The following is a 144,179-nucleotide window of genomic DNA, read 5'->3' on the forward strand; positions in this document are numbered from 1 at the left end:
TCGTCTGGAAAGCCTAGCTGCAGTGACTTCCAAAGACCAAAGGCCTTCGGCGACTGTTGGACTTTCAACATATCGCCACATTAGCCCCCTACCTGTGACGTTAGAGACTTTAGGAATATATGGAAGCACAGCAGATCTTAATACGTCTTCCCCTTTGTCAGGCACAACAGTCCGTACAGATTTTGTTCATGAAAGTCGTAGAAGTCCTTCTGTAAATTTGACCATTTCTTCTACTGCTGCAGTTTCTAGGACAGCATCACCACCGAATTGGCATTCTTCATTTTTCTCCAGAGTGACAACTTCCAAAAGTGTTGATTTTATACCTTGTTGTGAGTAATGTTGTCCTCTTTTTTAATATTGTAATTTATATCTTATTCTAATCAGAAATCATTCTCAATAGTTTCTTCATAATTTTATATCTTTTTTCTCTATTTAATTTTTTTTAAGTTTTTTGTGTTCACATGTTTAAATTAGAGGTACATCATTTCTCACTCTTTCTGAAGTGTTTTGTCGTTATTTTTAGTACATCTCTCTAATTGAGATGAAGACATACTTTTAATTTTATTTTGCAACCAGTAATTTTTCTGAAGAATTAGTAATTTTCTGTAGATTTTTCATCCTAATCTTTTATTCTAATAGTGAAGTCAACCTCATCTTTGGATACTTACAGTCTGGTGACTCGGACTGTAAACAAGCAAGGTGGATCTTTCTATAAACCTAAAAAGTGTCTCAGGTTTGTAGAAAAATCTGAAATCTAAAAAAAAAAAGATTGGGGATTTTGGAAAAATCTGAAAATGATTAAAGGAGCATCTGTAGCTTTAAGCAACGGATTCCCTCAGTGGCTGTTGCTGAGCAACCACATATTCCAGGCTTCAGTTTCTGTCACTAAAAGGGGTGAGGGGGCAGGGCCCTTTCCACCTTTGATATTTTGACCTTTGAGGGAGGACTCACTGGGGCCTGGCCTGGCCAGGGTTTCCCTCTCCAGGTTGAGAAATTCCTGAGGATTTTGTGGTGAAGTCTGAGGAGAGCAGGGTTTGGGAAGGGGAGAGGCCTCAGCAGGGTCTAATGCCATAGAGTCCACCCTCCAAAGCAGCCATTTTCTCCAGGGGCACAGACCTCTGGAGTTCAGTTGTGATTCTGGGGAATCTCCAGGTACCACCGATAGTAGGGTTGCCAACCTCCAGGTACTAGCTGGTGATCTCCTGCTATTATAACTGATCTCCAGCTGATATCGATCAGTTCACCTGGAGAAAATGGCCACTTTGGCAATTGGACTCTATGGCATTGAAGTCCCTCCCCAAACCCTGCCCTCCTCAAGCTCCGCCTCAAAAACCTCCCACCAGTTGTAAAGAAGGACGTGGCAACCCTAACCTGAAGGCTGGCAGCCCTAGGCCTGGCAGCAACCTCTGAGTGACTTGATACCACCTGACTTGCATGACTCAACTAGGTCTGGCTGCTTGCTACTGTTCAATAGCAACCACTCTATGAAAGCCAGTGTGGTGTAGCAGTTAGAGCTTCAGAGTAGTCTCTGGGAGGCCTAGGTTCAAATCTCCATCTTGCTGTAAAAGCTCACAGGTTGATTTTGGACCAGTCACGTACTTTCAGCCTAACCTACCTCACAGGGTTGTTGTATTCATAAAAAGGAGAGTAATGTAAGCTGCTTTGGTCCCCACTGTGGAGAAAGACCATAGTTTTCCAAGATAGAGTCTGCTGGGGTTGGGGGTATGGAGCACTTAAGAAAGAGGAGCAGATTGATATAGATTGCCTGTTGGGTAGGAAGGAGATAGGGTTGCCAGCTCCAGGATGGGAAATTCCTGGAGATTTGAGGGGTGGAGCCTGGAGAGGGGAGTTGAAGAGGGCAAGAACCTCAGAAGGGCATAATGCTATAGACTCCACCCTCCAAAGAAGCCATTTCCTTCAAGGGAACTACCATTGCCAACTTCCAGGTGAGGGCTGGAGATCAGCCAGAATTATGACTGATCTCCAGTCTAGATGACAGAAATCAGTTCCCCTGGACAAAATGGCTGCTTTGGAGGGTATAGTCTGATCTTCCTTCTGACTCATTTATTTCATGCAAGATTTTTAAAGTATATTGCTACTCCTTTCTTCTTCATCTTAGCTGACAACATATACAGATGACCCAAATTCTTGTTTTCCAATATATGTTTATGGGCATTCTTTATATATCTCTTGGAGGCAATTTTTCAGTTTGTGAAATGTCTTGCTTCTTTTTGAGGGGGAATTTAAACCATTGATGTTTAAAGATATGATGTTTAATTTCTCCATCTTTTCTCTTATTACTTGTATTCTGCTGCTTCCCCAAGTTTGTCTTCCTCTTTTCTCCCCTGATTTTCTTCTTCTACTTGGTCAGGTCTTCTTCTTTTGATGGTTCTTCTGGTGGACCCTTCAGTTTGTCCTTGCCCTCTTTGCCTTTAAACTTGGGATCTTTCTCCTTGTTGCCTTTTCCTTTTCTTTCTGCCCTTCCTTGTGATGTCAGTTCTCACGCCAGAAGATCGGCTTGATCCGTATTCGCAACTGTTCTCTTGCCTGTAGGTAAAAACACTTCTAATGCAGTAGAGATCAGCCAATGATATTTTATTTCTCTCCTTATAAAATCTGCCTTAGGGAGTTGTATTCTTTCCTTTTCTTCACCACGCTTGCAGGTAAATCCTGAAATATTTGTATCTGTGTTCCTTTAAAAGTCACTGGGCTTTCTTTTTGATGTTGTAGAATTGCGTCTCTTGTCTTTTTTGAGAAAACTTCACCAGAATATCCCTAGGGAGATTGTTCCTTTTTGCAAAAAAATGAATTTATTCTGTAAATATTGTTTATTTCAGGGAAGTCTCCTTGGGTCAACATATAATCTTGGATTAATTCTCTGGAACCTCTCTCAAGGTCCTCTTTTCCTAACTACTCCAGCAGACTATGTATTCGTAGATTCGATTCTCTATCTTGTATCTCCATTATCTCCAGTCTTCTTTCTGCACTGTCTTTCCACATATCTTGCTTCTGAACCTGAGTCTCTACTGCTTGGTGTTGAGTTTTTAGTGAAAGTGAACATTTTCAAAGGTCCTTCCCATACTGTCATCATTTTCATTTCAAAAGAGCTGGAGACTTTTTAAAAAGTCATCTGGGAACTACTAGGTCCTGGCAATAGATCATCAGAGCATTATAGCACTGTGGTGATTTGTCAGTTACTGATTTAAAAAATACCCCCCCAAAAAGCCTTCTGGTGTGTATAGGGGAAATGGTGGTTGAAGGGACTGAGGTATGGAAAATCACACCAACATGGGTGGGTCCTACAAAAATGTGCACCTTCCCATTCACATGGTGTCCAAGGTGCTTTGACTGTGATCTTTCCAAAAAGATTGTATCAAACCAGGTTGGGAAAAGTCTGCAGTAATTTGGGGGGAAACACAGAAGGAGGACAAATAGATGATGCTTCATGTGGATGCCCTTGATAACAGTGTTGCTCTATGGAAGCCAGTTGGAGCCAAACATCTGTGTGGAAACAGCCCATGGTGTTCTAGGGAAAAGTGAATGTATGTGAAGAATTTTCAAAACTGTAGGAAAGTAATAATGCTGAAGATTACCCTTGATTCAGTAAGCATGTTTTTGAATTTAGAATGTTTTACTTTGTGAATAGTTATTTTCAAACTTGTGAAGATCAAGCAAAGGCATTATTTAGAGCACTTGTGTTATTTGTTTGTAGCTGTACCTGATTTCCACATTCAGCTTGAGAAGGTAACCAGCCAAGTCATAGAATTCAGTTGGAGTCTTCAGAATGGCAGAAAAGATGGCCCTTATATGGTGACTCTAATGGCAGATAACAGAATTATCAATGAAACCATCACAGACCACACAAGAATGGCATTTCGAAACCTTTCTCCGGGTTATCAGTACACAGTAACTGTGGAGGTGAAGAGTTGTGCCAAGATCAACACTTCAGTTACAGTTTGGACAGGTATCATCTTAATAATCTAGCTACGTATTCCTTTTTATATGAATGTATACCAAATCATATGTTGATAAATTTACTGCATACTAATCTGAATTTATGTTGGTGACAAAGATGCACAGCCAAAAATAAAATAAGCAACTGATCTTCAACTGTACATGAATTTTCCTTTTCTGGTACAACAGGGAATGGAAACAGATAGGGAGAACTAGTCCATGCTATTAAAGCAGAGCCAGCCTTGATCACTGGTCACTTCTTCCCTCATTAGAATAATTACAATTATATCATTAGAATCCCTGAATCAAGGGGAATAGTATGGTGTTCATCACTTTGATGGCTGAATCTGACAAATAGTTTATGGTCAGACTTGTCCATTTGTACAAAGATGACTCTAGCTCACTTATAGGGAGCTAGTTCAAAAGATCTGAATGGATATGTCCAACACATACTTTGTATAAGATTCTTCCTTACTATACTAGTACCAGTATTAGATGATCCCAGGAAAAGCTTATATCAAGAACTCACAACACAACACCGGTTTCATACAATTAATGATCAGAGTCTGAAATTAAGGGTAAACGAGGGTATGCCCAGTTGTATATTACCCCAATCCTAGGTTTTAATAAGGGATTTATCTACTATCCTACACTATTTCTTCATGTTTATCATTGTGTTTAAGAACCTCGGAGTCAACAATTAATTGAAGGGGGGGTTGGTCTTCGTAGGAAAACAATTGATTGTGTTACAAATAGCTACATGTGGTGTGCAGCTAAATTTTTCTTGGATTCCTTTTACAGATGCAATGGCATTCAGTGGAACAACCAGGATTACAAATGAAGAATACAAACCTCAGTATAAGAACAAATCAAGTCTCGAGTTTCAGGATTTTCAGAAGATGTTTGTCAAAGAGGTATCCTCTATAGCATTTAAAAATGAAATACAATTAGTTAAAAACATCAAGCTTTTTATTTCACTGGAAAAGGCTTATATTTGGGCTTAATTCTTTCTTTGAAACCAATAATTAAACTCAATGGGGTTTAAATGTTTAATTGTGGCTGGATTATGCCAACATTTTCTATACTGTGGTTACTTCCACATGGGTGTTTTACTGTATTTTGGCGTTACTTTTGTCTTTCCAGGGTTTAGTTTCAATTTGTTCATTTTTAGCCATTTAACCACAGTAGCAAGGCAGCTGTTTAGGACATCTACCGCAAATGGGCAGACCATTTTAACCAGACCCCTCTTCTGTGGGGTGTTGCAGCCATATTGACCTTGGTTTTGAGTAGACAGTGGTCAGACCATGGTTCGGGGCAAACCTCCAGCCCTGAAATCGAACTTTCCCTCAAAGATTCAGTACAAAAGATTAATCCAAAGTGTTGCCTCTATCATGTGTTGGACCAGTCACCGTTTGCAAGAGACCCAAGGATGAAAAAGAAGCTATAACATTTTGTGCCAGCCTGGGAGAGGTGTCCCTGGAATGAATAGAATCATAGAATCATAGAGTTGGAAGGGACCACCAGGGCCATCAAGTCCAACCCCTTGCACAATGCAGGAAATTCACAACTACCTCCCCCCTCCACACCCCTAGTGACCAGAAGATGGCCAAGATGCCCTCCCTCTCATCATCTGCCTAAGGTCACAGAATCAGCATTGCTGACAGATGGCCATCTAACCTCTTCTTAAAAACCTCCAGGGAAGGAGAGCTTACCACCTCCTGAGGAAGCCTGTTCCACTGAGGAACCGCTCTAACTGTTAGAAAATTCTTCCTAATGTCTAGACAGAAACTCTTTTGATTTAATTTCAACCCGTTGGTTCTGGTCCAACCTTCCAGGGCAACAGAAAACAACTCGGCACCATCCTCAATATGACAGCCCCTCAAGTACTTGAACATGGTTATCATATCCCCTCTCAGTCTTCTCCTCTTCAGGCTAAACATACCCAGCTCCTTCAACCTTTCCTCATAGGACTTGGTCTCCAGACCCCTCATTATCTTTGTTGCCTTCCTCTGGACACGTTCCAGCTTGTCTACATCTTTTTAAAATTGTGGTGCCCAAAACTGAACACAGTACTCTAGTTGAGGTCTAACCAGAGTTGAGTAAAGCGATACCATCACTTCGCGTGATCTGGACACTATACTTCTGTTGATGCAGCCCAAGACTGCATTTGCCTTTTTAGCTACTGCATCACACTGCTGACTCATGTTCAGTGTTTGGTCTACTAAGACCCCAAGATCCTTTTCACACACACTACTGCTCAGACAAGTCTCCCCCATCCTATAATTATGCATTTGATTTTTCCTACCAGAATGCAGAACTTTACATTTGTCTTTGTTGAAGTGCATTTTATTAGTTCTAGCCCATTTCTCCAGCCTGTCAAGATCATCCTGCATCTTGGCTCTGTCTTCTACCATATTTGCTACCCCTCCCAATTTAGTATCATCTGCAAATTTAATAAGCATCCCCTCTATTCCTTCATCCAAATCATTTATAAAGATGTTGAACAACACAGGGCCCAGCACAGATCCCTGAGGAACTCCACTAGTCACTTCTCTCCAAGTGGATGAGGAACCATTAACTAGCACTCTTCGGGTACGATCTGTCAACTAGATCCACCTAACAATACTAGGATCTAAACCACATTTTCCCAATTTGTCAGCTAGAATACTATGTGGAACCTTATCAAAAGCCTTACTGAAATCTAGATAAACTATGTCTACACCATTCCCCCAGAATGTTGAAGTCCCCCAGAACAATGAGTCTGGGTGTCTCCAACACCACATCCAAGACCAGTAAACCAGCAGAATGCCTAATCTATCCTTACAGCGCATCCCTGAGCTTGGGTGGCGAAAGTGCTTAGGAGGCCCACGGGGGCCTCGCGCCAGTGTAAAAGGCACTTACGCCGGCGCAAATGGCCAGGGCCCCGGCATAAGTCGAGTTACTCTGCCAGCTAGGAGGCCTCCTAAGGGCCTTTCAAACTGGGAATGCCCACTTTTGCTTCCTGGCCTGGAGCCCATCGACCGCCATGCAATTGCTCAGAACCCTCGTCTCTCCGCCGCACCCAAGCACTGCCTATCTCAGCCTGGCACCTCTGGAACCTGGCTAGGAGGCCGGCCAATGTGTTCAGGCCAGGAAGTGGCAGCACACCCCCCCCCCAATGAGGGGCCTCCCTCATAAGCGGCACTTCGAAGCCGGCGCTCACTTGACAGGTAAGCATCGACTGGATTGATAGAGAAAACATACTGCTGGAAGAACAAGCAGGCTTCAGAGCTGGACGATCCACTATAGACCAGTGCCTAGTACTCCATCACCTCGCAGAGAAATATAGCTCCAAACCAAATGGAATACTATATGCAGCCTTTGTAGATTTTAAAGCAGCATTTGACAGTATATCTAGGTCCAGGCTATGGTCAAAATTTGAGAACTTCTCAATAGACCCAAGACTATACTTGCTCATCCACATGCTGCATGAAAGGAATTATCTAAAAGTAAGATATACTTCAAGGCCATCTTACATGCAGGATCCAACCTGGCAAAGGTTTTATATTAACTTCTATATTAACACTGGTGCAACAATTAAGGAACCCAAGTTACCATCCACCAAAGCTGGCTAATAGAATGATCCCTGCCCTGTTATACACAGATGATACAGTCATCTTGTCCTATTCACAAGTGGGCCTCAGAAGAGCCCTCCATGCCTTCACCTTATACCATCAAGAAGAAAAACTCTCAATAAATTACCCAAAAACAAAAGTCCTTGTTGGTTCTTGTAGGTTATCCGGGCTGTGTAACTGTGGTCTTGGTATTTTCTTTCCTGATGTTTTGCCAGCAGCTGTGGCAGGCATCTTCAGAGGAGTAACACTGAAGGACAGTGTCTCTCAGTGTCAAGTGTGTAGGAAGAGTAATATAGTCAGAAAGGGGTTGGGTTGAGCTGAATCATTGTCCTGCAAAAAAGTATCAAAGGTAATGTGCTAATCATTGTCCTGTAAGTATCAAGATAATGTGCTAATGAGGGTGTGGTATGTTAATATGGAACCATTGTATCCTGAAGTGATCTGTTAATGTGTGAAATCCAAAGCTAATCTGCATGGCTATTGTTGACTGTAGTTTTTGTTAGTCTGGAGGTTTTCAGGACAGGAAGCCAAGCCTTATTCATTCTTAAACTCTCTTCTTTTCTGTTAAAGTTGTGCTGATGTTTATGAATTTCAATGGCTTCTCTGTGCAATCTGACAAAGTAGTTGGTAGAATTGTCCAGTCTTTCAGTGTCTTGGAATAAGACCCTGTGTCCTGTTTGTGTCAGTCCATGTTCAACATCAGCACACTTAATAGGAAATCTGTTTTGTATATATTTATACTTACAAAAAATTAAGAAGAGGTGATCCAACTTTTAATAAAAAGATAAATCATTTCATAAAGGTACTTTATGGAGAATAAAAGGGGAAAGAAAATAACCACCATCTTGCTATTTTACAGATAAGAAACCACTTGCCATCTAAATTAAGAGATTTGGCATATTCTGGAAAACTCTATATGACAATCACTGACCTAAGAGAAGGTAGTGTGATTGTGGACTTTACCATCAAGATGGATACAGATCAAAATACAACATACACTGAGGTTGAAGATGCAGTTACTGATGCATTAAGGAAAAGCACAGCTCTGAAAGTAGATCCCAATAGCACTTCTGTGCAAGGTATGGTTTTTCTATGTCACAGTCAGCTTGTGTGTAGCACAATCAGTTTAGGTATATCAGGGCTTCCTCATAGCTGACCTGTGAAAATGCAAAGCTTTATAATACTTCATAGCAGAATGCCTGTATTATTTTTCATATCGTATGAAAGCAAAGGTATCAACAAAGGTATTTGCTATTTTCTTGGTTTCTGGAATTTTCCCAGCCCTTTATTATTACTGATTTAATTTAAGCAGCTTGATTTATTTGTATTGCTTTGTTCAAGTCCAGTTCCTTACTTCCAACAGTTCCTTGCATTGTCATTTCTTATTCGAATCACTATTTGATCTTTAATGAAGGAAACTGTTATAGTCTCAAAATAGCAAGTATGACTCAGATCCTTTAATACTGTCAAGTATGTTGCAAAGGTTTCACCTTTGGGCATCTTGTATGAAATTTGTTTCAGAGCGTAGCCATGTTGGGCTGCAGAACAGATAGATTGGAGTCCAGTAGCACCTTAGAGACCAAAAAGATTTTCAGGGTAAGAGCTTTCGAGAGTCAAAACTCCCGTTGTCAGATACAAGTTGTATTTGAGGAATGGAGTTTTGATTCTTGAAAGCTCATACTCCAAAAATCTTGTTAGTCTCTAAGGCGCTACTGGACTTGAATCTAGCTCTTGTATAAAATTTATGTCTCTATTTTTCTCTAGTAAACAATGATCACAACAACTTTTTAATGATCACATTATAATTGTTCTGTTCAGAGTCTAACAGATTTAAACTATTAAATAATGAGACAGCATGATTACCAGCAATATTTAAAAATATTGCCATCTTTGAGGAACCTTCTTTGGAATTTAATCCACTTGTCCTCATAAACAAGTCAAATTCCTGTATGAGGTATTTTTAAGTCATTTGCAGCATTCAAAGCCAAGTTTAAATGTTTATGTGTTCTGAATTGATCAATCTTTCAAATATTTTTACTTCTACACCTCACCAGTCTTCATGGTTGTTGTTCACTCCTGGTGCCATGATGTGATATCTTTCATATTGCAGGAAGACAGGTCCTTCATCAGCAAAGGCTTTATTCATATAGAAAACATTACAATATTTACATGCATACTAGATGCTCTTTCTGTATCTCCCAGGCAGTTCTAACTGCAGTGGCTCAACTGACAACTGACTAGCTATTCTTATTTGGAACCTTCAGTGGTGCTTCCATATTAAAGGTCTACTGTCACCACACCATCCACTTCTGGTTGGAGGATGAGAAGGTGGAACCAGTGCAGTGTAGGGCTGCCAATTTCCAGGTACTAGCTGGAGATCTCCTGCTGTTACAACTGATCTCCAGACACTAGAGATCAGTTCACCTGGAGAAAACGGCCGCTTTGGCAATTGGACTCTATGACATGGAAGTCCCTCCCCTCCCCAAACCCCATCCCCCTCAGGCTCCGCCCCAAAAACCTCCCGCAGGTGGTGAGGAGGGACCTGGCAACCCTAGCCAGTGTATGTTTAAGAAGCATTTATTTTCACACTTATATTTTTATTTTCTAAATTATTGTTATGCTGGTCAATTACTGTATTTATTAAATCTATCTTTTATTTTCTAAACAAAGGCACTTACATGTAGTTAATAACAATAAAAATACACAAATGGAATTAGTAATAAAAACATCCCACTGTGCTTCCCAATAAAAAAATCTTCACTGGCAGTCATATGACCAAAAGAAGTCCTTTGAAGGAAAAAAGTAAAGTAAAGGTCCCCTGTGCAAGCACCGGGTCATTTCTGACCCATGGGGTGACATCACATCCGGACGTTTCCAAGGCAGACTTTGTTTGCGGGGTGGTTTGCCAGTGCCTTCCCCAGTCACCTTCCCTTTACCCCCAGCAAGCTGGGTATTCATTTTACCGACCTCAGAAGGATGGAAGGCTGAGTCCACCTTGAGCCGGCTACCTGAAACCAACTTCTGTCGGGATCGAACTCAGGTCGTGAGCAGAGCTTTTGACTGCAGTACTGCAGCTTAACACTCTGCGCCACGGGCCCCATTTCCTTTGAAGGAAGCAGTGACTAAAAAGGCAGAACCTAGACCTACATGGCCAGTCGTCCTTAGCCGGATAACCTGCTGTTGGGCCCACTAGAACAGAATTCTTCTTTCAACCTCATCACCCCAGCAGGCTCCAGAGCAAATTGCAAGAGATTGGGAGTAGCAGAGAATAGAAGGTCTGAAATGCCCACAGTTCTGTTTTCTACTACAAGTGACCTACTTTGATTCACCTACTTTGATTCTTAAGGCATTCTTTATTTTGGAATGTCCTAATGATATGCAGCCAAAGTTCTGGCTGGTTATTTCAAATAAGCTGTGGAATCCAGCCTCTTAATTCTTTTCTGTCATGTGTGCCATTAAGTCGAGAATGTCTGGATCCTCCTGCTCCTAGATTCCATGAAAGGCTTTCCCTTAGTTCTTTGTCCAGTTATTTTCTCAGAACTATTCCTCTACTACTCCTTTTCCTTTCATGTTTTTTTCCTTTACCCAAAAATTTGTCAGACCACTGCATGTTCCTTCCCAGTTATTTCAGAGATTCTCTCTCTTACTTATCTCCCTCTGCAGCTTCCCAGCTCTCAGCCTCCCTCTCTGCTTAGCACTGCTACCTCTTTTCTCATTTCCTACAAATAACACGCAATTGTGGTTAACGTTAGGGACCTCACAGTACTCCCTTTCTCATTCCTCCATTCCTCTGCTCTCCTTAATTTGTAGTTCTCTTGACCATTCATTTTTCAAATCTGAGTCTATCCATCTATCCTTCTGTCAACACCTGTTTCTCAGCCTACCACTGGCTCTGACCCTTTCCATCAGCCATTCTACTTCTTGACATCGTGCCCCCATTACGCTCCCTCATACCTCAGTTTCCCTGATGATACACACAAACTATCCTGTCCCTAGGCTTCCCGGCTGCCCAGGCCCAGAGAATTCCCCAGCCCCAATCTCCTGCCCTTGAGAAATTGAAGAGTGGGGAGGAAAAACAGTTTCCATAGGGCGAAAACGCACGGTCGCTTGAGCCTCCTTTCTTCCCTGTTCCAGCCAGGATTCAGCCAGGATCGAACGCAGAGACGTGCGTTCGATCCTGGCTGAATCCTGGCTGGAACAGGGAAGAAAGGAGGCTCAAGCGACCGTGCGTTTTCGCCCATAGTGATGCTTTAGGAATCTCCCCTAGTCTCTACCATAGCGATTACAGGAAATTCTAATCTCTATGGTAGAGAAATACAGGAAATTCTCCAAACTCTAGTCTCTCCAGCTCCTGAAATTTCCCAGCATTTGCCTAGACAATGTTGGGAAGCTTACCTGTCCCCAGGTCTTATGTGTGTTTTTCTCTAGGTAAAATGGTTTCCTCTTCCTTCACAGAAACTGCACTGTTTGTCAAGATTCTATCAGTGGCACACTTCCTATGAACAACTGAATGTATCTGGACATGCCATGATGCTACTGCAGCTTAGCCATTGATAGGAGAGGGGAGGAAGCTTGCAAGTGACTGACATCAGGCACACAACAGTGTTTTTTTGTCCTATAATATATGTTATAGTGACTATGGTCTATCCGGTCGCTTTAGCCTCCTTTATTCCCTGTTTGAGCCAGGATTCAACCAGGATTGAACGCACGTTCGGCAAAACGAATGCGTTCGATCCTGGCTGAAACAGGGAATAAAGGAGGCTAAAGTGACCATGTGTTTTCTCCCTATGTTTATGAAGGCACTTTGTTTCTGAAAATGAAAGAAATTGTTTAATATAATCATGTCTTATTATTTCTGTGTTCATCTTTGTGCACTAATTTTGCTATTCCTTCATTTAACTATTATAGCAATCCCTCTTTGTGAGTTGGGAAATAATTATTGTTCTAAGTATGCCAGCTGTCTATCAAATGGAGAAACATCTTTATGTCAATGTAGGCCAGGATTTAAAGATCCAAATCCTATGGTGCCAGGCAAAACATGCAAAGGTAAGAATGCATTTAAAATAAACATTAAAACAAATAAAATGTAGACAATGAAGTGTGAGGAAATTAGTGACTACCACTGGCCTTCTTTTTTTACAATGATAAAGTGATGTGGGAATTATCATGTTAGCCATTGTGCTGAAAATGCCATTTTATCCAGCATCCAGGTTTATTGTAGCCTTGAAGCCTCAATGCTGTACTTGGGGCTACGCTATTGCTTATAACAGTATGTATGTACTGATTTCATCAGGAATTCCCTGTGAATACCAATGGGCAACATACCTTCCACATTGTGAATATATGTGTGAAAGTTATAATTCCCAAATCCACTTCTGAAAGCATTTTTTAATGCTTCATTAAAGCTGTTTCCCAAACAAATGCTGTGAGGATCATATATGTAGTATATAGTATATTATCTAGGATATTTCTATGCCTCTTCTTCAGAGTCCTGCTTGAGGCAGCTTTCAATTAAAATCAACACAATCTAAAAAACAGCCATTAAAAACAAGTCATTTATACCGGTAACTATCATGAATCACTAAAATGACTTTTTCTCATCTTTTAGACATAGATGAATGTTCTAATAAAACGGATGACTGTTCCTATTTGGCTTCATGTATCAACACCATAGGCAGTTATGAATGTCAATGTTATCCAGGCATGAAAGATATGAATCTAACAAATCCTGGAAGAATGTGTCAAGGTAAATAAATATCATGTCCATAGTGATAATGGGAACTGAATTTTTACAGCTGTATTGTGAATGAAATAACTGAGCATTTGTCTAACCAGATTTTATTTCAGCCTGATGTTTGGCTTAGATAGTACTTGACTCACAGGTTGCACATATGCATGTATCACCAATATCACCAGTGGGACCATTAGGGTCACACTTTGGGAACGAAGTCCAACTCAGCTAGGGCTCTCCAAAAGGAAGTATGGATTACCATCTAATGGGGGAGGGATACAAATCGATTAAGTCTAGAGTCTAAAAATTCATAACTACCCCACTACATCTCACTAATACAAGATGTCCTTCTAGAAGCCATTTATTGTGGTTTCAAACCAGTCAGACCTCAGCTGAGCTCCTTTAGCTGTGGTAGTTCATCCAAAGTGCATAGCACTTGCATGAACAGAGCTAAAGTGCATTGGAGTATAGTGGGATTATTCTTTCACTTTCCTCACTTTTATTTTCTTTACGGAAAGCTCATTTTTAATAACTAGAAGCTCTTGGGCTGACTGCCTAAGTACAAGATGAATGGAACACGGACATGCTAATTTGATCCTGCAACTAGCACTATTTCTTAGTGACAGTCATTCTAGCACAAGCTTTAAGTACTTGTATCATTATTTATTTATTTATTTAATTAATTGAAGAGATTTTTATACCACCTCATCAGAGTCCTATGTGAGGTGACTCACAATTAAAATAATAATTTACCAATGTAAAAACAAGCCGTAAAATAATTTACCATTAAAACAAGCCATGGGACATAAACACCATGAGGCTATCCATAAAAAAGACTTCAGACCACAAACCTGCTATTGAAAAGCTGGAAAGATAAAACTTGTAATTAAAAGCCTGAGTAAAAAGGTATGTTTTGGCTTGGCATCTAAAAGACAGTAAAGAACTCACTAGGTGCACCTTAAGGAGGAGGATCTTCCAAAGGCAAGGTGCCATCACAGAAAATGCCCTGTCTGTAATTGCTGCCCACCTCACTTGTGAAGGGGGGACGCAGAGAGCAAGACTTAAGAGGCAGATCTTAAAGGCCAGGCTGGAGGAGGCACCCTGGCCCCAAACCGTTCAAGTCCTTACAGTTAAGAACCAACACTTCGAATTGTGCCTGAAACCAGATTAGTAGCCAGTGCAGTTCTTTCAGCACAGAAGGTGATGCAAGCTAAAGGAGCTATTCTCTTATTTCAATAACAGTTGTGAAAAAGGAGAAGGATTAACACAGAGTAGAGTATAAAAACACAGGGAAAACCCCTGCTGAACAAAGATGGCTAGAACACAATAAAGCTCCCTAATGTGTCCGTGTGAGTGGCTTTCTTACTCTTTTTCGCTACCTGATTGCCTTGGCCACCTTGGATGAGGAATCATCTCCCGCTGAAAGCAGCCTACCTGGGGCGAAAATGCACGGTCGCTTTAGCCTCCTTTCTTCCCTGTTCCAGCCAGGATTCAGCCAGGATCGAACGCACATTCGTGCGTTCGATCCTGGCTGAATCCTGGCTGGAACAGGGAAGAAAGGAGGCTAAAGCGACCGTGCATTTTCGCCCCTGGTCTCTGGCTCCTGGGAGTGTGCAATGTCCTGTGAGGGAGAGGGTGGGAGGCTTTATCTTAACTTTTTCCCAAGGCCCTCCCTCCCTCTGCAAAGATTGGCTTACCTTTCCCCTCCAGTTCCACCAGGGCCAGTCCTAGACTTGGACGATGTCTGAGCAGCGTACGCCCAGAGGAAAAACCCCAGACCTTGGAGTGTGAAAGAGGCTGTTCCAAGACCTGCAGGGCATTTCATTCACCAACCCCCGGGCCTAGGAAAGGGAAAGCAGTATAAAAGTGGTGGCCTATCTTAGCATTTACTTACTTACACTGTTTTCATAAATATAACAAGTACAGTATTCTGTAGGTGGTTGTACATAAAAATCTTCATACTACAGATTGAGTAAAATTGTGTTTTAAAAAGAACTCCATTCCAAAAAAAGAAAATATTCCATAGGAGCTTTTTAATGTTCTCCCAAAATTTCCAATTTTTCCATTGGAAAAAGGGGAGGGGGGGTTCCTGGGAGAATAACATGGTTTTACCTCCCCATAGGCAACATACATAGTCTTGGACTTGGTATAATCTCTTAAAATATAGGATTGTGATGATGGGCTAATAGCATATTTTTATAAGTGGTATGGCTTTCAGCATGACTGGATTTGGATCATAATGGACTTATAATTGCATTACCATGGACCAAATAATTGTGTAAATCAGTACTAAAGTACCATCTCATAGAATGTGCATGTATGGCATTAGAATTGTGGTTATTACCAGTCTTTTCTATTGGATACAGAACACAAACCTCCATCTGGCTATGAGGCATGTTATATTTCAAAATAAATGTAAAGTTCAATTTAAAGAGCACAAAACTGTCTATATTTTACAGGTCTTCAGATGAATTTAGTTTTCTTTTTGTTTTTACAGATCCCACCATGTGTTTCAACAGGACTGATTTTTGCTCACTACCTACAAATGAGTGCCTTGACACACAATATTACATCTGTTCAAGTATGTTTTGAATATTTATTATTAATTTCTTGGCCACTGCAAGGCCATACAGGAAAAGCCAAATGGAATGTCTGGTTTTCCCCTCAAAAAATGGACAGATATGGCTATCGTTATTGTTGTTTTTTAATATTTCACAACCTTGATTCATAATAAAATTAGGGGAATGTGAAAATTTGGCCCCTGCAAGGGCACCACATGGAGAGAATAATTAGTAGTTTTACAGATACTTGCTAAATTTCTGTATTGGGTCACATGGTACTCTGTACTAAAAGGGGGGGGGGAGAAAACCTCCTACCACTTTTTAATCCACAAATCAAATACCGCACCACAAAAACTCAATCAGATCTCAAAATAAATTATGTGAGCCTATGCCTGCACGTTTGTACCTATTTTGCACTCTCAGGTGCATACCGTCTGGCCCAGGGGATTTCTACTCATCCAGTGCAGCCAGGTGCTTCTCAACTACCTCCGTGTTCATGTCAATCAGCAGCCCAGATGCTGTGGCTTTCCAACTATCATCTCTAGATGAGCCTTTCTCTTTTTCAGGGAGAAAACTGAGGCAAAATAGGCACTGAGTCTTTCTGCTTTCTTCTGTCTTCTGTCAGAGTTTCTCCATTTTCACCCAACAGTGGGCCTATGGCTTCTTTTCCCTTGCGGTTGCTCCTCACATATCTGAAGAAACTTTTCTTGTTGTAATAAGCCTCCCTGGCCAGCATCAGCTCATTGTGAGCTTTGGCCTCTCTGATGGCTGACCTACATTCCTAGCAACCTGCAGATACTCTTCTTTAGAGGTATGTCCTTGCCTCCATTTCTTGAACATTTCCTTTTATCCCCTTAGCTCATCATGGAGTTCTTTGTTCATCCACATTGGCTTCTTGGATCCTCTACCATGTGTAGTTCTTGTAGGAATAGTAAGGGCTTGAGCTTGCAAGAGCTTTTGTTTTAAGAGAGCCCACCCTTCACTTGCTGCTTTCCCTTCCAGCAGTCTTGCCCATGGAATGATTCTCATCATGCCTCTGAGTTTGCCAAAAACTGCCCTACCAAAATCTAACAGACATGTGTGGCTACGAACTTCCTTAGTCCCCCACAGCAAAAGGAATTCTAGGAGGACATGGTCACTTCCCACTAAGGTCCTCACCACCTTCACCTCATCTACCATCTCTTGCCTGTTGGTCAATATTAAGTGGAGTATGGCCAAGCCCCTTGTAGCTACCTCCAACATTTGATGAAGGAAGTTTTTGACCTGGCAGGTGAGGAACTTGTGTGACTGGGGTTGCTTTGCAGAGTTTCTCTCCCAGCACACATCAGGGAAGTTGAAATCACCTATAATCTTGGCCCACATCAGGAAAATCCAGTTGCAAATAACTGCTGTAGTGCAACAGTAGCACAATATCCAGCAATGTACTGATAGAGCCACTTGGGCATCTAGGCCAAGATTCCTCTTTGTTCTCCCACCTCACATTACCAAGATCCAACCCAAACCAGCAAATGAAAACAAAACATTTGACTTGCTTGGCACTATGGGGCCCCAGGGTGACCAGTACCTCTAGAATCCTCCCGCCAGCCGCAGAGCTGAGCTTATGAACTTTTAAATGTTGGTAATTAATAGTGAAATGACAAACTAGCAGTGAAATAAGACTGATCATAATAATGGTTGTATTTCTTTTCAGGCAAACAAGCGTTTGCTTGCCGTATTTTATTCAAAAACTGGAACTTCATATTTCCTGATCTTTATAACTCTGAAAGTGAGACCTATAGGAATCTGTCTGGTAGGATGAGAAAAACGGTAAGTTGTGATATAAAGTAACTTTGCAAAAAAAAAAAATCTGAATCACTTTCTATTGTTATTATCATTATTACTATTGTTATTAAAATGTATTAATCATCTTACTAAGCTACATATTCAGTTCAATGTGTTGTATCCTAGGTTCTGCTTACAAAAGAGGGATGACAGGTGATCCCACCTGATTCCTCTCAACTTGCATTGCCCCTTTGCCCCGAGAATGCCCCCTTTTGCAGGCTCAGTTACGCCTGCAAAAAGGCAGGTGTAGCCCTGTGAAACTCTGTGGAGAGTTTCACGGGGCTTTTGTCGAAATAGCCTTTTCGGCTGAGGCGGCAGTGTGGTGGCGCTGGCTCCAGGCTCTTCTTAACCAACCACCCCCACCCCTGGTTAGGATTGCATTGTAAAGCAATGATGACTAAAGGAAACCTACTTACGCAGAGGCAGAAACCTCTGAATATCAATGCTAGGGGCAAAGTGAAGGGGAGGCCTTGGCCTCTATGCCCTGTTTATTGGCCCTCAAGGGGAACGGATTGGCTGCTGTGTGAAACAGATTGTTGGACTTGGAGCACTGGTCAGTTCCAGCCGGGCACTTCTTATGTTCTTCTTATGTTCTATGGAAGGAACACCCTACGAAGTTGTAATTTGAAATAACACAGAACTTTAAGCCAAATGTCGATATAAAGTCAGATTAAAGCAGGAAGGTACTGATTTGGTTGAGTGTGGAAAAGACCTACTACAGAATAGGTTTATTTATTATAGGATACTTATGTGCTTCCTCTCTTTACAATGACTGATGACTTGAGGCAGATCAGAACATGAATTTAAACAATCCAATAAAATAGAAACTCCATACTATAAGAGAAGATTGAATCCACAATTAGTAATGTAAATTGCTATATATAAAACTAGTGCCATACTTTCGACTATGCATTGTCATTATGTAGAAAGTAGACTAATTAGGGATGTGTGCTCACATATATCCGATCCAAATATATACCCCCCAAAAAACTATGGTGGTATTTTTCGGGTATATGCGGATCTGAATACACATCGGAGAATCGCAGGCAAAGCTGGTCAATCCTGAATATATCTGATATAGTCAGCTATATTTGGATCCAGCAATCTAAAGTTTAAAGCTCTCCAAGGCAGCTTGTTATTTCCTTTTGCATGTTTCCCAGGCAACAGGAGGGAGGGGGTGGAAGGAGGCAGATGTCACAGGCAAGTGGGATTGCATGCTAAGGAGAACCAATGTTAGTGTGTGTGTTTGTATGTGTCAGTGTCAGTGTTTAAAAAGTCTGCCCGGTTGTCTCTGGTTCCTCTGGGCCTCCATAGATTGCCATTGGTTCTGTTGGGCTTGCTCTGCAACATTGGCCCTGGGTTCTACTGGGCTGGGCTTCTGTGGATTGCCGTTGGTTCTGTTGGCCATGCAAAAGTGCTCCTCCCTTAAGTTTGTTCTGCTGGGATTCTCTGGCCTGACATTGGTTCTGTTGGGCTTGCACTGCAACATTGGCCCTGGGTTCTGCTGGGGTTTTATGGATTGACAATGGTTATGTTGGGATTGCAAAAGTGCCCCCCTTTGTTTAAGTTCTGCTGGGACACTGTGGTTTAACATTGCTTCTGTTGGGCTTGCCACATTGGCTTGTGGTTCTGCTGGGATTCCCTGGTTCTGCATTGGTTCTGCTAGGCTTGATGATTCTGCTTGTATGTGAGGCATTTGGCCAGTGGTTGTTGCAGAATGCTGTCAAGAGAGCTGTCATTCCCAGTCCCAGAAAAGTCATGCTACTCCCAGAAACTGCCATTCCACTTGAGGCAGAGGGGGGCATTGTTCCAGTCTCAGAACAGTTTATCTGGTTCCAGAGACCATCATTTCCACTCTGGGGCTTTCATTCTGGGTCCAGAACATTTCTACTACTCCCAGGGGTTGACATTCCACTCTGGGGGCTGTCATTCCAGCTCCAGAGCAGTCTATCTGGGCCCAGAGACCCTAATTGTAAATCCATTTTGCATTTTCATTGCAAATTTTGTTTGCTGTAATGTATTTCAGTGGAGCATGTGCAAGTCAGTTGGCATCCCTGGCTCCCGTTAGATCCAATGGGCATTCTAGCATCTCCCACTGGTTCTCAGTGGTCAATCCTGTCATTCGTTTCATTATATCCCTACTTGTTACATCAGTTTGGCTTGGATTGTGTTAGGCTTACCATATTGGCCTGTGGTTCTGCAGGTTCTGCATTGGTTCTCTGAGCTTGTTGGTTCTGTCTTCTTTTAGAGGCTTTTGGCCAGGGGTTGCTTTTTTTGTTCTAATGTCTGGTTATTCCTTGCACTAGAGAAAGTATGAAATCCCCCCATGGCAAGCAATGGAGGTGGCTGAGCGGCACCCTCCCTCTGGGGACCCCATGGAAATTTGGGGATTAGGACAGACACCAGCAGCTTTGCTGCAATTTGGTAAAAAAAAAAAACACAAAACAGCCCCTCCATACCACTGGAGAGATTCCCCAAAAGGAAAAATTGAGCTAAGTAATATCAGAATCCCCCCCCACACACACACACCAAAACCTGGAACCTGAAAAACCAGGAATACCAATATTTTTGGGCTCCCTGATATCCAGATCCCCCCAAAAAGATTTTTCTAGCTGCACATTTCTAAAACTAATCTCAAATTGACTAATAGAATATTTGTCAAATAAACTAATCTTGGTTCAGGTACTTTACACTTTTTTTTCTGAACAGAGTTCTTTAAGAAAGTATTAGTCTTAAGTCTGCGGCTTGGGTCCTAATTCTGCTAATGAGGCTGTCTTCCTCTGACACAAGGAGCCCTTGCTCCTGAAGAACAGGCTCCTGTGGAAGACCGTCCTTGAGTTAATAGAAGGCTCTCCACTGTTAGTGGAATGGAATCTGAAGATTCAACCCATGTTTATACATGTGATTACTTTCCCCTGGCTAATCCATTTACTTACAGTTTGGAACAAATTTAAATACTTTCAGGTTGTTAAAGGAATGGCAAGTAAGCTTGGAGTTGGCAACTTTAATATCATAATGGTTGGATATCAAAATGGAAGTTTGATTGCATATTTTGTACTTCTGATACACGGACCACACTTCATTGAAACAAGAAGGCTTGCAGCAGATTTAACAGAGGTGATACAAACAATGCTTGATAACCAGACTGAAGTAACCGTCCAAGGTGAGTGTCAATGGATGTCTTTTTGTTTATGACACATAACAATAGAAGTGTCTAACTGGATGACCCATCAAGAAATTGTGTAGACTAGTGCCGCCAAAGGCGGTGCCTCATAACAGATAAAAGGTATATATCCGAAGAGGTAATAAACACAGAAGAAAGGTTAGGTTGTGTCCGCCATCATCAGACTTGTTCCAGATAACCAGGTGGCCTGTAAACCCAGTATAGAGTTAGCTGTCTAATGTCATCTTAGGACTCATCTGCACATTCAGCAGAATATGGCAGTAACAAGGTGGCAGAGGGCTGGGGTGGCAGAATGGACTTAGCCACTTCACATTGAAGACAAGGGATTACATTTTTCAAAGTTTGGTTGCATTAAGAATTCCCAGGAAGTGGAAAACTAGCACAGTATGTAGAGGGCTAGGCTAGAACTTTTCTCTTTGATGTGCAATATTTAATTTGAAGGCATTTTTTACAGAGGGGAACCTTACATATATGTTTCTCCCTACCTGCAGTTTGAAATGGTATAACCCATTTTGCAATCTCAGAATTCTAGCACCTCATTCTACCTGGCCTGGCCTTCGTGATTTTAAGGGCATCAGCTCCTTCTTCTAGCTGGCTAGCTTTCCCATGGACTTCAAGTGAACACATTATGAGAACAGTCTCACTCAGAGCCATAGGTTTTCAGAGAACAGTGTGTGTGTAAAGTGACATCAAGTTGCAGCTGACTTATGGTGTACCCAGCAATAGGGTGAGAAGCAGAGATGGTTTGCCATTGCCTTCCTCTGCAGAGTCTTCCATGGAGGTCTCCTTTCCAAGAACCTACCCTCCTTAGCTTCTGAGATTTGACGAGATCGGGCTATACCATGCCACCTTCCCTCTCTTAGAGCACTGTACAGAGCCACAAAGTCAAATTCTGTATCTGAAATAAAAAGCTAGTTACTAAGTAAAACACCTGGAGCAAAATCCAGTTGGTCACAACATGTAACAAAGTCCCATTGGAAAAATAAGGTAATTGTGACTAAGTAATATTCCAGTGCTTTCACAATGGTATATAATATCTTTGGTTGTTTATGCATGGAGGTTTTACCTGAGGTTCGTTGCTCGCCGGACCCACATTTTCCTGTTGGGAATCTATTCACCAGTAATCTCCAAGCTCAAATCAAGTCCCTGCCCCTTGAAATGCTGCTTTGTAATTGGCTTACTTTGTAGTGCTTACTGTGAGAGAAAAGCCCCCCCCCCGAAACCCAATTGCCACATTAAAAAGTATTTTAAGAACAAAAACAAAAAAATGGAGCTACCTGAAAGGGGGGAGGGAGAAATCCAAGCCTGTTTTTTTAAAAACCTTTCTTCTGCTCAGAAAGAACTCCCAGGAAGCATTTGAATCCCTGCCTCTTTACAGGCTGCTTTGTAATTGGCTGTAGTTCTTTCTGTGAGAGAAACCAAGCTCGAGTGTCCCTTTCTTTGCCTTATGCATGGGGATTTCACCCGGGCTGAGCTCAGGGGAGATGGAAGATTCAGATTAATAGAGGAACTGGAAGTCCCGGGATTTGTGAGGGCTGGCAGAGAGGTCATCTCTAATGGACAGAAAACTCATGCATAACTTCAAGGAACAACCGAGACAGCCTGGGGCCAACGTGCATAAATGACCATAAACCATTTGTTCCCTTTTGGGGCCCATAGTATTCCAAAGCACATTAGAAAGAAGTAGAAACAACAGGTAATTAGCTATAAATAATTAATGGAGAAGGGAGCTAGTCCCACCTTTGCCATCAAAAGAACAGATGTGGAATTGTGCTCAGTGGACCATACCCATCCAGGTAAATTTGGGATCCTTTCAGAGGTGAGGAAGCATTCCCCCTCCCTACTGGAAATACCCTTGGGGATAGGATTGGGCACATGCCCACAAAGCGTGCATACTCAAGGGCCAATTCCCCCTCCTTTTAGTAGCAGTCTCACCACCAAATGGATCCAAAGCTGGGGGTTAATTTGAAGCACGTGTATGGCAGTACACATCTCTTTGGAGGAAAAGTCTTATTTCCCCCTCAGAACTTTTCAGTGGTAAAGGAAGAGTCCCCTTCAGTCCAGAAAGCATCCACAGAGGTGAGGAACTGGACTTGGAGATGCACAGCCTGGTGTATTTTAGTTTATTTCCCCCACATTCTTTCAGCAGTTAATGTGGAGGCCCCCTTGATCTGAAAGAATCATTGGGGAGGAGAAGTGGAGGACCAACTCTGTGACTCATATCTTCCAAGACTAATTCTTCATAATTTCAGTGGTGAAGAGGCAATCTTTCACCACTGACAGGATCTTTTGTGGTGGGCATGTGGACTTGGACTTGGGTGAGGCACCCCTGAGAATACAGTTCTATTTTTGGCTGCAAGCCTAAGGAAAGCAAAGAACAGCCTGCTTGATTTTCTTCACTCTCTCCAACACCAGTCTCCAAGGGCTTGTGAATGCAAATATTCCACGGGGGGGAAAAAGGCAGTATGCATTCTCAGTTCTATTCTTCACCCATTATTGCTGTTTTGGGGGAGGCTGGGGTTATTTTACTCCCAGTGTGTTTGTGTGCAGCACACCCACTCTGTAAACAGAGGAAGTGATCATACTACTGGATAGTTAGACAGTTTGAGGTTTATGATAACTTTGATAACTTAACAGGGCACAATAACTTTCAGTGGCAATGGATTTTAGTCAATCAGACTCATACATAGTTGCATCAGAGTATTCCCTTTCTTGTCAGAAGCAACTGCAGCAATGGGAAGGATGTCCTTTGTTCTAAAAGCTGAGGCAAGCAATAAAACCCAGTTCTTTGTTCTGCTTTAAATACCTGGCCATTTTCTTTCTTCATTATTCTAAATCCCAAAGTATGAAGTAGGCATTTACTGCTTCAGATCGTGTGTCCTTGGGAAGCCAAAGTACAGGTCCACATCTTCACAAAGCTCACGTGCATTGATACCTAAGACAGACCCAGACCTCTGCAAGTGTTTTTGTAGTCAACAGGTTGATAAGGATTAGAGTTTTTCATTAGTGTTTCATTAAAAAAAAGTTTAGGCTGTTGGCAAATTTACTGCAAATACAGTTGTGGCACACCCATTTTCTTTAAAACCAGCCATAGCTTTTCGTGATCCACACAGTCAAAAGCTTTGCTGTAATCTATGAAACACAAGCTGATTTTCTTCTGAAATTCTCTACTATGCTCCAGCAACCAAAATAGATTTGCAATATGATCTCTAGTGCCTCTTCCTTTTCTGAATCCAGCTTGAACATCAGGCATTTCTCATTCTATATATGGTAATAGGCTTTGCTGTAAGATTTTGAGCATCACTTTACTTGCGTGAGAAATTAATGTGATGGTCCGATAGTTGCTGCAATCTTTGACGTCTCCTTTCTTGGGAATTGGAATGTAAATGGATCGTTTCCAGTCTACGGGCCATTGTTTTGTTTTCCATATCTGTTGGCATATTCTTGTTAAGATTTTGATGGACTCCATTTCTGTGGCTTTACTCCTGCATATATATGGGTGCATTTATCTGTGTTGTGTTGGGCTTCAAAATTCTAAATCCCATGCCCACAGTTCGCCATTTGCCTGCTTCAGTGTTCTCTTAGAACATGGGTTCTCAACAAGGGGGGAATTCCCCCCCCCAGGGAAGAATTTTAGGGTTCCAGGGACCTCTATTCAGCAAAGTGTGATGTCCTGTAAATTATGTACAATCTGTAAAATTACAGTTTGTTTTTAATTTAATCTGCTGCATTCAATGAAGTTTATGACTATGTTGGGAAGGGGGGAATTATATTCTGAACAATGGTGAAAGGGAGGAATGGAGCAAAAAAGGTTGAGAACCATTGTCTTAGAATCTTTTCTAGGATGCTGGAAAGAACTCAACATTTTTTTAAAAGTATGCTAGTTTGTTTAATGTTCACTGCTTCCTATTTGTTGATATTTAAGATTGGGCTAACATTTCCACAATGTACTTTCAATTTCAGCCATATCAGTTTCAGAAGTATACACCCAGAAACCTTTAAAAGAAGATTTAACCTGGAAAACAGCCGTAATTGTCCTTGGAGTGCTCTTTGGCATCATGTTAATATTGATCTTGGTAATAATTTCTGTATGTCATTATATGAAAAGTAGATCTGGCAGATATAATATTGAGCCGAAAGGGCTGACGGGAAACTTTGCATACCGATACCTGTAAGTGTTCATCTTGCTTTCTAACTGAGCACTTAACACCCTACTGCTACATTTTAAAACAGCCAAGCCTAACCAGGAACAAAAGATGGACGGTAGATGATCCATACATGTTTGAAATGGAAAAGTGATGTGACTCAGTAGAATTCCACAGAATGCGAAAGAGAACCATGTAAAACCTCAAGTGATGGAGCCTAGTTTGCAATTTAACAAGATAACATGTTGACAATTCAACAGACTTTGCTTACTTCTGCATACAGTTCAATATTTGAATAATAGTCCTGGCCCCACACAACCCACAACATTTTTAAGTCCTAGCATATAGAGTGTATGTAGTATGTATTCTTTCCAAACTTCTTTCTGCTTCTGTAAAACAGCTGTAATGTGCATATTCATGAAAACCTTGTGCGTTCTAACTGGCCTTTAAGAATCAGAAACATTTCCAGGGCAGTGAGAAGGAAAAAGTTATTTAAGATGCATATTCTTTTACAAGGCTGTTCTATGCTCTAAATCAAAGCTTCTTAAACTGTGGGTCGCAACCCCATATGGGGTCGCATAACAATGTGGGGGTCGCAAAAAAAATTTAATTTTAAAATTAATTTCTTTATGATTTATTATCAGTAAATGTTTGAAATATTGTCGAAGGCTTTCACGGTCAGAGTTCATTGGTTCTTGTAGGTTATCCGGGCTGTGTGACCGTGGTCTTGGTATTTTCTTTCCTGATGTTTCGCCAGCAGCTGTGGCAGGCATCTTCAGAGGAGTAACACTGAAGGACAGAGTTACTTCAGAGGAGTAACACTGAGTAACACTGTCCTTCAGTGTTGCTCCTCTGAAGATGCCTGCCACAGCTGCTGGCGAAACGTCAGGAAAGAAAATACCAAGACCACGGTCACACAGCCCGGATAACCTACAAGAACCAGTAAATGTTTGATTTGTATACCTATTTTATAAACCTATATACCCGGGGTCATGTAAAAATTTCTTGGGTGAAAAGGGGTCGCTAGCAGAAAAAGTTTAAGAAGTCTTGCTCTAAATCACCCCTATTGAAAGTCTTAGAAATTCATGTCTCTTGTGTAGATTTCAGCAATAGGCTGTGTGCTTGTTTTTGCATGTGAGAATTTACCCCCTCTTTGGGTGGTAAATAGCATGGATCACTTCTTGAAAGGAAAAGAAAAGAAGCAAGGTGGCAGCTGTTCAATCCTCCACCCTCTGTCAGTGAAGAAATGTCCAACAATTGTTCATACTCAGATCCAGCTCAGCAAAGAGGAATCATGAAATGGAGCCTTTGGGTGTTGGTTATGGGCTGTGTGCCATGGAAAGGCTTCCGCACTCAGAGGGTCCAACCTTGCTTTTTTATGTCACTTGAAACCACATACTTCAGCTGTAACTTAAATACCTGTGATGTATCTGAACTGAATGTGTATGATTATATTTATTTTAAACCCTCTATAAGCACAATTCTTGACGTATTTTCCAAACTTGCAAAAATAATTTATTTTTTACTATGTTGTATGTGTCAAAGTTTTTTTTTATCTTGTGAATTTATAATTTCACTACTGCTGTTATTTTTATTTTAAAACAGGAGTGGCAGAATCAGGATTGCCTGATTCAGGTTCAGAGGATCCAAAATTAGGGTACTCACAGATCAAATATTCCTTGCTTGGTTTGCACAGTTTGTTTATTTGAAACATTTATATAGGCACAAGTCAGTTTACAAACATTTGATTAGAAGAGTAATAAACCTAAATAAAAACTACCCCCAACAACAAATACAAACTAGTGACTGCAAAAATCTTTACACCTCCACTAAAATCCCTGCAAATAATACTCTCCTACAAGTTGGTATAAAAACCTGGTGTTCTCCTCACTTCTGGAAATGTATTCCATGGGTTAAGAGCCACCATTGGCTTAGGGTGCCTCACATTATCCTTTCTTCCCTATTTTACCCTCACTACAACCCTGTGAGAGGTAGGTTTGGCCAAGAGAAAGTGACTTGTCCATGGTCACCCAGCAAGCTTCACAGCAGAGTAGATATTTGAACCTGGGGCTCTCAGGCCCTAGTCCAGCCTCTACGTTAATTTCCCAAATAAATTTCAGGAACTGACTGTGCAATCTGAGTCTATGCATGGGATTTCACATGTGTAAGCCCTATACATCCTATTGGAATTTTCACCCTCTTACAATGATATTTTTTTTATTCTGGCTCCAGCTTGGGGTTCCTATGGCAGATGCAGGGATAGAAAGCAGCCACTCCTAGGTCATTTATGCATGGGAGTTTTACCTGAGGCTCGTTGCTGGCTGGACTCACACTTCTCTGCTGGGAATCTATGCACTGGCTGTCTCCCAAGCTCAAATCAAGTCCCACCTTCTCTGTTTCCAATCTTCTCTGTTCCCCTGCTTGCCATCTGCATGGAAATTTGAGCCGGGCTGAACTCGGGGAGAGGGAAAAGTTGGATTAACAGAGGAATGGGAGAACCCAGGTTGGTTTTGCGTTGGAACAGCGTCCAAGGAATGGGATATCGTGCATACTAAAAAGTTAGATCCTGGCTGAAACAGGGAATAAAGGAGGTTACAGCGACCATGCATAAATGACCCTAGTGTTGTTAAGCTATTGTAGCTAGTTTTTTCCCAAGTTCAAAATACAGGAAATAAAGAACTGTGATGATGGCTGTGCTATTTGGAGAGGCTAGAACATGCAGGTTTAAGAAGGCTGAACTTCTTGACTTCTCATGGATAAGCACTATGAGTACTTCCGCATGAGATCTTTAGTCTGCACTTGCCATTATTTGTTCACCCTGTTTTAATTCAGGGGCAGTCTTAATGATTCTGTAGCCCTGGGCAAAGTTCAGGATCGGCCTCCAGACTCACAGCCAGGGCCCCCTGTCACCACCTCTCTGTGGGGGCCAACCCCTTGCTGGGCCCAGCCCAACCCCAAACAAGAGGCAGACTCCACAGCTGCCATGAGCCGGATGGAAGCGAGCAGCCATCACTGCAGCAAGCGGATGCCCTAAGCCCTGGGCGCAGTGTGCGGGAGCTGCTCCTGTTTCTGCAAACACACCAGCCCACCCAGTGGGTGGAGCAGCAGCCATCACCACGAATACACTGGCCCAGTGGACAAAGGAGCCACCCTAGTGAATGTATGGATGGGTGAGAAGAAGCCACCCTGATAGATGTGTGGGAGGGAGGAGCAGCCGGCTCCTCTCCCTCGAGCTAGTGGCCTCAGCTCCTCAGAAACCTGTGGTGGACTCTGATCTGGAGAACCGGGTTTGATTCCCCACTCCGCCACATGAGCGGCGGACGCTAATCTGGTGAACTGGGTTGGTTTCCCCACTCCTACACACGAAGCCAGCTGGGTGACCTTGGGCTAGTCACAGCTCTCTCAGCCCCACCTACCTCAGGGTGTCTATTGTGGGGAGGGGAACGGAAGGAGATTGTAAGCTGGTTTCATTCTCACTTAAGTGGTAGAGAAGGTCAGCATATAAAAAACAACTCTTCTTCTTCTTGTCTTCCTATCTCCCCCTTTGCAGGGAGGACACAGCTGTGGGTGGGCCGGGGCATAGGTCCTTTCTAGGGCCATTTCTGTCCTGGTCATTGAGGAGTCTACCCAAGCAGGCTGTAGGGTACATGAAGCTGCCACGGCCCACAGCATCTGCAGAGAGGCCAGCAACAGTGGGGTTGCAGCAGCTAGGTGTTCAGGGATGGTAGGGGGTTCGTCAGTGCCGGGCCCAGCCTTGGCAGCTGCCCCAGTTGCCCACTAGCTAAGACCGCCTCTTAGGGTTGCCAGCTCCGTATTGGAAAATTCCTGGAGATTTGGGGGTGGATCCTGATGGGGAGGGTTTGGGGAGGGGCTTCAATGGGGTATAATGCCATAGGGGCTTCAATGGGTTATAATGGCATAGAGTCCACCTTCCAAGGCAGCCATTTTCTCCAGGTGAAGTGATCCATGTCACCTGGAGAGCAGGAGTTATAATAGCAGGAGATCTCCAGCTACCACCTGGAAGTTGGCAACCCTACCGCCCTGGTTTTACTACTCCATTCAGAGAAAAATGATTGGTTGCATTACAGTGTTCCTGAGTGGTTCTCCAGTCTTTTTTTCAGTAGTGAAAAGCAGTATTTAACCATTAAAGTTACCACCAGCCACCGCCCCAAGAGAACAAAAACTGAAATTAACATTGGCTTGGATCCCACCTAGATTTCTATGGGTGTAAGAAGGGGAGGCAATTTTCACAGATCCTCCCTCCCATGAGAGAACAAATTCCTGCCTGAACCTATTCCTGGGACCAGCATTTGGAGGGATATTTTAGACTACTGTAAGGGAGCAATCAGGAAAAATGTCCCCGTGCCCATGGAAATCTAAGCAGGATCCATCACACTGATTTACGTGTCCCCCCCCCCAAAAAAAAAGAACAGGAAGAGGAAGAATAAGAAGAAGAGAGCTGGTTTTTATATACGGACTTTCTCTACCACTTAAGAAAGACTCAAACCAGCTTACAATCACCTTCCCTTCCCCACAACAGACACCCTGTGAGGTAGGTAGGGCTGAGAGAGTGTGACTAGTTCAAGGTCAACCAGCTGGCTTCATGTGGAGGAGTGGGGAAACAAATCCAGTTCACCAGATTAGCCTCCACCGCTCACATGGAGGAGTAGGGATTCAAACTCGGTTCTCCAGATTAGAGTCCACTGCTCCAAAACACTGCTCTTAACCACTACACCACACTGGCTGGAAGCAATTAATTAGGCTGAAGACAAAGGAAGAAACAGAAAATTACAGGAAGAAGTGGAACCTTTGCTAAATACAACTTACTTCTGAGTAGACATATGATTGAATTTTACCCATAGAGACAGGCCTTTTATGCATGGCTGTTGGCAGAAAACGCGGCCAAAATGTGCGCAAACGCACAGGGAGAGCGAGGTGGCCTTTGAGGGTCAGAAAAAGCATGCATAAGCAAAGCAAAGCCCCAAAGCAGTCAGGGGGGTGACCACGAGGAAACAGCCATGTATGAAAGGCCACAGATTCTTTTCTGTATTAGGAGCCGTGTACAACCATCCTTTCAGTTCCACTTTCAGCCGAATATCCTTCAATGGTACAAAAAGGCTTTAGTGTGGAATCACTTGATTTCTATTTAACCAGTGATAAAAGTGTCACTTATAGGACTAAGATATTTGGACTATGATTCATAGCCAAGTGCTGCTTCCCAAAGTGTGGATATTCTCCGCTCTACAGAAATCAGCCACTGAAAATACTATTTTGTCCTCTGTATTTGTGTGGCCACTTTCTTTGCAGCACCTAATACTGTCTGTTGTGGCACACCGGATCAGAGATGTTATGAAGCTCACAGACCATGGCTTTCTGGCTTGTGAGATGTTTACAGCTGAAACCAAGACTAGATTTTGGTGATTGTTCTTCTCCGGAAAGACTGCTCTTACAAAAATGGTTTGGAAAGCAGTACTGTGAAGCAAGAGCCACGAGATGGCACTATCTGCAACCATTTTAAACAGAACAACACAAGCAGTCTCAGGTGAGCTGGCACATAGGCTTTGTCTGCCAAAACATATGAACAAATGGTAGCAGAGTTTCTCTGCTTTCTGGCCAATGCAAAGCTTATCTCATATTTAAACCTGGATTGTCATTTGCAAAAGAGATGAATTTAGCCCCATGTAAATAAGGGTTTTTAACAACCTAATAATTCAATTTTCCATTTAATACTCACAAAAGCCTGAGAAATAAACTATTATTGTAAGGATAAATTGGGGAAGGAAGAACCATGTATGCTAGTCTGAGTTCCATGGAGGAAGGGTGGATTAAAACGTGATACGGTAGATTGGCATTTTTATTAAACCATTAGATTGTGCTGTATAACATTTAATTTCCTTTTAAAGTTATGTTTTAAACAAATAAAGTAGCAAGAACAACATTTTTGTTTATTTATTTAAAAATAAACAGCCACAACTCTGGTGGTGGTCCACGCTGGCTCTACGCTTGGCCAGCGCTTGGTTTCATACCTGCCCCCTCAGTTAGGACCTTATCAGTGCCAAAGAGCTCCAACCAGACTCCACCAGCTGGAGCTGCTTTGGTTTAGTCAAACGTTTTCCAAAAGGGACAAAACATTAAACTCCAGGCTTTCACCCCAAGTTTAATGGATAGCTGCCACCAACTCTGGGGTCCAAAGGGTGAACCTCCAGGCAAGGAGTCCAGGGTACCTCCAGCCAAGCTCCAAATTCAGTGTAACACTTTTCCTGCCAGGCGGAGACCTAGCCAGGACTGTGGACACTTCCCAAAACTGTCTCAGGTTTTTGGTAGGTGGTTTTTACACTCACACAAGGCACTTAGAATTTAGGCTTCGAATCCCAAAATCAAAAGACACAATCCATTTAAAGGCTAACAATTTATTTATAAGGTTTATGCTGGTTTACAGGAAAGAAAAAAGGGTTTCATGAAGTGATCGGCAATAAAATAATAAACTATTTAGCATAGCTAACTAATACATTCAAAAGCCTTCTTGATTCAAAAAGATTGGCAAAGGTTTCTTGCATCAGGTTTTATAGTTACCAACTTCCAAAGATGCTTCCAGCATTCAAGAGTTTCAAAAGATTGTCCAAAGGTTTCTCCAAGCAGGTCAGCTTGACCAGAGTTTCCCCCTCAAGGGCCAAAATCAAATGGGTTCTGATGCCGCCAGTACAGCTCTCCTGCTGTACCCCAAAGAGTGCATAGTTTGCTTAGGGCTGGTTTGTCCTTATATCCATTTTCTCAAAGGGATGAGCTCATAGAAGCCAATTGAGAAAACGAAAGGAATTAGTTGTTAATTAATCGCTTGGTCAGAAATGCTGACTCACTCAGAGATGTTCAGGTGATGAAGCCTGCAGAACCCCAGGCACCTGGACATCATCATGATGGCTGACCGATTAGTTACTATGGCAATGCACGGCCTTGCATTCCAGAAAGGGGAGAGAAGGCTTTAACAAGCACCAGCTGGGGCCCACCTCACTCCCTCCACAGAAGCAGTTTTCAAAAGGAAACTTATTTTGCTGGTCTAAAATCCCAACAACACAGAATTCATAGGCTTCTAGGCCTGAACCAAAAGAAATAATACAATCCAAGAAATTGAGAGACCTCAACTTCTTGACAATCAGTTTGTACTAATTAGGAAAATCAGTCTTAAAGCATAAGAAACTCTAGACGTGGTGGTTTCTACTGCTTTTTGCAAGTATACCTCCTAAGAGTGTTTTGAAACAAAGAAGGAAATAAGAGAAAAAATAAAAGATGTTTCTTATCTTCTTGCTGTATTGTTGGCATTTGTTGTAATGAAGTTTAGATATGTCCTGAATGTTCCTCAACAAACTAATTGCAGCATCTTAGGAAGGAAATCAAATTTTCCATATTACACAACTCCAGCAGCCATCTTCCAAAACCTCCACTGGTTCTTCCTTCCAGAGTCCACCCAGAGGCAGATGGCCCCACCTCCAAACACTACCCCTTTATTAACTACAATAATTCTTTTAGAATCATATAGTTGGAAGGGACCTCCAGGGTCATCTAGTCCAACCCCCTGCACAATGCAGGAAATTCACAACTACTCCCCCCACACCCCCAGTGACTCCTACTCCATGCCCAGAAGATGGCCAAAAAGAAAATCTGCCAGGATCACTGGCCAATCTGGCCTGGAGGTAAATTGCTTCCTGACTCCAAAGTGATGATTGGCATTTCCCCGAGAATTTAAGAAAGGGCCACGAGAGCCAAACATTGACACAACCCTTCCTGCCCTCCCTCTCATGAGCTGCCTAAGTTCACAGAATCGGCATTGCTGACAGATGGACATCTAGCTTCTGCTTAAAAACCTCCAAAGATGGAGATCCCACCACCTCCCAAGGAAGCCTGTTCTACTGAGGAACTGCTCTGTCAGAAACATTAGGAAAATCCTAATGTTTAGCCAGAAACTCTCTTGATTTAATTTCAATCCATTGGTTCTGGTCCGTCCTTCTGGGGCAACAGAAAACAGCTCCACACCATCCTCTATATGACAGCCCTTCAAGTACTTGAAGATGGTTATATCACCTCTCAGCCATCTCCTCTCCAGGCTAAACATACCCAGCTCCTTCAACCTTTCCTCATAGGACTTGGTCTCCAGACCCCTCACCATAGTAATTGCCCTCCGCTTGACATGTTCCAGCATGTCTATATCCTTAAATTGTGGTGCCCAAAACTAAACACAACACTCTAGGTGAGGTCTAACTAGAGCAGAGTAAAGTGATACCATCACTTAGCGTTATCTGGACACTATACTTCTGTTTATACAGCCCCAAATCACCTTTGCCTTTTTAGCTACCACATCACACTGATGACTCATGTTCAGTGTATGGTCTACTAAAACCCCTAGATTATTTTCATACATACTACTGTCAAGGCAAGTCTCCCCCATCCTATAATTATGCATTTGAATTTACCTACCTAAATGCAAAACTTTACATTTATCTCCATTGAAATTCATTTTATTAGTTTTAGACCAATTCTCCAGCCTGTCAAGAACATCCTGTATCCTGGCTCTGTCTTCTACTGCATTTGCTACCCCTCCCAATTTAGTAGGGTCTGCAAATTTAATAAGCATCCCCTCTATTCCTTCATCCAAATCATTTATAAAGATCGACACAGGGCCCAGGACAGATCCCTGAGGCACTCCACTAGTCACTCTTCTCCAAGAGGATGAGCACCATTAACAAGCACTCTTTGGGTGTGATCTGTCAACCAGTTATAGACCCGCCTAACAGTAATAGGATCTAAACTACATATTATGTGGAACCTTATCAAAAGCTTTACTGAAATCAAGATAAACTACCGTATGTCCATAGCATCCCCCTGATCCAGCAAAGTAGTAACTTTCTTAAAAAATGAGATGAGATTAGTCTGACACGACTTGTTCTTGAGAAATCCGTGCTAGCTCTTTGTAATCACAGCCATCCTTTCTAAATGTTCTAGGAGTGATTGTCTGATGATTTGTTCTAAAACTTTTCCAGGTATAGATATTAAGCTGATAGGTCGGTAGTTACCTGGATCCTTCTTTTCCCCCTTTTGTGAACTTTCTGTCTGACAGTTCCTTAAAACAATATTTGGCTGACTTGAAGTTAATGGGCTTTGAAGAGCATGACCACATAAGGATGATTGCTAAAACTATAATTTCTGTCACAGCAAGCCAGCAAGAACATGCCCAAAAGAATCTGGGAGAACATACCTGGGGATATTGTGCAAATCAGTGTCACAATGACATCACTTCCAATTCCATACCTGGGAGTAATATCAGAGTCTCTCTCTCTCTCCCCACCCCCATGCTCCTAACTTCCTGGCTTGGGAATGGCTTATGACGTGGGGCATGTGCAATGCAGCAGCCATGTTCCTCCAAAGCCCTTTCTTGAAGCAAAGTTGCTCATGAAGTTGCTATGAAAGAAAGATTATCAGTGCCATTCTCAGAAAGCATTCCAGGGAAGAAGAAGAAAAAGAGTTGGTTTTTATATGCCAACTTTCTCTACCACTTAAGGGAGACTCCAACCAGCTTACAATCACCTTCCCTTCCCCTCCCCACAACAGATACCCTGTGAGGTAGGTGGGGCTGAGAGAATGTGATTTGCTCAAGGTAACCCAGCTGGCTTCTTGTGTAGAAGAAGGGAAACAAATCCAGTTCACTGGATTAGCCTCTGCCGCTCATGTGGAGGAGTGGGGAATCAAACCTGGTTCTCCAGATCAGACTCCACCACTCCAAACTACTTCTCTTAACCACTACACCACACTGGCAGTACTGAATGATCCAAGTAGAATGCTTATGGAGTGATTTTAGATATAGTAGTGGCTACAACCAACAGAGTTGGAAGTGCTGCTTGCTGGGAGATGTAGTCTGGCAGGGAGAACAGAAGTCAAAGGGAGGTGTTCTGACCTGGTCCTAGTGTGTTCTCCAAGTGATGCAGCAGTTGTGTGTCTTTAAAATATACATTAAACCTAGCGTGGAACTTAGTTTGTATTCATTTGCTGGATTCAACAGATGGTTTAGTTTTGTATCCCACATTTCCACTATGTATGATTTTGTAGGAATCTTACCAAATCCATCAGAAATGCAAATAAATAAATAAAAAGGATTGCCAGTTCCCTGCTGGGGGCAGCATATTTCCTCACCACCATTTGGGTGTGATACTGTGACGTAACCATAGAATTGGCATCAGTCCTCTCTAGGAATTGCCAAAAACGCTATGGATTTACACAGTTTCCAGTGATTCCTAGAGAGGTGTGATGTGTGAGCTCTAGCCCTGTGACAGTTCCATAAACAGACTTCAGCAGACGGCAGTCCAACAAAAGCTGATTTATTAGAAAAATCTACAAGTATCAGAAGCCATAAGTCAAATGGACACTAGTAAAAGCTATGGGTACAGTATAGGGCTTATATAGAAGAGCAAAGGGCAAATCTGGGTAGATCTGGATACCATGGCAACCCCCCTCCCTGGAGCTGTCAGGGTGCTAGGAGAGTTCCCACAGCAAGGAGAGTTCCCACAGTCTAAACACACTGTGCACAGGGCACGAAGCTGGCCTTGGCCGGCACCTGGGGAAACCACAACATTCCTTTCTCAGGCCCATGCCTGACATGATGTTACTTCCATTTGCCACCCCCCCCCCATGTTTTGTTTTTTCAGTGATTACCAGGCCAGGCCTGGCATCCTTAAACAAATTCCCCTTTCATGCCCAAAAGTTGGTGGACAGATGTTGTTTCAGTAACCTTTCCCAAATCCTCCAGCTCTTCCTGATATTGCTGTTATGAGCAAATGAAAGCACTCTTCGTGAATAGTTCTACATTAGTTTTGCCAGCCTCCAGGTGGGGCCTGGAATTCTTCTGGATTTCTCCTGGAATTACAACTGATCTGTCAACTACAGAGTTCAGTTTCCTTTGAGAAAATGGCAGCTTCAGAGAGTGGATTCTATGGCATTACAATCCTCATTGAGCTCCCTCCTGGGGTCCAAGTAGGGTTCCCAGACCCCAACCAGGGGTTGGGGATCCCCTGCTCTGGGGCTCCTCCCCCTGGTGCCAATCAGCTGGCTGGAGGAGGGCTTATGGGCAGCAAACTGAGGACTAGGCTTCTGCTGCTGGCCATGCAGCGAGGTCACTTCTGGCATGCACCGGAAGTGATGTCATCAGGTTGCAGGTGACGTGGAGATGTTCTGGTATTTGGGTTTAAATTACGGGTGAAAAGGTACCGTCTGGATATTAGGTAAAAAAAAAATACAGTGAGAATAGTTCAACAGTGCAATTGGCTGCCTAGAGAGGTGGTGAGCCCCCCCTCACCGGCAGTCTTCAAGCAGTGGCTGGACAAACACTTGGCAGGGATGCTCTAGGCCAGAGCTTCCCAAACTTTTTGAGTCATGGAGCACTTTTCAGGAGAGAAATTCATCACGGAGCACTAATTTTCACCTAGCACCTATATACTAAACCGAATGACAGTAGTATTATTTCTTTCCAATTTCTTCATGTAACGCTAGGAGATGTTTCGTGGAGCACCAAGCGCTCCTTGGAGCACAGTGTGGGAACCTCTGCTCTAGGCTGATCCTGCATTGAGCAGGGGGTTGGACTAGATGGCTTGTATGGTCCCTTCCAACTCTAAGATTTTACGATTCTGTGATGATGGATTATATGTCTTCCTAGTATTCCATACTGCCTGTATTTTTAAGCCACTCAACATATAATAAATATTACTAAGATGATGTGTTGCCATGTCCAGAGCAGCCACATGCTTCTTGAAGTAGTCAAAAAGGGCAAGAGTCCAGTAGCACCTTAAAGACTAACAAAAATTTTCTTCTTCTGAGCGCGATGCTGCAACCCCGGCTGCCCCACCCGGGCGGGGTTGCAGCATCGCGCTCAGAAGAAGAAAATTTTTGTTAGTCTTTAAGGTGCTACTGGACTCTTGCCCTTTTTGACTACTGCAAACAGACTAACACAGCTACCCACTGTGATGTTTCTTGAACACTGGGATGTAACCCTTCTCCCAAATATTTGCATATGATATTGCAGGGGTCCCCAACCCATTTGAGCCTGCGGGAACATTTGGAATTCTGATACGGCAAAGTGGGCACAGCAAAAAAATGGCTGCCACAAAATGGCTGCTGCAGGAAGCACAGCCAGCCACAAAAGGATTGCCACAAGCTTAACTTCAGTAACACAGTGTAGACGCTTGTGCTGTGGTGGCAGCTGCTGCCAAAGCAATATTTTTCAAAAATCTGCACAGCCAATCAAATCTCCAATAGTCAACCTGGAAAAACACTTGTTAGGGATGCTCTAGGCAAAAACCCTACCTGTCCCCACCCACTTCCTGAAACACTTGGTGGGCTCCTGAAAAAGTGTTGGTGTTCACCATGGGGTCTATTGGCACCACACTGGGGACTCCTGTGATATTGTATATATTCCCTACAGCACCCTAGTTGGAGGGATAGTTTAATTTAATGGAAATGCTTCCTTCTGAGTTCTCTAACAAACAGCAGTTTATCTAAGAAATTGTAGGGTAAGAAGGAATAGGGTTCCTATAGAAATAATACTTACCATATATACTCGAGTATAAGCCGACCCGAGTATAAGCTGAGGGTCAATACTGCAGCACTCTAACATGGCGGCCGCCATTTTAAAATGGCGGCCGCCATTATTAGAGCGGGAGGATGATCTCGCCCCTGCCCCGAGAAATCAGCAGTGGCTGAACATGGACTGACCCAAACAGGACACAGGGTCTTATTCCAAGACACTGAAAGACGGAACAATTCTACCAACTATTTTGTCAGATTGCACAGAGAAGCCATTGAAATTCATAAACATCAGCACAACTTTAACAGAAAAGAGGAGAGTTTAAGAATGAATCAGGCTTGGCTTCCTGCCCTGAAAACCTCCAGACTAACAAAGACTACAGTCAACAATAGCCATGCAGATTAGCTTTGGATTTCACACATTAACAGATCACTTCAGGATACAATGGTTCCATATTAACATACCACACCCTCATTAGCACATTATCTTGATACTTACAGGACAATGATTAGCACATTACCTTGGATACTTTTTGCAGGACAATGATTCAGCTCAAACCCAACCCCTTTCTGACTATGTATTACTCTTCCTACACACTTGACACTGAGAGACACTGTCCTTCAGTGTTACTCCTCTGCAGATGCCTGCCACAGCTGCTGGCGAAACGTCAGGAAAGGAAATACCAAGACCTCAGTCACACAGCCCGGATAACCTACAAGAACCAATGAACTCTGACCGGGAAAGCCTTCGACAATATCTCAGGCTAGATTTGGCAACCCAGAGAGTTTTCAAGAGCACACTTCCCCTACACAGTGTTGTGGCCTTTTGTTCTTACGTTGACTTTTCAGAGAGAGGTATGCCGTCCACTGACTGAACCATCAGCCCACCATTTACCTGATATTGTTTCCAATCAAAAGCAGGCCATCTGGTTTGCCCTGTCGTCACGAACCTGTATTCATCTCTGTTCAGCGATCAGCAGATGAAAGCCTGACGTTATACAAAAAAGGTGTCAGTTATAGGTCATCAACATTATTGGCGGAGAGTGTTAAACGTCTCCTTATGCTCTTATACTATGCCTATAGTGTTATATTTTCGTATATGGGTTTGGAAGACTGCTTGCAAGGCCACAGAGGAGTTATTAGCGTCATTCGCATTTTAACTTGTATTAAACTTACATGTATGCAGAAAACTTTTTAACGGTGGAGCTTTTAATCCTATCGTTGGCCTCGTCAGCTGTTTTTCTGCTTGACCTTCTAGGTCAGGGGCGGGGAACCTCAGGCCCGGGGGCCACATAAGGCCCTCAAAAGCATTTGGTCTGGCCCTTCATGGGTCCTGGCAGATCTCTAGCTCAGAAGGATGCCGCCCTGCCTGACTATCTCGGGCCCAGCTGGGGACGGCGGCGCTCAAAAGCAAGCCGCTCTACGGGGCAGACACTCGGAGCCGTCTCCTGTCCGGCCTCTTGGGTAAATGTTTGACCAACTGTAGCAGGCTAATTTTTAAGTTGATACTTTTGTCTGGCCCGCGGATGATGTTCTAAATATCCAAATGGCCCTTGGCAGAAAAAAGGTTCCCCACCCCTGTTCTAGGTACTTAATTCCTTTTACAGGGTTTTGTCCTCACCCTTTTTGGGGGGGGGGGACACACTCTGTGACGCTGGGGCAGCCCGGGAACCGCGGCGCTCATGGAGAGGAGAGGGCGCGCGCCGGGGGTTCCCACGCTGCCCCAGCTCAGCCCCGCACCTGCCCCCCCCCCGAGGGCCGGAGGAAAACAAGAGCACGTTTACCTGGGAGGGGCAGGCCCCGCCCCTGCCGGTGTTGAGCCAATCGGAGGCGGGGGGGAGGCGCGGGAGAGCCAGTGGGACGGCGATGCGGCAGCCGGCGTCGCCCCGTCCGCTCGGGGGTCTGTTTCTGGGCAGCTGCTGCAGCAGGACGCCCGCCGCCCCCGCGCCCCTGCCGCCCCCCGAGAGCCGCCGGTGGGGCCCCCATGGCCTGCCTGATGGCCGCTTTCTCCGCGGGCGCCGCTTTGGTGAGTGGGGGCTCCTTTGCCGCCGGGCGGACGGGCAGCAGCCGGCAAAACGGCCCCGGGTCGCCTTTTTGGGTGGGGGGGCTCGGGAAGGGGGTGGGGGTGGGAGGCCATGATTTTTTTTTTAAAGGACGAAGGTGGGATTCGGGGGTGGGGGGAGAGGAGGGGGGCGCGCCTGTGGGAAATGACACCTCCCCCCCCCACCACCAGGGCTTCTCTGCGCCCTGGGCAAGGCTAACGACTTGCGCCCCCCCCCAGTTGCAAACCAATTTTCAAAAACAGAGGTCTTGCAGGAAAAAAAAAAAGAAACACAAAATTTGAAACGGCGATTTATAAAATAAATAAATAAATTATTTTTTAAAAAAAAATTGCCCCTGGGTCCAGTTCTGCGCCCCTCGGGGGTCTGCGCCCCGGGCGGCTGCCGAGTTCGCCCCCTGGCAGTCTCTCCTCCCCCATCATCCCCGAACCGGGCCTTTCACCTTTGGCGGGGCGGGGGGGCGACCCTGGGAGCTTCCCCGTCGGGGTCTTCGAAGCGGGCGGCGCCTCTGCCTGGCGTTGAGAGCCAAGCGGGGGCACAGAGCCCCCCCGCCCCGCCACCCAGATAATACCGCCGGGCGAAAGCGCACGGGCGCTGGAGCCGCCTTTCTTCCCTGTCCCGGCCGGGATCGAACGCGCGGACGTTCTTTCAGCCAGGATCGAACGCGCGGACGTTCTTCCCTGTCCCAGCCAGGATGCAGCCAGGATCGAACGCGCGGACGTTCGAAGAACGTTCAGCCCGGATCGAACGCGCGGACGTTCGAAGAACGTTCAGCCAGGATCGAACGCGCGGACGTTCTTCCCTGTCCCAGCCAGGATGCAGCCAGGATCGAACGCGCGGACGTTCGAAGAACGTTCAGCCCGGATCGAACGCGCGGACGTTCGAAGAACGTTCAGCCAGGATCGAACGCGCGGACGTTCTTCCCTGTCCCAGCCAGGATGCAGCCGGGATCGAACGCGCGGCCGCGCGTTCGATCCCGGCTGCATCCTGGCTGGGACAGGGAAGAACGTCCGCGCGTTCGATCCCGGCTGGGACAGGGAAGAAAGGCGGCTCCAGCGGCCCGGAGCCGCGCAGAGCAGAGGCGGCGGCTGGGACGGACCGGTCTCCTCCGTCGCGGTCGGTCGAGTTCCCTGCACGAGCAGGGGAAAGACCTCTCGGCTTTTGTTTTGCATCCATTGAGAAATCCGCGGCTCATCAGCACGGCAATTGCTTTGGTAAGAAAAAGGCTCTTGCCGTGTGTTCCCTGCCTTGCGTTGTGAACGGCTGGGGTTTTTTTTTTAACGATGCTTCACCTGTGTTTGAAGCCTAGTAATTTTTTCTATATGGCCATTTATTCATGGAAGGTTTTTGCATTGGATTTGTCACTCTATAGCTGCACATTTTCCCCATCTGAATTCTCAAAACTCTGCATGGCGGCTTCTTGTTGAGTTTTGAGAATAGGGATGGGGGGAAAGTGCATCTAAAGAGTGGCAAATCCAAGGCAAAACCTTCCATGAATAAATGGCCTCTATGTCTTTTTTTCTTTCTTCCCATAGTCCCATTAACAAATGTTCTCTTCTGGGTTTTGAACTGCTCCAAAGTTGCTGCTTACTGCGGCATGTATTGGTATTTTACCAGCATAGGATAGGCAGAACTGCAGGGTTTGCTTTGTTATTTTTTTTGGGATTTTTTTTTTTTTTTGTCATTTACATCATCCTGGATTTGAAGTCAGCTGCACATAGCAGGGTTTGACCGAAAGTTACCTCTGCCTTCAGCTCATGAGAAAGATGAGGGAGGGAGGGAATTAGATGGTTTTCTGAGCATGCTCAGTCTCTCACAACTGCATCCTATGGTTTGAAAGCAGATTTACTAAAGGCACAGATAACATTTCCAGTTCATTATATAATGGATTTGGTACAAGCCTGGCTGAGGCATTGTTTGTTTGCTTGTTTGTTTTCTAAAGTACATTTCTGGGTTGAAGAGCAAAGGTATTTCCCAATAGATGTCACGCTGATCAGTTTTACTGTTTTGAAAGGCAATATGTTTATTGTTCAGCCTGCTGTTGTGTATCACAAAGCAATTAAAATCATGAAAAGTGGAACTGGAATGAAAACCCCGTTGGAAACTGGACACAGCAGTCCAGTGGAGGGGACTAGTTGTATGTACTGGAATTTAGAATGTGTCTACTGCAGCATCAGTTCAGATGTATCACATGGACACACAAAACTGTCTTCTACCGAATCAGTCCCTTGGTCCATCAAAGTCAGTCTTGTCTACTCAGACCAACAGTGGCTCTCCAGGGTCTCTGGTAGAGGTCTTTTACATCACCTACTTGCCTAGTCCCTTTAACTGGAGATGCAGGGGATTGAACCTGGGATCTTCTGCATGCCAAACAGAGGCTCTGCCCCTGAGCCACAGCCCCTTCCCTATCACTTTAAGAGGTATTGTAAATGTCCATTATTATAAAATATTAAGCGTGCTGATTCGTTCAGAGAGATCGGCACTGTTTAAGAAAGAATCATTTGATTTTTTTTTGTGCTCCTCCTGACATCCCAAACTAGTAACCCTCTTGACTTGACGACTTTTTGAATTATCTTGGGATAAGATCAACCATTCTTCTGAACAGCAAATATGATTTGGTAGCAATCCCACAGCTAAACAGAATCAAGGAGTCCTTATTTGCAGTGTGATGGTGGGGGAGAGGTCTTCCCCCAGGAAAAAGTCTGTAGACAAGTGGAATGCTTAAGTCATTACAGAATCCTCCTTTCATTACAGAATCCTCTGGCATAATGAAATTATTGTCCAGGTTTGTTTAGCATCTTGGCCAACTTGAATCTCTCCCCCCACCCCCAGCTATCCAGTGTATACTAAAATCTAACCAAGGGATCTGCACCTGAGTTAAGATCACATTGCATTTGTACAAGTAATCAAGAGTTACCCTGTACATTAAGAATTAATATGCTCAGTACTTTAAAAACAGATATTTTGATGGTACACAGCCTTATTCAAAAACCATGGCACCCAAACCTTTGAACAATCCCACAAAACAGCCCACTTTAAAAATAAATGGTGATTGTTGGTGGATTTCACATCTGGCTTGGAAAACTGGATGTTCAAGTCTTCTAGAATAACACTTGCAAGAAATAAGCAGTTCATTCATTTACAGGGTTCCCTTCTGTCTTTCTTGAATTAAGTCCACCTTACTGTGTTCAAATTACATTATTATTGTCAAAATGTTGAAGCAAATGATATGTCTTCTTGGATACCTGACCAGCCTGGACATGAACAAACAACCAGATTTGGCAACATGAGCTGATCTCCAGTTCTTAAGTTGTGAATAGTGAGATGGATCCAACCAGCTTTTCCACTGATGAAAAGGGGAGGAGTGGCTCTGCATCTGGCAACCCTACCCACCATCTCCCGCTGGTGGCCAGGGGGGACCTGGCAACCCTCCTGCTTTCTGATGACATGAAGCTGCCTTAGTATAGCTACTTAGACTAGTATACCTACTTGGGCAAGTTACACAACCCCTTGAAACAGAAAGCGTGGCTCTGGTCAGTTGGCCTAGGGTTTAGGTTGCTGGCTGCTTACTGATCATATGAAGCTGCCTCAGATCATTGGTCTATTAAGGTTAGTATTGTCCACTCTGACTGGCAGTGGCTGTCCAGGGTCTCGGATAGATGTCTTTCACATCACAAACTATCTGATTTTTTAAAAATTTGGATATGGCCTGGACCTCATGGGCTAGACTCTGGCCCAGAGTTAGTTTAGTATTACATTTATTACTTTAAAAGCTGTCACAGCATTCAGTCTTCTTTCTGGAGTCACCATAAGTGACATGCAACTAATTATAGAACTCACCAACCCAATTTGTTAGGACAGGACATGAAATTCATTTTGTAATCTCTTTCATTTCCAAGATGGAATGCTTTCTGTGGGTTAGACTAGTTATGATCATGGAACTGCCAAATTACATAAAAGGAGGGGTGTGACCACCACCACCGAGAGGTACATGGGTGAGAGCTACTAAGCTTTCCGCTGTCCCATAGCTTACCTCTCTTCAGCCTCTCTCCTGAAATGCGGTTTCTCAGTCAGGGTCACTTCTAGTATTGGAGCCCCAATGAAAAGTATTTGGTAGAGGGTCTATGGTGATAAGTCATGGGCCAGGTAAGAGTTCTGAATTCTTTTAAAGTCAGATTCCATCCCTCTTCTTCTATGTGATATTCATCTATGCCCATTGATTTCAGTGGGTGTAGACTTAAGTAACTCTGTACTGGATTGTGCTGTTTATGAATGAATGTCTCATTTGTCCCTAACCTTTTAAACTTTAGCAGTATGATGCTCTTAGCAGGGAATAAGTTCCCTAACAGGAAAGTGTTTCAATATTTACTGTATGCATTATGTGGCAAAAGTGCCCCAGACTATACTAGGAATCCCTAAAAAAACAGATATTATTTGTGGGCCCTATGTGTGGCACTGCAACATGACTTAACAATTTACAGTTTTAACAGTTTCAGTCACCTTTATTGGCATGATAATAGTAATAATAGTAACAGAAATACATAAAACTCCATACTCGCTCAAAAGAGTCTCACATAGAACAGTATCTTAACAATTTACATGCCAAAGGGATTGTATCAATAAGAAAAAACCTCAGATTTTTATTAGGGTTTTTTTTCTCTTTTTTTAGTAGTCTTGAGCAATTTCTGTCATTCTTGCACAATGGGATGCCAGGATAACTGCAACAGAACTTACCTGGCAGTGTTCCCTTAGAAACTGAGAATACTGGCTTATGTAATTGACAGGATTCAAAAAGATATTGGCCTTGATGGGTTCCAGGGCAGAGAAGTAAATAGCAATGGTTTTCTGAGAGGAAGATACCAAAGCTCAGTGGATCTGCTGGAAGCAATTATTGAAGAGAGATGTCCAGCACCGCACTAAATTAATAACAATTGGTCTGTGTCCAAAAATGGCCCAAGGAAATCCTGGATATCCAAGAGCTTAGATCCTCCATTTTAAGCCTAGAACAACCAAGCATGAGGGACTTTGGGGTCTGAACTTAAAGCTTCATAGTCTGGCACTGGGATCAGGTGTTGATAGCTCACTTAGTGAGCTACTGTGGCCTGTCTGTGTTCAAGCCTCAGATTTATCCTCAGAGGTAGAAAGAAAAAGAAGAAAATAATATCAGCCTTTATGATTGGCAGGCAGTATGAACTCTCTGGATTTGCCATGTCTACTTTAAATTGGGAGTGGGGAGCTAGCCTTCTGTTTTGTCAACTATGCTTCAAGTTCCAGTGCCAACCAGCTTCAGCCCCTCACCCTTGGGGAACACACACTCCAGGTCTACATACAATATGGCTACCTGAACTCTTGAGCTGGCCCTAACACTAGGCTTAGATGCCAAGCAGATTTTTAAAGAAACAAATTCTAGAATAAATGGATCTTCGTTGTGTTTTTTTGCCATCAAGTCACAGCTGACTTAAGGTGACCCCATGGGGTTTTCAAGGCAAAAGACATTTGGAAGTGGTTTGCCTTGCCTGGCTCCACATTACCCTGGTATTCCTTGGAGGTCTCCCATCCAAATACTAGCCACAATCAGGGCTGAGAGTGTGTGACTGGCCCAGGGTCACCCAGCAAGCTTCCATGGCACGAGTGGGGATTCAAACCTGGTTTTCACAGGTTAGTACGACACCTTAACCACTATACCATGCTGGCTCTCAAATTGATCTTATTCGCAAATTAATGTGCTTAGGAATGTGGTGCAAAAAGAAAAAAATCATAGACATATTTTCAAGATGGTTTCCTATGATTGGGAAATATTACACAATTCCATTCTGACTATTATGAAGGGAAGTGGTTTTTCTAAAACTATTCAATTGTATTGAAAATATTCCTGTTTTTGGTTTAAACAATGATTCAGATTTTAAAAAATCTTTGGGATCATATGAACAAGGACCAATTCTGTGCAGTTGACAAGGTTCATCTAGATATACCATCAGATATATTGCTGACCATCTCTACTGAAAGATTCTTTTGTCTCTTTCTCCAGTCCACTCAATGTGCTAAGAATTAGCCCTAACTCTCTCTATATTTCTCAATATAAGTAATTCTGAAATCTTTAAGCATATGCTTTCATGGTCATACATATAATGCAAACCACAGTTTTTCCAGTCATCATGATCATGGATAGTGCTGCTGTCCCATGCCTAGTTTACATGTTATATTTGTCCACAGAAGTGTAGAACAGGAACAGTCCGGAATGCTTGTGTTAAGGAAAAACATGTTGTATGAACTAGCCCATAGTGTGTACTTTTTCAAGGAAATATGTGACTAATGCAATAGTGCTGTAATTGCCATAGATGAATATTTGAGCTGGAGGAATCCTTTCTGGATGAACAGCCCTGTTCTCTTCTAAAGAACTTAAAAAGGTAAAGGTCCCCTGTGCAAGCACCGAGTCATTCCTGACCCATGGTGTGACGTCACATCCCCACGTTTACTAGGCAGACTTCGTTTGCGGGGTGCCTTCCCCAGTCATCTTCCCTTTACTCCCAGCAATCTGGGTACTCATTTCACCGACCTCGGAAGGATGGAAGACTGAGTCAACCTTGAGCTGGCTACCTGAAACCGACCTCTGTTGGGATCGAACTCAGGTCGTGAGCAGAGCTTGGACTGCAGTACTGCAGCTTACCACTCTGCGCCATGAGGCTTCTCCAAAGAACTTAGGAAGGTATTATAATAATAGAACTTGCAGTGGATATTTGTGCTCTCCCTCTTTCTTTCTCTTTTTCTCTTGCCATGAGAAGTAGTGCACTGGAGCAAATGCTTAATGAATGTGTTTTCCCAGAAAAAACTTGCAGATATATTTGTGCTTCCTCTTTTGTCTTCCAGAATGCCAGCAATTGTTCACCTGCTATGCCTGAGCCAAAGTCTGTATGTGTTTCGGTAGATGAGGTGGTCTCCAATGGCACCGATGCACAAGATGTTCATTTACTAAACTGCCATTTAAAAAAGCTGGACAATGCTTTGACAGAAGCCCACCGCTTCTCCTACCTGCCCAGGAGACCAGCTGTGAACATTGAGTTCAAAGAACTCTCATACTCTATCCAGGAAGGACCATGGTGGAGGAGGAAGGGTAAGAAAACAAAAACTTTACAGATGAATACTGAGGGAAGTGTTCCTTATATTCTGACTTAGTTCTGAAGTGAATCATACTACTTGGTCATGAAGGCAGAGAAAACTGGAACATGTGAAGTAAAACAGAACTGAGCTATTTCTGTTGTAAACTTTAAATTATTATTTGGCTACAACATGGTCGTAGTATCTGCTTAGGGATTCACACTTTGTTCTTTGATGCTACATATTTTATGAAGTAAAGAAATACTACATATATATGAGGATTTTAAAAAACAACAAGAGCTATGCCCCTCTGCTTTGCTGGGGCACTATCTGTGTGGCCTTGCTACAAATTAGTTACAATTCCTGGATTAATATTGGACAGCCAAAGAGTTAGGATATGGTCCAGCTCTGGATGGTTTGATACACTACTGTAGACTAAATGGAGATCTTATATTAGTTTACTTGAGTTCTTGAAAGTGCAATCCAAATGGAAGAAACAATTAAGATAAAGGAAATTACTCAACCTGTGATCTTAAAATAACTTGGAAATAATCCTCGGATACTTTATGAAATAAATTAAAGTAGACATTCCTTCTAAGTAAGAGCTTGCAGGAGGAAAAAGAATGATGTTTATTATTAAGCATCTCTGGAAAACTCCATAAGTAGAGCCTACCCATTTTGGTTTCCTTCGAAGCAAAGAGCACTGGAAAGGTTTCCAGGCCAAGCTTGGCAACCAGTGGGAGGGCTGGGAATGGAGAAAGTGGCGGGGTGTGTGTGTGAATGATGGTGAATGTGTCACAGTGTCACTTCTGAGAACAACCTGAAGGTGACATAGGGTAGCTCTAGGAATTGCTGGAAACTAGGGTTGCCAGGGCCCTCTTTGCCACCAGTGGGAGGTTTTTGGGGCAGAGCCTGAGGAGGGCGGGGTTTAGGGAGGAGGGACGTAAATGCCATAGAGTCCAATTGCTAAAGCGTCCATTTGCTCTAGGTGAACTGATCTCTATCGGCTGGAGATCTGTTGTAATAGCAGGAGATCTCCAGCTAGTACTTGGCGGTTGGCAACCCTACTGGTAACTAATGGTAGAGAAAGTTGGCGTATAAAAACCAACTCTTCTTCTTTCTGTGTCTCTCACTGACCCAGCCTAGTAACGGCAAACTCTTCTGCCTAAAACAGGAAAGTCATGTCTCATTTCTGCTAACTTCTTTATAGAACATATTTTTTTTTATTTGCTCTGTTCCTTATAAGAAAAAAATTGCAATAACAGTCAGCTGTGCCAAGTCAGTACACGAAGCAATCTTGACAACAGCATTTACAGAACATGCTTAACAAAGGCAAACTTGCACATATGCCTAGGAAGTGACACTTAACAAAAATGAGGCAAATGTTGCTGTGTGTTAGCACCTTTTACACAACACAGGACCATAGTAATATAAACTGTATGGATACAGTTTATAATGTAAGGGACACCATCCATATCTTATTGCAAAGTATTCCTATTTACTTTAATATTATTATTCCAGAGTAAGTAGTCACTTTTGCATGACTGTCTGCAGAGGCTATGCTACCAAACTTGGCCACAGTTTTAATGCCAGGTGCCATCTTATCATAATATGCACATATGCAATTGGTAAGCTGATCATCTTTATCATCTTCTTAACAGTGACAAGAATTCTGTCACTTTCTCTTTCTGGACTTGTGATCATGTGTGGAAATGTAATAAATTTCCCATATTTTTGATAGGACATTAGTTAGTTACAAAAGGCAAGTTGGATAAGTGGTTAGGTGCATACTATGGTAAACTGCTGCTTGGTAAATGAGCATCTGTATTCATGTTCAGTTTGGTCCACGTCTTTATAATGCCTCAAGAACCTACATATTGTTGACTTGAGATGGGGAATAAAAAAGCAGTGCTAAAATGGTCAAGATACCTAAGATACACTCAAATAGTGTAACATACCATTAATAAACTCACCATAAGCGAGTCTGTAAAGACTCAAGACCAGACTTTTCCTAGATGTTCCCTCATTTACAAAGGAAGGCCTGAAATTTAATATAATACATCAAAATTATTACTATGTGGATGCATCCATTGTAAAGGATGCATTGTGAAGTGGATGCATCAATTTTTCCAAGTAATTCAGTTTGCAAAAGAATGTTCAGCTTCTCAAGGTTTACAGTGAAATACGGAGATAGACTTTACTGCATAATGAATCGTGATCCAATCATGATAATTAGTCTGTGTATGACTGAAAATTAGTTTTGTAGACTGAATTGAGCCTCTTTGGGTATACCACAAAGCAAACATAGAGATAAGTGGAGATCTGCCTTACATATATCAATAGGGTTAACAAGCATACGTAGTTGTTGAAGACTGGTATAAAGTAGTACAGATGGAAGATGTGTGATGTGCTTTGTTCTAAGCAACACTCTGACTTATGTCCTTAGAACCAGATAGTGTAGATTAAGTGGGGGATGGCAGTGGAAATAGCATTGACTTTATATGTGGGAGAACTAGCTTGACTTGGAGCAACTCACCATGTCTCATGCTAACATTTGCGCAGCAATAGTAAGAAATTTTGTGTATGGAAAACAATCTTTCTCCAAGTAGGATGTGTTTTTAGTTGCCATTCTTCTCAAGAAATGGTCACTGTAAATAAAAATAAAATCCTTACCCAAATGCTTTTTTAAAAGCTATTTGGAACTAAAAGCTAATCAGCACATTATGTAGTATAATTATGTACATGATGTAGTATATGAAGGAGTCAACGGTTCTTGGAAAGATATGTATTAAACAGGTGCACACATTATGTAAGACACAGGTTTGGTTTGGGGTCCCCACCCAGTGTTCTACAAAACAGCCACGTGTGAGCTGTAGATGCTCTCCTCGGTTCCTCTGCAAGTAGGGGCCTGATCTGGACTGGGACTGTGACGCATGTGGAAAAGGGGCTTCCTGACGGGCAATGGCCCTGGGAATATATTATTTGGACCATTGGGGAAACACATGTGTACACTCATGGGTTTTCCCCAACAGACCAAACAGCGTCCCATTGTCTATTTCAGGTCTGAAAAACAGTGTGGTGGGGAAGGCTAAAGCCCCTGCTCTATGCATACCACAGTCATGATCCGAATCAGGTGCTGTGTGCAGGGGAATCAAGGAAAGCTTGTAACTCATGTGTGACTGATACACACAGGATGCAAGGTGAGGACCCCAGACCCAACCTGCATTCTCCATAACGTGTGTACCTGAAGGATACGTGTGTTTCCAAACATACTACATTTTTAGACATACATTTTTAAATATTAGGTATTCATGTAAAAAGAGTAATGTGTGAATCTGAGTTTAGCAAAACTGAATGCTCTGTAGAATGCTTTTGGCATAATCTATGAGGATATTGGCTGCGCAGGTTCCTCTGAAATGCGAATCTGTACTCTTGCCTAAATCCCATAGTCTTTGAAAAACATTCCTGGTGTGTGGCATTCAAGATCATTGCTCCCTCCTTATATGTCAACCTCTATGATGCTAGTTCATGCAATCAAAACATTCTTCTTGTAGTCTTTTTAGGATGTTGAAAAGGACAGCTATTTTACCCAAATTGGTTTTTTTTTTAAAGACCAGTTCAAATAAAACTTCTCTTCCATGTTGTTGGAACTCAAATTTTGGACAACTGGTAAATTATAACTCTTTCAAAAATCTTTCAAAAATCAGAGTTTGAGATTATGCCATCAGAAAAAATTAGACACCTGTTTAACCAAACGAATCCAAAACTGAAGGGTGCATTTAAAAACTGCGAGGAATGTAGCTTTCACAGAACACTGCTTTCATTGTTGTTGAATTACAATACCTGGTTTAAATGTACTAAGTTTCTCTTCTTTTTTGAGGTACTGTTACAAATCCATTCTGACACTTTCATTTAAACAAGAATGCTTTATATTGTGTGTGTGTTCTTGCATACTTCCATACCCTGCACCATTTAAAGATGCAAAGATTAAAAATAGGATTTGCTCTAAATTATTCGTTAATCCTAGTTAAAGGAGTCAGTAAAAGCCTGTCCTTATCATGGCAGGTGCACTGCAGTAGAGGTGCCGCATGAGCCAGCTCTCTCATGCACGCTCGGTTACTGTCGGTCAATGCACGATAGTAACCTCAGTCTGTGATGCTGAAGCAGGGAGGAAGCAGATGCTGATTGGCTGCACTGCGACTGTTGCTAAGATGAGAAAGGAAAAGAATGTAGAATAGTAAGGACCAAAATCATTGCTGGAAAAGGTATATATTCCTATTCTGCAAAGCATACCGGTTACATTGTTTACACTCATGCTGAAGCCTGCATTTTTAACTTAAATGGATTATCATTTTGGCTGCCTGAATCATTGCTCTCATGTCAGAAAACAAGATAATATCACAGCTATAAACCTACTTTGGAGGCATATCTTTAAAATGATCCTTTGTTAATTGTACCTGCTTAATTTTGGATTTTCGGTTATCTTTTTTTACCTAAACAACCTAGATCCAGCTAGCATAAAATAATTATTGCTAAAAAGGTGGTAGGCGGTGTTTTAGCATCTGACCTGTGCAAATAAGATTCTGTGAGCTGGTGGCTTAATTGGAATATAATATCAATCCAACCCCCTGCACAATGCAGGAAATTCACAACTACCTCCCCCCTCCACACCCCTAGTGACCAGAAGATGGCCAAGATGCCCTCCCTCTCATCATCTGCCTAAGGTCACAGAATCAGCATTGCTGACAGATGGTCAGCTAACCTCTTCTTAAAAACCTCCAGGGAAGGAGAGCTTACCACCTCCCGAGGAAGCCTGTTCCACTGAGGAACCGCTCTGTTAGAAAATTCTTCCTAATGTCTAGACAGAAACTCTTTTGATTTAATTTCAACCCATTGGTTCTGGTCCAACCTTCTTGAGCAACAGAAAACAACTCGGCACCCTCCTCTATATGACAGCCCTTCAAGTACTTGAACATGGTTATCATATCCCCTCTCAGTCTTCTCCTCTTCAGGCTAAACATACCCAGCTCCTTCAACCTTTCCTCATAGGACTTGGTCTCCAGACCCCTCACCATCTTTGTTGCCCTTCTCTGGACACGTTCCAGCTTGTCTACATCTTTCTTAAATTGTGGTGCCCAAAACTGAACACAGTACTCTAGTTGAGGTCTAACCAGAGCAGAGTAAAGCGATACCATCACTTCGCGTGTTCTGGACACTGTATTTCTGTTGATGCAGCCCAAGACTGCATTTGCCTTTTTAGTTACAGCATCACACTGCTGACTCATGTTCAGTGTTTGGTCTACTAAGACCCCAAGATCCTTTTCACACACACTACTGTTCAAACAAGTCTCCCCCATCCTATAATTATGCATTGGATTTTTCCTACCTAAATGCAGAACTTTACATTTGTCTTTGTTGAAGTGCATTTTATTAGTTCTAGCCCATTTCTCCAGCCTGTCAAGATCATCCTGCATCTTGGCTCTGTCTTCTACCGTATTTGCTACGGTAGAAGCAATTTAGTATCATCTGCAAATTTAATAAGCATCCCCTCTATTCCTTCATCCAAATCATTTATAAAGGTGTTGAACAACACAGGGCCCAGCACAGATCCCTGAGGAACTCCACTAGTCACTTCTCTCCAAGTGGATGAGGAACCATTAACTAGCACTCTTCAGGTACGATCTGTCAACCAGTTGCAGATCCATCTAACAATAATAGGATCTAACCCACATTTTCCCAATTTGTCAACTAGAATACTGTGTGGAACCTTATCAAAAGCCTTACTGAAATCTAGATAAACTATGTCTACAGCATTCCCCTGATCCAGCAAGGTAGTAACTTTCTCAAAAAAGGAGATAAGATTAGTCTGACCCATGCTAGCTCTTAGTGATCAGATCCATCCTTTCTAAATGCTCAAGGATGGACTGTTTGATGATTTGTTCGAACACTTCTTCATGGTATAGAAGTCAAGCTGATGGGTCAGTAGTTACCTGGATCCTCCTTTTTCCCCTTCTTGAAGATAGGGGCAACATTTGCCCCCCTCCAATCTTCTGGCACCTCACCTGTTTGCCAAGACTTTTCAAAAATAATGGACAGAGGTTCCGAAATCACATCTGCAAGTTCTTAGTACCCTTGGGTGCAATTCATCTGGCCCAGAGGATTTTGTTTCATTTAAAGATACCAGGTGTTTGTGCACTACCCCAATGCCAATTCTAGGCTGCAAATCCCTTCCCTCCTCACATGTTCTGTTTATGCCATGTTGAGCACCACTTCCCTCACGAGAAAAAACTGAGGAAAGGTAGGAATTGAGGAGTTCTGCCCTCTCTTCATCTCCTGTTACAATTTCACTTTCCGGTCCACACAATGGGCTTATCTTGTCCTTATTCTTACTCTTACTCGGTACATAGGAAAAGAACCCTTTTTTGTTGCGTTTAGCATCTCTCGCTATCCTAAGTTCATACTGAGCTTTAGCTTTCCTAACACCCTCCCTACAAGCACTAGTTATTTGCTTATATTCCTCTTTGGTTATAAGGCCCTCCTTCCACTTCATAAATGAGTCTTTTTTTATTTCTCAACTCTTTAAAAAGCTGTTTATGGAGCCACCCTGGCCTTTTTAGGCTCCTCCCATTTTTCCTTCTCATAGGAATGGTTTGGGATTGCGCCTTCAGTATTTTATTTTTAAGAAATGCCCACCCTTCTTGAACTCCCTTCTCCTTAAGTATTTCTGACCATGGGATTCTACCTAGCATAAGTTTAAGTTTGTTAAAATTTGCTATTTTGAAGTCCAACCTACATGTCTGACTACGTACAGGTTTTCCTCTCCCCAAGATTGTAAATTCCAAGAGTACGTGGTCACTACTACCCAGGGTGCCTATTACTTTAACCTCATCGACCAGTTCTTCCCTGTTGGTGAGAATCAAGTCTAAGATAGCAGACCCCTTGTTTCCCTGTCCACCTTCTGGAATAGGAAGTTGTCAGCAAGACAAGTCAGGAATTTATTGGATCTTGCATTTTTAGCAGCGTTGGACTTCCAACAGATACCCCGGTAATTAAAATCTCCCATGACCACCATGTCCCGTCTCTTTGAGAACTTTGTGATCTGGTCTAGGAGCATCCCATCCAAGTCCTCTGCCTGGTTTGGCAGTTGATAGCAGACCCCCACGAGAATATCACAATTATTTCTTATTCCTTTTATGTTTACCCATAGAGTCTCGACTGCAATACCATGCTCAGATTCATGTACTTCTTCACAAGTGTACACATCTTTGACATACAGTGCTACTCCTCCCCCCTTCCTTATCAATCTATCCCTTTTAAACAAGTTGTACCCCTCAATCAATGCCTATTAGGTCAAAATCCCCTTCCTGTATTAGGGCTTCGAGTTCTTCCTGCTTGTTTCCCATACTCTGCGCATTAGTGTACAGACATCGGAATCCATGGTTTATGTGCCCCGTGGTTTTCGTTTCTGTACTTTTAACCTGTGAGTTTATGTTTCCTTGCGTACATGCCACTCCCTGCAAATCTTTATTGTTCTCGTCTCCAGGTATTATCAGCATACAAGGCTTTAAATTGTTGTCTCGCTCCCCCATAGGATTTAGTTTAAAGCCCTCCTGATCAGGTTTGCAAGGCTCTCACCAAACACATTTTTTCCCACCCTCGTGAGGTGTAAACCATCCCCCGATAGAATTTTTCACAGAATTTTCCTTGGTGGATTCCCTTCTAAGTACCGACCCTGCTTGGCTTCTGAGATCTTATGAGATCAAAATACATCATGCTGTCTTCCCTCTGCTGTTTTTAATCTTTTAATTAGCTATGCTTTGTTTTGCTTTATGTTTGTCAACTTTATAATTGTTAGCTTTTGTTACAGTTTTACTGGTTTCATTCTATCTTGGATCACTTTTGTCAGCCCCCTCTTAAATAAATATCTGCCAATCCAGTTGCCTATCCCTGATGTGAATCTCAAAAACATAAATATAGAGAATAATAGATAGATAAAATAATAATAATAATAAAGTCAACTGGTGTTGTGCTGAATTCCTCAGAATACAAACCTGTGGGTCAGGGATGAGCTTCCAATGTTTTCCAGAGTTCCAGTTTGCAAGAAGATTGGGTCTCATCCTTATAGCTGTGCTCATCCTTATAGTTGTGACCTATCTCTGAAACACAGTTCAAGTTCAGAGATGAACACCTGCTTGTTATCTCACTTCTTGCTGGAGCAGACACTTGATAGCAGGCTATCTTTGTGTAGGTCTAGTCTCTTGGAATGGCTTACTAGAGTGGGTATGGAGGGTGCCTTGCCTTCACTTTCTGCATCAAGGAACACACAGAAAAGGATATTATTTCAGAAGGCATTCACTGGAGGCTAAACAGTTTTGGGAGATCTGATTTATGTGTTTGAAACTTGTTAGCTGCTTTGAGTCTAAAGAGATAAGGCAGGGAAGTACATATGTGGACACTTGTTAGTAAAAATGCTGCTGTTGATAGCTTGTACTATACTGGACTTTGAGAATCCAGACAGGAGTGAGGGTGGAGATCTTTTTACACACACACACACACACACACACACAGAGAGAGAGAGAGAGAGAGAGAGAGAGAGAGAGAGCGCTAAACAAGCGGCTTTTCAGCTCGTGTCTCATTATCACTTACAGCTTTTCTTGCTTTCAGCAAAATGACCTCATCAGAAGAAAAAATTGACACACCACCAGGCACTTTGGTTGGTATAAAAAATGATGATGAAGGAGTCAGGACCTTTTAAAAAAACCTGGTAGACAATGTAATGACTTAAATTAGTAAATCATTTATTCAAATCCAGGTGTAAATTATAGTCTTTGTCCCCCACCCCCACCCCAGTGGTGTTAATGGTGGAATTATGCTGTATCTTCCACTTGACAGATCTGGACATTTCTTCATTTTCTGTGTGCAGAGGATAGATAGTAGACCTGAACTACTTTAACCCCCTTACTTCATAGGGTTGCCAACTCTGGCTTAGGAAATTCCTGGAGATTTGGGAATGGTGACTAGGGATAACAGAATTTGGGGAGAGGAGGGACCTCAGCAGAGATGTGATGCCATAGAATTGATCTCTGTACTCTGGAGATCAGTAGTGTTTCTAGGAGAACTTCAGGCTTCATCTGAAGGTTGGTAACACAATTCCTTACAGTCTGACTATTTGTCTGTCTATTGTCTTGCTGCTCCTCCTGTAAGGAGCTCAGGGAACATGCATGATTCTCTCCCCTTCCATTTTATCCTCAAAATGAATCTGTGAGGTAGGGCTGGAAAAGAATAACTGGCTCAGCGTCACCTATAGAGTTGGGATTTCGACCTGAGTTTCCTCACTCATAGTCCAACATTCTAACAACTACACCGCACTAACTGTTTAGCAAAAAGATCTGGAGGAAGCCTGGGTCTAGGAATGCACCCAGGAGACAGTCACTGAAGTAACTACTCTCAAGAGTCTCCCTAAGAGAGTAGCAAGAGACAGGGATGTCCTTCCCACTGGCTCCTAATGAGCTAACTCCACCATTTCCCTTGGTCTCCAGTGAGGTAGCTGTAGAACAATCTGTAGCTCTGGAAAGTCTCTCACCACCACCATGCTGAGTCCTGAGACAGTGGTGGTGCATTCCAGCCCCAACAGAGAGCTTGGCTCCTCCATAGTGTGTGGCTCTTTAATTCCAAGTAGGCCGAGCAGGAAGCACACGGTTCTCTACAGAGCTACCTAAACTCCCATTTACTTAAAGACTAGTGCAGGAACAATAGTCTGAGCCCCCCTGCTAAATGACAGAGCTGGCATGCAGCCTTCACAACGAACTAACAATGGCTTTGGCTAGTGGTGATTCCTCTGCTCACTTTTGCCTTGTCTTGTCCATGTCCCACCTAGAACTCAGCTGATCTTGGCTGAAATGTTTACTTTACTAGAGCATTCAGAAGCTGATCTCTGTGCTTTTGATACTTGATGCAATTGTCCTGAACCCCACAGAATTTCATTAAAAAGAAAAGGTATTAGCATTTTTGTACTTTGTGCACAAATATAAAAACACCACATTGATATCTTTCAGTGCAGTTAATTACAGGGTCTATCAGGCAAAATAGGAATATGCTTCCTGTAGGTGTCAAATAATAAAATCTGTGCAAACAGTTAAGAGGCCAGGCTGATTTGGAGATAAGCCAGAAATGAGCCTTGTTTTAGCTTTAATCTAAGCTAACCTGACCTGGATTTTACTCCTACCCAGTAGAAGTGGACTTTAAGAGTATACCTGTGTCTTTGTGGAAATGGCATGATTAAATTTTGTTCTCAGGCACCCATGCACACCAGAAGCCTGGAAACCACATGTATCAGAAGCACGCACTATCCACAATACTCCTGATATGTATGGTCACCATGTTGTCTGATCAGTTCGCCCATACCAAAATAGGCATGTTGCCCTGTTCAGGCATGTTGCCCTGTTTAGGACAACCATGCATACTGGGAGCATTGCTGAATGTCTGGAAGAGGCTACTGTTGCTATAGAGATTTGTATTTTCTGATCCAATGTATTGTTGACAGTCTCATTTAGACAACAGCAACTGTGTCTGGTATGTTCCTTTGTACTGGGAGCCAAGAACATAATTTTCCTAGAAATTGCTCAGTTATTTTTTGACTATACTATTAGCACAGGTAATAACTGGAAATGAAAGCAAGGAAAGTGTGAATAGGAAACTGAGGATCCTTTCTAAAGAAAACAAGGATTTAAAACAATTTTTTTTAAAGTAATGGTCCTCCACTGCAGTTTATTGTGTTTCATGGTTTAGACCAGTTTCACTTTTTCGTTACAATTTCTTTTGAACAAAGTAGGAATCATGATCTACCTTGCAAGACCCTTCAGAAGTTATTTTGCAATAAATATAAACAAGCTGATGATGTTAGTGAAGAAGCAGGCAATTTGTGCTACTGAAGATTTTTGTGCCATGCTATGATTGGTTCCCAACTGGTGTAAATGAAAAAGTGTTTGACTGTTTTGCTCCTGACTATTAAAACAAAATGTGATATTTGTGGTTCCTAACAGAGAATTGCTGAAATGAATATTTTTCTGAAATCAGAAGGAAAATACATGGGGGTTATATTTGATCACAAACATTACATTATGGTATAATGTGTCAAGGAATCAAACTGATACAATGGAAAGAATTACAATATGTTGGAGATCTGGACTATAGTTCCGAAACTATTGTGGTATTTGCCTAGGGTAGCCAACCTCCAGGTGGTGGCTGGTGATCTCCCGCGATTACAACTGATCTCCAGGCAACAGAGATCAGTTCACCTGGAGAAAATAGCCTCTTTGGAAGGTGGACTCTATGGCATTATAACCCCCCTGGAGTCCCTCCCCTCATCAAACTCCGCCCTCCTCAGGCTCCACCTGGAAAATCTCCAGGTATTTCCCAACCCAGAGCCGGCAATCCTGTATTTACCTATCACTACATCACTTCCTACTGGAACTTGTTCTATCGGCCAACTTGTCAGGAAGCTTACATTGATAAGCAAGTAGAAGTTTCTTTTGGGGAAAATTTTTACTGCTTTCTTTAAAAAAAAACCTGTCAAAATGTTTGTATAAGGGCATGCATGACTTGCAAAGAAAATGTTCATGGATTCACAGAAAATATTAAAATCATGAATCATGCAAAAATTATCTCACCACATTTCCCCTTATTTGAGAGAGAACAAATGAGCAGCAGGCAATGTTTTTGAGCAAAACACATTATGACTATAGTTCCTCAGACCTGTAGGTGTGAGGCTAGCCCTATGGAATAAAGAACACACTGCGTCACTTGCACGGAGTCCGATGGGAGCAGGGTTATTATCGTTCATTGACCCATTTAAGAGGCTCTATCTGCACTTCGAGGCAGGCTACTTATATCCAAGCAGAATCTGGCTTTATGTTTTTCATGTAATCTTATTGTCTGCTCCCCAAAGTCAGACCCTAGCAAAGCCTTATGGAAAGGATGTAGGTAGACATTTCATTTTAACCCTTTAAGTTACAAGTTAATGAAGAACTACCGTATATCTGTGCTGGAGAATTCTTCTTTACAAGGAAATGGATTGCACAGAAGTTCAAGTGACTCGCTTTTTCAGTTCTCCACATCGAGTGTCACATGTGAACTCGTGTTCTAGCAGGTGCTGATGGATGAATGATCTCTGGAGCTTGTGCATTTTTATTATAACTGAGATGGATGTGTTTGGATTCAATAAACTGTGACTAGAACAAGCTTATGGAAAAGATTTATTCCCTTCCTGCACTATCCGGAAAGCTTCTTTGGATGGCTGAGGGACCTTTGGGAACAGAGAAAAATATGGTACAGGGGGAGCTATAGGAAGTAAGGGAATTGGCAGAAATTGCTTTTCCCTGATCTTGTATGCACACTTGCTTCATTGTGGAAGATCTTGCTCATGAGAGGAAGGAGTTGATCTCTGCAGATTTATCCTCAAGCTTCAGTTCCTTGCACTGTATCCCAGTCTACTGGGGGTGGGGAGAACTTCAGGAGGTGCAGGGGTCACAGAGGGAAAAGAGGAAGGGCAGAGTTATGTTCTGTGACATTCTGTTTGTCTTTAGGAAACTTATTTAAAATATTATCCAAAGTCATTAATAATCATAGCATATAAAATCAAATAAGCCATCATTTGTGATGTGTAGAAGAGTTGATGGAAGAATCCCATTAGCATCATTGTGACTGAGAATTGTTCCTCTGGAGGACTTTTTTTCTAGTTTGGCTTAATGAAATTTGACTTTCATTCTTAAGATGTTGGTCAGGTAAAAGATGGAATATGAATTTCCGTGTAATATCGGAATATTGGAGCCTTTATATAAATCTGGGTTGCTAATTTTTGCAGTGGTGTAGAAATAGGCAATGCACTTTAGTTTATATTAGCTTGTTGAAACAGAAATACATTAAATATCTTGGTGGCTATATTGGGAGTTAAAATAAAAATCTATGAATAAATAATTTTTTTAACTTCAAAGAAGAGAAAATGCAAGACTCATTTGAAAATGAACAAATAGAAGTTCTGAAGATGCTTCTGAAAATGAGAGCATAGAACATGAAAGTTGAAGTCATATTCAAATGGCAAAAAGGGAAAGTCCTGCTTCATATCGCTCATGTGTTGATTCTGAATAACTTCAGTGAGATCACCCATGCACTTTTGCTTTGCAATTTTTTTGGTCTAGAATAAGAATTTCCTGCATGTAAAGTGTATACAATATTTAAATATGCAAGCAAATAAGTTTGCAGCAAATGACACAAAATGGAGCAGGTCACACCATCTGTTCAACTTTGCAGCCACAAATACTATATCTGTTTGGGGTCCAGCAGCCGAGTGGACTGTCACATCTCATTAGTGCCTGTGAAGAAACACATTATTCAGTTATTAAATGTATACAGTGAACAGGCTGTTTTTCAGGAAGAAGGCAGTGGGTATCCACAGCTTCAGAAAGAGCCATATGCTTCATTTAGTTAAGGCTTTGTTCTGCTGAAGAATACAATGCAAACTGTCCAATCCAATAGTTGAAATTTTACATTTATTCCATAGCTCCTATTGCATTCTAGTCTGATGAACAATTATGAACTGCGTTTTTTACTTCCAGACATACTTTCTTTCCTACCTGATTCATATAGACAAAGGCATATATGGTGGGCAGTGTGCTGTTTTGCAAAATCTTAACTAAAGGATCAGTGCTGGTAATCTCACTCTGATTTCCCACCTCTTAAAGGTAAACAACCTACTTTGTGGAAAACACAGAAACATTTCTACACTAATGTGTAAGCTTAAAGATTTATCCCAAGGGTAATCTGATAGCTTTTAACACATGTAAGATTTAAGACTTATGGGGAAACTTTCCCACAAGGCACTTAGATACATACAGACCTCATGTCTGTATATACCTTTTAAAAAAGTTTGTCTAGATTTAAAAAATTTGTTTAACTTTGAAACTTTAATAGGAAAGGTGTACCAGTTAACATGACCGTTTTAACCATCTGAATAGTGAGGAGAAAAGAAAGGCACCACACGTTGTCTCCTCTGTCTCACAAATGGTGACTTCCTGCAAGCCTGCAAAGGCTTAACCATCCACTTAGCCACTCTTTATTAGTCCAAGATCTGCTAAAATTCTTATGTTCCAGCACAGGATTGTGACTGCCTACTTAATTCAAGTTCATACCTGCATAAAGGTGCAATTTATTTCTATCTGATCTTTGAGACCCCATCTGGCCCCTTCCCCACTGGAACCTGGAAGAGAGTCCTAATTTGGTGAGGGAGCAGGTGAATCTAGGAATGGACTCCTTTTCCAATGAAGACCAGGGGGTTGGGAGACCCAAAGCTCAGCCAAGTCTTCCTTACTACCTGAGTACCTAGATGCAGAGGCTTTGGCAGAGGAGCCTGTTACAGGAGTGGCACTGTCAGAACATTCAAATTCCCTTCCAGCAATGGTAGCCCCTATGTGCCGGCGGGGACAGCTTCCAAATCTCCGAGAGGCTTAATAAAATCTCTCTCAGAGAATATGGGAGTCCGAACCGCTCTTGAAGGCTGCAGGGGAATTTCCTGCTTCCCGATCCACTATTTAGGACCGAGTTGGGGTGCTTTTTGCACTCCAAATCTAAACGACTCTTGGTGTCTCCTGGGAGCCCCCAGGAAACAATGGCGCTCGGACCAAACGCTCTACAGGAAGTCATTTTTGTGTAGATTTTCCAGCTTCATCTGATAAGACAGATGAAGCATGAACAGAGGTTGCTATGTAGACCATTTTGATTACTATGATTAGAAATCATTATTCTAGAATTCCTACGATAACTAATTACTGTACATAAATCAGAATAAAGGCATAATGCCTGCAGCAATTTTCCAAGAAGAAGCAAGCTGTTAAGAAATACTGATGTTATTTGTCTAGTTCACCATCCTTCTGGTAAGAAGCTTCCTGGTGTGATGGTGATTATGGGGCATTTTTCACGGTAGATTTTGCTTCTGTTTTGCCACGGACTAAAAAAAAATCACAATTTAAATGTTTTTTTCATGGCCGCAATTTATTTCTGTCAATCTTGATGTAGTTTTGGTTTTTCATGGGAACAAAGCACGCTGAATTTGACAACGGTTTGGTCTGTCCCTTTTGCAGGAGGCCTCCCCTTCCAACAGGCTCATTGTTTATGCCTGCCCCCAACTCCGCCCCAACTCCGCCCAGCAGATTACCTCGTGCGGTTCACCAGCGCAAAAAACAAGCACCAGTCCCTCTGGTCTCCTCCATTTTTCTTCCACCCTCGCTCTGTTCTGCTTTGGGAACAGTCAGATTCCAAATTGGGGGGGGGGGCAAGGCAGTGCTTTCCTCAAAGCTTCCCTCTATTTTCTATAGGTGTGGAGCCCATTGCCCTTTAATGTCAGACAGGATTGGGGGAGGGGCAGGAATTGCATCCATGTGCCCAGAGAAGTGTTTAGCTGAAAGTGGGAATGGTGGGGGGGGGGAGAGGAAAGAAGGCCCCTGGCTTGCGCACCGGCCATGATCCGGCCACAGTGCATCGAGAGAGAGGAGGGAGACCCAGAGCAGGCTGGCCGCCCCTCTTCAGAAGAGTGATGGGAGGGAGTTTTTCCTTGGGTTTTCCCCTCTCAGGATGCACATTTTCCCCATCCGATTTCTCAAAAATCCCCCCTCCCCGCTGGGGTAGAGGGGCCAACAGCCCCTTCCCTTGAACATCCCCCCCACGGGTCCAGCTGCCCTAGACCGAGCTGCCACCACCCTCACCACGCGAGGAGCACATGGCGTGGCCCCGCCGGTCTCCCCCTGGAGCCGTCCGTCCGACGTCCCCCTGGGCTTGGAGGTGTGGGCCCAGCTCTAAGGCCCATCCCGGGCGAGGGGTGGGGAAGGCGTGCCGCCTTCCTGCCCGCCAGCCTCCGGGACGGAGGGAGAGAAGTGCCAGGACTCTAGGCAGGCAGGCAGGCAGGCAGCAAATGAGGCGGTATTCTTGTCCGAGCGCGAAACTCCCCCAGCCAATCACCATTCTTGGGGGAGGAGAAAGGAGATGTCACGGGGAGGGACAGCGGAACCGAAGCAAACATTTTTCATAGGCATCCGAGCAACAAAACGCGCTTCTACTGGAAAGTACGGCAGATTCACTCCCCCATGCCTTCATGGGGCTTCCATGAAGGCGCGGGGGGGGGGGGGGCTTTAAACAGGTCTGCGCCTCCATCTGTTCCAACCCCCCCCTTAAACAGATTGGAGGCGCAGATCTGTTTAAAGGGGCCCCTGCACAGAGAGCAGAGGGGTTTAAAGACCCCCCGCCCCCCCTCCCGGGACTCCCGGGAAGGCACGCGCGGGGGGGCCTTTAAACAGGTTTGTGCCTCCCGGCCGGGAGGCACAAATCTGTTCCACCCCCACCCCCCTTTAAACAGGTCTGCGCCTCCCAGCTGGAAGGCACAGACCTGTTTAAAGGGTCCCCGCTCGCCTTCAGGGAGCCCCCTGAAGGCACGCAGGGGGGGCCTTTAAACAAGTCTGTGCCTCCCAGCTGGGAGGCGCCAATCTGTTCCACACCCCCCCCGTTTAAACAGATCTGCGCCTCCCAGCTGGGAGCCGCAGATCTGTTTAAAGGGCCCCCAGGGTCTTTAAACCCCTCTGCCCTGCCTGCGCAGGCAGAGCAGAGGGGCTTGCCAACCCATCCCCCCTCTTCCCGGGAATACTTTCAGACAACACTGTGGAGATGCAATGGTTGTAGCCATGGAAGAGAAAAGGGTGTTTACTTACATCCCCACATCTATGTATCGAAAAGGAACATGTGACCCCCATCTGTGGTCATCTAAACCCATGGACTGGGGCCATACCGACAGTAAACAAATTTTCCTGCAAACTTGGGGGGACCCCCCAGGCTTGCAGAAAAATCTGAAATATTTTAAAAATACATTGTGGGTTTAGATTCCTCTCAAAATAAAAAAGCATTGTCTGCTCACTCAAAGAAAATGCACTTATCGTGATTCTGTGGCAGCCATTGAGAGCTGCTCTCGGCCCTGCCGCAGTGGTGGTGGAGGACACCGGGAGCCACTCCAGGCTCAGAACGGCTTCCAGACACTGCGGGCGCTGCAACTGGGCTCAGAGGTGGGCGGTGGGGCCAGGAGCCATACCAAACTTGGCAATGGGGGAGAAGATAGGATTCCACCCATGAGTCTTTCAGCCCCCCCCCCAACGTGTCATAGTCCTATTCATGTTTTATATTTCATTGGATTCAGCTTTACTTTTTCTCCTTGCTCCTTGGAAGACTTTCCAGTCACCAGGGATCCATCTAATAGGTGCATCATTCCTGTGGAGGGCTTTGGTTGCCACAATCTGTATTTGTATGATTAGTATGCTACCTAAAGTGTGTGTTACTTACACATTTGTATAGATTTTGAATAATGAGACTGAGTATACTAGTAAATTAACACAACAGCATCCATTACTACCTTAAGAAAAAAGCAAGCTTTTCAAATATATTCCAGTTTTCACAGGACATATACGATGCCTGTGTAGAATTTATGGCTCAACAGATTCTAAGGAAGATTAGCCTCCGTGTTCTGCAACAGAATGACTAGTTATTTACATCTCTGAATATTTTAAATCCTTTTCAAGGGATTCTATAGGGCATAATGCTGCTACTGCATGTTACTAAATTGCCTCTGTTTGGTTGACCTTCATAAGCAATAAGACCTTTCATCCATTCCCAGAGAGAATAATGCATATCATTGTGTCCTGGGGGTTCTCAGCAGCCTGAATGCTATTAACAAAATCCAGCTCTGAAAATTCATCTTGTACTATCCCCTGTTTTTGGTGGTGAAAGGAAACCGTGCTTTTATACACCATCCAGAGTGTGTGAGGGTGAGTTAGCTGAATTGTTATTAAAGTAGCAGTATGAAATGTGTTTAATGTGGCTTAGCCAGATTTGCAGTCCTGTCAAATAAAATAGCACCTGGGCTGAAATTTCTAAAAAAAAAAACCAAAAAATTAAAAAAAAAACCCCCACACACACACCCAACTTTGCAGTTCAAAAACAGCTACTGAACTAGTGAAATGTCCTGATTAGCCATTAAATCCATGGTGGACAGTTCTGATAGCTTTCATACCTTGTAAACCATGTTTCTACTAGGAGTTAAACTCTGCACACTCAGAAAATTTTATGATGAACTGACTGCTTATATGCGTAGGGTTCCAGGTCTCTCTTCACCACCAGTGGGAGGTTTTGGGGCAGAGCCTGAGGAGGGCAGGGTTTGGGGAGGAGAGGGACTTAAATGCCATAGAGTCCAATTTCCAAAGCGACCATTTTCTCCAGGTGAACTGATCTCTGTCAGCTGGAGATCAGTTGTAGTAGCAGGAGATCTCCAGCCACCACCTGGAGGTTACAACCAAACAACAACTCAGTTTACTCTGTTAAATAGTACTTGTCGAAGGCTTTCACGGTCAGATGTTTCGCCAGCAGCTGTGGCAGGCATCTTCAGAGGAGTAACACTGAAGGACTGTCCTTCAGTGTTACTCCTGTGAAGATGCCTGCCACAGCTGCTGGCGAAACATCAGGAAAGAAAATACCAAGACCACGGTTACACAGCCCGGATAACCTACAAGAACCAATGGACTCTGACCGTGAAAGCCTTCGACAATATATACAAAGCTGTTCACAATGTGAAAGCAATATTTAAATAAAGCACAATGGCTCTCTTCCAATGAAACAAGGTCCAAAATCAAGTTTCAAGAATCAACGTCTGCTGGAACACCTCTTGCTGCTCCAAAGAAGGTGACAGAGGTTTTCTTGTGTTAGCACTGTTGTTTGATGTTTTGCACTTTTCATGAATATATGTTTTTGATATAATTGCCTGCACTGTTTTCTTCTTGCCACCACCTGGAGGTTGAGGAATCAAAGTTATGCACTTGTTGAAAGCTCAATAAAGCACATAAGAGCAATATGCAAACAATTGTATTCAGAGAAAAAAGAACCTCACTGCAAAGGTATCCAAAGGATATAAATACTGAGCAAGGTAAGTTAATACACAATGAGAATACAAAAAATGTGTACAAGAATAAGTCAGGTATACAATAATAGACTATCCAGAATGGTAAAGTCCAAAAGAGCACGGAATAAATATCAGACGCAATGGGCTTCCGGTAAAATCCCCATTTCAGAGCTTTCCTCAAGCTTCAAGAAGTACCACGTGCCAATATCACCAAAATTGGAGAGAGACGTCTATTCTGCCATTCTGAGACGCTTACCAAGCCTCTTACATAGAATGGCAGAATAGACGTCTCTCTCCAATTTTGGTGATATTAGCACGTGGTACTTCTTGAAGCTTGAGGAAAGCTCTGAAATGGGGATTTTACCGGAAGCCCATTGCGTCTGATATTTATTCCGTGCTCTTTTGGACTTTACCATTCTGGATAGTCTATTATTGTATACCTGACTTATTCTTGTACACATTTTTTGTATTCTCATTGTGTATTAACTTACCTTGCTCAGTATTTATATCCTTTGGATACCTTTGCAATGGGGTTCTTTTTTCTCTGAATACAATTGTTTGCATATTGCTCTTATGTGCTTTATTGAGCTTTCAACAAGTGCATAACTTTGATTCCTCATTCTCCTATTTTGTACTTGGAGCCCGATTTTGAATACTAACCGGCTGGAGGTTGGCAACCCTATATATGTTTCAGCGATTATAATTGCAGCGACCTAAAGCTTGTGTGATCTTCTGGTCTTTATAAAATGGATCCAAAACATGGAGTTTGGTTCCAGATACGTAACAATGCATATAAAGTGAGGCTGAATGAAGTGGGCCCTGTAGACCATGAGCATGTTGGATGATGTTCATCATTTTCTCTTTCTCTCTCAAAAACAAAACAAAAATTTTCTCTCTGATTACTGTGCTTCACAAGAAATGTTTTTTTTTTTAATTTTCTCACATCCTTCTATTTCCCTCCCATGATAATTCCAGTTACCAGAAGTATGGCTATTTGTTACATTCACCACATGAAACGTAGTCAGGCTTTGATGTCATGATTCTGAAGGCATCAGCCAACTCTTGAGCAAAGTTGGGGAGTTTTTTGACATGATGTCATGCAGGGTGGGAAGAAACAACTAGCTGTTATCCTTGTTCAGATTTCCCCTAGCAGTTGAGAAGCAGGGAAATTAGGTGACTGAGAAGGAGAAAAGTCTTTTGGCCACTGTCAGTTATTCCTTTTTCCAGCCTGACATCAGTTATGCAAAGAGATTTGTGAAGGAGAAAAACTTAAGATGTGAACGTTAAAAGTCAGAGGACACTGTGAACCCACTACAAATGGCAAAATGTGGTAGATATAAAGATGGTGTGGATTTCTTACGGCAATAGTTTTATGTTCATGGATTAATAGGTGTCTCTCCCCCCCCCCCCCGTTTTCAGGTTTCAAGATGCTATTGAAAGGAATTTCAGGAAAGTTCAGCAGCGGAGAACTTGTGGCAATTATGGGTCCTTCTGGAGCTGGGAAGTCAACACTCATGAACATCCTGGCAGGATACAGGTTAGTATACCATTGTGATCGTAAGTGCTAATTCACACATTGTGTACCTCTAGATGTACCTCTTCCAACTCATGGCGACCCTGTGAATCAGTGTCCTTCAAAACGTCCTATCTTTAACAGCCTTGCTCAGGTCACGCAAATTGAGGGCTGCGGCTTCCTTTATAGAGTCAATCCATCTCTTGTTGGGTCTTCCTCTTTTCCTGCTTCCTTCAAATTTTCCTAGCATGATTGTCTTTTCCAGTGACTCTTTTCTTCTCATAATGTGACCAAAGTACGATAGCCTCAGCTTAGTCATTTTAGCTTGTAGAGTCAGTTCAGCCTTGATTTGATCTTTAACCCACTGATTTGTTTTTTTGGCAGTCCACGGTATCCGTAACACTCTCCTCCAACACCACATTTCAAAGGAATCTACTTTCTTCCTATCAGCTTTTTTCATTGTCCAACTTTCACACCCATACATAGTAATAGGGAATACGATTGCATGAATTAACTTGATCTTGGTGGCCAGTGACTCATCCTTACACTTTAGAATCTTTTCTAGCTCCTTCATGGCTGCCCTTCCCAGTCTCAATCTCCTTCTGATTTCTTGGCTGCAGTCTCCCTTTTGGTTGATGGTGGAGCCAAGGAATATAAAGTTTTCAACAATTTCGATTTCCTCATTGTCAGCCTTAAAGTTGAGTAATTCTCCTGTAGTCATTACTTTTTTCTTCTTGATGTTCAGCTGTAGTCCTGCTTTTAACTGACAGCAATAGTCGTTTCAAGTCTTTGCTATTTTCTGTCAGTAATGTAGTATCACCGGCATATCTCAAATTGTTAATGTTCCTCCCCCCAATTTTCACTCCACCTTCATCTAAATCTAATCCAGTTTCCCTAATGATAAGTTCTGCATACAGTTTGAAGAGATAGGAAGATAAAATACATCCTTGTCTAACACCTTTGCCAATTGGAAACCATTCTGTTTTTCCCTATTCTGTCCTAACTGTGGCCTCTTGTTCAGATGCTTACGCATCAAAACAGTCAGATGTAGTGGCACACCCATTTCCTTTAAAACCAGCTATAGCTTTTCGTGATCCACACAGTCAAAAGCTTCGCTGTAATCTATGAAACACAAGCTGATTTTCTTCTGAAATTCTCTCCTATGCTCCAGTAACCAACATAAATTTGCAATATGATCTCGAGTGCCTCTTCCTTTTCTGAATCCAGCTTTTGGAGGTCATTTTTGGAGTTAGAGCCCCCAAATTCACAGCGTAGCTTGAAGAGACTCTCCTTGCACAAACCCCAAAGTTTGGTGAAGATTGGGTCAGGGGGTCCAATGTTATGGGGTTTGGAAGGGGTCACCCTCCCTCCTCCATGGAGAAATACTGCAAAGTTTGCAATGATTCTCTGTGGAGGGGGGCAACCCATTCCGGACCCCATAAAATTGGACCCCCTGATCCTATCTTTTCCAAACTTTGGGGGTCATGTAAGGAGAGTCCCTTCAAGCTACGTTATGAATTTGGGGGCTCTACCTCCAAAAATGCTTCTCTGGGAGAATTTTAAAAATACTTACATTTTAGACTTGTAAGTAATGGCCACCATCTCCTTCCTCCCTCAAGACACTTATTTTCCCATTTTGCAGGGTTACAATCAATCATGGGAAATTGAGTTTTCCAACATTTGATTGGTCGCTTCCTTCCTTTCTTAAGAGTCATGGGAAAACTCAGTTTCCCATGATTGATTGTAACCCTGCAATTAACCATGGGGAAATTAGTGTCTTGAGGGAGGAACTTACATTACTTACAAGTTGGCCATTACTTACAAGTCTAAAATGTAAGTATTTTTTAAAATTCTCCTGGGGGGCATTTTTTAAGGTAGAGCCCCCAAATTCACAGCATAGCTTGAAGGGACTCTGCATGACCCCCAAAGTTTGGTGAAGATTGGGTCAGGGGGTCCAATTTTATCGGGGCTGGAAGGGGTCGCCCCCTCCATCATAGAGAAATATTGCGAAGTTTGCAATGTTTCTCTATGGAGAGGGGCCACCCATTCCAGACCCCATAAAGTCGGACCCCCTGACCCAATCTTCACCAAACTTTGGGGCTCATGCAAGGAGAGTCCCTTCCAGCTACGCTGTGAATTTGGGAGCTCTACGTCAAAAAATGCCCCCCCAGGACCTCAAAAAACGGAATAATTATTCAACTTTTCCCGGAATTGCCTATTTAGCTTTAGTTTTCTCCCCAGGTTTGTGAATTCGGTAAACCTGAACTGGAAATTCACTGAAATGGCTAATTTTGGATTTATTTTCTGTTCGGGTTTATCGTTATACACAAGCCTATTCAGCATGCCTAACCGTGCATTAAATTTCCCTTTGATTTCTTGGATCTTGTGGAACAGATCTCTTGTTCTTCCTTTTTTGTTGCTCTCTTCTATTTCTTTACACTGGTTATTACAATAGTTCTCTTTGTCTCTACGTGTGAGTCCCTGGAACGGTGCACTTAGACTTTTGATTCTGTTTCTGTCACCTTTTGGCAACACCATGACATGGTGTTACATGACCAGAAATGACATCATGGCATTGCGTGACATGGCACCATGCTGGCCCTGCCCCCAACATCTCCCAGGGGTTGCCAGCTCTCTAGCCCTAAGTCTGACGGACATTCTTAATAAATAATTTCACTCTATATTTATATTTGTTTGTGTGTCTGAATGCTTAATTTTATTTCAGTACTAAGTTTTACAAAGCTGCTTCTATAAATAACTGATTCATCATTACGAAAGTCCTCTGGTCTCCCACATAGCTGCCCATAAAATCTTCTAATGAGATGTGCGCTGGGCCCTGCAGTCCCAATCTGAATTGGGCCTGTACATGCCTAAGAATTAAGTTTTGAGCACAGAACTCTTAGTGCACACATGGTCTTTGTGGCAGTGGAAGCCACATGGAAGGCACAAGGGCTTTGTAACCTTAGAATTGACCCCTTAGGAATGTAAATGTTCACTGGATTTACTGGTTACATTCCTACAGTAAATACACTAAAGTTTTGATTATCAAATATTTTCATTTAAGCTGCTACATGCATGCAAGAGTTGTAGAGGTGTAAAATTAGAAATGTTAAAGTTTTGTTTTTTGAGGTCTGGTTTGCACAATGAATTTTTGTGAGCATTGAACTATCTACTATACCAAGATTTCCTAAAAATATTTTAGATTATTAGGGAGTTAGTGCCATTGGTAACCATTTTATTGTCTACTTACTTGCTTATGCACAAACGGTGTTGATGTCACATTTGTAAAAAAATAAATATGCATGCCAGATGTTAATTTTTGTATAGGTAGAAAGGAAGAGTTCAGTAATATCCTTTTTATTTTTATTTTTTTTATTTTTTTACTGATTTTAGAGAGACTGGGATGAAGGGAGAGATCCTCATCAATGGACAGCCTCGTGATCTGCGTTCTTTCCGCAAAGTGTCCTGTTACATTATGCAAGATGATATGCTTCTCCCACATCTTACTGTCCAAGAAGCCATGATGGTAAATAGAAAAAAGCAAAACACTACCTCTGTGCAACCTGAATTTGGTTACAATTTTGGGGCATAAATATTTTAAATAAATAAGAAAGGCTCTTATTCTTCCCAGTGACTATGGTTTTTTTGTAGGATTGTCTCACAATTTATGCAGCAGTCATGTTCACTGTGATTACACTGATATATGGGTGGCAAACATGATTGCACCATTTGAGTGAATACTGGAACATGATGTCACTTCTGGATCATGCTGGAAGTAATGTCATGGTGTTGGCATGACACTGCTTGCCCTCCCTCATTTCCCTGGCATTTTTCTCCTGCTGCCCAACTGAGTGGCAGTGACAGTGGGGAAGGAGGTCTCCCACTGAACCAGGTGACCTGGTCTCTCTATGTTGTGGGTCAACATGGCTACCTACATCTTTAATATAAATTCATGACAGCCAATGGATAAAATATGTTTTTAAAGGGGAAATGTCCAGTGTGCAATTCCAACACAGTGGCCACTTACAAGAAACTTACAACTCCACATACGGAGGAAGAACTGTAATGTGTAAATCAAAAATCATGAATCTGTCAGTCTGCTGTACCAAAGTTGTGTTGATTTATAGAGAAGTCTGTTTTATTTAGCTAAAATAAATTGATCTTCAGGTCCTTTCCAGTTTTTTGAGTCTGTGGTTGATTTTGTCCTAATTCAGGCCTGCCAGTTTTCTACTGGGAGCAGGGAATCCCTTGCCCCTGGCTTTGGTTTTCTGCTGCCAGTCCTGCAGCTGGCAGGTGAAAAATAATGTAAAAAACTCTCCATTGGGTGGTGGCATGATATCACATCTTGGGGAAAACTGGAAGGGATGTCAATCAACTCTAGAAATAGCCAAAAAGTCTATGGTTTTAATATAGATTTTCTAGTGGCTCCTAGAGAGGTTTGATGTCACCCAAATACCCCCCAGCCTCCTGGTTGCTATCCATTGGCTGGCAATCCTATCCTAATTATATCTATCCCCCTCCACACCCCACCAGCATGTTGGAAAATCTGTAAAAGAACAAATCCCTTGTCTCTTCCTTCATCTTCCTGTAAAAAAGGTTATGTGTTTTCTATAAACAACTGCAGGACTTGAACACAAGGCCAGTCCTCTTTTGGTGTGGTGCCAACAAGGCCAATCTGAATAGACAAATCTAAAAATGTTTGTTGTTTAGGCTATTGTGAAATCAGCCTGGCAGTTCTTGTCAGACCTCCACAGCCTTCAACTAAAGGGTCAACTACTCCGCAATTTCATGGCCCACTGTAGGCAACAGTGTCAAACCAAAAGTGTCCTCATGGTTATTATACATAAGTGTAATTATCATGAGGGCTTTTAGAAAGATGATTTTCATAGTTTATTTATTTGAATTACACACATACTTAGGGTCAAATGGTTCCATTCATCTCAATTATGGTTACCCCAAAAAAGCTATAATTTTCTGGGCCAAGATGTCTGTTTTAATCAATACTTCAGGTTGTTATCAGAAACAGTGACTTGTCATTTGTCACCATAATAATATTAAAAAAAACCTTGGATGGAGTTGTGAGAAAGACTCTTTATCTCCCTGCTATCTCCTAGACCTCTTTGAGGCAAGAACAGTATGTGATAACGACTAGGAATAAACTACTTATCTATATAAGCATCCCATGCATACCCTGTCATCCACTTACTACACGGGTTGGCCTGCCCATGTGGAGTTAGCGTTGCTAGCAGACTTTTGGGTGGCGACATTCAAACTGAGGTTGCATCTATGCGGTGGCACCACTTCCAGCTTGAATTCACAAGATGTCACTGTGTTGGTGTGATGCTAGATGGTTACCATAGACCAGGGGTCCCTAGCATGGTGCTCATGGGTGCCATGGTGCCTGCCAACACCTTTTCTGGCACCCGCCAAGTGTTTTTAGGAAGTGGTTGGGGCTAGGTAGGGTTTTTGCCCGGCAAGGCTTTTGATTTGCTACTGGAGATTTGATTGGCTATGCTGCTTTTTAAGAATGTTGCTTTGGCAGCAGCTGCCACCACAATACAAGGATCTAGATTGTGTTACTGAAGTTAAGGCTTGGCAATCATTTTGTGTCTGGCTCCTTCTCTTGTGGCAGTCATTTTGTGGCAATCATTTTGTTGCTATGCCATGTCATTATGCCATGTCAGAATTCCAAATGTGCCCACAGGCCCAAAAACATTGGGGACCCCTGCCATAGACGTTTGGTGGAATCCTAGACCTAGGGTTGCCAGGTCCCCCCTGGTGGCGGGCAACCCCCCGGCAATTGCTCCCTCTGCCCGCCAACCACGTCAGGGTCAGCGGGCAAACATGCACGCGCGCAGCACTTCCAGTTTAGAACTGGAAGTTCTGCCTTGCGCGGGGACTTTACCTCTTAGTTTGAGTGGTAAAGGGCCACTTTACCACTCAAACGAAGAGGTAAAGGCCCTTTGCGAGGCGGCACTTCCAGTTCTAAACTTGCTTAAACGGGAAGTTTTTCCGCCGGAGGAAAACAGGGACCTGGCAACCCTACCTAGACCATCATACCAACGTGCTGACATCACTTCTGGGTTCACAGTGGGTGTGATGTCTCAGCACTGATGCAATGCCAATTTCGCCACCTTTCCCCCCCCCCCCCCCCCCCACTGCTGCACCAGGCAGAGGTCTCCTACTGTAGCAGAAGATCTGGTCTCCCCATCTGTAATATTAACAATATAAAAAAGGGCAGTCTTTTTTTGCTAATATTTCATCTTTTAAGCTGATGGGTTTTTGTTTGTTTGTTTTTGGTTTTGGTACCATAAAGGAGCAGCCATGTTAGCTTGTAAAAAGCTGAAAACATTATCTACTATAGAACAAGTTTATAGACATGACAGAGTTACCGGCTATGACCGCTGATAATAAACATCATATTTGTGCTTATATTTCAGGTATCTGCTCACCTGAAACTTCAAGAAAAAGATGAAGGCAGGAGGGAGATGGTATGTATACTGCTTTGCTCATGAAGTGAGTTTGACGTTACTGAAAATTTAAAAATATAGTAGTAAAGAATCAGTTAGAAATGTCTTTTTATTTATATCATGCCTTTCTTCCATGGAACTGAAGGCAGGATATGTACATCGGCCAAGCAGTTTCCCATTCAGGCACACACAAGACTTGCCCCAGCTTATGTTCAGCTAGGTGGTTGGCTGCAATAGGGGCCTTCAGACTATGCTTTGATACCAGATTGGCAGCTTGTATTTTGTTGGGGGTGCAAATACAAGGAGAAATAAAAGGGATGCAACAATCACAGGAGATGACAAATAAGGTCAAGGCCGTTGGTGCAAAATAAAGTAAAAATATATTTTATTACTCCATTAAAATTCCCAAAATTCCCATTTTTTGCTGTATTTTCAGGAATACTGAGTATGAAAAACAGAATATGAACATGTTTACTGTTAACTGAGCTTCCTGTGTTTTACACTAGGGAGGGGGAAAGCAGTATGGAAGTCCCTTTGCAAGTAGGTTCCAAAAAGTAGGTCCCAAAAAGCAAGTCCTAAAGGAAGTAGGTCCCAAAAAGCAAAGTCCCTTTGCCAGTAGGTCCCAAAAAGCAATTTTAAAAGCATGCCCGGCAGAACAATACAGTGCCTATATAAGTGAAAACATGAGCATAGAGCCAGTGGAAGCGGAGGTAACATATGTCATTTGGAGTTATTTTTAAAGTGGAACATTTCATTAGAAACTTGGTAAACATGGAATTTGAATGTTTTTTTCTCATTAAGAATGGATCTTAACAAAGTAGATGGTGAACAAAAGCAGCATTGAAAAACATAAGTCCAATTTTATCAAAAGGTTTTAACCCCCCCCCCCCAACATCAACCAACACTTTCTACCCAGAAAATACCCCTCTTTAGTGGGCAAAGGCACTTGGGAAATGGTAGAGTGAGGTTTACATTGGTACTTTCCAATTAATAAATAAAGGCATACAGTCTTGTCTCATAATCCTCTTTAAAGATGACTCCCTAATTCAGCTGCCTCCTCACTTCATTGAGAACAGCAAAGGAGTTCTCCAGTGCACTGGAAGTCTTTTAGTGATTGTGACCTAATAAAAATTATGAGGATCAGAAATTTTGCAGGAACCAAAAGCTCCTGAAAATATTGCATCCCCTGATTGCCACGAGAACCATTTGGTTTCAGAGTCTTTAACATCCCAAGAACAGGCCGAACCAAGTGGCTTCTGTGATACTGGCAACGATGCAGGTTCTGCTCACCTGAGGTTCTGACCTTGGTGAAAGTGGGCCACTTGGCTCAGCTTGCTTCTGGTCACCTATGAGGTGGGGAGGGTTTGAGTCCACCGCCTCTGCCATGCTCAACCACCTCTAGTTCCAGTGTGACACCCCCAATTCCTTCAGCTTGAGTGTGGAGGGGGTTAGTGGAGACCTCCTCTTCTGCCTCTTCCCAGTTTCCCTCATGTGAAGCCTGAACCATGCTAATTATCCCCTGCTTCTGACATAGTTTTGAAACCTTTTATCAGCCCAAGAGGAAGCAGGCTTAAAAAAATAAAAATAAAATGAAAGACTGATAATTTCATGAAGTTGGTAATGCACTGTATCTCACATTGTGTGCTGTGCAGAATCATGGGTATGTGCGGGATCACCTTTCCTGATTCGTCCCATAAGAGCACTTCACCCATCTGGTGAAAACCTATTGGTGATTCCTAGCCCAAAAAGCATCTGGCTGTCCTCATAGGCTTCCCTTTTGCCTGGGTGTGGTGGGCAATTAACTGGGCTGCCCACCACCCCTCAGCTGGTTGGCGGGTGGAAGCAGGCCAGCTGAAGGGGGAAAGCAATCCTACATCACTTCTGGGTTTAACCTGGAAACGCTGACATCATGATGGGGACACTCTAGCATTCTCCCCCCAATTTTTGGAGGTAAGTGCTAGAACATCCCCTGCAATGTTGGCACTTCCGAGGTAAACACAGGAGTAATGTTATCATGCTGTATGCACGGTTTGCCACCCCCAGCTCTGCCTCTACGAAGCTACCGCCTGTGGCATGGAGGGACCTAGCAACCCTGTGTCCTCAACCAGGGCCAAAGCCTTTGTGGAACACTCTGCCAAGTGAGATGTGGGCCACGTGGGACTTGAAGCAATTCAACAGGGCCTGTAAGATTGAGATGTTCCACCAGGCATATGGTTGAGGACAGCAACGGTTTCCATCTTGCTGGCCTCTCCTTCTTTCCTTTTCCCTTGTTATGTGCTGGATAGATTTATTATTTGTTGGAATGTGTTTCCTTCTGTTTGGTTCCCGCCATGGCTTTAGTGTTACAGTAGTATAATTAAGGGTGCCTAGGTTTTTAAATTATGTTATAGTTTTAAATTGTATATTGTGATTGGTTTTAATTGTGTAAAATTGTTGTGAGCTGCTCTGAGCCCAACCTGGTCGGGAAAGGGCAGCATAAAAGTCTAATGAATGCATGAATGAATGACTAGTTATGGAAACTATATAGAATATTTTGTTTGTGTTGTTCATCTCTTCAGGTAAGGGAGATCTTGACGGCTCTGGGTTTGTTGTCGTGCGCCAATACTAGAACTGGAAGTCTTTCCGGGGGCCAGAGGAAGCGCCTTGCCATTGCTTTGGAGCTGGTGAACAACCCACCAGTCATGTTTTTTGATGAACCTACCAGGTAAATTTGATCTGAAGTAAGCATGAAGTATTATTTTGGCATACATTATGTAATGTATTGTTCTTGGTTAGCACCTAAAATACCAGAAAATTGGGGCTTCCTTTTAAAGCCATTGAGTTCTAAGTGAGAAGCGTACCTTCCTAAGAACATAGGCCATTTTCCAGCAAGAAAACAGGTTCCTCCATGATCCTAATTCTGACTCATATTTTGTGTGTACTTATGCATGTGTGGATTTGGCACTGAAGGGGAGTGTTAATTCATGTCTTTCCAGTTCAGCTCAGCACAGGTAGTTATGAAGTTTCTAGTCCCCAATATGATTCTGATTTAATAATGGCAGTGAGAGCCAATGGAAACATACCCACTATATTTCACGCATATTGTTTGGCTCCTTAAGAGCTATCCTTGACCAGCACACCCAAAACTTTATTAGAAGGGGTTGTGTGTATGTTCCGTCATCCTTTACAAAGGGCTTCTAGCCCAGAGAGTATAATTTGATCTAAGTTTATTGGAGTGCTGGAGTCCACAGCCATACATTTTCTAAAATGCATAAGGAAGTTTAGAAACAAGTCCTTTAAAAATAACGAGACTATTATTAGCAATTATGTAAGGTGAAAAACAGCTGAAGAAAAGAAAGACAGACGTATTTTAGACAACAAAAATCATTCTGGCATAATGGCACATGGCAAGAGCAACCTTGTTAACTGCAAGGAAAATATGGGAAAAAATAGTGACAGCCAATGATAGTTTTAAGCACAGTCTGGTGGAAATGCCTGCGGCTCCAACCCCAATGAAATGGCACATCACCCATTCTTTTCAAGGGAACTTAGGAAGAAGTCATTCCCAGTGTTAGTGTGTGGAAGCCCAAGCTTGATGCAAAATGCTTTCTTCTTAGTGGCCTGGACAGCGCCTCCTGCTTCCAAGTGGTATCTCTAATGAAGGCTTTAGCCCAGGGCGGCCGGTCTGTCATCTGCACTATACATCAGCCCAGTGCCAAACTCTTTGAGCTCTTTGATCAGGTATCATTTTGAATTTGTCTCCCCCCCCCCCCCAATTTTTCATACCTGTATGTGTAAGTATTTCTGTCACAGGCTTCTTGTCTTTCCTAGGTTACAAACTTTATTGGAAGCCTCATCGTATTCTGCACACAGAATTGTTAATGTCGAGTTAGTTAATTGTCAAAATATATTTTAGTCCTTTCCCCCATAAACTTCCTGGTTTAAAATGTTGGGTGTGCTTTAAGCTTCTCAGATAGCTTTTCCATGTTACATGTTGGTGGACACCCTTATGAGACACTAGAATAAAATATTGGGAAGATGCAAAAGAATGGAAGTTATTTTCAGAAGGAATTACAAGTCTAGGGCTGTGGTCCTTTGCACACTTAAATTAAGGTCTGTGGGATCTACTTAAGAGATTGCAGGCACAGGATTGAACATGGTCTTATACTATTTTTATAAAGACTGCAGACAGAGTACTCTGAATCTCCAAAGGCAGATACTCCAACGTTTGGGAGTCGTTACAGCAATGGAGCCCTTTTACATCTGCCATTCAAAAACAGTTTCTTCTTATGATTTTGCTATTTTGTGCATTGCTTGTTCAAACTGTCTGCATGTCAAAAATCTCCTTCTACATGGAAACCTTACATGTGATGAAAACATGTTGGTTCAGGCATTTAGAATTTTTTCGGATGTATGCATTTTAACCAGTGTTAGATATAAATTTGCATGGATAAACTACTATTTTAATTGATACCTACCAAAAGCGATTTCCAGGATTATGTGTGTATGTGTGTGGGGCTTTCAAGGCAAGTGAGAAGCAGAGGTGGTTTGCCCATGACTTCCTCTGCAGAGCCTTCCTTGGTGGTTTCCCTTTCAAGTACAGACCTTGCTTAGCTTCCAAAATCTGACTAGATTGGGCTATGTCATTCTGCTTTCCTTCCCTTCAGGGAGGGGCTGTGGCTCAGAGGTAGAGCATCTGCTTGGCATGCAGAAGGTCCCAGGTTCAATCCCCAGCATCTCCAGTTAAAGGGACTAGGCAGGTAGGTGATGTGAAAGACCCCTGCCTGAAACCCTGGAGAGCCGCTGCCGGTCTGAGTAGACAGTACTGACTTCAATGGACCAAGGGTCTGATTCAGTATAAGGCAGCTTCATGAGTTCACAAGGACTTGCGGAGGCATATTATTATTTCCTTTCCAGGATTATAACAGTATTTTTTTCATCTGCCACAGTTATGGAAATTGCTTCCAGTTAGGCTTGGCAACCTCCAGGTGGAGTCTGGAGATCTTCTGGAATTAAAATGATCTCCAGACTAAAGCTACCAGTTCCACTGGAGAAAATGGCTGCTTTGGAGGGTGGACATTATACCCCGCTGTGGTCCTTCCCCAACCCCTGCCCTCTACAGGCTCCACCCCCAAATCTCCAGGAATTCCCCAAGCCAGTGTTGGCAACCCTACTCCCAATAGGCACCAGCTGTAACCATGCAGGCAAAGGGTCCCATTTTAAGTTCTTCTATGGCCTAATTAATTTTTTCTTCAGATGTATGCAGCTAAGCCTGATGGACACTTGTTAAAAATAAAAATCACCCTTTGCAGGGAGGGAGAAATTTAGAGCAGAGGAGTGTTAGGTGTGCTTAACCTACTTCCTCCTGATACTTCTGAACTCCAAATCACCGCTGGCTGTGGCTCATGCTGTGGTGAATATATATTTGGAAACTGATAGAGAAGAAAACCAGCTTGGGGAAGTGGTATGGAAAGAATAAAGGCACCACTTCTGATCTCTCAAATGCTTCCTCCTGCTGCTGCTTTCTTTTAAAATGCAAAACAGTAGCAATCTGGTTGAACGGTGTGTGTCTGCATGTAACCCTTAGCCCCCTGTGCAAGAGCACAGAGAAAACTGTAGAGGTCTGAAGTAACCCTGGTGTAAGTTTCTATGCAGAAAGATACTCTGATGGGTGCTGGTGGATGGTGGTTGATTTCAAACAAATAATCCTCGACATGTGAGCGTAGCTGCGCAGAGTATGAGAGACCTGTGAACATTGTGCATTTGAACAGGTTCTTCAAAAGCTTCAGCTGGTACAGGCAAGTCACATGCAATGCTACAAGCCTTTGTGGCTCAAAAAGTGTGTCTTCAACAGAAGTGGTGCCTAAAATGAAGACTAGATATCAAGACATAAAATAGTGGAAAGGTCAGCAAGAGAAAAGAAGTCCTAATACAAATACTTTCAAGAAATTTGTGATGAAAGAAAAATATCTGTGAATACTAGCATATCTGTGTACATTGGAATAACTAATAACAATGCTCCAGTGTGTAAGATTTGTGTTTACTTTAATCTCCCTTCTTGGATAATGCTTAATTATGTCAGTTGCAAAGTCAATAGCAACAACTACAACAGCAGCACCTTTTTGGCATATCAAAGTCAACAGCTTTACTTGTGCTTTTCCTCCCGCTCAGTTTGGTAGGGTCACAGAAAAAAACGTAGCATCTTTTCTGAGGGGATATTATTAAAGAGCCCTGACCTGGATCGCCCCAGGCTAGCCTGATCTCCTCAGATCTCAGAAGCTAAGCAGGGTTGGCTCTGGTTAGTATTTGGATCAGAGACCCCCAGAGAATACAAGGGTTGTTACACAGAGGCAGGCAGTGGCAAACCATTTCTGAACGTCTCTTGCCTTAAAAACTAGATGGGCTTGCCATAACTCAGCAGTGACTTGATGGGGAAAAAAGTGATTGACGAGGTTGTAGATGTGTTTTCTAAACATTTACCCCACTTCTGGAATCGCTGATAGCGAAAAATCGCAGTTCCCTGATCAATGCATTTCCCATGAGTTTAACTGTGTTTCAGTGTTCTAAAAAATAGCAAAAGGCAATAAATACTGTACTGCCTATTTCTGGAGCAGTCTTTCATCATGTTGTTATTACTTTTCTTTCTCTCAGCTCTATGTTTTGAGCCAAGGGCAGTGCATTTACCGTGGGAAAGTGTTAAACCTTGTCCCGTACTTGAGAGATTTGGGTTTAAGTTGTCCGACCTACCACAATCCTGCAGATTTTGGTAAGTAAAGTCAAGGAGTTTCTCCTCTTAAAAGTAGATTGCTTTTCTTGCAGCTTTTCTTGTTAACGTGTGCCATCTAGTGGTGGGTAAAGTTGCCAAATTCTGTACAAGTTAGAATTCCTGAGTCATTCATTTGGATGGGTCTACCTTTCCCTCTCATGGATCAGTATGGTGAAAGAAGCTGTGTTTGTTGAATTTTTATTTTATTTTACATGACTTGCACAAAAGCCCCATCTTTCTCCTGCCTGGTCTGCTGTGTACTGCTGGCAGATTTCCTAATTCGGAGGCAAAAGGCAGCTAATCAGTTTAAATAGTTTCAGCAAGAGCTTTCCTCCTTCCCCTCTCCACGTAATTGGCTTTCACAATAGTTGTATGCAAATGATTGCAAAGAGGGTACAATCAATGTGTAGAAGAGGGGAGCAGGACTGTACCCCTCAACCTCCAGGTTCAGAAGACCAAAACAATATGGAGGTTGTATGAATACAAGAATATGCAAGATTTGTACTTTAAACAAATGCACAGGCTGTCCATCCTTTATTCTGCATTTTTTTTCAGGCTACAGATCATGAAAACAGTATAACTTACGCAGGGAGGCTGCAGGTGGGGTCTGGCATCGTAATCCCCCCACCCCCATATACACATGTTGACAGTATTCTGTTTGCTGTCTTCTCCTTGTGGCTCATGTAGGAACAACAAATGTTATCTTGTTCGCCTGTGGCCTTTTCAGATCTTCCATGAGCACAGAAGTGTTGCACTGATAGAATTCCTGCTGAGATGCATTCCAAAATGATGCTCTCTGAGCAAATTCCAAGATATACTTAGTGTTTCAGTGGCTGTAGTGAAATGTATACTGTGTAGTTTCATTCTCTAGTGTGGGTACAAATTTCCCATGCACAGATTTAAAGTACAATAGGAGCTTCATCTAAAAGAGTCTAGAGACTTTGGGCACAATTGATGTGGATAAGTGTTCACTTCCTCAGAGTCTTGTTATCCCCAGCTGGTAGGTGTGTGTATATATGCAGGTAGGTAGGTAGATCAGCACAGTAAGGCCAGAAAAGCCAAAAATTAATAGTGCTGTCACATTTCTATCTGATACCAAATGTATACTAAGTATACTTGTGTACCAAAATTGTCCATTTGAGCTCCTCATAGAAATGTGACAGAGCTACTGCTTTGATTTCCATTTCATGGTATTTTTATACTGCTGTTCGTAAAATATATATATTCTGTACCCAGTGTATATATGTCTGCTTCTGGCTAAAAATAATGTTTTATACATCAGGTATCTGACTCTTTCATGAACAGTTCACATAAAGGTGGAGTGAATAATTGCCTTCTGTCTGCTTTGTTTAGTGATGGAGGTTGCCTCTGGTGAGTATGGAGACCAGAACAACCGGCTGGTAAGAGCAGTCCAAGATGGAATGCGTGATGCAGACTACAAGAGAGACTCTGGAGGAGAAAGTGAACTTAATCCCTTCCTGTGGCACAGACCATCTGAGGAGGTAATTCACATGAAAATGATAACTGAAATGGGAAGGGAATTGGTAAAAGGGAACTGCTAGAGCCTCCCAAATAGCTTCTTGTGGGATGATGCCATTGAAATCAATTAGCAGTTCAAGAATACATTCTGTATCACTGTTGGTGACAAGAACACAGGGTGCAAAGACTGCAGGGGTGAGGGAGCAGTTCAGATGATCCTTCCCCATCGCCTGATAGATCTAATTAAGTTTCAAATGGCATTAGTGGATTTTTCTGCTGATATGGTCTGTCCTCTGTCGATACCTTGGTTGACCTCTGGAATGAGGAAATGGCTTGGGCAACTGACACAATCATTCCTAGGCACTGTCTCTCAGGTTCAAGAGCCCAGGCAGCCCTGTGGTTTGCTGGGGGGGTGGGGGCTGCAGACGATGAAAAAACAATGGAGACAGCTAGAGTGACACTAGAGGAAGACTTAGGACATATCTAGCATGGGCTAGAGCTCATTTTAAAGAGGAGTCCATATTTCTCTGCCACCATTACATCCTCACAGTGTAGACCTGTGGAACTGTTCCAGGTGGTCAAGAGCCTATTGGGTTCTGGCCTACTGGAAAAAGTGAACTGCTCTGCAGTCTGGTGTGATCATTTTGCTAAACATTTTGTAGATAAAACCTTTCACATTTGTTCTGACTTGGATTCTATATTAGCAGTGACAGGATTAGATGGTCTCAGAGTGCCAATTTGTCCAGCTGTGTTCAGTACCTTTCAGCTTGTCCAGTCTGAGGATGTGGTCAGGTTTCTTGAATGTTTGAGAAGGACCACGCGCTTGAATGACCCCTGCCCTTCTTGGCCATTTAAATCTGCTGCTAAAACATACTTTACCATGACATCTGAACCAGGCTAATGATGGTTAGCACACAACATACTTTGCCTGCAGACCAGAACTGGATACAACAGCTTTTTGATGGGTCCCAATTTCTGTTTGTGTATCTGATTTGGATGTAATAACAAACAATGGCTTATAATAAAGCAGGAAGTACAGGCAGAAATTGAAGTACTCATGTAATACCAAACCATTGCTATTACACATTGTCAGGGCCTGGGGGGGCAGAATGTCAGGCCTTTGCTTCTTTTGAAGTTGGGAGTTTGGTAGTTACAGGTCAAAGGCTGGCTTCCTGTCAAGGCCAGGCTCTGGCTGCTGGTCAAGATTTTGTTCTCATGCTGCAAATCCTGTTATGTCTGCGATTCTCTGGGAACTGTTCTCTCGTAGTTACTGCACTGTGGTTTCACTTTGTTTTACTTTCTTGCCTAGGATGCTTTTATACTGTATCCTGCCTGCATAGACCCCATTAGCAACCTCTCCTGCGTGAGAGGTAGTCAACTTCTTAAATCTGTCTTTTTGCTCCTAATAAATTAGCATTGCTTAGGTTCACCTGCCTGAGCATGTCTGTTTATGGGAAGCTAGGGATAGACGCCTGAGCTGACACACATGAAGCGGTGTGGTGTGTTTTGCAGTATTTACTACTCATTCTTCTAATCTAAAGGCTGGTTTAGGTGATACAGACACCAGGGGGACATTTCTGCTTTTAAGGGACAAATTAGTGAACTCAAAATGTTACTGCATGCATTTGCAATGTACAGTTAGTAATTTGTCACCACAGGAACCACCTCAATAATTCTCTGATGCTTTCCTGTGATCTATTTGAACACTTTAGAACACTTGCATTATACTTTCATGGAAATTAGACTTTTGATGTCTTTCAACACTGAATTCTGATTCCAAACCATCTGGAAGAATGGAGACTATCTAGCCTTCTGTGTCTATGTTTCCCTTTTCCTTTTACACCTTTTTAAAAGATGCTTGCAATGACATATATTGTTTTTAAATATTTAAGACCATGCAAGGCAGATGAACATTTGCAACAATCAATGCTGATGGCAAATACTTGCACCAGATATCACCTCACAACTGAGAATGTGAGACATTTGCCCTTTGTAGACTAAGCACGAGACAGAAGAGAAAATGAAGTCAAGAACTACTGATCTTCCCAGTCAGTTTGTGGTTCAACTGGGACATGAAAAGCCATCTCAGAGATCCACATGCAACATTTTGTTCATTATAGCTACTTGAAAAACAGGGACGATTCAGCATTTAACCTTTTGTTTGTTTATTTCCTCAGGATTCTTCATCCACAGAAGGTTGTCACAGTTTCTCAGCCAGCTGCCTTACTCAGTTTTGCATCCTGTTTAAAAGAACTTTTCTCACCATAATGAGGGATTCGGTAAGGCTGTTTTTAAATACTTTTAAAAATGGTGTATTGTAGTTACCCATTTTAAAACACAGAACTACAACATCTGTATGCTTTGCATAAAAGATGGGTAGAACAAGAATTCTGTTTTCCTTGGATAATGTCAGCATGACACTGTTAATGGAATGGAGTATTGGGTCAGCAGGATACATGACAGTTAACAAGAAGAGCCCCTGCCCTGAGGACTTAGCAATCTAAAATGTTACTTCCAAAGACTATATTTAGGGCACATTAGTTAGATCTATATAACTAAGAGCTATTTTCCATTAAAAAAAATTTTTTTTTTGCTATAGTCCATTTAATTCAGGGGTTGGGAACGTCAGGCTCGGGGGCCATATAAGGCCCACAAAATCATTTGGTCTGGCCCTTCATGGGTCCTGGCAGATCTCTAGCTCAGAAGGATGCTGCCCTGCCTGAATCTCTTGGGCCCAGCTGGGGACAGCAGATCTCAAAAGCGAGTTGCTCTATGTGGCAGACACTCGGAGCCGTCTCCAGTCGTGCCCCTTGGCTAAATGTTTGACCAAATATAGCAGGCTAATTTTTAAGTTGATAATTTTGTATGGCCCACAAATGATGTTATAAATATCCAAATGGCCCTTGTCAGAAAAAAGGTTCCCCACCCCTGATTTAATTGGTGGCAATAAGTGAAGTAAACCCTTTGGGGTGGCCTAGTATAAAGTCGCATTGCTGTGTACAAATGTTCACTTCTAAAAGTCAAATTTATAACATGGTATACATTAAATTGTACCATACAGATGATAAGCCTATATCTACCCAATGTAGGCATTTTACTGTACTTACTAGACCCCCCAGAGATCTCATAACAAGTATACTTTTGCCTGACTTTCAGGTCCTGACACATCTACGGATCATGTCACACATTGGAATTGGACTCCTCATAGGGCTGCTGTATTTGGGGATTGGAAATGAAGCAAAGAAAGTTCTGAGCAATTCTGGCTTCCTCTTTTTTTCCATGTTATTTCTTATGTTTGCTGCTCTTATGCCAACAGTCCTTACATGTGAGTAATGACAACACTTGCTATAATTTATAAATAAGGTGTTTTAAGTGACATTAAACAAACAGTTCTAGGACATAATAACTCACATGGTGCAATACCCTTGACTTTGCCAACAGCTTCAGTTGACCTGGCTTTGCATTCTTAGAATATTTATTTTGGTTGTAATTGAAATTGGCTGAGCACATTTAGTGATAATCTTTGTAGTGCTTTTAAAAATATCCTTTTGAAGAAGACTCACTAATGTCATTATTCAGGGTTTACCTGTTGGTCTGAACTAGAAATAATTCACCTTTTCAGTCCTTTGTGATTCCCTGTTTTCAAGCTCTGCTGCTAGAACATTGATAGAGCTATTCACAAGATTATTGAGGTCATGAAACACTTGTGGGAATTATTTTGTTTATGTATTGGTTTATGTAATGTAGAGCTTGCTTTTCCTACAACAGGACTTCAGGATTATAACTGCTAGCAGCAGGTACATGTAAAATCATTCCCCAGCGAAGTTTTATAGGTGGGCTGTGGTGAAGTAGTGAATTGATGTGGTGAGGCTAGAAATGATGAGATTCAAGGAAGCATCTTGGCAAAGAGAGAGCTGTGGGAGACTTCAGATCTAGGCCCTTGAAGACACAAAGACTTCAGTAAAGTGTGCAGAAAGTCCACAAATCCTGAGCCAGTTCAGCAGCCTTATAAATCTGGGTTCAAATGGCAGCAGCTTAGACATAGGAAGAGAAGGACCCTCTAAACTTGCCCTAGCAACCAAGTGAGTAGAGTGAAGTGGGCCTGGAGAGACTGGCCTTTCTGCTTCCTAAGGTTGCCAGCCTCCTAATGGGGGCCGGTAATTCCCTGCTCCAAACTGGCATTTCCTACCACTGCTCTGACCCATAAAAAAATGGCTGTTGGGTGATGGCGTGACATCACTTCTGGGAAAACCCAGAAGTGATTTCACACCTTGGCTGAAACTCTGTAGTAAAACCACAGGGTTTTCTGTGATTCCTAGTAAGGATTGGCATAACTTTTAGGTGTTCCCCAAAGTGATATGTCACACCACTGGCCGACATGTCCCTGACCCTGGTCTTCCACTGGTTGCCAGGCCTGCCTACTGCTTCCTTTCAGAGAAATCTGCAGGCTCTTTGGAAACAGCCACCTCATGTAGCCCTGAATCTTGAAAGTCTGGATTAAATGTTTTCTGCTTGAGCAGTTCCTGGAGCTTGAAGAGTACAAGGGTCAACACACACTTCTCGGCAGTCAGATATCAGTAGCAATATTATAGTGAAGGATTACAATCAGTTTGACTGTATTTATTTAATTGTTTGACATAGTTCCTCTGGAGATGGGTGTGTTTCTTAGAGAACATCTGAATTATTGGTATAGTCTGAAGGCTTACTACTTAGCAAAAACAATGGCTGATGTCCCTTTTCAGGTAAGCATCATTTTGCATTCCACTCAGTATTTTGCATAACCACAAGGTAGATAACAGCCCTTCCTAAATACATTCTTGTTATGAAGAAGAGTTGGTTTTTATACCCCACTTTTCTCTACCTTAAGGATACTCAAAGTAACTTACAATCACCTTCCCTCCCCACACACACAACAGGCACCTTGTGAGGTAGGTGGGGCTGAGAAAGTTCTGAGAGAACTGTGACTAGGCCAGGGTTACCTAGCAGGCTTCATGTGGAGGTGAATCAAACCTGCTTTTCCAGATTAGAATCCACCACTCATGTAGAGGAACAGGGAATCAAACCCAGTTCTCCAGGTCAGAGTCCACCACTTTTAACCACTACACCATACTGGCTCTCCTTTATGCATAATAGAAATTAGTGAACATATATAAGTTTGTAATTTATGTGAACCATTTATAGTACAGCCATAAATTACATTCACTAAATGTATAATAGGCATTTCCCAACATCTTTTTTGTGATGCTCTTGAAACCTCTCAATTCCACTGTTAATCATGCCAAGAAACAGAAGACTCAGGGGAGGCATAAATAGATGATGGGGGGAAACAGGAGAAACTGCAGATGGATCAGTTGGTTCAGTTTCCAGTGGATCCCACTGAATTTTATGGGATAAAATCTGAGTTGCTGTATCAGTTGAGAGGGGTTGAAGATCAGTCTTTCATTTTAGATACTTGGTTAATCAGGGTCAGGGTTAGTACTAGCCCAGTGGCATCCCCTGAGTGAACCCTATCATTTTCTCCTATATACGTTAATGGCTGCCAATAGGTTGCAACTGACAGCAACTATGTGGAGCAGAAAAAACATACCAAACCCTGACAATACATAGCCTAGTTTTCACTAAGAGGAACCCTGATAGGGCAATTGTTTATGCACCTGTAAAACATAGAGAGATGCTTTGCAACCCTCTAGGAGTCTTTGCAGTATACAAGTCTTTTCTCCACATTTGGTTTAACTGTAATAAAGACAAGCATTTCACAGTATAAGCTATCAAAATGCTGCTGATACCTGATATTCTGGTCTCCTCCTTTTTTTCTTTTTCTTTTTTTAACAAATTATTTAATAACAAAAGATGGTAGTCAGGAAGATGCTAGAGGACTCTGACAGCAGTTCTTTGATACATATAATGCATTGCTGCATAGTGGCATTGGACGTGAGTGCAGGATCAATAGAAGTTGTATAGCAGGAAGCTCCCATTACTAAAATAAAGTAAAACCTTGTGTTTCAGTTTTGACATCAATAACTATGTATAAATTGAAATGTGTTTGTTTTTCCTGCAGGTTATGTTTCCTGTAGCTTATTGTAGCATTGTGTACTGGATGACAGCACAACCGTCCGACGCTCTACGGTTTGTCTTGTTTGCAGCACTGGGAACAATGACATCACTAGTGGCTCAGTCTTTGGGACTTTTGATTGGTGCAGCTTCCACCTCCCTCCAGGTACTGCATTTTTTTAAAGAATACACACCCCTGTTCCTTTTAGCAATCCTAACATATACATTTTCTTGCTGAGCTTTGACATGCTGAAAGAAGCTGCCAAGACTTTGAAAAGGTTAAGAGGCAATCCCTGGGCTAGCCTAAGGACCCAGATCCAGGAAGCTGCTCAATCTGACTAAGGTCCTGAGCTTAGCCAGCAACTTTTTACAGACTGAGTTGGATCTAGCAGAAGAGTTCACAGAAGCAGTTGGCAAAAGGGTGCTTTCTCTGCCTTCCCTAAGCACCCTGTCGTTTGTCTCCAAATTCCTCAAAGGATTGGGAGCCTTATAATGAAAATATGCCAGAGGACGGGATACTACAGCAACGAGGGGGAATAAGGTAAATAAAAATTGCTGTTTTCCCTTCTCCGCTGATGCAAGCCTTAAATGGAAAAGAAAAAGGCTTATCCAATGCTAAGTCATCTTTGGAGCGCCCAAGCCTGTTGTACATTTTGCTTGTCTTGGGCTGCTTGGGGAAGGCAGAGAAATAGCCATTTGACCAACTCCTTTTTGGGAACTCTTCCACTGAATCCAACCCACTGTCTCTCTGTAAGGTGCCTTCGAAGTCCATATGACATTGTGCAGGGCCATGACTGCTGAAAAATGTATACTGCTAAGTGACTAATTAGGATCTGCTTTATTTCACCTTGAAGATCACAATATGTATTGAAGTTAATATATAAATAACAGTCTATAGAAGTGATACATTTGTAATAATCTATGAATGTACTACGAAGAGCCCCGTGGCGCAGAGTGGTAAGCTGCAGTACTGCAGTCAAAAGCTCTGCTCACGACCTGAGTTCGATCCCGACAGCTGGCTCAAGGTTGACTCAGCCTTCCATCCTTCCGAGGTCGGTAAAATGAGTACCCAGCTTGCTGGGGGTAAAGGGAAGATGACTGGGGGAGGCACTGGCAAACCACCCCGTAAAAACAAAGTCTGCCTATCAAATGTCGGGATGTGACATCACCCCATGGGTCAGGAATGACCCGGTGCTTGCACAGGGGACTACCTTTACCTTTATGTGAATGTACTGGAGTAATCTACAATGCAGGGAAATTGCATCACCCAAAGGGAAAATCTGCACAGAGCAGAAACCCGCAAGGGAATTGCTAACAGATTTACAGTGCAGTCTTAAGAAGAGTTACACCCTTCTAAGTCAATTGGCTTAGGATTGCATTGTCATTCTGGTATAAGAACATAAGAAGAGCCCTGCTGGATCTAGTCCTTCATCCTGTTTCACACAGTGGCCAATCAGCTCATCTGGAGGTCCAACAACAAGGCATAAAGTCTGAGACCTTCCTCTAATGTTGCCTCCTGGCACTGGTATTCAGAGGTTTCCTGCCTCTGAACGTGGAGGTTCTTTTAGTCATCAGGATCAGTGCCACCTATCCTGCATGAATCTATCTGTGGCCATCGCTACACACTCTGTAAACTACATCCTCTGGCAGCAAATTCCACACTTTAATCACTCACTGTGTAAAGAAGCATTTCCTTTTTTCTGTGCTGAATCAACTGCCCATCAACTTCATTGGATGCCCTTGAGTTCTAGTATTTTGGGAGATCAGCACCACTCAAAAGGTCTGCAGGAACAAGATGAGGCTAAGGCAAAATGTAGTGGATAGCCAAAGCAATAACCATCTAATGTATTATCCATTGAATAATCCAATAGGAAAGACCAACTGATAAATTAATGATGGTATGGAAGAAATCAAGGAGGTTTGTGGCCTGCGAGAACTATACTTGGGAAGCTGGATATTTGTTGCACCTGAAGGCTAAATTTGCATTGCAGAGATCCTGAAGTCTCTAACACTTCTGAGTTGCTCCCTGCAAAATGGCCTTCTGATGTGACATGCCTGTGGAGAAGGTATCTAATGCCATGTGAAAAAGAGCCCTGGAGAGAGAGTGGAGCTTTCATACTGCACTTCTAGTGCTGAACGCTTTAGTGGTGGCTTTGGGGCTGAGCCCATGAAAAAGGGAGACATTCTGTGTGTTGTAGCTTCTGATAGTGCAGCTGCAAGTAGGGTTGCGCATATCAATATACCTGAACCGAAAATAAACCCGAAATTAGCCGTTTCGGCAATATTCAGGTTTTGGGTACACCGAATACCAAAACCTGGGAATCTGCCCGAAGTCAAATAAGCTATTTGCCTTTGCTCGGGTGCACCTTTGCTCAGATGCACACCTTTGCTACCTCACCTTTCTCCCATTTTGCGCTAGCAGCTATGGTGTTTGAACCCACTGTGGTCTTAATATAAAATATGTTCTGTACTGGCTCATGAAGCTATTGTCTGCAAAATGTGTATTTGTATCTGGAGGGCACGTACTGGTGATTTTCAGGTTCATCAATAGAAGGCTCGTCACCTTTGTGTAATCTACATGCTTGATTTTATTTGATACAGCGTAGTCATTTTGGACTGTTTTGGGCCGCTATCTGTTGCGCTTGTTTTTATTTTGGTTTATAGAGAATGTTCTGTACATTTAGGAGTTGCATTTATTAGTAGTTCATTAGCAGTGTGTAGTTTTGTTAGTTGTTGAAAAAATCCCCGTAGACTATAATGGACCCGAATTTTTTGGTAAACCTGGAAATAAAGCCTAAATAACCCTTTACTGGTATGGGTATTCAGCTTATTCTGGATTTACCCAAAAAAATTGGGCTCAATAAACCCGCACCTGAAATGTTCCAATTTTTTTTTTTTTTTTTTGCACAACCCTACGTACAAGCTGCACAGTAGCCATCAGCTTGTGTGGTGGTGGAAAGTGCCATCAAGTCACAGCTGACTTATCAGCTTGTGGTGCGGTCTTAAACACAGAAGATATGGTTTGTCACTTGCAGAATATTTTCTGAATTAGGTCTACTACTGTAAGTGAAAATGTTTTAAAACAAAGAGTATATTGATTCTCAAAGGTTTTTTTTAGAGCACAATAGACCATAATCAACATGACTATCAGCACATAAAGGTCTGAGTTCAAGAAAGTTGCTTTTCAAAGATTAGGGCAACAATTCTTGCATAAGAATAAATTAGATTTAATTGGTGTACAGAAATAGTGCAAGTGGCTTGGAAACACTTTCTAAACACAAGCAAATCATTTATTGTTGAGCAATTCATTTTAAGGTTGCAGATTGGCTGTGGCTCTTCAGGGTTTCTGATGGAAGCCTTTCACATCACCTACAACCTGATATTTTTAATTGGAGATGGTGGGGATTGAACCTGGAACCATCTACATGCCAAACAGATGTTCTTCCATTGAGCCACAACTCCTCCCCATGGTACTTAGACATTCCTAACTGCTATCAAGGACACATCCTAACAGTTTGATCCTAAGCAAAGTTAACCCCTGTAAGCCCATTGACATCTGTGGACTTAGAATGCTGTAACTTTGTTACATTGTAAATGTCCTGTCTAATTAAGGGAGATACAAAAATGTTTACAGCAAATGCAAAAAGCCTTTAAGTAGGGATAGTTCTGACAAATTATAATACATTTTCCCACTATCAGTATATTTGTTTTCTGTTTGTTTTTCTTAAGGTGGCAACATTTGTAGGACCTGTTACAGCAATCCCAGTTCTCCTCTTCTCAGGTTTCTTTGTCAGCTTTGATACTATTCCGGCATACCTCCAGTGGATGTCTTACATCTCATATGTCAGGTATATGTCAACAAAACCTGCTGCTGCTTCAGCTGTACTTGTGCTATGTTTTTTACATTGATAATGCTTTCTTTGGGGACTCTCTTTAAAAGTGGAAGAACATTTTAGAGAAGAAATATATGCATTTGGCAAACACCTTGAGACATCTCTTGATGAAGGGAGTTTGCCTAAGCCAGGCACTTATTGGCTGTATAGTGAGGGGGGCATGGGGAGGGCGATCCCTTGGTGCTGGCCAGCATTCAGCTGAACCCGAGCTGCTGTACTGCACGGCAGGGATGTTGGTGGGGCTCAGCACCTCTTGTTACAATTCAGTGCAGAAAATAAAGAAAATAAAGATAGGCTTCCAGAAAATGTTGCTAAAAGGCAACAACAGTCCTTCTGTGAGTAGAAGAAGCTGCACACAGGATCGTGCCTTTGAATCTCTCTGTCTCTCTCTCTCTTTAAGCCACGTGTAGGAAAGTTTGAGAACAGTTCGATGTTACAAGACCATACAGGCATGAGCCAGTTTGATTCAGTGGATGTCATGTCGTGTTTGTGTCTTAAAGACCTGAGTTCAAGGCTCAGTTCTGCACACTCCCTGAGAGCCATTGGCTGTGTCACCTACACTCAACCTGTATTCCATCTGTAAAATGGAAGGTTCAGCCATTTTCATGCAGAAGGTCCCAAGTTCAGTCCCTGACATCTGCAGTTAAAGTAACTCAGGAAGTAGGGCTGGGACAGGCCCATCTCTGCCTGATACCCTGGAGAACTAATATCAGTCAGAATAGGCAGTACTGAGCTATGTAGATCAATGATTTTGTATAAGGCAGCTTCTGATGTTTATATGTAAGTGACTGATGATAATGCCCCCAGTTTACAAAGCTTTGACCTGACTTCAGTCTCCTGACCTGTTCCCCACAACGTGTGATTGGTAATATGAAAACACTGACCAACTGTTTGCTCGGTTCAATCTAGGAAGAGCACAGGTTGCACAGTTCTTTATGTGATTTGGGGGGGGGGAGCGATGTTTATTAATCTACACAGCACATGTTTGCCTGTGGAAACCTTCTTTTACATATGAATAGCTCTTACCTAATTGGACATCTAATAATATTTATTTAGAATCCCAATTGATGTAAATATAATTAATATTCCCCTCCCTCATTGCTATTTTACTATGCCAATAAAGGTGTCTGAATCTGAATCTGAAAAATTAATATTCCCAAGCCTGAAAGTGGCAGTGAATTCAAGGTGTACAGTATAGTATTGTAGCGATCAAGGTTTTTGCTCACAACTTCAGAGAGCTGTGAACTGAAAATAACTCAAGGCTTTGCTCTTGGCTGCTATTCACAGTATCATAATTCTCCCCGTTTTATCAAATTAGAAAAGGCTTACACCTCATCCAAACTTGTTGATAATACAATATTTTTCTCAGGACATAGGTCCTTGGTTCTCTATTCAGGTAACCAGCAGATGAATTGAATCTTTCTAACTTTTATTAACTAACTTTCTGACTTTCTAACTTTCTAACTGTTTGAATCTTTCTAACTTTTATTAATAAAAGGAAAGGTTCTTTTTAATAAACAAGAGAGTATAAAATATAGTACTAATATTATTGAACTTATACAGAATGTAATTAAGCAGGCAAGTATAATCAATTCTCCTAACATTATTTTAATGCATATTAAAACTAGTTGTCTGTTAGAATAAATCAGAATTCAGTCTCTTATTCATTGCTCTTAAGGAATATCAATTAATCCAGAAGGATCCTAATACATTACCAAGCAAGGGTTTTTCAATCTCTGAGCTTCAGTCCAAGGAAATCTGATTTGGTCCTCAGATGCATAGTTATAGCAAAACTTATCTATCTGATCAATCTCTAATCACAATCATGTGACTATTGCTAAGTACCTGGTTGGCTATCATAATAAGTCAGCATAAACACATCTGTTCACTTTATCACATAATCAAATCATATCTGAAATGGCTAGATAGAAGACCAGAAGCTATCTCATCAAAATAACCTTTTCAAACTTTTCCAAAAACTTTCCCCGATTACATCAGCTAAAAACTAAAACTGCAAGCAAAGGATGACTTAGCTAACAGGTGTCTCCTTGGACCGGGAGTGAAATCATTGCTACTGCGACAGTATGGTATAGTATAGTATAGTATAGTATAGTATAGTATAGTATAGTATAGTATAGTATAGTATATGTCCCCATCTGTTTTGACTTTGCATAATATTCTTCTCTCGTTAGATACGGGTTTGAGGGTGTTATTCTTTCCATCTATGGCTTGGATCGTGAAGATCTCCACTGCGAGGAAGAAACTTGCCACTTTCAAAAATCAAAGGATATCCTTCGAGAGCTGGATGTAGAAAATGCAAAACTTTACCTGGATTTCATTGTGCTTGGGATTTTCTTCGTAGCCCTGCGCCTTGTTGCCTACTTTGTCCTCAGATACAAAATCCGAGCAGAGAGGTAGAAAGCAAATGTATCAACCCATGGCAAGAACAATATTCCTGCAGTTGTGGACTGTATTTATTGTCTGATGGTGGCAGACAGGTTTCCAGACCCCAGTTGCAAATGATTTTGTGATCTAGCCTGTACAAAACCACATAGTGTTGGATTAGTGGATACCTCATTATGGTAATCAGTTCAGTTGGGTTATGTCATCTTCTTGTTATACTGCCTGGCTTTATCTAGGAAGACCTAGAAGGGAATTTTGAAATGCTGTTTTGAGTCTGCAAAAGTGTCAGTAGTGATCACAGGAACTTTCTTTCATGAAAACTGTTTCTTGGAAGGTAGCTATAGTCCTGACAGCCAAGTAGAAAATGGCTGGGGATTGTTCATCTCTATTCTGTCAGAAACCAGTTGGAAATGTGAAGAATGTAAGACCATCTCTTCCCTTTGCATCCAGACTTCATCATTGCAAGTTTCCTGCATTTTCTGCAAGTTCCCCCACCCACATGAAACCATCCAAGAAAGCCGAAATCCACAAATCCTTCACACTTCAAAAGAATATTGTTTAATGAATGGTGTTTTTTAAAAAGAAGAATACAGGTAATTTGGTTCTGGTTTACATGCACAGCTCTGGAGCTTTATTCTTATGAGCTGGTCTCATACTCCAAAAAGTGTAATATGAAGATAAAATGCCAAATTCATAGTAAAATGCTGGAAAAGAATTCCATAGCACAGAAAATATGTCTTGAGTTGTCTGTAGATAATTCCTTATAGCATTCTGCTTTTGCAGAATCCTTCAGTTTTCCTGTGATATTTGAAAGATGTTATTGTCCAAATTAACTACCTCCCATGAATGCGGAGCCCTGACCTGGATGGTCCAGGCTAGCCTGCTCTCGTCAGATCTCAGAAGCTAAGCAGGGTCAGCCCTGGTTAGTATTTGGATGGGAGACCACCAAGGAAGTCCAGGGTTGCTGTGCAGAGGAAGGCACTGGCAAACCACCTCTGTTAGTCTCTTGCCATGAAAACCCAAAAAAAGGGGTCGCCATAAGTCGGCTGCGACTTGACGGCACTGTACACACACACACATGAATGCAGAAGCTAAGAATTCCAGTTCTGAAAATATAGAATCATATCTCAAATCACATTTGAATGTTTTAAGGAATTTTTTTTAAGGATTGTCAGTGGTTCAGTGTTAACAATGCTTATCGTGAAGTTTTTTAAAAGTATCCACAATGTCTATGTACTTCTCTCTGTCTCTCTCTCTGTCTCTGTCTCTCTCTGTCTCTCTGTCTCTCTCTCCCTCTCAGCTTTACACAATCAAAATTAACCAATTCAGTTTTCATAGAATCATAGAATCAAAGAGTTAGAAAGGGTCACACAGGCCATCTAGTCCAACCCCCTGCTTAATGCAGGATCAGCCTAGAGCATCCCTGACAAGTTCTTGTCTAGTCTCTGCTTAAAGACTGCCAGTGAGGGGGAGCTCATCACATAAGAACATAAGAAAGGCCCTGCTGGATCAGACCAAGGCCCATCTAGTCCAGCAGTCTGTTCACATAGTGGCCAACCAGGTGCCTCTAGGAAGCCACTAACAAAACGACTGCAGCAGCACCATCCTGCCTGTGTTCCACAGCACCTAATATAATAGGCATGCTCCTCTGATACTAGAGAGAATAGGTATGCAGCATGACTAGTATCCATTTTAACTAATAGCCGTGAATACCCCTTTCCTCCATGAATATGTCCACTCCCCTCTTAAAGCCCTCCAAGCTGGCAGCCATCACCACATCCTGGGGCAGGGAGTTCCACAATTTAACTGTGTTGTGTGAAAAAATACTTCCTTTTATCTGTTTTGAATCTCTCACCCTCCAGCTTTAGCAGATGACCCCGTGTTCTAGTATTATGGGAGAGGGAGAAAAACGTCTCCCTGTCCACTCTCTCCAAACCATGCATAATTTTATAGACCTCTATCATGTCTCCCCTCAGCTGCCTTCTTTCCAAGCTAAACAGCTCTAAGCGTCTTAACCGCTCCCCATAGGACAGTTGCTCTAGTCCCCTAATCATTTTGGTTGCTCTTTTCTGCACCTTCTCAAGCTCTGTAATATCCTTTTTTAGGTGTGGTGATCAGAACTGTACACAGTATTCCAAGTGTGGTCTCACCATAGATTTGTACAAGGGCAGTATGTTATCAGCAGTTTTATTCTCTATTCCTCGTCTAATTATGGCCAGCATGGAATTTGCCTTTTTTACAGCAGCCGCACACTGGGTTGACATCTTCATCGAGCGATCCACTACCACCCCAAGATCCCTTTCTTGGTCTGTCGCTGCCAGCACAGATCCCATCAGTGTATATGTGAAGTTGGGATTTTTTGTCCCAATATGCATCACTTTACACTTACTCACATTGAATCTCGTTTGCCATTTTAATGCCCATTCTTCCAGTATGCAGAGATCCTTCTGGAGCTCTTCACAGTCCGATTTTGTTTTAACCACCCTAAATAATTTGGTGTCATCTGCAAACTTGGCTACTTCACTGTTTAACCCCAACTCCAGGTCATTGATGAACAGGTTGAAAAGCACCGGTCCCCACACAGATCCCTGAGGCACCCCACTGCTCACATCCCGCCATTGGGAGAACTGACCATTGATTCCTACTCTCTGCTTCCTATTTTTCAGCCAGCTCTCAATCCATAAGAGGACTTGTCCTCTTATCCCATGACTATGAAGTTTGCTTAGCAGTCTTTGGTGGGGGACTTTGTCAAAAACCTTTTGGAAATCCAAATACACAATATCCACAGGCTCATTCCTGTCCACATGCTTATTGACACTTTCAAAAAACTCTAATAGGTTAGTGAGACAGGACCTAACCTTACAAAAGCCATGTTGGGTTTTGCCCAGCAGACCTTGTCCTTCTATATGCTTGACAATTCTATCTTTAATAATGTTTTCCACTAATTTAACCGGAACAGGCCTGTAATTTCCTGGGTCCCCCCTGGAACCTTTTTTATAAATGGGTGTTATTCCAGTCCTCTGGTACAGAGGCTGATCGAAGGGACATATTACATATCTTTGTTAGAAGTTCAGCAATTTCCCATCTGAGTTCTTGAAGAACTCTAGGATGAATACCGTCTGGTCCCTGTGATTTGTTAGTTTGCAGTTTGTCTAGACGTTCAAGGACTTCCTGTCTTGTTACCACTATTTGCCTCATTTTCCCCTCTCCAAAATTTCTGTTCAGGAGAAGGAATCTGCCCTGTATCTTCAACAGTGAAGACAGATGAGAAGAATTCATTTAGTTTTTCAGCAATCGCTTTATCCTCCCTTAGAGTTCCTTGACTCCCATTGTCATCCAATGGTCCAACCGCTTCCCTAGCTGGTTTCCTACTCCTAATATACTGAAAGAATTTCTTATTGTTTGTTTTGATGTGTTTAGCAATAAGCCCCTCAAAATCTTTTTTTGCATCTCTAATTATCTGCTTGCATTTCCTTTGTGCAAGTTTGTGTTTGCTTCTGTTCGCCTCATTTGGGCAAACCTTCCAGTCTCTGAAGGAAGACTTTTTTTTCTCTAATTTCTTCCTTCACCTTACATGTTAGCCATGGTGGTTACCTCTTGGACTTATTACTACCTTTCCTGACCTGCGGTATACAAGCTAGCTGAGCCTCTAGTAATGTGGACTTGAGTAACCCCCAAGCCTTTTCAAGAGATTTAACCCTTCTAACTGTTCCTTTCAACTTCCTCTTTACCAGTTTTCTCATTTTAGAGAAGTTCCTTCTTTTAAAGTCAAAGGTAATTGTGTGAGATTTCCCAGTCACTTTCCCACTTACATATAAATTAAATTTGATGCCATTGTGATCACTATTGCCAACTCCCTAGGGAGCCGATTTCACTGCTGAACTACTCTTACTGTAAAAAAAATTTTCCTAATATCCAGCCGGTACCCTTCCACCTGCAATTTAAACCTATTATTGCGAGTCCTATCCTCTGCTTCCAACAGGAACAGCTCCCTGCCCTCCTTTAAGTGACAGCCCTTCAAATGCTTAAAGAGAGCAATCGTCCCCGCCTCTCAACCTCCTCTTCTCCAGACTTTCCCAACTTTCCAACTTTATCAGCCTTTACTCATAGGGCTTGGTCTACAGGCCCCTGATCATCCTCGTCATACACAGTGGAACTGTGACATCTTGCGATTTGGATGTTATGCCTCTGTTGATGCACCCCAAGATTGCATTAGCTTTTTTGTCTCTGTATCACACTGGCTGCTCATATTTAACTTACGGTCCACCCATACCCCAAGATCTTGTTCACACACACACTGCTTGCCCAGAAGTGTATCCCCCATTCAGTATGCATGTCCCTCATTTCTGTTCTTTGAGCACTCTTCGGTGCATACTGCCCAAGGGATTTGTGGTCATCTAATGCAGCCAGGGGCTTCTCAGCTACCTCCATGTCAACCAGCAGCCCGGATGCTGTGGCTTGCCTACTATCCTCTCTAGATGAGCCTTTTTCTTTTTCACAGAGAAAACAGAGGCAAAATAAGCATTGATCCTTTCTGCTTTCTCTCTGTCTTCTGTCAGAGTTTCTCCATTTTCACCCAACAGTGGGCCTATGGCCTCTTTTCCCTTGCGTTTGCTCTTCACATATCTAAAGAAACTTTTCTTGTTGTAGCGAGCCTCCCTGGCCATCATCAGCTCAGTGTGAGCTTTGGCCTCTAATGGCTGACCTAGCAACCCGCAGATACTCTTATTTAGAGGTATGTCCTTGCCTCCATTTCTTGAACATTTCCTTTTCCTCCCATAGCTCATCATAGAGTTCTTTGTTCATCCACCTTGGCTTCTTGGATCCTCTACCATGCTTCCTTCTTGTTGGAATACTGAGGGCTTGAGCTTGCAAGAGCTCTTGTTTTAGGATAGCCTTCCCTTCACTCGCTCCTTTCCCTTCCAGCAGTCTTGCCCATGGAATGACTCTCATCATGCCTCTGAGTTTTCTGCCAGTCCTAACATTTTTTTCCTCTTAAAAGGTCCATACTAGCTGAAGTCCAGCAAAATGTTAGGTGCTCTTAAGCCCACTCAAATCAAACCATGTAAGCATGCCTGATTTGGCTTTCCTTCCAAGTCAACTTAATCTCATAAACCTGATGATGAATAATCAGACAGGCTATATGTTTTTATTTCAGCAAATAGTGCCTCAATATTGTTTGGCAGAATTTGGTTGTGTTTGAGGCTTTACATAGCAATTTAAATGAGATAGTTATCCACATAATAAACATTGCTGGAGAAGTCACATTGAGCTCAGAGCATTCAGATTGGGTAAATGCTGACATGCTGTTTTGTGTGGGTGACCCAGTAAAGGCTAGAACAGGCTATTTTAGGCATCCTGGTGAGATGTTTGTTAACCTCCCAAATGACTTTTCTAACTGATAAGAATGAAGGTAAGTCACACCCTCCTAGACGGGTTCCAGTTATGTTCAGATTGTTTTGTGAAACTGTTTATACTGATGGAGATAATTTAGTGTAATTTGCTTTTTATATATGAGAGGACTGATCTGCACCACTAACTTTCTGATCAGCCAATACTGTTCTTTTAGTTTCCCTTCCAAAAGCCAAGGTGGAAAGACAAGTCTTGGACTGCATTTGTTTTAATTTCCAGTCATGTCTCAGTTTATTCTCTGGCTAAAAATGCCAACAGTCCATGTAAACCACATGTAAACCTTGGTACTTGAGCCCATGGTCTAATTTTTTTTAAACAAAAAGGCAAATTAAGCAGCCTTAAAACAGCAAACATGAAACCATAATTCTGCATTCATTGTACATTTAAGCTTACATTGATCATCATGTTAACTAGTAATTCAGGACAGTATCTGTTTTCCTTCCCAATTGCTTTGGAAATTGATATAGCCTGATTGCTGTTTTATGGGAGCTATGACACATTCTATTGTACTTTTAAATCTATATTTAGCATTGGCAGTTTTCATCCATGGCTTCAACACCTCCTTGCAGCTGTGATAAAAAAATATTGTATGTGCTTTACAGAATCCCACTATTTGGTACTTGAGCCATATATACATTAGCATGACTGGTGGCTCAGATCTGTGGTTATAGCTATTTAATCTTGACAAATCTGTATAACTGAATAGGCAAAATGTGAAACTTGCTCTGAAAAAATCTGTTCTAGAAAAGCTCCTAGGCTGGAATAATATTTGCATTGGTGCTTTCCATTTCAGTGGTAAAACTTGAGATATAGGGAATCAAGAACTGCTAGCAGTGAAGAAACTGTGTCTATAGTATATATGTTTTTCTTCATTATTCACCCAACAATTATTTTCTTCTTCCATTGCTGGAAATTATTCCTGGGCAGAAAGCATAGATAATATGTTTTGGACAACCTGTACTGTTATGAAGACACTTGCCAATGGGACTGTTGACAAATGTGAGCCATCTGTCACTATATTAGTGGCTGTGACCCTTGCAGTGCTAACCTACGCAGGGCCACTCTAGTCTGAGCCCTTCAAAATCAGTGCAACTCTGCATAGGACTACACTGTTAATCATATAAACACTCTTGGCACGAGTTAGTAGCTTCAGTGCTGTTATCAACCATTCCAGGTAAAGGGCTTGCCTCTTCTCAAATCAGGCATTTTAAAGTCCTACTGATTTCAAAGGGAGACAGTTAAGCACATGCTTATTTTTCCCATTGAAATTGATGAAGGAAAAAGATAATATCCATGCTGTCTGTTGCCCTTTTTATGACTATGCCAGTATTTAACTAGTCTAAAAGACCCTCCCTTCCTCACACACACCCTTTAAAAAAAAGCCCAACAATCTTTTTTAGGCATCTGTGGCATCTTTCTTTAAAAATGAGAAACGATCCACCGTATGGGAGGTGCAACATGACAGTATTGCTGACAGGTTTGTCTTTTTAACCTTGTTTCCAACTATTTGTACAATACTGCCTCTGGGTTGTGGTGAACTGTTGCCCTTAAATCTTACTTGGTTATTTAAGATATTTGTGTATGTGTGTGTATTTTTAATTTAAAACAAAAAGCAAAAGTCAATGCAAGTAATCAGTCAAAAAAAATCAGCGTGCTGAAGTGTGCATATAAAGTTTATCAACTAGCTTGTCTCTTTTGGATGTATAATGCACACAGCATTACTTTGGAATCCTGTCGGTTTTGCTGTTCTAGAGACTGCTGCTTGTTGCACGCTGTGATATATTGCACTGTTGTAGATACATGTAAACTGTCATTTTTCCAGGTGGCTCGGTGATCTTTTGTAGTTCAGACAACATAACTGATTGAACTACATGTACCTGAATTCATGTACCTAATAAAAAGATTTAGAATGTTGGGCATTCTAATTCTACACTTTACATAGACTAACATTAAAAGCTTTGTATATTTCTGTAGGATATTTGTATGTGCATTATTTTCCAAATTAGATCTCATTTTCTGAAAATGGGAAACACTTATGATAATGAAATACAGAGAATAAAGTATTGCTATTTTCAGACAACTACCTTAGTCCTACTTCTGTTTTAATGCTAACTGAACAGATACAACACTCAAGGATGGCACTTTTCAGCTCCAGAAACTGTCTTCATCCCCAGCCAGAAATATATGCCCTGCATTTTCAGGATGCTGTTTTACCCCTACTTTGAAGTCTGCCTCGATCATAAATTGAAAGCTGGTCCTGTGCTTACTTGTCACGTTGGGTTTTTCTCCCCACACCCATTCTCGCTTCTCTCCCACATGTCTGTTCTGCTCATCCAACCCCTCCCCTCAAAGCCATTATCAAGTGCACTAATGAGATGATAATGCTGGAATACCATGAGGCTGCTTATTTGGTCAATTTCACAGAGAGTGTGGGTCAGTTTCCGTTCTTTGAAAGTATTATAAATCAAGCTTCAGTTCTTGGCAGGATGGTACAAAACCAGGCTGATTTGCTGCCCTCCCTTGATATGCACCTTTTTATAGACATGAAAGCTTTTTTTTCTTTTTTGGTGAGTGCAAGACTACCGATTGAATGATGAATGTCACAAATGTCAGTGCGAGTGTTTTTATGTTCTTATGACCCCTGCATTGAGTTATGCAGAAGCAAATTGGTTGCGGGGGGGGGGGGAGTGTTGTCTGGACCCTTCTCTGCTTTGGCTGTAAAATGGCATTTGGTATGTCTGACTACTGTCTTTAAACATGGTAAGTTTGACTGGCAAACAAGTGTGCAGTGAAATTCACAGCAGCCCTAGCTCATTCCAGCACTAGGGTTCCTAAGAAGCTGGAGTGGGGGGGGGGGGATCTTGTCTCTTTAACAGAGGCTTAATATGTGGAAATGGACTGCTGAATCTTTTCCTAGCCCAGAAATAAATAATATCATCTTGTAAATAACATCCCATTAAGCCTCTGATTAAGGGGGAGGACATTTGTTTCCTCCAGGTTGGTTTGGTGGCCACCGTATCCAGCACACTTCCCAGGGAGCAACAAAAACTATTATCTGTGTGAGTACATACAACAGTTCTTAGAACTGATGACTGGAAGTGCTCTTTTAGAATTACTGAGTCCTGCACACCAGTCTCAGGATTCTTCACTGCTGCTAGTTATTGCTGGATTCACTGGCAGTTATCTACGCTTTCCTCCAGATCCAAAAGTCATAAGATCTTTATAAGTCTGCTGGAAAAGGCTGCCCTTTACCACCCCCTCCAGCCTATCTCCACTTCTTCCAGGCATCATGCTGGAGAAATTACAACGAAGAGTTGCTTGCTCTTTTTATTCTTTAGGTATGACAGAGTGCTGAAGGTATATGTTGTTGAAAGCAGTGAGTGCCATCATCAACAGGAGAGCATATGTAGGTGCACAATTAAAATCAACTTTATTTTCCATCTCAAGTAGGCAGCAAGTTTCTTGAATCACAAGATGCATTCTGAAAGCAAAACAAGATTTTAAAAACACATTAGTGGTGTAGATCTTTAAGACTGCAGTGTACACTTTAGAGTCCTATTGACCCCCATGAATATGAATAGGATCAAGCTGCCAATTGAAAATAATTCAAAAAAAATCAACTGAAAACAATTTATTCTAATTTGTCATTAGGTCCAGAAGTTCATATTTTACATTCTGCCTTTTTTCCCTTTATGGAACAAAAGGTAGGGAACATAATACAGAGGGTTCCCAGATAATCTCCCATCTAGAGAAAACTTGCTGAGGTTATCAAATAGTTTATCAAATATGGATTAGCACCCTACTAATAGCTATGTTTACTAAGAAGAAATCTCATCCAGAATTGCAGCCTAAGTAGCACATATTCTCAAAATGTATTCATTTGAATGTCATGGGAGTGTTTTAGAAATAAAGACCCTCACATCTTGTAGTCTAGCCGACCATAACAGAACACAAATTGCTCTGAATACTCCCCACTGGATTTAAAAGTGTTAAACTGCAGTACTGCAGTCAAAAGCTCTGCTCAGGACCTGAGTTCGATCCCAACGGGAGTCGGTTTCAGGTAGCCGGCTCAAGGTTGACTCAGCCTTCCATTCTTCCGAGGTCGGTCAAATGAGTACCCAGCTTGCTGGGGGTAAAGGGAAGACGACTGGGGAAGGCACTGGCAAACCACCCTGCAAACAAAGTCTGCCTAGAAAATGTCGGGATGTGATGTCACCCCATGGGTCAGGAATGACCCGGTGCTTGCACAGGGGACCTTTACCTTTACACATTCCTAACAGTTAAAAACTGTCAAATGCTTGCTTTATTGCACTGATCAAGAGTGCTCAGCTTTTCAGGAACCCTCAGTGAACCCTCCTTATGAGAAGACAAGAGTCACCGGAAAAAACAAAAAGGCTAGGAACAGTTAAAGGCAGAAGGAAAAGAGGAAGACCCAAAATGAGATGGACTGAAGCCACAGCCCTCAGTTTGCAAGACCTGAGCAAGGGTGTTAATCTGCCATTTTGAAGTACATTGATTCATAGGGTCGCCATGAGTCAGAAGTGACTTGACAGCACTTAACACACAACACACACAGTGCAGGAGGGAGCTGCCTCTGGGGAGTCTACAGAGTGTTTTCATCAGACCTGCCTAGAGAGGGGGAGTGGGGTACAAAACTCTGAAGACTTTAACCACTACACCATGCTGACTCTCATTAAAAAGTTAGAAGGGAAAAAAACATGCTAATGGTTGCCAAAAGCATAAAAATAGAGAACTGCAAACATTTTTACACCATCTAGTGCCAGATATGGAGATCCAGTATGGTGTGGTGGTCAAAGTGTTAGACTAGGACTTGGGAAAGCCAGGTTCAAATCCCCACTCGTGCCATGGAAGCTCGCTGGGTGACCTTGGGCCAGTCACACACTCTCAGCCCTGACCATGGCTAGTATTTGGATGGCAGACCTCCAAGAAACACCAGGGTCATGACGTGGAGGCAGGCAATGGCAAACCACCTCTGAATGTCTCTTGCCTTGAAAACCCTACAGGGTCACCATAAGCCAGCTGTGATTTGATGGCAAAAAGAATTGCCAGATATAGATCCAGATTGGAGTCAAAGCTTACTTACAAATTGCCCTTTGTTCCAAGCCCCTGACCTAAGTCACATGGTTATCCAACTTGGAGTAAAAGTATACCATACTGGCTGGGCTTTAAACAAGCAAGTAACTATAGAATTATTCTAGGTCTTCTTGCTTCCATGATAAGTGTCTTTTTAGCCAACAAGAGAAGACAGACAGTGTAGGGAACAGTGTATAGGAAGGTAACTCTCAGCCAACCACCTGTGAATGCAATGATCTCATCTTGATGGGCCATTCACACTTACCAAAGATAGTAAGTTCCTTCCATAGCTTTTAAGTGCAAGGGCTTCTAGGTTGATAACTGACAGTGGTATCCCAAGCAGAGTTACACCCTTCTAAATCAATTGAAATCAACGAGCTTAGAAGGATGCAACTCTGTTTAGCATGACACTGTGAGAGGATTATTAGAGGTGAAAGGAAATTTGATATTTCACATACCAATAAACAGGTTTCTGCTAAACCAGGGGTGGGGTGGGAGAGGTTTTGACCTAGCTACAAAATAGGGATTTCAGCAACTTAACCAAACTGAGAATAGTGATTGAAGAAGCATTATAACGTTAAATACAATCTAACACTAAAGCTCACAGTTTGTGGCACCCTCCCAAGTAGCCAAAGGGACTAACAACTGAACTGCCAGGTCACAGGCTATTCTGGGGCTGCTTGTACCTCAGGGATCATGGGAGTTGCTGCAGCTGAGATCCGTGAGCTATTGACTCACACCTCATGTTGCGCAGGTACTTTGACGAGACCTGTGAGTAAAAAGAAGTGACCCCAAGTAACATGTGAACCAGCTGCAACATACTTTACTTTCTTCTCTCAGTTCCCCTACCACCCTGGAATCACACGTGGAATGGGAAGTTTATCTGTCAGGATAGTTTTCAGCTCATTTCTTTTGGGCACAGCCTGAATTGCTTTCAGTGAAGGCTTGGCTCTCAGATAATTTTGGTGAAAGTGAGGCCTTTAAACTATGAAAAGAGAGCTACAACTGCTTTTCACGATGGCATGTAATTAAAAACGAGCAGGGATCAGAGCTTTTGAAGTGTGACTTCAAAGAGTTATAGTGTCTATGTGCTGGGAGAGAAGAGTTGGGCATTCCACTGGCTGGGGGTTTCATTTTTTACAAGCATACAAGACCCCCGTCATTTGCAGACAGTTGTTTTTTTTTAAAGCACAGATTAAGGCAGTGTGATCAGTTATATGCGCATATGTTTAAATATGCAAATATATTCAGTTCAGTTTCAATCCATCCTCTCACATACTTGAGCTGGTATAGATTTTAAAGGAGCCTTAGCCATCATGCAAATCCCTCCAAAACATTCTCCATCACATTTTCTCCAAATTCCCTTGAACACATGAAGCTGCCTTATACTGAATCAGACCCTTGATCCATCCAAGTCAGTATTGTCTACTCAGACTGGCAGCGGATCTCCAGGGTCTCAGGTAGAGGTCTTTGACATCACCTACTTGCCTAGTCCCTCTAATTGGAGATGCTGGGGATTGAAGCTGGGACCTTCTGCATGCCAAGCAGATGCTGTACAAACTGAGCAACAGCCCCTCCCCTAAGTTCTTCAGTCATAGAATACACTGGTTCCATCACAGATATGTATTGAAAATACCTTAGATGCTGAAAGTCCTAAACAACCTACCTCTCCAATAGTAAGAGTGCAGAATGAGGAAGGAAGGCCTGGGGTGGTCTTGCTAGCCATGGGACCCCCCTTCCCCCGGATCTAGGCTGGCAAGCCCAGTTCTAGCGAGCCTGCTGCTGGCCCACCAGCCAAGGCAACCCCCACCCCTTGATCTGGGCTGAGGAGGCATAGGCTGGCCCTCGCAGCAAAGGAATTTCTTTATGTTTTGAATGCTGGCAGTCTAATTTCTGTACCCAAATTGAGCCCATTCAGTCGCACTTATCAAGGAGAAGTAATGGGAGGGGGGAGGGGGGGGTGATCCCTTCATCTCCAGAGTAAGCTAGTTGCCTCATGAGTAGTCTTCCTGGATCAGGATGTATGACAGAAGGGTGCTATCCTGGTATGGAGAAATGCCTCACACTCCTGAATTTATATCAGAGCGATAAATGGCAGGTGGCCACTTTTTCTTGATAGTTCACTGGTGCCATATGGGTTTGGTTTTCTAAGATTACTTTTTTACACAAGAGTATGATTCTTTAGAGTAGTGCCAGCACAGTGAAAGATGCAGTAACAGAGCAGCCCCTTTAAATGGCAGCATGATACATTAGAGACAGGAGACATTACAACTCTGTATGGCACCACATGGAAATCAAATATCAGAGAGGACCCAGTGCCAAAACCTTGCTGAAGCTATGTGGATGTGACACATCAGGGTGTGTGCTAGGGTTGCCAACTCTGGCTTGCAAAATTCCTGGAGATTTGGGAGGTGGTGCCTGGAGAAGGCAGAGTTTGGGGAGGGGTTATGTCACTCTAGGACTTCCATTTCTCCTAGACTCTATGGTATACCAGAAAATCTACCCTCTAAAGTTGCCATTTCCTCCAGGGCAACTGACCTCTGTAGTCTAGAGATCATGAAGCAACTCCAGAAGAACTCCAGATGCCAGCTTGAGGTTGGTGACCTTAATGTGTGCTAAATTTGGCAATGGTTAGCAAAGTGGGAGCAGGCAATTACACGACTTTTTGTTTGTGAGCAGGCAATTACACAACTTTTTTTTGTGTGCCATAAATAAGGAACTGCTGTATGCAGACGGGGCAAAAGTGGCCACTGTGAAATTATACTGAGGGTTGAGATAAAATACCGAAAATCATTTGACAACATTTAGAAACTAAGGAAAACAGTGAAATGGATACCTGGATCACTACTAGGAAAGAAGCACCAGATAACGCCAGGAACACTCGAATCGTAACAGCATCCTCGGTTATTGCATTCTTCTGCACTGATTGCTGGGTAGCCGCAGTTCACTCTGGCACTGGTGCGTACTGCACATTCTTGTGAGGCTGTTAAAGACAGTGCAAATTAATGTACTATTTGAATTTCTTTTGTGAATAGTAGAGCAATGATACTATCTGATTTTCAAAACTTTGTGCTAAACACACAATATATAATTTACAAGATTTTTGCCGCATCAAGAACTATAAACCTCAAATCTTTTGGACTATTATTATATGAGCAACTCCAGATAATGTTATGATGTATATTCCAATCAAAGGGAGCAACATGGTGACTGTGTCATTGTAGTATTGTGAACGCACCCCCTAGAGGTTTCTTGTATACATTAGAACAGTCATGAATGCATAAGGAAAAGCTTATTCCACAAACATTTCCCAGTAAACTTACCAAATCACTTTTTTGCCTCTTATTTAGTAAGGAGAAATAAAAGAGCAGCACCAGGCATAGGAGATAAAAAAATAAGGCCCAGCCCAATGGTGCAAAATAGGTGAAAGTATATATTTTATTACTCAGATAAAACTTCCCTATGGATTTGCCCATACTCTTCTTTAAAAAGCCACCCCCAAAATAACAAATTTAACTGAAGAAGCCTCTTGGGCAAAACGTGTAAGGAATTTTTATCCAAGTAATAAAATATATACTTTCACCTATTTTGCAACATTGGCCTTGGCCTTATTTTTTATTGCCTCTTACGTAGTGAATTAATTAAGAATTTGAGTTTTGAATATCAATTACAAGATGTCCAAAATTACTGTAGAAAGAAGTAGCAAATTATAATCTGACAAGTGGGGGATCCATGAACACTCATGGGAGAGGGCAGGAAGAGTCAGTTTACCCCCCTTCTCTCCCTCTGGGAATTTTGAATTTTCTTCGTCATCCTTGTTTGCTACCTATTGCCTTTCCTTCTCTCCCAGTATCCCATGGACACCTGCCTTTTTCTGTTTCCCCTAGGCATCTTCTGTCCCCACTCAAATGGAATCTCAAATGAATGTCTATCAGCTGTTTGGGATTGAAAGCAGGGGCTGCATTGAGTCTCCAGCCCTGTAATTTCCCTACACCAAGCACTGATAAGTGTTGAGAGCCTCAAACCGTGATAGCATACATGTAGCCTCAAACAGAGGCCATAAAATAGGTACTCCTGGAGATGTGTGGGGGACATGCGCCAGTGAGCTGCTCATAGCCTCTGCATACTGTGTCTCCTTTTCACCCCGTCTTCAGAAATCAGCTAAGTAAAACTGGCTTAACTGTGGCAAACACAGCTGCTGCATAATGTACAAAGTGACTCATATTAAATTAGTGTAGTATTATTCAAGAAGAATGAAATAGTCCCACTCACATAGTATGGTATATCCATTTGCCAGGCTGCTGAGTCCTAAAATCAGGACAGCAGCCCATAACAAGAACCTCTTGTGCTCCATGGCGACTTGCAGTTCTCTGTTCTGAAACGTTGTTTTAAAATTGTGAGGTCTAGATGGAAGATCTACTTCTAATAATTTTTATACTCTCCTGTTTGTTCAGTTTTTACTCAATATTTATCTTGGGAGGGCTATTTTTGGGTTGTCACTCCGCCTGTGTTTTGATCTTGATTAACGTATTAATGTATTCTAGCTACACTATCAAGCAGCTGATAGCTGGTGGGTCAATTAATCATACTGGGAGGGGTCTGTAGCCGATGATGGGCTTCTAATTCCTTCCCCATGAATCACCTCAAGCCAACCTGAAATTAATCCATATTCTGTCAGTGGGGCTATTCAGCTCAATCATACTGCCTATACGTTAATTCAGAAGAAAATGCTGACCTTTCTCAGTTAAAATCTTAAGTCAAGTCAAATAAGAACTCTGTTAATTTTGGCTCATAAGGCAACAAAAATTGTCCCCCAGCTCTCTGCCTCACACGGAATTTGGTTATTCTTCAGCACTTGGCTTGTTCAACCCTGCCCTCTTTCAATTTGTTGTGTGCTTTCTCCCCTGCCACCTCTCTTGAGAAGGCCCTAATATTTTAGTTGCTATTTGCTTGCTATTTAGTTGCCATTTGGTTTGTGTGTTGTCATTTTTGTTTCCTTGGGATTTGATAGTTGCTTATTGGGGGCTGTATGGGCAATGGTTGACATTGATTTGGCACAATTTGTTTCTCAGGTTTATTTACTTTAGTTATTTATCTTTCATGTATTTAAAATATATATCTTCAACCCATAGGCCAGTGGCCTGAGATAGCTCTTCTGTTAGAAGCTCTTATATCTCATCTTATATCCAAGGACCAGAACAAACCGTTTCTCCTAAGGTGAAAGCCTGAAGAGGCCAGTCTCCTTAAAAAAGGCTTAGGCTGTGGCCAGTGCAGGCTTGTTGTGTCAGGAAAATAATAACTACTATGCAAATTGACTTGTGAAGATCCGTAAAGGCCATCAACACTAGTGACTTGCACCATGGCCATCTAGTTACAAATAGAAATTTAACAGAGAATTCTGTTTAACTCACTCAGTACAGTGTATTCTACATGTTTTAGGTTAATGACTATGCACAAAACTCTTTGACCCCAATTTTTATAATTACAAATGAAAGTACACATAGTAACTCATGATGTGTAATTCATTGACAAAAGGCGTAGCTGATAAGAACTTGCTGCTTTGTTTAGTTACACCAAATCATTACACAAGCCTTAAATATACCAATCTATTGATTAATCTCTTGAACCTATGTCCGAAGATATGTTAGAGCTGAGATATGAAGGCCTGTGTAAGTAACACACAGAGCTTGTGAAATTTCACAGCAGTTTTTACTAGTATAGAGAACTGAAAGCATCAGGTATTCGTTATGTCTTATTCCAAATTCATCTCAGAATATACGGAAGACCATGGTAATTGGAGCATAATGAATTAAAATCAATAGGGTAGATAAAATCTATATAAAATTCAATAAAGCCAATAAAGTAGGTTATGTTGTTAGGATAAAAACAAACAAAAAGACCAGGGCAAAGAAAATAAAACAAAGACAAGTGCCAGGTATACTTCTTGGAGGAGAGCATTCCACAATTGCATGCCACTATTGAAAAAGGTCCTCTCCCTGCTAATCACCCTCTTTACCTCTGTGGCAGTGGCACACAGACAAAGACCTGAAAAGAAGATCCTAACTGGTAGTCAGGCTGGTCTGGGAGAAGGCAGCCCTGATCAGGGTGGTGATGGTGGTGAGAGGTGATAGTACAGTACACCTTCTCTTTTAAGTAACCCTCAGGGCCCTTTATCTCCACCCATAGAGATTCCACGGGGAAATTTCTTTCCTTAATGTTTTGCATCATATTGGATTCTATGCCATCTTCGATATACAGAGCAACACCATCTCCAACATGTCCCTCCTTGCCCTGTCTATAGAGTTTTTATCTCATTGATTTCCCCCATTCTGCCAGGTTTCTGAACTGTTCTCTATATGTACATTGTCATCTATAGTACCAAGCATTGCAGCTTCTCGATCTTGGCTCAGAGACTTCTAGCATTGGCATACCAGCACCTATACCTTGTTTCCCTCTGTATGGATCCCTGGCCTCTCTTGGTCCTTAGTTATTTTTAGCATATTCCTCAAAGTCTATTGCATTGCCTTTTCAATCTGCCTACTTTTCCCTTGCTTTTTCTCAGTTATTTTATGTGTTCATCAATAAAGATTAAAAAACTTCTCCTATGATTCAAATCCAAGATATCATTCTAAGTTTGTGCCCATGTAAAAACAGACTCGCAAGTCTCTTACCCTGGGATTTGAGGGGGTACACATGTAAATGTCATGCATATGAATCCCTCTCCTTGCTCCCCAGGTAACAGCTTTACCACTCAGAGGGGCTGCTCCCCCTCCCCCTTTGCAGCCCCAGATCCCAAACATAATGGATGGAGGATGGAGACTCTGAGAGCCAGCATGGTATAGTAGTTAGAGTGTTGGACTATGGATCTGGGAGATCCAGGTTCAAATCCACACTCTGTCATGGAAGCTTGCTGGGTGACCCACTCTTAGTTTAATCTTTCTCCCAGTGTTGTGAGGAGATGCGGTTAAAGGAGGAGGTGGTTACCCCAGCCTTGAAACAGGCTGTGGTCCATCCAGTACTAAAGAAGCCTACATTAGACCCAGAAGATTTCAGCAACTATCAACCAGTCTCAAATGTTCCATTCTTGAGCGAGCTGATTGAATAGGTGGTAGCTGGACAACCTCAAGCATTCCTGGATGAAGCAGATTGTTTTGATCCTTTCCGGTCTGGTTTCAGTCCCCAGTCCCAACAGCTCTGTGCGGTGTCTGAGAGGGGGGCAATTATTAAAGGGGGCTGGGCTACTCTGTCTGTTGATGTCTCTGTGAGTGAGAGAGGGGACCTGGGATGTGAAATGCCATGGCTGGGTATATTTTAAAAGAGGCAAGAAGGGTAGCAACATGTGACTGCCTAACCTACCTGTAACCCTGAACCTGAGAGCGTTTGTGGAGCATGGTAGGCACTCTGTATGAATGAAAAAGGTGTGACACAATCACCTTTCCAGGCTGGGTCTGGAAGGCATCATTTTGTGGTGGTTCCCGTCCTACCTGGGCAGTAGGTTTCAGGAGGTGATGCTAGGGGACCGCTGCTCAGCACCTTGGTCTTTGGCCTGTGGGGCCAAGGCTCTCTCTGCAGCTGTTTTCCAACTGTCCCCCACTAATGTTCCATCCTCTCTCACTGGTCACTCTTAGGGAGAGGTGGAACCTAACCTGTCCACCACAGCTTGAGACCAGCATACCTGGAGGACAGACTACTCTCTTACAAACCTACCTAACCACTATGATCATCTTCCAAGGTCCTGCTTTGTGTGCCTCCAACTTCTAGATTAGGATGGTGGCAACCCGGGAGAGAGCCTTTTTGGTCATGGCACCCTAATTCTGGAACTCTGACCTCAGATAGATTCACCTGTCCCCTTCTGTTGCTGCCTTCTACTAATAGGTGTTTTTTTCCCATCTTGCATCCCCCCAGTGATCTCTCCTTCCTGCTCTATGTTTTAATTCAGGGGTCTCCAACCTTTTTGAGCATGAGAGCACCTTTGGTGTTTTGAAACAGCATGGTGGGCACAGCCAAAAATTTGCTTCCACAAAATGGCTGCCACAGGAGGCACAGCCAGGCACAAAAGGACTGCAGCACCTTACCTTTAGTCATACAATGAAGATCCTTGTGCTGTTGTGGCAGCTTGTGGCAAAGTAATGTCTTTAAAAACTCATACAGCCAATTTCCAATGGTCAATCAGAAGATTTGCTGGCTAAAAGCTCCACCTGGGCCCACCCACTTTCTAAAAACTTTTGGCAGGCTCCAGGAATGGTGTTGGCAGGCACCTCATTGGGGACCCCTGTTTTTATTGTTGTGTTTATATATGTATTTTATTGTGTAAAGGTCCCCTGTGCAAGCACTGGGTCATTCCTGACCCATGGGGTGATGTCACATCCCGACGTTTACTAGGCAGACTTTGTTTACGGGGTGGTTTGCCAGTGCCTTCCCCAGTCATCTTCCCTTTACCCCCAGCAAGCTGGGTACTCATTTTACCAACCTCAGAAGGATGGGAAGGCTGAGTCAACCTTGACCTGGCTACCTGAAACTGACTCCCTTCAGGATCGAACTCAGGTCGTGAGCAGAGCTTGGACTGCAGTACTGCAGCTTATCACTCTGCGCCACGGGGCTCCTGTATTTTATTGTACTACATGCTTATTTTAGTTTGGGTTAAAGTAGTATGTGTCTTTGTTTGGTTTTAACAATTTGTAAGATGTATGTTTTTAATTTGTTAACTTTCTTGGTGGGCCGGATGAAGGCATAAAGGTGGTGTATAAAATTTGTAAACAAACAAACAAAACAGAGGAGAGGAGAGGAGAATGCGGAAAGTCACTTTGGGTTCTCATTGTGGAGAGAAGTGTGGTATAAATTAAATGAATAAAATCTGATGGTAGATGGTGAGGAAGGCCAATGTTATATTGATTTATGTTGTGTGAGAGCTATCTAACAGCTTTTTAATTGTTTTTTGTTGCTGTTGTCGTTATACTTCTTTTGGAAGGGAAAAATTACAATCTTGGCCAGCCTGTCACCCATAGCTGGCAACTCTATCAGTGCTGACTCCAAGCCTTTCTCATAGTGTCATGAGACGTAGATATAAGAGGTAGGAGCAGCCTCTAGCAAATGTCACACAGTTTTCTACTACTAGTAAACTCATAGTAACAAGATGGACAATCTGACCATGAACTTGCCCCATAAACATTTGGCTTTTGAACTGTTGCTGTTTACATATTCAAGCAGCAATAAGATACTTATTTTGCCCCTGTGCTAACTAAAGTTGCAAATCTTCCCTTAATTTTCTCATTGAACTTTTATATTATTGTGTATGTAAAGTGCTGTCAAGTCACAGTTGACTTATGGTGACCCCAGCAAGGGGCTTTCAAGGCAAGTGAGAAGCAGAGATCATTTGCCATTGCCTTCCTCTGCAGAGTCTCCCTTGGTGGTCTCCCTTCCAAATACCAACCCTACTTAGCTTCCAAGATCTGATGAGACTGGACTATACCATACTGCCTGCCCTCTCTTATGTAATATTATACGATCATATTTAATAGGGTCGTTCCTGTGCATAAAAATCTAGGTCTCTCCCATACCCATTATTATAAATAAAAATAAAATTTGGTCCCTACTTTGAATTTTCTTTGCTTAATGATTTAGCTAACAGGAACTAGTCTCTGCAATTAGTAAGCACCAAATTCCCCACCTAAGCACAAATATTGTAATCTACTGATAAGACTCATGAGTTTCTACAAGTAAGCAGGAGCATTGGATCTTCAGCTGTGTTTTAGTCATCCACCCTCCCTTATGTGAGACTGAGACAGTCCAATTAGCTCAAAACCAGATTACTGGGTTAGCCAATCTGTCCCCAAAATCCAACTAGGTAGATTTTTTAGAATGGAGAGTTTAAGAAGCATTTGAGGTATGTGGTGGGCTCTGCTCTTCTGATGGAGAGACCCAGAGAACCACAATGATGAAACCAAAGACACTGCTTTGCAGGACTGCTCTACTCTGCACAAACTGGGGAACATAGAAGTATTGTGACAGAACCTGTCATTCCCCTATTGCTTTGCTCTGCATCTAAAATGGAACTGTCTGTGTCAGAAAATCGCATGTTGCTGCACGGGGCTATAAAACAATGGGTAAGTAGATGGGTCATCCAGGGAAGAATTGCATATCTGCCCCCAAGTCTAGCCGGTCTGGGGGAACACAATCACCTGGGCCAGCTAGCAGGAACCATCTGTGAATAGTCAGCAATACCTGCAAACTGCAATCCAGGGTGGGAGGTGACAAGCCCCCTGTTGGCCCCTGGAAATAAACTAACACCATAACTAGGCTCTGGAATTCAAGTAAATCAGGCCCTAGGGATGTGGAATAGTACAGCCCAATCTCGTCGGATCTCAGAAGCTAAGCTGGTTCAGTACTTGGAAGGAAGACCTCCAAGGAAGACTCTGCAGAGAATGACAATGGCAAACCACCCTGCTTAAATACTTGCTTTTGAAAACCCCACTAGGGGTTGCTAGATAGGGTTGCCAGGTGCCCGGTGGTGGCGGGCAAACCCCCGGCAATTTGCCCCTCTGCCCGCCGAGGGTTGGCGGGCAAACATGCACACGCGCACACACACAGTGAGCACGGCGCTTCCAGTTCACAACCGGAAGCGCCGCCTTGTGAGGGGCCTTTTCCTCTTAGTTTGAGTGGTAAAGAGCCGCTTTACCACTCAAACTAAGAGGAAAAGGCCCCTCGCGAGGAGGCACTTCCAGTTGTAAACCGGAATTGACGTGCACATGCGTTGTCTCACTCACGCATGCACGCAATCCTGACCGCAGTCTCATAGCCTCCCACCGGAGGAGAGAGGGGACCTGGTAGCCCTATTGCTAGAAGAAGAAGAAGAGCTGGTTTTTATATGCCAACTTTCTCTACCACTTAAGGCAGAATCAAACCGGCCTACAATCACCTTCCTTTCCTCTCCCCGCAACAGACACCCTGGGAGGTAGGTGGGGCAGAGAGAGTGTGACTAGCCCAAGGTCACTCAGCTGGCATCATGTGTAGGAGTGGGGAAATAAATCCAGTTCACCAGATTAGCATCCGCTGCTCATGTGGAGGAGTGGGGAATCAAACCAGATCAGAGTCCACCGCTCCAAACCACCGCTCTTAACCACTACACCAGCTGCGACTTGAGGGCAACACATACATAAAAGGCCCCACTCAACCCCAGCCATTGGCTGTTTGTTGTGCTCCTGACACCAAGGAAGTGGAGGAGGAACGGTAGACCATGGTGTTTATTCCACCAGCCACGAAGTAACACAGATTAGGTTAGAGGCTGTATTTAGCTAGTATGATGTGTTTATGCTTTAGTTGTTTTTGCCTCTGATTTTAAACCGTCCCTTGATTCTCTAATTCAGTGGTTTCCAACCTTTTTCGAGTTGCGACCCCCTTTTACAATTGCCAAATAATCTGCGACCCCCGCCATGTTTGCATAAAGCCATACAATGACATTTTCAATAGGATAACCATAAGAACATAAGAAAGGCCCTGTGTCAGGCCTGCTCTCTGCTGAGACAGCCAGACTGTGTGTGTTTTGATTCCACCAGGTGCGTCCCAAGGCCAAGCCTGGTAACTGCCAAATTCCTTTCCTCTGTGGGAACTGCTCTCTTGGGGGGGGGGGGTTTGCCATGGCTGCCTTCACTATCTGATATGACCAATGCTCTTCCATATAGGCCTGTAGCCGTGCCTTTAGTTCTCATTCATGCCAATTTACCTGTTAGCTCTGTATACCTGTAGGTTTTCTAATAAATCAACTCTCTTTTGGATGACCCGCCTGTGGATGTTGTTTATGGGATTACCACGGGGACAAGTGCTCACATTTTGGCACGAATCCCTCTCTATTTTTTACCTGCCTGGCTGGAGCCCTGGAGGGATCACTGGGGCCTCGGATTGGAGCAGGGAACGTGCTCTCCGAGTGAATTGCCTGTGGCTGGAGCCCTGGAGGGTTAGCCTGGGTCCCGGGTGGGAGTAAAGACAGTGCTCCCCGGGTAGAGGGTTTCTGGCCGAAACCCTGGGGGGTCCTGAACCTTGGTACCCTCTGTTGAGACCATCGAACGAGTACCCCGACGACTGAATGACATTTTTCTCTGCTGAATGACATTCTTGCTGAGGCGCTGTGGACGGATGCGGAGATCAATCACCTAATTGTACTTATTCGAGTTCAGTGGCGTCGCCTGGCTGACACGACCCCCTGGACGACCCCCGACGCAGATCAAAGTGCCCAGCACGACCTTCGAACACTGGATAGTTTGTTGGAAGAAGTTCGGCTGGCGCAGGAGGATTTAGCAGCCTTGACCCGCTTGTTGGCGGGATTAACTGTATGTGAGGCGCAACAGGAGCCGACAGCGGCCCCGCTCCGCCCCACTCCCCCCCCCCAATCCATGGCGGGAGCACGGGCGGAAGAGGTCCCGATCTCAACTGTTTCTGATTCCAACTTGTGCTTGAAGGAAGCATGGGATGTAGCGGCCCAGAAGGCCTTACTGTTCGTAGGACTAACCTCGGCCACGGCGGCCGAACTCATGAAGCGATTAATCCCTGAGTTTGGAGCAGACGCTGCTGCTCTGGCAGTTCGGGTTCAACCGTTATTGGACCTAAAAGATTCCTCTGAACTCCTTCTGTTTCTGGAGCAAGAAGCCCTCCCAATCGTCACCACGGCGATTGCTGCTAAGCTTGAGGCCGACCAAGTGCTCGCTGATCGGAAGCGAGCTGAAGAACAGTTGTGGGCAGCGGATGCGGCTGCAGCTCGAGCGCGGGCCAAGAAAGATGAGGAGCAACATTTGGCCGCTGCTCGAGGCCGCACAACAACAGTCACGGACGTGCGTCCCAAAGACAGCACAGGATTCAGGTTTATCCCCTCGTTTTCCCCGACTTATGGCCCGTCTCACGACGTGCAACGCACACGTCAGCTTGCAGGTCGCTTGATCGAGCCGGATTACTCGGATGAGGAGGACTTGTATGGTGAGGAACCCCACTGGGCTACTGATCTCCGGGTCAGCCAGTCTCGACGCACGGGGGGAACTGGGGACGAAATGCGTCTCTTGCGGGGCCAGAACCGGGACTTGACTGATCATGTGGCCCGTCTGCAGGACCAAATGGAGCTGCTACTTCGAGAAAATGAACGTTTGCAACGAGCTCAAACTCCCCCAGTCCAACTGGTGCCGGGACAGCCAACTCAGCCAGCTCCATGACCACAATTTCCGCCGCTGAGGGCACCACTTCTCCCCCCTCCTGGACAACCAGCCCAGACGCCTCCAAGACATCCGGCTCAGCCGGCCCCAGGAGCACCGGTTCTGCTACCCCCAAGGCAGCCAGTTTTGCCGCCCCCAGGGCAACCGCCAGTGCTACCCCCAGTGCCCCCTCTCATACAGTGGAAACAACCATGGTTAAGGGTGACCTACAACGGCTCAGTTGAGGCTCTACCCTGTTTCCTACACCAAGTGGACAGTTATATGAGGGAACAGGGGCAGCACTTCCCCACCAAAGACAGCCGAGTGCGGTTCGCTGCCTCCCTACTGACTGGAAAAGCCGCCGACTGGATGGTCCTCCAGTTTGACACTCGGGCCCAATCCATACGCTCACTCAATGAGTTCATGTGAGTGTTACGGCAACATTTTGAGGACCCTTTCCTGGGAGAGAAGGCCAAGGCAGCCCTCCTGCAACTTTGACAAGGCTCTACACCAGTGCGGGAATTCACGGACGAATTCCAAAGGTTCGCCAGTAAAATAGTGGACTGGACCGAGGCTACCCGAATACATTATTTCGGGGAAGCCTTACATCCTGAGATATTGAACTGGGCTTATATGCAACGAGACCCAGACACTCTTGAAGAATGGATTCTACTAGTTGAGGAGGTGGAGAGCCGCCGCCAATTCATTTCGCTGGCCCGACATCGAGCCAGGGAGGGGGGCAACCAAAAGCCCCTGCCTAAGGCTGCAGCTCCTACATCGCGGAGACCTGCTCTACCCTCGCAAGACGGCATGTCTCGGTTTCAAAGGGGAGCCTGTCTCATTTGCTGAACCATAGGCCACTTTGCTGCAGCCTGCCTGCTTCGACCGGACCGGTTGGTCCCTTCTCGACTGGATGGACCGCCCCGGATTCGGGGGCGACCTCAGCGAAGAGGCACCGTGGCCAACCATAGCTCTGCTCCAGGACAGACCACGCCATCAGCTCTCCACGTCGGAGATGTGCCTCGCGAGTCTGCACCGGCAGACCCATCGGGGTTCTGGATTACAAGTGCCCCAATAGGGGACAGCTCACCGTCTTTGGATGAGGACAGAGACTGGGACCCCCCTGCTTTGAATCTTGAATCTCCTTTAGATCTGTCAAAAAAAGGGCGGGGTCTGCGGTGAGTGGAGCGACACCGCGGACCCTCCCAGCTGTTCCTGCAAAACCCAAAGCTCCAGTGAAGGTGAGTGAGATCGAAGATACTGTGTATGTGGACGTAGTGTTACAGCACCATAGAAGGGGCCCCCAGTTACAAGTCAATGCACTCATAGACTCCGGGTGTGCCCGCTCCCTGATCAACGAAGCCACTTTCAAAGCACTCAAAGTCAAGTCAGAGACCCTGCCAGCTCCCATCCAGTTCGCCCAAATGGATGGCAGTGACTTCAAGGATGGGCCAGTAGATCGTTGCACTCGCGGGGTGGCGATGGGCATTGGCCACCATTGGGAGCAAATTGACTTCACCATAGCCTCTATCAGATACGAAGTGGTGTTGGGAATTAACTGGCTCAAGGGGCACAGCCCTTATATTGACTGGGGGGCTGGGACTATAAAGTTCTCGTATCCTAATTGCAACCAACACTGTCTCGAGGTGGCTGTTGTACCTCCGTCAACCTCTGCTTTAGTCTCAGACACCCCCTCGTCCTCTCCACTACCTGTTGAATATCAAGACTTTGAGGATGTTTTTGATATGCAGGAATGTGATGTACTGCCCCCCCCCCCCCACTGCCAAACTGACTGTGCTATTGAAGTGGTGGGAAATGAAAAACTGCCTAAAAGTAAGATTTATCCCATGAGTGCTTCCGAACGTACCGTGCTACATGAGTTCTTGGACAAGAATTTGGCTCGGGGTTTCATCTGGCCATCTACCGCCCCTTCTTCGGCCCCTGCTTTCTTTGTGCGCAAAAAACCGGGTGACTTGCGCTTATGCATCAACTTTCGAAAACTCAATGCAGTCACCCAGTCCAATGCCTAGCCCATTCCTTTGATCTCGGATCTCTTGGGACAATTAAAGGAGGGGCATATCTTTACAAAACTAGACTTGGTGGAAGCCTATTACAGAATCAGGATTCGGGAGGGCGATGTACCTCTAACAGACTTTTCCAGTTGCTTTGGCATGTATGAATTCTTAGTGATGCCTTTTGGATTAAAAGGGGCCCCGGGGGTCTTCATGCAATTTATTAATGAGATCCTACATGACTTGTTGTATAGGGGTGTGGTGGTTTATTTGGATGATATTCTTATTTACCCTAAAACTATGGACGAACACGTTGCCCTGGTGAGGGAAGTATTGCAATGCCTCAGAGACAATCAGCTCTATGCTAAGGTGTCAAAGTGCAAATTTCACCAAAAACAATTAACCTTTCTGGGCTACATACTTTCACACCACGGTCTCACTTTGGACCCCGACAAAGTGCAGTCTGTAACCAGTTGGGAACCACCCTCCACCCATAAGCAGGTTCAGCAATTTCTTGGGTTCGCTAACTTCTACAGGGGGTTCATCCCCAACTTCGCTCAAATCGCACTCCCCATCACGGATCTCCTTAAGACTAAGGGAAAAGGAAGCGCCGCTGCGTTGCCCTCAGCTGAAATCAATTGGACCCCCCAGTGCCAAACCACTTTCGATACTCTCAAGTGACTGTTTACCTCTGTACCGGTGTTAAAGCACCCTGATCCCGAACAGATGTTAATAGTTCAGGTTGATGCCTCAGACGTGGCAATGGGGGGTGCGCTTTTACAGCAAGGGAGGGACGGTCTTCTGCATCCGTGCACTTACTTCTCTAAGAAGTTTGCGCAATCTCAGCTCAACTGGCCAATCTGGGAAAAGGAAGCGGCTGCCGTCCACCTTGCCCTTACGATGTGGAGACAATTTTTGGAGGAGTCTAAAGTCCCTTTTGAAGTATGGAGCGATCACAAGAACCTGGAGGCGCTCACGGGGGCCCGTAAACTGTCCGTGAAACAGGTACGCTGGGCGGACTTCTTTGCTCAGTTCCGTTTCGTATTAAAACATGTACCAGGGAAACAGAATGTCCTGGCTGATGCTCTATCCAGACTTCCCCAATACCCAACCAAGGTTGAACACCCACAGAGTCCCTGTTCACTCCTGCTCAAAGAGGTTTGCTGCCCACTCTAGCAGTCCAAACCCGTTCGCAAACCCGGCTTCCGTCACAACCTTCACATGGGGGGGCACTCCAAGCCCAACCACGCTGGTCAGCCCGACCGCGCCGCCCCCCTCGCACATCCATCGCCGGCTCCGCCAGCACCCGATCGCCCTGACAGTCCAGCCATCCAACCCCCCTCAGGGACATCAGCTTCCCCTCCCGCCAGCACGGAGCCCACACTGCCAGATGGGGTCGGTCTAACAGACTCTTTTTTGACCTCACTTCGGTCCAATTGCCAAGCCGAACTCTCTGCGCAAACCCTCCCCCCCACTCTGACTGAACGTGGAGGTTTGTGGTACAAAGATTCTAAGCTATATGTGCCTAAAAGACTATGGAAGGAAGTACTACAGCTAGTCCATGGAGCCAAGACTGCAGGACACTTTGGATTTCTAAAAACGCTACATTTGTTAGGGAGACAGTTTTGGTGGGCGGGCATGTGAACTGACGTGGATTCGTTCATCCGCAGTTGCCCAGTCTGTGCTACTGTTAAAAGTTCCCAAGGAAAACCTCCCGGATTGTTGCAGCCGTTAGAGACCCCCACTAGACCTTGGGAAGTAATCGCAATGGATTTTATGACTGACCTCCCCCTCAGTGAGGGAAAAACTGTACTTTGGGTAATCACTGACCTATTCTCTAAGGTTAATCTCGTTCCTTGCACATGTATCCCATCCGCTCCGAAACTGGCCCGCCTCTTTGTGTCACATGTCTTCCGACTACATTCCTTTCCGCGCAAGGTAGTCAGCGACCGCGGAAGTAGCTATGTAGCTAAATTCTGGAAAGCTTTCTTAAAATTGGTGGGGGTAGAACAAGGTCTCTCAAGTGCCTTCCATCCCCAAACCGACGGCCAGACGGAACGGGTTAATGCTGTGTTAGAATGCTATCTACGTTATGTTAACTTCCATCAAGATGATTGGGTTGAATTGTTACCCTTTGCTGAATATGCGTACAATAATGCTGTCCATCAATCCACTGGGTATAGCCCCTTCCGGGCCATATATGGTCAGGACTTCGGCCCCATTGGCCACTATGATGTCTCGGGGGAGGAGTGGGGCGAAGGGGTAGCTGACTGGGTACACACTATTCAAACAACCTGGCCCTGGCTAATTAAAACCTGGAACGGGCCAAACGTAAATACAAGGCTCAAGCTGACAAACACCACTCACCAGGGAAGGATTATAAAGTGGGGGATATGGTTTACTTGCCTGCCAAGAATCTGCGGTCCAACCCCCCATGTAACAAACTCAGTGCCAGGTACGTGGGACCTTTTCCCATTTCTTGAGTCATCAACTCAGTAACTGTGGAGCTCTCGCTCCCAAAGTCTTTAAGACGGATCCATCCCGTGTTCCATATCAGTTTACTGAAACAGCACATTCCCTCCCTGGAGTGGCACCCTGAACCCCTCCCAGAACCGCCGGTGATAGTGGGGGGGGGGAGAACATTTTGAAATCGCAAAAATCCTGGACTCGCATCTCCATCATGGGTTCCTCCAGTATTTGGTTCGTTGAAAACACTTCGGCTCTGTGCACGACGAGTGGGTGCGTGCACGTGATGTTTCTGCACCCCGTTTGATCCATCAATTCCATACGGCTTACCCTCACAAACCAGCGCCCATGCACGGAACTGTGGGAGGGGGGCCTTAAGGGGAGCAGAATGTCAGGCCTGCTCTCTGCTGAGACAGCCAGACTGTGTGCGTTATGATTCCGCCAGGTGCGTCCCAAGGCCAAGCCTGGTAACTGCCAAATTCCTTTCCTCTGTGGGAACTGCTCTCTTAGGGTTTTTTTTTTTTTTTTTTTTGCCATGGCTGCCTTCACTATCTGATATGACCAATGCTCTTCCATATAGGCCTGTAGCCGTGCCTTTAGTTCTCATTCGTGCCAATTTACCTGTTAGCTCTGTATACCTGTAGGTTTTCTAATAAATCAACTCTCTTTTGGACTACTCGCCGGTGGATGTTGTTTATGGGATTACCACGGGGACAAGTGCTCACACCCTGCTGGATCAGACCAAGGCCCATCAAGTCCAGCAGTCTGTTCACACAACGGCCAACCAGGTGCCTCTAGGAAGCCACTAACAAGTGCAGGAGCACCATCCTGCCTGTGTTCCACCACACCCAAAATAATAGGCATGCTCCTCTGATACTAGAGAAAATAGGTATGCAGCATGACTAGTATCCATTCTAACTAACAGCCATGAATATCCCTCTCCTCCATGAATATGTCCACTCCCCTCTTAAAGCCCTCCAAGCTGGCAGCCATCACCACATCCTGGGGCAGGGAGTTACACAATTTAACTATGCGTTGTGTGAAAAAATACTTCCTTTTATCTGTTTTGAATCTCTCACCCTCCAGCTTTAGCAGATGACCCCGTGTTCTAGTATTATGGGAGAGGGAGAAAAACGTCTCCCTGTCCACTCTCTCCAAACCATGCATAATTTTATAGACCTCTATCATGTCTCCCCTCAGCCGCCTTCTTTCCAAGCTAAACAGCCCTAAGCGTCTTAACCGCTCCCCATAGGACAGTTGCTCTAGTCCCCTAATCATTTTGGTTGCTCTTTTCTGCACCTTCTCAAGCTCTGTAATATCCTCTTTTAGGTGTGGTGACCAGAACTGTACACAGTATTCCAAGTGTGGTCTCACCATAGATTTGTACAAGAGCAGTATGATATCAGCAGTTTTATTCTCTATTCCTTGTCTAATTATGGCCAGCATGGAATTTGCCTTTTTTACAGCAGCCGCACACTGGGTTGACATCTTCATTGAGCTATCCACTACCACCCCAAGATCCCTTTCTTGGTCTGTCGCTGCCAGCACAGATCCCATCAGTGTATATGTGAAGTTGGGATTTTTTGTCCCAATATGAATCACTTTACACTTACTCACATTGAATCTCAATTGCCATTTTAATGCCCATTCTTCCAGTATGCAGAGATCCTTCTGGAGCTCTTCACAGTCCGATTTTGTTTTAACCACCCTAAATAATTTGGTGTCATCTGTAAACTTGGCTACTTCACTGTTTAACCCCAACTCCAGGTCATTGATGAACAGGTTGAAAAGCACCGGTCCCAACACAGAAAACACATTAAAAATAGATTTTTCAGAATATGATTAGGCAGTTCATGAGAGGGAGGGCATCATGGCCCTCTTCTGGGCATGGAGTAGGGGTCATTGGGGGTGTGTGGGGGGGAGGTAGTTGTGAGTTTCCTGCATTGTGCAGGGGGTTGGACTAGATGACCCTGGTGGTCCCTTCCAACTCTGTGGTTCTATGAAAGGCTGCAGGTAAACAAATGAGCGAACAGATAAATGGGATGGATAAAGAAAGGAAGGGGATTGCAAACGAGGAAGGGGCTGCCACCTGTTGTTGGTCCTCTGCACAATCCCTGAGTGCATGGGGGGGGGGGTCAGCTGGAGTCTCCAGATGGGGACTACACCAGTTTCTCCCAGACGTCAGGCTTACTTGGTGTAGGGGGTGGGGTGGCTGCGGGAGGGAGCCCCTCTGAAGGTAGTTGTAGGGCTGGCGTCGCTGGAAGTCCGCGCGGACCTCCTGCCTGCCTGCCGCTCCCTCTTCCGCCGGAAAAAGAAAAATAATTACAAGTAAAAATCATGTGGCGGCGACCCCCCAGAAAACACTTGGGGGTCGCGACCCACAGATTGAGAACCACTGCTCTAATTAAACGTGTACTTATTCCTGTTTCAACCTGTCCCTTCACCTTTTTATGTCTGAACGGACTCGTATTCTTTCATTGGGGTCGGAGTTTCCTCCTGATCCTGCCCCACCTCCGGGCCCTTCAGCCATCCTGCTACAGGACAGGCTTCCGAATGGGAAGAGTCGGGGGTTGCGCCACTTTCTTCCTCCCTCTTCCCTGGGCCTATTGCTCCCCAGACCTCCGAGCGGCCCTCTTATTCCTCTCTGGTCTGTTGTGAGGCCAGTTTTATATCAATTGGGCTTGCCCCCCCCCTCTTCCCCAGCCTCCCCCAATCCCCTGCCCTCAGGACGGCCTAACCTGCAGGGCAGGCCTTAGCTGGCCCCTTCCTCCTAGCTTTCCATGTGGTAGGTCCCCCTGGGGCTGCCTGCCAACCCCTGAGTGGCTGACCCAGCAGCCCTGCCAGAGTGGAATTCCCACCTGTTTAGCCGCGCCTGTTTCTCGTGGGGCCACCCACTCCCACGGCTCGCCCATGCTGCTGGTTCTCCCTCTTCCCCACTGGCTGCTTGCTTCGTGAGATGGCACGGCGATACTCGCCCCATCTCCTCTGCTGCTGTTCTGGTCCTCTGGGGCCCCTGCTGAGCCCCTGCCAGCAGCTGTGAGTCTGAGGTAACCACTGCCATGACACCTGTGGGTTTCTTTTCCCTCTGGCATGGGTCCAGCGACTGAGGTAGAGTTGCCAGGTCCCCCCTGGCCACCTGTGGGGGGTGGGGGTAGGGTTGCCAGTTCCAGGTTGGGAAACTCCTGCTGATTTGGGTGTGGAGCCTGTGGAGAACAAGAACCGAACTGGGGCACAATGCCGTACAGTCCGCTCTCCAAAGCAGCAACTTTCTCCAGGGGAATTGATCCTTGTAGTCTGGGGATGAGTGTAATTCCAGAAGATCCCCAGGCCCCACCTGGAGGCTGGCTTCCTTAGGCTGAGGGCTAGGCCAATGATGAATCCAGGGCCAGGCCCGTCCCAGGAAACTGGAGTAAATTGGTGCCATGTTTCTTTGAGTTTATGGCCACACTCCCTAAATTAGCTCAGTATCACTATCTCAAGTGAAAGAACAAAGGGGCTAACTTGTTTTTGTTTGTTTTTACAATGTCTCAGCCTGTCAAAGTCCTGGCTGAGCATAACAAGGCATGCAATAGCACCTTTCTGAAAACCATTCTACTGCTGATGGCAGCCAAGGTCCAAGTCGAGTCCCTATCCAGAGCAAAGCAAACAACAAACAACCACCACCACCACTGGCCTTTGTGCTTGTGGTTAAAGAAATAGCTGAACACTTTTCACCACTAGGGGTTGCTCACAGTATATGCACATGTTTGCAAAAAGATATGTTCTAAGCAAAGCAATATAAACATTAGGAAACCAAAGCATGTGAACTTAAACTACATTTGAGATTGGCTCACACAGCCCTCTACTAGAAGGAAACCACAGTATTCTTGCCGTTAAGCTTTGAACAGAAAGCTGTTCTAAATGCCTAATTTTTAAAGGGCTTTTACAGACTAGAAGCCAGCACTTTAGTCCATGGAAGTTCATAGAATAGAATCACAGAGTTGGAAGGGACCACCAGGGTCATCTAGTTCATTCTAGAATAAAAGATTGTTAGTCTTTAAGGTGCCACAAGATTATCTACGTACCTTTAGAGATGCGGCCAGTGGGGGTACTATAAGTACGACTGCCCCTTGATGGAGTGCAACCTAAGATGGGACAGAGTGATGCAGGTGGGAGTCCTGGAGCGAAACTGAAGCCTTTGCTAATTACCCTGAAGTTGTGAGGACAACCGGTTCAAGCTTTAATCGATAGTGGATCTTCGATATTCATGGTCCCGAACAGTCTATTACCACCAACCTTGCCTGTCATCCACTTCACCACAGTTGCCTGTTTCCACCATCATGTTGAAAAGTATGAGGCAGTTCGAGACACAGTGGAGTGGAAACACAAGTGTTATTCCTTAGAAGTGGCCCGCATCCAAGCCTTACCTTATCCGGTCCGGCTCGGTCAAGGTGCTCCCTTTTTTTTGGAAATGCTAGCAGAAGTGAATGATCGTAGGGTGGACATCTCTGGGAAGGCTTTAGTGATTGAGCCAAGGGATGACAAGAGGCCCAGTCCTTCCAGAGTTACCGCCGAGTCTCCAGTCCAGGAGCCTGCGACATGGGAGGACCCTGTTAGTGTTTCGGCAGGATGGAATGGAGATCCTGCTTTCCAACAAGCACAAGCTCAGGCTCCCTCGTTGGCGACGCTACGAAGCATGATGGCTGTAAGAGAAGGTCGCATATTGGATGAGAGGAGGGCTGCCCGGTGGCCCCAGATAGTCCAAGAGAAGGGGTGTAGGTACCGGGTGGTAAAGGTCAGGGAGAGGGAGGTGCATCAGTTGTTAGTGCCCCAGGAATACCGGCCCCAGTTACTCAAAATGAGCCATGACCACTCCTGGGCGGGTCACCAAGGAGTGAAAAACACCATGGCTCCAAGCCCGTTTATTTTGGCCAGATCTGTCACAAGAGGTGAAACAGTTCTGCTGATCATGCCCCCAGTGCCAGCGGTGGGGGACCAGGGGACCCCCAAAAGCACCCTTACAGCCACTACCTATTATCCAAACCCCATTTGATAGAATAGTTATGGACTTTATAGGGCCCTTACCCCGTACCGCCAGGGGTTTCTGTTATGTCATGGTGATAATGTATTATGCTACAAGATACCCCGAAGCCATTCCACTTCGGAACATGCAGGCCTCCGGCATCTGCAACACCCTGGTGCATTTGTTTCCTCATGTGGGTTTATCCCAGGAAGACCTAACAGACCGTGGAAACTCCTTAACTGCTGTGGTCACCTAGCAGTTATGCCATACCCTGGGGATCAAACAAATTTTCATAGCCGTGGCTCATCCCCAAACCAACGGATAGGTTGAGCATTTCAACCAAACCCTTAAGGTTATGCTCAGGAAATTGGCTGGAGACCACCCGAATCAATGGGACATACCTTGATCCAGTATTCTTTGCCATCCAAGAAACCTCACAGGCCTCCACTGGATATGCACCCTTTGAATTATTATATGGACGGAAACCCCGGGGCATCCTGGAGGTCATGGAAAACCAGTGGGTGGGACAAGGGGAAGAGAGCCAAGAAGCCCACAAATATGTTAGACAACTAAAGGCCCGATTAGAGACAGCTAGGGAGTTAGCAACCCAAAACCTGGAGCGGGCCCAGCAGGTCCAGAAGATTCGTTACATCCAGGCGGCAAAAACTCAGACTCTAATGGTGGATGATCCCATATTAGTGTTCAGTTGCATCTTGGGACGGGGGGCGGGGACCCTGCATTACCCAAATTCTAGGGTCTTGCACCTATGAAGTCTAGTGTGGCCCCACCCATTGGCACTATAAGCAGCTTCATGTGAATGAGCTCAAGACCTGGGTTCCCCAGGCTAATAATGAGAGTGAATGTCATCTGGAGATAGAACCCTTGGAGCTGACCGAAGAGGAGGTGCCCTGGGCACTGAAGGGCAGGGGGAGCTGGAGCTGCAACAACAGCAGCAAATCCAGGAGTTGATCCGAGCCTTGCCTCTGGTGTTTTCCCAAACTCCGGGATGCACCCAATGGGTCTCCCACGCCATTTGGACCCTGGAAGGGAAAGTAGCTCAGGCACCTTGGAGGCCAATTCCATGGCAATGGTGGGAGGTGGTAGAATGAGAGGTCACCAAGATGTTGGAATTAGGCATCATTGAGCCATTGTGCCGTGTGTGGCGAAGCCCCATTGTGTTAGTACCAAAACCCGACGGGAGAGTGAGGTTTTGTGTTGACTACAGAGAGGTCAATAGGATCGCACAGTTCGATGCCTCCCCATGCCTCAGGTGGACCTAATGATTGATCAATTAGGGACCACCCAATACCTGTCACCTCTAGATTTAATGAAGGGGTACTGGCAAGTACCCATGCGACTGGAGGATCGGGGGAAGACTGCTATTGCCACCCCCTCTGGTCTCTACCACTTCCGAGTTATGCCGTTTGGGTTACATGGGGCGGCAGTGTCGTGCTCAGGCAGGAGTGTAGCGTGCAGACAGTAACCAGTCCGGAGGCTTGGTCTTTGGTTTCAACAACAGCAATGGGAGTACTGTGTTGCCCAGAGCCTGACGCAGGCTTTTCTCTTCCCTCTTCCTGTGGACCGAGCTAGACTAAGGTAATTAGCAGGTAAAGGAGTAGAGGCACTTACCAGCACAACCTCCTTGTTTATCAGATCAGACGTCAGCTTGCACGCCGGGGTTAACTGAGATAGCTTCAGTTGCTTGAAGCTTCTGTTCGCTTTTCTCAGTCAGTGGCCTTCAACATGTGTTGAACCCACAAGAACTCAGGCAATCTGCCTGGTCTTTTATCAGCCTAGCAGTTCCAGATACTTCCACTCCTCCCTGATTAGGCTTAATTGTCTTCTTTCTCTCTCTCAAAGCCCACCTGGCATTTTGCCTTCTTTCCCTTTATTGAAGCCGGTAGGGCTGTCAAAAAAAAAAAAATTCGGTACAGTTCGGATTCGGCCGAATTTGGCCCTTGTGGGTTCGGTACGTGCCGAAGTCCGAACTCCCCCACTTCGGATCCGTTCAATTCGGCGGGAATTCAAAGTTCGGGAAAAAAATTCGGCCGAATAAAGACATTAAAAACACAATCGCGCCTTTCCGCGGCTCTGGGGGGGGGCTTTTTGGGCTTAGAGGTCCCAAACTTTCAGCAGAGCTTCAAAGGACGTATATTGAAAGACTCCCCAAGTTTTGTAAAGATTGGGTCAGGGGGGGCTGAGATATGGGCCCTGAAAGGGGTCCCCCCACCCTTAATGTGTATCTCTCAGCAGAGCTTGCCGCCCACGCACAAAGCTCCCAGCCCCGACAAACAGCTGATGAGAGCAAGGGCGGGGCAGGTGCTAAGAACTTTGCAAAGCAACACAACTGAAAAGCAACACCTTTACAAACATGCAAAGGGCGGGGCAGGTGTGAAGAATTTTGCAAAACAATACAACTGCAAAGCAACACAAGCACGCAATTCAACACCTTTGCAACAGTGCAAAGCAACACCTGACACCTGGGAGTTTGCATACCATGGAAAGGGACAGAGGCAGCTAGCTATGCATAATGAGCAGGAGGGGGTGGAATTTCTCCTTTTGCATTGGACTTGGGACCAGGCAGATGCATTCTTTAAGTCACCATTTGAAAACCAGTTTTGAGCAAGCATCAAAATAACCTAACTGATCTTATGAATGAGGAAAAACCTGAAGAATAAAAATGAAGCCCCCCCTCAAACCAGGGAGAGAGAGACTGGAGGGGGAACACACACCCCAGGCAGAACCGGCAAAAGCCCCCTTTGGCTTCCCCCCCACCCACAGAAACTGCTCCCTCCCCACACACACACACAGACTCTGCTTTCCCCCCCACACACACACAGAAAAGAAAAATGATAGATTAAAGCCCCCAAAGGGGTCTTACTGTGGCTGTCTTCTGTTCCAGCAGGAGGGGCTGGGAGGCTGGGTAATCCAATATGATTCCATTTGTATCCAATATAAGATCCATATGTATGCATCTCTCGAGGGTGATCCATTCATCCCAATAGGGAAAAGGGGAAAGCCCATATCTTGGGGGGCCCTGACCTAATGTTTACAAAACTTGGGTGGTCTCTTAAAAAGCCTTGTCTGAAGCTCCGCTGAAAGTTTGGGGTCGGCACACCCAAAAATGCGCCCCCTGCAGCCACGGAAAGAGAAAAGGGGGGGAGCCGATATTTCAGCCCCCACTGAACCCATCTTTACAAAACTTGGGTGGTCTCTTAAGAAGGATTCTCTGAAGCTATGATAAAAGTTTGGGGGCTGCACCCCCAAAAAAGCGCCCCCTGCAGCCACGAAAATGGAAAAGGGGGGAGAGGAAAAAGGGGTGGAGCCCATATCTCGGGATCCCCTGACCCAATATTTACAAAACTTGGGGGGTATCTTAAGAAGCCTTGTCTGATGCTCCGCTGAAAGTTTGGGGTCGGCACACCCAAAAATGCGCCCTCTGCAGCCATGGAAAGAAAAAGGGGGGAGCCCATATCTCGGGACCCCCTGACCCAATGTTTACAAAACTTGGGTGGTCTCTTAAGAAAACTTGTCTGAATATCCCCTGAAAGTTTGGGGTCTGTACCCCAAAAAATGCGCCCCCTGCAGCCATGGAAAGGAGCGAATGTGCACAAGCACCCCCTCACACACACATGAGGATTTCCCTCTCTCTATCTCTTTCCCCGTCCGGCCGCACATCAGCTGATTCCTCCAGTACTCAATCCTGACTGATTGGCCAGAAGAAGACCCAGCTTGGCCACCGATTGGCCGGGGGAGGAGAATGCTGCTTACTGAAGGTTATGCTGCTTACTGACGGCCTCGAATTGGCCAAATTTATTCGCAAACTCCCGAACTCGCTGAATTCGGCCCCCCCGGTTGCCCGCCAGTTTTGAGTTCGGTTCCTCCCGAACTAAAAACCGCCGAATCAAGGAAAATTCGGCTGATTTTCAGTTCGGGCCGAACCGAATTGACAGCCCTAGAAGCCGGGCCCTGATTCTCTGCTTTTCAGCCAGCTTGGGAGAACTTGCAGGCGAGGAGTCCTGCTCTTCTTGCTGTTCTGTTTGCTGCCAGAATGAGCAGCCCTCATCCCCTGTCATGGGTCTTGGTGGCTCTGATGTCTGTTCCTGCTGTTCCAGTGCAGTCCTTGGAGGAACAGGCCCAGGTTCCCACTCCTCCTCTTCCTCAGAGGAGGAGGGCAGCTCAGGTTGGCCTACGACAGGCAGCTACTTTTCAAAGACTGGTAGATCGAGTTTTAGGGCAACCCATCTCAGCCACCTGGAAGCCGTATTGAGAGCTCTGGATACTGCAGAGCTGAAAGTCAACCCCACCAAAAGCCACCTAGGGTTTCGAGAAATCAACTATCTGGGATGTGTGGTTGGCCATGGGCAACTGCGTCGCCTCCTGGAGAAAGTGACAACACTAGAGGGCACCCCGATCCCCATGAATAAGAGACAACTACAGCAATTACTGGGCCTTGTGGGGTACTATAGTAAATTCATACCTCACTTTGCTAGCTGGGTGAGCCCTTTAACTGATTGCCTCCGCAAGACGTGTCCCAACCAAATCTGATGGTCCACCCTCCAACTCCAGGCATTCCATGACTCTCTCGTGAGGTCCTATTTTACGTAATCCTGATTTTGCAAAACCATTCCTGGTCCATACAGATGCCTCAGAATCAGGATTAGGGGCTGATCCAGGAGGAAGGGGGACAGGAACACCCGGTCATGTTTCTCAGCCAGAAGTTGTTGCTGGCTGAACGAAAGTATGCAATGGTCAAAAAGGAAGCCTTGGAGGTGAAATGTGCCATGGGGGCCCTTCAGAACTACCTTGTGAATAATCTGTTCATCTTGGTAATGGATAGTGCCCCATTGTTGTGGATCAATCACATGAAGAACCACAACGCTCAGGTAGGTGTCACTGCTTCCTTTTTGCTTTACAATTTGGCATCGACCTGGGGCCCAAAACATCCCCGCCGACTACATGTCCTGGGTGTTTGAACAATTGCCCGACCTTGAGGCCGGACCTAAAAGGGAGGGGGTATGTCCTGGGGTGACCGGTACTCCGTCACCCCTGGGGAACTTACTGGCCTTGCTGCAGCCTCCTGGCAGCGTCCCACCTCCAAGACAGCTGTCCGAGAAGCCTCTGTTGGTTCAGGAAAGCCTGAGCCCCCCAAGTCCTCCTCTCTTCTCAGGAGGGGCCAGCTGCAACCCGGGCAGTAGGGGAGAGTTGCTGCTGCCATCTGTTGACAGGCCAGGAGGAGCAGAGAAGAGAGATCTCCCTTGCATCATCCCACCAGCTGTAGGAGCCCAGCCCACCACCAAACAGCTAATGAATGGAAGAGCAAGGGCCGGGCAGAAACAAGGCCCCCGAACAACGTGCGGCTGCACATGGGCTGGGCGAGGGCTGAAGGAAGCGCTCAGCTGAAACCCCTTTATAGACTCTGGGGGGGGGGTGGAGCCAAGGGAGGAGCCAGGGGAGGGTTTAGGCTAGCTGGGAGGCTATTTAAGACCAGTTGGGAGTGAAGGCCGGGGAGGAGAGTCGACAGGCTGCTGAGGCTCTGTCAGCCAGCACCCTGGCATCCACCAGGGGAGAGTACAGCTCAGACCCCCCTCGGATTAGTGTGAGGCCGAGGAGGCCCCCTTGGCCCCCGCCTCCACCTCCAATAATGCCGCCTCTTTGCCTGGGACCACGAGCGCACCTGACAGCAGCCATGTTAGGAGCTAGCAATACCTTGCTTTGGAGAAAGTGCAGTCAAGGCTCTCCTCAGCCTATGCTAATGGGTGGCTAAAATCTTGGGCAGGAGACATTCACTGATGGGTCATCTGCATGCCTACCTATTGTCACAGGGGCTTGGAAAGCCAGGAACCCAGCTTAGTCTATCAAGGGAGTTTCATCAGCAAATTCAAGTCTTCCTGAGTGCAAAATCTAATTACTATCAAGCAACCAGGCAAGCTGATCACTCTTTGCTGACCCTCCCTGAATGTCTCCTAGCCTACCAGCCTGCTCCAGGCATGGGGGCTGCCTCCACCCTGCCAGCCCTTTTGTTCATCCTGCCTGGATGCAATCTGCTCTTGTTACCTTCCTGGGAAGCCCCTTCCCCCCACCCCTTAAATCAGACAGAGCCAGAAATCCATAGATTTCTAATCCTGGACTCACCCTCATTTCCTGGACCTTATGTCTTTTAAATTCTTTTGGGCTGGCTCCTAAAACTATTGCTGCTCTGCCAGCCAAAGCTGTGTAGTCTCATCCTCTCCACTTGTGCAGAGGCTGCCAACTCTGCATTTCTTTCTTTGGGATGTTGGGACATTTACTTGCCTCACAGGAGCACCCCCCTCCACTACCTTTGCCTTATTTTTTCCCTGGGATCTTTGGAAGTTCTGCCTAAAGGCCCTACTCTCAACCTGTGGGTCATCAAAACAGACAAGGTACAGGGACTTAAGGTAATTTTGGTATCCTGGGACTTGGAGCTTTAGAGAAAAAGAAAAAAGACAGGAATATTTCTCCCTTTTATGGAAAAATGGTACGTCTGCAGTCTTACAAAAACTCAGGTCCCACAGACCCAGAGTTGGGGGTGCACATCTGAATGGCCATCCAAACATACTCCCCCCCCTGGCTATAAATTAAAGCAGGAATTTAATTAATTATAAAAACTGAGTCGAGTCTCATTGGAATGATCGTGGAACAAAGAAACTCAGTGCTTTTCTTGATTTCAGGGACAAAGCAAATGTGTGCACAGTTTCTACATGCCTAGGCTGTGTCCACCTTAGGTGTTTTCAAACATTACAATCATGCATACCCAGATACTACCAACCATATGTAACAGGGGTGCATGCTAACCATAATCCTCCCAATATGTGAGGCCATTGTTCTGTGAACAGGGGCACCACACACATGTACCATGCACAAACAGCTTCAGTATGCATGAACTGGATTTTTCAGGGTTTGCATTTACACATACTAAGTCTGTTTGCATAGGGTACAGACTGTTACCCCTGTTCACACAACATTGCAACCATAGACATCAGGAGGAATGCGGGTGGCATGTGGTCTCATAGTACATAGTTGGTAGGCTTCTGGTACATGGGAATGTAATGTCTGAAAGGACTATTGTAGTGGACACACAGACCAAGCAAAGGTCAGTTTTCTCAGTCTCAGTCAGGATTAGAGCCTGTGAATTCAGGCCTAGTTTCCTCTTTCTACATTGTCCTATATCAGTGGTGGCGAACCTTTTAGAGACCGAGTGCCCAAACTGCAACCCAAAACCCACTTATTTATCGCCGAGTGCCAATGCGGCAATTTAACCTGAATACTGAGGTTTTAGTTTAGAAAAAACAACACATACATTAACATCTTTTGCCTTTAAAGAAAAACACAATAACAGAGCTTTCAATGATACAAACAACTTTTTAATGAAAGGTAAAAGTTTTCATTTGGCATGCTTTTGAACAATTAATGTGATTTTTGTTGTTGTGTGCTTGCTGATAATTTGTCCACCCTTGGCTCATAGTTTGTAAGTTTGAGAGCAACACATGCAGCACTCAGGTCATCTGTTAGTCTGTTTCTGGTGTCAGATTTGATATAATTCAAAGCTGAAAACAGCTTCTCACAAGCATAAGACGATCCAAACAAAGTAAGGAAAGCAATCCCAAGTGCTTTCATTGACTTAAAATTATTTGGCAGAGAATTCCACACTTTAAGGATTTCGTTTTCAGAACTAACTGTGCTATCCTTTGGCATCCCTTCTATCTTCTCAAGCGTTTCACGCAGGTCATGGAATGTATTTTGAAGCACCCAATAAAAATCTAAGTCAGTATTGTCAGTATTGTCTACTCTACTCAGACTGGCAGCAGCTCTCCAGGGTTTCAGGCAGAAGTCTTTCACATCACCTCCTTGCCTAGTCCCTTTAGCCGGAGATGCTGGGATTGAACCTGGGACCTTCTGCATGCCAAGCAGATGCTCTACCACGGCCCCTCCCCAGGCAAACTGCCACCTCACCCGACCTGCTGAAGCAGACCCTTCCCTCTCCCCCCTGCAAACTCCACCAGCAAACAACCCCCCCCAAACCCAGACTATGCAAATGGAGGCTGAAACCCCCCCACCCCCTCTGGCTGAAGCAGACCCTTCCCTCTCCCCCCTGCAAACGACACCCCCCCCAAACCCAGACTACGCAAACGGAGGCTGAAACCCCCCCCTCTGGCTGAAGCAGACCCTTCCCTCTCCCCCCTGCAAACGACACCCCCCCCCAAACCCAGACTATGCAAACGGAGGCTGAAACCCCCCCACCCCCTCTGGCTGAAGCAGACCCTTCCCTCTCCCCCCTGCAAACGACACCCCCCCCAAACCCAGACTATGCAAACGGAGGCTGAACCCCCCCCCCCGCCGCCATTTGAGCTTTACCACTCAAACCGTTGTGGCAACTCTCTCTCTCTCTCTCTCTCTCTCTCTCTCTCTCTCTCTCTCTCGGCAGACGCCCTGGTGGGAGGGCTCGGGGAGGCGCAAGCACGCACCGCGGGGCAGGCGACTCACGAGTAGGGAGGCGACTCACGAGTAGGTAGCCGGGGAGCACCAAGTGCAGCCGAGCTGCTGCTGCCGGGCGTGGGAGGGCCTCCGGAGGCGGCAGGCAGGCAGGCAGGCAGCTCCTGCCTCGGACCAAAGAAACTCCTGGGAACCACGAGGCACCAGGGAGGCTACAGTGGAGGTGGGCGGGGCAGAGCCGGAAAGGCCAGCGACTTGCAGGAAGAGCTAAGTCACGGCCTCAGCTCAGTGAGGGAGGGGCGAGGAGCAGCTGAGCCGCGGCGAGCCGGGCGTGCCGGCGGAAAGAGCGACGCGTGCCAGAAATGGCACGCGTGCCATAGGTTCGCCAACACGGTCCTATATGCACTTATGTCCTGAATGGTATTGCCAAAAACCAGGAAGAACAATTAAGAAGAAGAGTTGGTTTTTATACCCTGATTTTCTCTCCTGAAAGGAGTCTCAAACCGGCTTACAATCATCTTCCCTTCCTCTCTCCACAACAGACACCTTGTGAGGTAGGTGGGGCTGAGAGAGTTTGGAGAGGACTGTGACTAACCCAAGGTCACTCAGCAGGCTTCATGTGGAGGAGTGGGGAAACCAACCCAGCTCACCAGATTAGAGTCCGCCACTCTGTGCCCATCTCTGTGTGAAAAATGTTACCTTGTCCAATCAATCACCCTTCATCAGAAACATGTAAGGTATGTCCCGTCTCTTACAGGAGGATTGTAGAATCCTATGAAAGCCTGTATCCTGGACCTGCACCAATGGGGTCCAGAATGATCCCTAAGTTTGCATCAATCAGAACATAGCCTAAAGTACAACTATGGGCAACTAGGCTCCAAAGTTTCATTCAATACTGGATTAGATCCTAATTCTGCTTCGAATTGAACCAACAGCAGATTTTCTCCATTGGTGCCAAGGTAAATTCTAGTGCATAAATGAGGAGGCACCAGCCCTCAAATTTTTATAGCTGGTTCTGCTCCACTGCTGAAAATAACTGGACCCTTTTCTGGACTTTGGTCCACTGCTGAAAATCACAAAATTTGCTCTTGGATGTTGTCCATTGTCGAAAGATCACTCAAACTCCCTTCCCCCAAGACCATCTTGGGGAGAGACTGTGGCTCAGAGGAAGAGTCTCTACTTAGCAAGCAGAAGGTCCCAGGTTCAATCCCTGGCCTCTCCAGTTAAAAGGGCCAGGCAGTAGGTGATGTAAAACATTTCTAGTTGAGACCCTGGAGAGCTGCTGCCAGTCTGAGTAGACAATACTGATATGGATGGACCAATGGTCTGATTCAGTATCAGTGTCAGGCCCCGGCCTGGTACAGAGCAGCTTGGTAAGCCAGATGGTATCTCAAGGTCGAACTGTCTAGGGTTGTTATGTCTGCCCTCCCCTGGGAAAGGGCAAGTCCTATCGAGGGGTTGCTGTAGCAACCAGGAATCCTCCTGAATGTTCATTCTCCAGAATGTTCACCCTTACTATATATCCTCTGTACCCTTAGAGTTTCCCCCCATTAGTGTCCTTGCTTATTAACACGTCAATTTCTGCATCTCGCTGTATATTTCTCAATAAATCATCTTTCTACGGAAAACCTGCCTGGAGGGTGATCTGTGGGTTTTGTCAAGGGAGCCCCAGAGCTGACATTAGGACACTAATGGGGGGAAACTCTAAGGGTACAGAGGTTATATAGTAAGGGTGAACTTTCTGGAGAATGAACATTTGGGAGGATTCCTGGTTTCTACAGCAACCCCTCGATAGGACTTGCCCTTTCCCAGGGGAGGGGACACTAATCTTCCTATTTCCTTTTGTACTATTTATTCTTTGATTTGTTTTGTGGGGAATGGGGCTTGAGCCTCTTTCCTAAGTTCTGCATGGCGGCAGCGGCTGAATTCACCCATTCCTCGGGAGAGGGGGATGGCAGGTCATCCCAGGAAGAGAGACCGAGAACAGCTACTGCCAGAGAAGTACTCCGCCAACTCCTCCGGGAGGAGGTTAGGATACAGACCCTGCGTGCCCGAGAGGAGGCTGCGGGACAGGGCCTCCAGCGACCCATCCTGGAGGAAGCATCCTTGCAGTGGGCTGTGGACATGAGAGAGGCCGCAGTCATGGAGTTGGATCTCCGGTGCCACCAAAGTCTTGACAGGAGCTCCCGGATCCCGCAGTAGAAGAAGACCTGCCGGCAGCGCTGCGCAGAGAGGTTGAGGGACAGCAGGGACAGACTGTTGGATCGTTACCGCCACATGGGTGAGAATGTGGCCAGAGGAAACGAGACTTTCCTGGAGGGGCCCGATCCTGTGCCCTTCTCCCTCCTGGAGGAACGATTGGGGACGGCAAGTCCTACTCAACCCCGTTTTCACCTGGAGGCAGAAAATGCCGCCGCCAAAGCGGTCTTGCAGCTACTCGATGTACCAGCGGGTACAACCACCGATGCCATGGTCCTGCAGATTCTGGAGCCTTGTTTTGGTTGCCCTGTACCCGTAGAGCTCGCGCGGCGGGTGATACCTTTGCTCCCTAGTCGCGGAGAACTTTTACTCTTGTTGCAACAGGAGGCGGAACAACTTTTCGCTTCAGCGGCAGATGCTTGGACCACCGAGCTAGCGGAGGCGTGTGCGGCCAAACACGTGGCAGCAGCGTGTGGAGCGCGGCCCAAAGCTCTTGCAAGACCTGACAGGGATGAGGAGGATTGGTCTTTACCCTCCCTACTCTCATTTTAAGACCTCCCAAACAGAGCGACGACTCGCCTTTTGCAGCTGGCGAGAGCAGATCACCCCAGCAATTTTCCACAAGATGTTGGGGATTACCTGGCCGAGGAAGACCTCGGTGATTGGATTACAAATGTCCAAGAGCCTCGACCCGGATGGACTGGGGGGGCCACGGACGAAATCCAATGTCTGCAGGATCGTAACCAGGCGTTGGAGGAGCAACTAGCTCGGATGTGAGATCAAATGGATGTTATGTGGCGGGAGTTTGACAAGCTGAAACAGGCACAGCAACAGCCTGCACTGCCCCCACTGCCCCCAGGGCAACCAGTCCAGCTGGGAACGCCAGCCCCGGGACAGCCTGCCCCGGGTCAGCCCAGTGCCCCTGTTCCAGGGCACCCAGGGGGCCTGCGCCGCAACTGGTATGGCCTGCTCCGCAACCGCGCCCATACATCCCACAAAGAGACTTACGAGCAAAGTTTGACTGGTCTGCGGAAACGCTGCCTTACTTTTTGCATCATGTGGACAGTTTTATGAGAGAGCAGGGACCCACCTTTCCCACGGAAGACAGTTGGATCAGATATGTGTCGGCCCTGCTGGAAGGAGAGGCGGCGGAGTGGATGATTCAACAATTTGACACACGGGCCCGATCTGTACAAACTCTAAAAGAGTTTATGCGAGCATTGCGGAGATGTTTCGAAGATCCCTTCTGGAGTGAGAAGGCTAATACTGCCATCCTACAACTACTCCAGGGCACTAAGTCAGTCAGGAAGTACGCAAGTGAGTTTCAATGGCTTGCCAGTAAAATAGTGGACTGGAGCGAGGCCACATGAGTACAGTATTTTCGGGAGGGGCTGAATCCTGAAATACAGATTGGGGCTTTATGCAAACAGACCCGCCTAACCTTGAGGAATGGATTCTGCTGGCAGAAGAAGTGGAAAGTTGTAGGCCACTCCTCTCCCTCTCCAGGCACAGGGCCAGAGAGTTGGGCCCGCGACCAACCTGAGCTGCCCCAAAGGCATCCCAAAAGGTACCCGCTCCTCCACCACGGAAATCGGCTCCTGAAACTGACCGAGCTAAACATTTCCAAAGCGGAGCCTGTCTCATTTGTGGGATGGTAGGCCACCTTGCCGCGGCTTGCCCGTTGCGCCCTGAGAGGCCAGTACCTACCCTCTGCCCTGGGAGTGCGACTCGGGCGGGCGGAGACAGCCATCAGAGGAGCGTGGTTACTGGGCGCACCGCAAGAAGGAAGGGTCCCTCCGCTCTCAACCTCGATGCAGAAGTCCCTCCAATGGATTTCACCGCCCCACTACCCAGCCCCTCAGGGTCTCGTATTACAAATGCCACCATCCGGAGCGAGGACAGCAGACCCGGCTCATCAGAGGAGGAAGAGAATTGGGAAACCTCAGCGCTGAATTTGACATCCCCTGACCTGACAAAAAATGGACTGGGTCTGAGGTGAATGGAGCGCCACCGCAGACCCTTGCTCCTGTTCAACCTAAAGCTCCACTAATGGTGAGCAAAGTGGGGGACATGGTTTTCTTAGACGTTATTTTACAGCATCACAAGGGGGTGCCCAGATATGTGTTAAGGCCTTAGTAGATTCTGGTTGTGCCCGTACTTTAATCAATGAAGACACCTTTAAGGCCTTAAAGGTAAAGTCAGTGTGTCTGCCCCAACCTGTTCAGTTTGCCCAAATGGATGGTAGTGATTTTCGGGGGGGGGGGGCAGTGGACCATTGCACCGGCAGGGTGGCCATGGGTGTGGGCCATCACTGGGAACAGATACGCTTCACAATAGCACCGGGCATAAGATATGCAGTGGTCTTGGGGGTGAATTGGCTGCATGGACATAGCCCCACTATTGATTGGGCAGCCAGAACCATTGAGTTCACTCAGTCGCAGTGTGACCGTCATCGCAGGGAGCTAGCAGTTAAAACACTAGCCATGGCGGCACAACCAAATGGCGCCTCCAACCCCCCCCCAACTTCCTCGTGAATATATTGACTTTGCTGACATTTTTGATGTGAAAGAGTGTGATGTATTACCCCCCCACACAGCCGGACAGACTGTGCTATTGAGGTAGTGGGAGAAGGCAAATTACCCAAGAGTAAAATTTATCCAATGAGCCCCAAGAAGAAGTCTGTGCTCAGAAATTTCTAGACACGAATTTAGCTCATGGATTCATTTGACCCTCAACTGCACCTAATTGCGCCCCAGCCTTTTTTGTATGAAAGAAAATTTACAGTTGTGCATAGACTTTCACAGGCTCAATGTGTATCCCATCCCCCTGATCTCTGATTTACTGAGTCAGATGAAAGGAGGGCGCATTTTCACCAACTGGATCTGGTTGAAGCATATTATCAGGTGAGAATCAGGGAGGGGGACGAGCCGCTGACTGCCTTTTCCAGCTGTTTTGGGATGTTTGAATACCTAGTGATGCCTTTTGGATTAAAAGGCACCCCGGGGGGTCTTCATGCAATTAATTAATGAAATCCTGCATAACCTATAGTTTAAAGGAGTGGTGGTTTACTTAGATGACATTCTGATTTACTCCAATACTTACGAAGAGCATGTTGCCATGGTCAGAGAAATGCTACGGCGCCTCAGAGAGAACCAACTCTATGCTAAGGTCTCCAAGTGCGAGTTCCACCAAGACCAATTGACTTATCTGGGATTCATAATCTCGCACCAGGGATTAGCTATGGACCCCGAAAAGGTGCGAGCAGTGGTAGACTGGGAGCTGCCCTCGACCTGGGAGCTGCCCTCGACCTGGAAGCAAGTCCAGCTTGCTCCTGACACCCACCTCCCCCAATACCCTAGCAAAGTGGAGCACCCCACGGAGTCCCTTTTCATTCCAGCACAGAGGGGTCTGACGCCTACATTAGCCATACAGACCCATGTCCAAGCACAACAGTCCCTCGAGGTTGTGGATGTGCAACGCCCCAGTGAAACACTCGCCCCTCTCCCTCCGTCACAGCAGACTGAAGTGTTGAGGGAACCCACGAGTCCTACTCCCGAGGAGCCTCCGGATTCCCCACTTCCTCTCCCAGAGGGTCTACCAATTCCTGGGCATTGGCCCAGGGTTGCCAAACGGAACAGTTATCCAATACCTTTCCTGCAAGTCTTGTTAAGGGGGGGGGGGCTATGGTTTAAAGACACCAAGTTATATTTGCCTGAGACGCTTCGGGGGGAGGTGTTGGGGCTTGCTCATGGGGCGAAATCTGTAGGACATTTGGGTTTCGTGAAGTTGCTACACCTGCTCCGTAGACAGTTTTGGTGGCCGAAAATCTGATCGGACTTAAACGCCTTCATATGCGGTTGTCCCACCTGTGCCATTGCCAAACGGTCCCCGGGAAAGCCCCCTGGGTTGTTGCAGCCTTTAGAAACACCCTCAAGACCTTGGGAAGTTATTGCCATGGATTTTATGATGGATCTCCCTCTCAGCAGGGGAAAAACAGTACTCTGGGTGGTTACTGATTTGTTTTCCAAACAAGTACATTTGATTCCTTGTGCAGGCTTGCCTTCCGCCCCAGAATTGGCCTGTTTGTTTGTGTCACATGTTTTCAAACATCACGGATTTCCACGCAAGGTGGTCTCCGACCGCGGGGTTCAGTATGTTGCCAAGTTTTGGAGGGCTTTTCTCAAATTGGTGGGGGTGGAGCAGGGGCTGTCAAGTGCTTTCCACCCTCAGACCGATGGGCAGACGGAACGAGTAAATGCTGTTTTGGAGTGTTATTTACGGTGTTATGTTAATTACCATCAAGATGACTGGGTCGACCTCTTGCCTTTTGCCGAATATGCTCTTAATAATGCTGTGCATCAGTCTACAGGTTTTAGCCCGTTCTATGCTGTGTATGGGAAAGAGTTCGGTCCCCTGGGCAGTGTTGACGTCTCGGGGGAGGAGGGAGGTGCCGATATTACAGAGTGGGTCCAGGCCATTCAGACCACTTGGCCCTGATTACAAAAGAATCTAGTACGGGCTAAACGGAAATACAAAATCCAGGCAGATAAGCATCGTCTGCCTGGCTGGGATTTTAAGGTGGGGGATCTGGTATACCTGTCCACAAAAAACCTCCGATCCCTTCGCCCGTGCAGGAAACTTAGTGAGAAGACCAGAAGAACTCCTGAATCCTCTTCTTCCTCCCCTCAAGGACTTCCTCTCCACTTTTAGCTGTTCCCCTCTCTCCACTGTTTGCAGCTGGTCCAGCTGGATGCTTCTTTGACAGCCTCCTTCTGTCTTCTTTAATGGCTCTTTCACACATGCTGAATGATGCACTTTCAATCCACTTTCAGTGCACTTTGCAGCTGGATTTTACAGTGTGAAATGGCAAAATCCACTAGCAAATGAGTGCCGAAGTGCATTGAAAACACAATTATTCAGCCCTGTGAAGGAGTCCCATTTCTCCTGTCCGCTGTGGCTTCATAGATCTCTCTCTGCCTCCTTTCCATTTTGTTTGCAACTGAACTGTCATTTTGACAGCTGGTTTTTACTCCCCAAAACCCTCTCACTTTTTCTAGCTTGGCTTTTCTTTGAACTAGTCAGGTAGGAGAATCAGAATTTGAACTAAAGCAGCTTTAATTGGATAATTGGGTTTAAATTGATACAACTGAATATTAGGACTGTAAAAGGATTGAATTATTGAATTCCTTGATATAATCACTTATTTGTTGCTTTTGTCATATCGATTCCCTGGGTCATAGTCTGTATAATAAAATTACATTTTGTTTAACTATATGACTCTCTTCCACCTCCCCCACCCTGGGAGATTTATTGTATCATACTGAAAATCATGTTATACATAAACTTCAAAATTTACCTTAGTGCTTGTGTTTTTGTGTGACAAAGCGGATGCCCTTCAAATGACATGCCCAGCACAAGGACTTTTTGGGTCACAAGATGGGTGGGTGATTGATGAATGTCCTCTACCAGGGGAAATATCATTAGAAGGATTACATATCATTTAATAGATGGTTCTAGGAATATGAAAAAATGATTTGGGTGTCTGGATTGTACTCATGTTTCCAGATATATTTCTAGATATCTAAAGTTTTAGAAAGTTTCACTTTAAATCAGAAACATTAAAAAGAGACAGGCAACCTCTGTAATGCTTCCATAATCTTTAATGCATTAAGCGGTTTCATAAACATAAAATAGCAAAGGAATAAAGTGAGATCCATTTCTGCATTCTGAAGAGTAATGGTAATGGTTAACAGCTGTAAAGTACATACTAGCAAAGTTCATAAAATAATGTGTTGCAAGAGTATTTTAAATGCTGAGATTTGCAGGATTTCATGCACAAGCTTATATGGCCCACCCCTTTCTTTCATCGGTTATATGGCTGAGAAAAGCCATAAATCTGGATAAATCATGAAATTTCTAATTATAAAAAACATAAGGTCTGCCAGTATCATTTTTCTTTGATGAATTCTGTTGACAGAGATCCCTGGCCCTGGTCTTGATCTCAGCCTATATGGCTATAAAAAAGAAGAAAGAAAAAAGAAAACCTTAGAAAACAGAATCAAATTCAAACTGAGGATTTCAGAAAAGGTGTGTATGTGTTGAAGGG

The 144,179-nt window shown here is 44.2% G+C and overlaps 2 protein-coding genes across 2 annotated transcripts; both read left to right on the plus strand.

The window, feature by feature from the left end:
* The first annotated feature begins 8,537 nt into the window (after positions 1-8,537).
* On the plus strand, positions 8,538-28,044 carry LOC130485123 (transmembrane cell adhesion receptor mua-3-like). Its single transcript, XM_056858235.1, has 7 exons — positions 8,538-8,647; positions 12,477-12,614; positions 13,177-13,314; positions 15,797-15,880; positions 17,551-17,666; positions 20,646-20,844; positions 27,866-28,044. The coding sequence occupies exons 1-7, from the start codon at positions 8,539-8,541 to the stop codon at positions 28,042-28,044; spliced, it is 963 nt and encodes a 320-aa protein (XP_056714213.1). The 5' UTR covers position 8,538.
* An 18,459-nt stretch (positions 28,045-46,503) lies between these two features.
* ABCG1 (ATP binding cassette subfamily G member 1) lies at positions 46,504-94,277 on the plus strand. Its single transcript, XM_056858301.1, has 14 exons — positions 46,504-46,742; positions 67,128-67,245; positions 70,615-70,747; positions 73,662-73,712; positions 76,250-76,395; positions 77,288-77,411; positions 80,322-80,436; positions 81,790-81,938; positions 84,093-84,194; positions 85,072-85,240; positions 86,557-86,657; positions 87,974-88,132; positions 91,696-91,814; positions 94,052-94,277. Exons 1-14 carry the CDS (start codon positions 46,523-46,525, stop codon positions 94,275-94,277), a joined length of 1,932 nt encoding a protein of 643 aa, XP_056714279.1. The 5' UTR covers positions 46,504-46,522.
* Positions 94,278-144,179: the final 49,902 nt, after the last annotated feature.

The sequence above is a fragment of the Euleptes europaea genome, chromosome 12 (assembly GCF_029931775.1).
Source record: "Euleptes europaea isolate rEulEur1 chromosome 12, rEulEur1.hap1, whole genome shotgun sequence".
Classification (NCBI taxonomy): Eukaryota; Metazoa; Chordata; class Lepidosauria; order Squamata; family Sphaerodactylidae; genus Euleptes; species Euleptes europaea.

Bases quoted from the DNA above. Each gene is read 5' to 3' on its own strand.
- LOC130485123 (XM_056858235.1), top strand. From the start codon at position 8,539: ATGGATACAGATCAAAATACAACATACACTGAGGTTGAAGATGCAGTT. The intron at 8,648-12,476 runs GTATGGTTTTTC...TAACTATTATAG, and splicing joins CAATAGCACTTCTGTGCAAG to CAATCCCTCTTTGTGAGTTG. The intron at 13,315-15,796 runs GTAAATAAATAT...TTGTTTTTACAG, and splicing joins TCCTGGAAGAATGTGTCAAG to ATCCCACCATGTGTTTCAAC.
- ABCG1 (XM_056858301.1), top strand. From the start codon at position 46,523: ATGCCTGAGCCAAAGTCTGTATGTGTTTCGGTAGATGAGGTGGTCTCC. The intron at 85,241-86,556 runs GTGAGTAATGAC...TGTTTGACATAG, and splicing joins TATGCCAACAGTCCTTACAT to TTCCTCTGGAGATGGGTGTG. The intron at 86,658-87,973 runs GTAAGCATCATT...TTTTTCCTGCAG, and splicing joins TGGCTGATGTCCCTTTTCAG to GTTATGTTTCCTGTAGCTTA.